The following is a 144,179-nucleotide window of genomic DNA, read 5'->3' as shown; positions in this document are numbered from 1 at the left end:
TACAATGGATTTGAAAAAGATTTAAATGGAGTATTACCTCGAGTAGAAGCTTTTAGACGTTGTTGTCGCTCAATTTTGATCGCCATATGCACCATGTCATCCAATTTGACATAATGCTGCAATTCAACAACATTAGCAATCTCAGAATTCAACCCTGGAAGAAAATGTACCATAGTAGACTCTCGATCCTCAACAATGTTGCCTCGCATCATGGACATTTCCATTTCCTTGTAGTAGTCTTCAACACTCCTACTACCCTGTTTCAACGTCTGGAACTTTTGGAATAAGTCACGGTGATAATGAGAAGGAACAAATCTCCTTCGCATGATTTGCTTCATTTCATTCCACGTTCTCACTGGACCTTCAGCGGTGCGTCTTTGACTGATTAACAATTGATCCCACCAGATCAAAGCGTAATTAGTGAATTCCATCACAGCCAAACGAACCTTCTTCTGTTTCGAGTAATTGTAACACTTTAAAACCTGCTCGACTTTGCTTTCCCAAGCGAGATAAGCATCAAGATCTGTTCATCCCTGAAAAGATGGAATGGAAACTTTAATGTTAGACAAATTATCATCAAGTTGCGCACGACCCCTCAGATTTTGTCTCGGAGGCTGATCAACTTCATTTTTGTCACGGTCCTCTTCATGGACAGATTGGGAACCACCCCCATCTAATCTATCTATTCGAGACTGTAAAGGCTCCAATTCTCAACTTAAAAGACGCTGAAGTTCACGTGTAATGGCTTGCATTTGCAAGTTTGGTGGCTGGTCATTCTGATTGCTTTCCTTCAAACCTGCCATTATAAATACTAGAAACAAACGGAAAGTAATAATATATGTTAGTAAAATAACAAAAAGGACCTTACAACAACACACTTAACAAAATTCCTCACAGATCACTCCAAGGAAAGATCGCTTATTAATTACACTCAACACTCGTGTTTCACTTGGGAGAATGCTTGAATGACTCTTTTTGTCTCCCTTTCTATTCTCACATGCTCAGTTTGCCTTTTCCACTCAATCTCTCGCAATTCAGTTCTTTAAGGAACTAACTCGATCGTTCAGACATGTTAACTATGTCAAACTTACAAGATAAACAACAAGGATAAAGAAAATAAAGAGTTAAAACGAAAATAGGGCTGAAAGAGGAAAAAAATGCAACAGAAAATTCACAACTTACTACAAAGAAATGCTTACAACGATCCTATCACAGAACAAACAAGAACAAGTTGTTTTGGTTGATTTCCAAGCATTTCATGGCATAATTGAGCATCCTTCTACATTTCCATGCACCAGCACAAGTTTCTTTTCTTTTTATCTTTTTTTTTTGAATTTTTGAAACTGATTGTTTGGGTTTTGTTTTTTTTTAACTTGTTTTTTTTTTTTTTTACTTTTGTTTGTTTTCTTGGTATTATAGTGCAGAACGTGCTAAAATCCAACCTTTGCTCTAGTTACCATATGATAAGGGTGTTGCTCGGTGAAAACAACGTTTCTTGTAAGCTGCGGATCTAGGATTGAAGCAAACACTTCTATGCAAACAAAAACAAGACACAATGGATGTCTAGGCTTAGAGCGATCTTAAGAATAAGAAAAGAAACAAAGAAAAAAATGAAAAGAGAAAGGGCTGAAATTTCTTGTAGATTTGAATCAAGGTTGAAGATGAATTCTTGAAGCTTCATACATGGCAGCCTTGAACATTCAAAGATGGAAGAATTGATGTAGAATATTGTTGGAAATTTAGAAAAATGAGGAACTCGAAAGAACTCGTACAATATGCAGAACGAACTCGAATTGAATTTGTTCTTCGTCAACAAATTTGGACCCACTAGATAGCAATCTAGGAACCCCAATTAAAATTGACATAACAAACACAATCGGTGTAACGCCCCAATTTTCGGGTTTTCTATGTTTCTGTGATTTTTAAAATTTGTGTGTGTTCTGGTTGGTTAAAATATATATTTTAGTAGGTTAGTGGGCCTTTGGAAGGCCCAAACTTAAGTTAAATCCGTGGTAGTCTTTGGAATTTTAATTTTATGAACAGGTGATGCAATTGGCGTTTGGGCTTTTAAGAGTAAAGGGGTAAAAGATGACACAAAAGGAGTGTGGTGTAGTGGCAAGGTGGCGCCACTTAGGGGACAAGGAAGTGACGCCATAGAGGAAGCAATGGGTCCAAGGTTCAAGTCTTGGCTCTTGCTATATATTTTGGTTTTTCTTTTCAATAAATCTATATATTTATGACACAAATGAGTTGATGGCCTAGTGGTGGTGGCGTGAGTTGGCATGTGAGAGGACTTTGGTTCGAATCCCTTGGCACGCAAAGGTTGATTATTTTGCTATGTTAGGACGGCAAGAGTTGGTGTTGGTTTTAAACTCTGGTGATGGAGGGATCCCACATCGGGAAGCTAACATAAGAGTAGATGGAGAGCTGGCTTTAAGTAGAGCAAAGCATGAGGAGAGTAGGGATACCCTTCTTGGCTGATCCCTTTCGCTTTGTGACGTGTTCGTATGGGTTGGGCGTCAGCTAAGAGTGTTTGGAGCGCGGATTAACTGCAGTCTCCTAACAGGTGTGTATTTCTCATTACTCTAGCAGTAGGATGGCTATTTCGGGCCGCGATGGGCTGAAATAGGCCATGTGGTCCCAGTGGGTCCGTAGGCCCAAGTGGATAAGTTGTAGAATTACCGAAATACCCTTGTAGGGTAGAATTACCAAAATACCCCTGTAGGGTAGAATTATTGAAATACCCCTGTAGGGTAGAATTACTGAAATGCCCCTATAGGATAGAATTACCGAAATACCCTTGTAGGGTAGAAATACTGAAATACCCCTGTAGGGTAGAATTACTGAGATACCCTTGTGGGGTAAAATTACAATTTTGCCCCTAGGGTGTTAAATGACTATTTTGCCCCTCGTGCGTAAATGACTAACTTGTGTGATGATTGGGTTAGTTGACGTGGATTTATGTTAGCTATTGTTAATTCGTAAGTCTAATGTGTTAGTAATCGATTGTAGGATTATCGCGTGGGAGATATCGTTATCAATTGTCATCAACCAGGTGTGTAAAAGACACTCTCCCTTAGACTGAATTGGTAAAAGCCGAAATACCGAAACGTTGGTATTTTGTGAACTCGCGAGCGTGCGAGTGCTCGTGAGACAGTTGTTAATGAATATGGTGCATTTGGATGATTAGAGTGCAGAGTGTGCATTTTCGTGCACAACGGTATTTTTGGGCTTAATGGGCCGAAAACGGGCCAATGGGCCAACGGGCCCACTTTGGTAAAAAGATGAGGTAAGTACTTTTGATTACTTGTTAAACGTTAGAATGAGCATGAAACCTTAGCAATAGGTAATAATTACTGAAATACCCTTATTGCATGCAAAATTACGATTTTACCCCTAGGGTTATTTTTTTCGAAAAGCATGATGTTACATTCAGATATCGTATGCCATGACATATTATTTCATTGCATGGGACATGGGTTTATATTGATGGAGGAAGCATTCATCACCTCATTTGCAATCTGGTGGCCTCACCACATATATCTGCTACGTGAGTTCGTCATAATATCTGGCACCTTAGTTGCAATCGGTGGTTTCACATATATATATATATATATATATATATATATATATATACATTCGTGGCCTAGCCACAAGATCAGATCTGGTGACTTCGTCACAATATCCGGCCGCCTCATTGCAATTTACGTGGTGTGTAGCGATTGGGTGGGTCGAGTAGTCTCCCCACATGGTGTAAGGCTGGTACGGGGGTGTTATGGATGGCTCTGGGTTGGGATTCTGCATTCATGATATATTTGTTCTGTATCTACTATGGGCCTATGGGTTTCATTCTGATTTCTGTACTGAGCCAAGGCCCAGATAAGTCTGACTCTGAGGTTTAATCTGTTTTGGGCTATGGTTGGGTTATGTTACACGCTGAGTTTACCGAACTCACCCTTTATTTTCATCTCTGAAAGAAATCCCCAACCATAGTGGGCTAGGAGCTGTAAGGGATTCGGAGTGGCCACATCATCTGCAAAGTTGGTTTTTCTAAGTTAGTTTATTTTTGTTATTTTTATATTCTGATTTAATTTTGGGTTTTAAGTTGTAATAAGGCCACTATTTAAATTCCTTTTTTCCGCTATGGTTTTATTTTCTGATTATATTTATACTATGACGAAACTTCTAGTGTTAGGCTGCGCGGGTTTTCAAAATTAATGAATGTTTTCAAGACTCAACAAGCACAACAAATGGATAGCCTAAAGATTGATAAACTGGTTTTTCATTCAACCGCTGTTTTTACAAAGACTACCCCAATCACTTAAACCAATGAATGCATACTAAGTCGTAAGTCCATGTGACACGTCAGATCTAGCCATAACGTCTGGGCCGGGTTTGGGGTGTTACAGTCTGGTATGCCAAGAAAGTTCAGTGAAAAACTGAAGTTTGAGAGAAAATCTCACAAAGATTATATTTTATTCAAAGTGTCTACTTTCTTACTTTGTTTTTACACATATATATGGATAACAAGAGGTGTATGGCCGAATTTCTTTGTGTGGCTGAAAATAGAGGATTTAAAATTCAAATTTTAAACTCCTAATAACTCTTAATAACTCCTAAAATGGGCGGCATTGTATGGCAGCCTTGTATTTGAAGTTTGAAATTCAAACACAAACTACTTGATCTTATCCTTGAATTTGACGCCAAGTAAGAAAAAAGAAGGGCTGCTCCAATTCAGCCAAAAAGGGATTTGTGAATGACCGGATGCCACTTGGGCTACCACAAGTGCACTGGTACACTCCCTGACTTGTAAATCATCATTCAGCTACGTCTAGACTTGCCAGTTGAAGTTGAGCTAGTGGAGCTAAAATTGAGCTAACGGAAACTGAACTGAGCTAGAACGAGATAGCTACAAGTGGACTGAGCTGACATGAGCTGGCGTAGAGTACTCTGAGCTATCTTGAGCTGAAGATGAGCTGGTGTAGAGTACTCTGAGCTAACTTGAGCTGAAGATGAGCTACTATACACTCTTGAGCTAGTGTCCCTTCGAGTACCTTATCCAAAAGGCATAAACACTTATCAAAGTTTATGTAGACTTAATGTAACATAGTCTAATAAGTTGTAAATAAGTGTACACTTATTTATTAACACCCAAACAACTTAGAAACAATACAAACACTATCAAACCAATCCCAAAGCATACGTAGCATAATATATACATACTTAAACACACAAAATGAATAGTATAACCTAAATATGTCACATATCAGCATGCAACACATTATAAAGCCCATGTTCTAAGGCATAAACATGATCAAATGAATCTGGAATTTATAGCACAAGTAAGGAAAAGAACTTCCCTGAATTTCTTTGCCTTAGAACGGGTAATAGATCCGAATGGTAAGACCTCCGGATCAGTTTCCTTGATTGGCATGGATGTGGTCACATCACATTCATACAACCATGTTTGGTCTTGAAGGCAGTCTTCCATTCATCGCCTTCTCGCATACGAATTTGATGGTAGCCACTCCTAAGATCGATCTTCATGAATATCTTGGCACCACTTAACTCGTCGAGCATATCATCGAGACGAGGAATCAGATGTCTATATTTGACGGTGATCTTGTTGATAGCATGGCAGTCAATGCACATTCGCCACAAACCATCCTTTTTAGGCACAAGTAGAACCGACACCGTACAAGGACTGAGACTCTCTCAGATGTAACCCTTATCCATAAGTTCCACAACTTGTTTTTGCAATTCTTTGGTTTCTTCTGGGTTACTTCGATAAGTAGGTCGATTAGGAAGTATGGCTCCAGGTACTAGATAGATTTGATGTTCGATGCCTTGAATGGGAGGCAATCCATTTGGCACTTCTTTTGAGAAAACATCCTCGAATTCCTGTAAAAAAGACAACATAGAATAAGGTAGATCATAGGGTAACTCGTTAGTGTTTAACAAAATTTCTTTGTACATAAGTACAAATATAGGTTGCCTCAAAGTTAAAGCTCTCCGAACATCACTCGCTCTCGTAAACACACTTATTTTCCTACTTTCTTTTTCTTCTCCATTTTTTTTATTTCTTGCTTCTTCTTCTTTCTCTTTTGAAATTTTACCTCTAGCTCTCTTATTTTTCTTTTCTTTTTCTCACATTTGTCCCACAGATGTTTTGAGTTTGAGTTGGTCCTCGTATACTTGCTTTAGGGTTAATGGTGTCACATTCTTACCATAATGCTTGAAGGTATATCTATTATTATAGCCATTATGAACCACTCTTTGATCGAACTACCATGGTCATCCTAACAAGAAATGGCCCACATGCATTGGCACCACATTGCATAGAACTTCATCAGAGTATTTTCCAATGCTGAAGGAAACTAGGATTTGTTTCATGACTTTGAGCTTACCACCATCGTTGAGCCATTAAAGCTTGTACAGGTTCAGATGTTTGGTGGTCGGCAGTCCTAATTTTTCCACCATAAGAGTACTTGCCACATTCGTGCAACTTCCACCATTTATGATAATGCTACAAATTTTCCCTTGGATTTGGCATCTCGAATGGAAAATATTCTCTTGTTGTTGCTTGTTCTCCACTCCTTGTAGACTTAAAATTCATTTGACTACAAGTAACTCACCTTCGATAGGGTGTTCCAAATCCTCTTCTTCGTCAGCATTCAATTCGGGCTCATCTTCCTCTTCATCCTCTGTTTCAATTTCACCATCAGCACGTAACAGCATGGTGCTCTGGTTTGGGCACTAACTTGCAATATGTCCTTTTCTGAGACATTTGAAGCATTTAATATCTCTAGAATGGTTGGATGAACTCTTGATAGCTTTGCCTTTACTTGATTCGGCCAAAGTCTTATTTGTCTTAAGCAACACCGTGGACTCCTTCACTTGGTTTGATGGAAAGCTTTTGCTAATGCCTTGTCCCCATCTTGAAGGATTTGCAGTGGAGTAGCCTCGACTAGCACCCTTACGCTTCATTTGTTTTTCCACATTTATGGCCATGTGAACTATGTCCACCACCTCAATGTAATGTTGAAGTTCGATGACATTAGCAATATCACGATTAAGACCAGCTAGAAAACAAGCCATAGTCGCTTCGCAAACTTTTTGCACATCCGCACGAATCATCGTCACCTCCATCTCCTTGTAATAGTTTTCTACGCTCTTAATTCATTGAGTAAGATTTTGAAGTTTTTGATGAAGCTCCCAGTGATAATACGAAGGAATAAATCACCGTCGCATTGCAGCTTTCATCTCAACCCAAGTATTAATAGGCCTTTCTCCGTTGCGCCTTCGACTAGTGGTGAATTGATCCCACCAGATCATCGTGTAATCCGAAAACTCGATTGAAGTTTAACCTTCTTACTCTCGGAATAGTTGTGGCATTCAAATACTAATTCAATCCTTTTTTTCCCACTCTAGGTACGCCTCCGGATCAAATTTGCCTTGAAAAGGAGGTATTGATAGCTTTATATTCTTGAGATCATCATCTTCTTGTCTCTGATCTCTTTGGCCACGATTCTATTGTTCCCTTTGTTAAACACTCACATTGGACCCTTGGTCACTCTCGGCCTCACTAGGATCTAACTGATCATCTTCTTTAAATTGTTGTCAGCCACGGTTTCTAAGAGGACTTTGAGGTGTCCTTCTCAGTCGTACTCTTTCTTCAACTAAATCCAACCTTTCTTGTATAGGATCAAGCTTCTGATCAAAGAGTCGCTCCACCTCTCGAAGCATAGCTTGAAGATTAAGGTCTGGAACATTTCTAATAGATTGTCAATCTTGTCACTCATTCATATTTTGTTCAGGATTTTGTGACAACAAAGAAAATAAAACAAATCAAAACTAAAGAAAGATAATAATTGAAACCTCACAACAAACCTTACGTTCACTCAAAAAGAAAGAAATTGATAGCACTCACGCTCGTGTTTGCACTCGTATGTTGGCTTTTACCTGATACGACCACACCTCCCAAGTTGCCAGCTACCAATGTAGATCCTCTCGAGTTGCCCGTAGGCCTAATTACCCAAGCCCAAGCCAAGAGGTTCAAAGATGCAATCTCAGCTCTAGTTGATCGAGCTTGGGCCGAATCTATCACTAGCTTACTCAAGCATTCATGGACTAGCTCATCGAGTCATCCTCGTAACTTATTCCTAGCTCACCTAGCTCACAACTAGCTCAGCAAGCTCAGTTCCAGCTCAACAAGTTCACATCCAGCTCAATTCCAGTTCATGAGCTTGTTCTCAGCTCAACTTCAGCTCCGGAGCTTGGACTTAGCTCGAATTTAGCTCACGAGTTTAATCGTAGCTCATAAAGTTATTTATAACTTATTATACTAGTATTGACTCTTTACTTGAATAAGTTCATTTATTATCTATTATAAATTATCTATGTTTTTAATTAAGTTCACATTAGTAATTGATACGAACCGTCTCGGGAAGAGTCGAGTCGTATGTAAATTGCCCGATCGTCTACGAGAAGTTACGTTAGGTTTAGTTGAGTTGAAGGTATGGTCAAAGTAGAAGAGGGGTACGAATGGAATGGTAGGAATGAAAGGGTAGGAACAAAAGGATATGAACAAATTGGTCGGTTTAGGTTCGGTTAGGTAAAGAAGAGAACGGGTTTGAACTACTAAAGGTACTTTCAAGAACCAATACCGAAATGGTATCAACCCGTTGATTAAGCCTTTTGAGTTCGGTTATAGGTTTGGTAAGGGAAAACCTCGACCCACTATCTAACAAGATAGGAACCTTGGTATGTTGAACGCCACACTATGAATAGTGATAAGTTCGGGTACGGCAAAGAACACGGTTGACACAACTAGAACACTAGGAACGCCAAACAAATCTTTGAACAAAATATAAGAAAAGTATGCCTCACAATTTCGGCAGCATAACATTAACAAAAGTTTCAAAAGTCCTTTACATGGAAATTGAACAAGTATTTATAAGCCTAAGTCTAGGTAGCTGAATGGCCTTTCATACTTACACATTAATTAAAAGAAAATTCTAGAAAAATAACTCTTAATATGCATGACCAGATTTGGTTTTGGGAATGGTGGATGAATGCATCTTCATGCTTAAGAAAACTCAAAGTGAATGCATGATATCCAATGGTCACTTGTAGATTCGGCCAACCTTGTTAAATGAAGCAATGTTTGGCCAAAAAGTATGAATTAATTGTGGACACTCCAAGGGCCATCATGTGTGTGAAACCGAATTTTGAAGAGTCTTCTAGTGTGAACAAGGTAAACCGAATGGTCTTGCCATGTGAACATAGGTGTGAACGAATTAAGGAGAGTCATGGGGAAGCTAATTGGCCAAGCTATCTTCATGCATGTGTGAGTGCCCTTTGGCCGAATGGTCACCTTGGAGAATGAAGAGATAGCACACCATACATGAATGGAAACATTCATGAACCTTAAAGACATTGAATATGGTCATACATGCACTTGGCCGAACATGCACCTAAGAGATTCAAGCCCCCCAACCGTCCATGCACCTTCAAAATTCATGCTTGTTTTTAATCTCCATATGTCCATTGCGTTCCTACAAGAAATGTGAACATAATTAATTCAAACTAATGTGAACACAAATATCAACATTAAATTCGGTTAGGACAAATTTAATTATCATCAATAAACACTTTTAAGACATACTTAATATAACTAATGTGAACTAAATTTAATATGTAGGATATTAATTAACTAATTATTAAACTTATTAATTAAAAAGTCAATAGTAGTAAAATGAATTCAAAGTGAACTCCATGAGCTGATGGTTAATTCATGAGTTAAACCCATTTGGGCCTAAACTCGTGAGCTGATAATGAGCTAGTCCCAAGCTAATGAGCTGGTGTGGAGCTACATGGGAGCTAACTTGAACTGAAGGTGAGCTTGGTGAGCTGAAATGAACTTGTAGAAAAGTTCGCATGGATTCCAAAATGGCCACTAAGCGGTTCGATAGGTCTAGCATTGACATCATCCCACACATGCTGAACTAAAGCTATAATGACTTCTTTAAATTGTTTTGCACGAGCCCTTGTGATCGGCCCTTGAGGTAGCACCATCGGATCTCGGCTTGGACTTGGCTTATGGGAAGCCGTGATCGTATCGTCCTTCCCCTCTTGAAAATGACTTGTCCTCAAGTCAGTATCTACATCGAAAGGAGTCAAGTCAGAGACATTAAAACTAGCACTAACATTGTACTCACCTAGTAAGTCAAGCTTATACGAATTTTCATTGATTCGCTCGATGACTTGGAAGAGGCCATCTCCTCACGGCAACAACTTAGATCTTCGTTGAGCCGGAAACCTTTCTTTTCTCATGTGCACCTAGACCTAGTCTCCGGGTTCAAATACAACTCGTTTTCGTCCTTTGTTGGCTCGTTGGACGTATTGCTCAGTTCGAGATTCAATATTCTCTCGGACTTTCCTATGTAATTCCTTGACAAATTCAGCCTTTTTCCTTGCATCTGTATGGACAAATTGATCAACAGGAAAAGGTAATAAGTCAAGAGGAGTAAGAGGATTAAATCCATAGACAGTCTCAAAAGGAGAGAATTTGGTTGCCGAGTGAACAGAGCGATTATAAGAGAACTCGATGTGGGGTAAGCATTCTTCCCACGTCTTGAGGTTCTTTCGTACCAACGCTCGCAACAAAGTTGATAAAACTCGGTTTACCACCTCGGTTTGGCCATCCGTTTGGGGATGACAAGTGGTTGAAAACAATAACTTTGTCCCAAGTTTTCCCCATAATGTCCGCCAAAAGTGACTCAAGAACTTTGTATCTCGATCGGAAACAATCGTTCTTGGTAATCCATGCAGTCGTACAATTTCCCTAAAAAACAAATTAGCAATATGCACAACGTCATCAGTTTTAGCACAAGAAATAAAATGTGACATTTTAGAGAATCTATCGACTACAACAAAGATTGAATCCTTCCCTGTCTTAGTTTTCGGTAATCCAAGAATAAAATCCATAGAGACATCGGTCCACGGGGTGTCGGGAATGGGAAGTGGTGTGTAAAGTCCATGAGCTTGGACCTTCGACTTAGCCCGTTTACAAATTAGGCAGCGTTCACAGATCTGCTCCACGTCTCTCCGCATTCGCGGCCAGTAAAAATGTTCATGGAGGGTCGACAATGTCTTGCTTATTCCAAAGTGTCCCATTTGGCCACCACTATGCGCCTCCAACACAAGTAACTCTCGAATGGAGCCTTGTGGTATACACAACCTATTTTCTTTAAAAAGAAACCCTTCGTACCTGAAAAATTTCTCAAAAGACCCATTTTCACAAGCAGCATATATATTTCCAAAATCCTCATCATTAGCATACAACTCTTTCATATGATAAAAACCAAGTAACTTAGAATCAAGAGTGGTCAATAAGGTATATCTCCATGACAAGGCATCAGCCACTACATTTTATTTACCTTTCTTGTATTTGATGACGTAGGGAAATGACTCTAAATACTCGACCCATTTTGCATGTCGTTTGTTAAGTTTATGCTAACCTTTAATAAACTTAAGTGCTTCATGATCGGAATGAGTCACGAACTCCTTCGGTCTTAGATAGTGCTGCCAAGTTTCAAGTGATCGAATCAAGGCATACATCTCTTTGTCGTACACCGGATAATTGAGAGAAGTGCCACTTAATTTCTCACTGAAGTATGCCACCGGTCTTCCGTCTTGGGTCAACACAGCTCCGATCCCTACACCTGAAGCGTCACACTCAATTTCAAATGTTTTAGTAAAATCTGGAAGGGACAATAGAGGAGCTTTCACAAGACATTCTTTAATCAAATTAAATGAACGTTCTTGATCTTCGCACCGATGAAATGTGGAGTTTTTCTTAATCACGCTTGTTAAGGGTGCTGCAATGGTACTAAAGTTGGGCACAAATCGACGGTAGAAGCTAGCCAATCCATGGAAGCTTGAACTTGGCTAATGTTAAATCGGACGCGCCATTCTTGAATCGCTTGAAATTTTCTTGATCCACCTCCAAACCATTGGCACTCACGACATAACCTAAAAACACAACTTTATCGAGTGCAAAATGAACACTTTTTGAGATTAGCATACAATACCTCTTTTTGTAAAGTTTCCAACACCGCTAGTAAATGTGGTACGTGCTCCTCTAAAGTTTTGCTGTAGACCAAGATATCATCAAAGTATACAACACAAAATTTACCAATAAGCGCACGTAATACATGGTTCATCAATCTCATAAAAGTCTTTGGGAGCATTTGTAAGGCGAATGGCATTACCAACCATTAAATACAACCCCAATTTCGTTTTGAAGGCCGTCTTCCATTCATCGCCTTCTCACATTCATATTTGATGATAGCCACTTTTAAGATCGATTTTCGTGAAAATCTGGGCTCCACTTAATTCTCAAGCATGTCGTCAAGACGGGGTATCGGGTGTCGATACTTGATAGTAATTTTGTTGATGGCATGACAATCCACGCACATCCTCCACGACCCATCTTTCTTGGGTACAAGCAACACCGGCACCGCACAGGGACTTAAGCTCTCTCGGATGTATCCTTTGTCTAGGAGTTCAGTAATTTGCTTTTGCAATTCCTTCGTTTCTTCGGGATTACTCCGATAAGCAGGACGGTTGGGTAGTGCAGCTCCGGGTACTAAGTCTATTTGATGTTCGATGCCTTGGATAGGGGGTAGCCCACTTGGTATTTTATTCGAAAATATGTCTTCAAATTCCTGAATCAAAGACAATACAGAAGCAGGCAAGTTTTTAGGTAACTCGTTAGTATTCAACAATGCCTCCTTGTACATAAATACATACATAGGCTGTCTCAAAAACATCGCTCGCCAGATATCACTAACCCTCGCAAACACACTCATTTTTCCACTTTCTTTTTCCTCTCCCCTTTTTACTTGTTTTTGTTTCTTTTCATTTTCTCTCGTATTTTTAGTCTTTTCTCTCTCTTTTTCCTTAATTTTCTCTTTTACACTCTTTTCTTTTTCTCTCGCTTGTTCCACTAAAAGTTTAAGTTTTTGTTGATCCTCGTACACTTGCTTCGGAGTGAGGGGTGCAAGTGTCACGTTCTTGCCAAGATGTTTGAAGGAGTATCTATTAGTGTAACCATCATGCATCACCCGTCGGTCGAACCGCCATGGTCGTCCTAGAAGTAAATGGCCCGCGTGCATCGGCACTACATCACATAATACTTCATCGAATACTTCCGATGCTAAAGGACACTAGGACTTGTTTTGTCACTTTGAGTTCACCGCCATCGTTAAGCCCTTGAAGCTTGTATGGATTCGGTGCTTGGTGGTTGACAGCCTAACTTTTCTACCATGAGGGTGCTTGCCACGTTTGTGCAACTCCTCCATCGATTATGATGCTACACACTTTCCCTTGCACTTGACATCTCGAATGAAAAATGTTCTCACGTTGTTCGTTTTCCACACTTTGAAGACTTAGGCTTCGCTTGACGACGAGTAACTCACCTTCAACGGGTTGTTCTAAGTCCTCCTCAACTTCGGAATTCGATTCAGGATCATTCTCTTCCTCGTCCTCCGTTTCAATTTCACCGTCGGCCCTTATCACCATGGTACGTCTATTCGGGCACTGACTCGCTATATGCCCACGACCAAGACACTTGAAGCACTTTATGTCCCTTGAACGGGCGATGGAACTTTTAGGAGCCTTACCTTTACTTGACTCGGCAATAGGCTTATTCGCCTTAGATATTGTTGAAGAATCCTTCGTTCGATTTGTTGGAAAACCCTTGCTTGTGCTTTGGCCCCATTTAGAAGGATTGGTGTTAGGATAGGCTCGGGTGGTACCTTTTCGCTTCAACTGCTTCTCCACTTTGATAGCCATGTGGACCATGTCCACAACCTCAATGTAATGTTGCAGTTCTACGACATTTGCAATCTCTCGATTAAGTCCCGCTAGAAAGCGAGCCATTGTGGCTTCTCGATCTTCTTGTATATCGGCACGGATCATAGCCACTTCCATTTCTTTATAATAATCTTCCACACTCTTCGTCCCTTGGATGAGATTTTGGAGTTTTTGATGCAACTCCCGATGATAGTAGGATGGAATGAATCGTCGTCGTATAACCGCCTTCATTTCGGTCCAAGTGGAAATGGGATGCTCCCAGTTACGCCTCCGACTAGTGGTCAACTGATCCCACCATATCATTGCGTAATCTGAGGTAGCCGAATGGCCTTTCATACTTACACATTAATTAAAAGAAAATTCTAGAAAAATAACTCTTAATATGCATGACCAGATTCGGTTTTGGGAATGGTGGATGAATGCATCTTTATGCTTAAGAAAACTTAAAGTGAATGCATGATATCCAATGGTCACTTGTAGATTCGGCCAACCTTGTTAAATGAAGCAATGTTTGGCCAAAAAGTATGAATTAATTGCGGACACTCCAAGGGCCATCATGTGTGTGAAACCGAATGTTGAAGAGTCTTCTAGTGTGAACAAGGTGAACCGAATGGTCTTGCCATGTGAACATAGGTGTGAACGAATTAAGGAGATTCATGGGGAAGCTAATTGGCCAAGCTATCTTCATGCATGTGTGAGTGCCCTTTGGCCGAATGGTCATCTTGGAGAATGAAGAGATAGCACACAATACATGAATGGAAACATTCATGAACCTTAAAGACATTGAATATGGTCATACATGCACTTGGCCGAACATGCACCTAAGAGATTCAAGCCCTCCAACCGTCCATGCACCTTTAAAATTCATGCTTGTTTTTAATCTCCATATGTCCATTGCGTTCCTACAAGAAATATGAACATAATTAATTCAAACTAATGTGAACACAAATATCAACATTAAATTCAGTTAGGACAAATTTAATTATCATCAATAAACACTTTTAAGACATATTTAATATAACTAATGTGAACTAAATTTAATATGTAGGATATTAATTAACTAATTATTAAACTTATTAATTAAAAAGTCAATAGTAGTAAAATGAATTCAAAGTGAACTCCATGAGCTGATGGTTAATTCATGAGTTAAACCCGAGCTGGGCCTAAACTCGTGAGCTGATAATGAGCTGGTCCCGAGCTAATGAGCTGGTGTGGAGCTACATGGGAGCTAACTTGAACTGAAGGTGAGCTTGGTGAGCTGAAATGAACTTGTAGAAAAGTTCGGCATGGATTTCCAAAATGGCCACTAACTGGTTTGATAGGTCTAGCATTGACATCATCCCACACATGCTGAACTAAAGCTATAACAACTTCTTTAAATTGTTTTGCACGAGCCCTTGTGATCGGCCCTTGAGGTAGCACCATCAGATCTCGGCTTGGACTTGGCTTATGGGAAGCCGTGATCGTATCAGTAATTAAGTTATGTTTTATATTACATGTTTTAATTATGTAATAACCAAATTAATGTTTTGTTCACATTTGTGCCAAATTTAAGGTGTTCACATGGGATTTAATGAATTGATTTTAATTCATGTAGGTGCATTTCTTGGGACGCATGGTGCATGGATGAAATAATGTTGGTGTGCTACCCATTTGTGTTCCCCAAGTGACTATTCGGCCATGGCCCTCTAAATAACCAAGGTTCGGCCGAATGTAGAGATTCATTAAAGGTTAGATGCATGTACTGGCTTATTCAATGAATGGGGAGATTCATGCATGGTTTGGTTCAATGTTTGGAGGAATGAATGTTCATGTAACGTCAGATTCAAGCTCCCGTCCAAGTTCCATGCATGACCGAATGAATGTGAGTGAACCAATGGTATTCCTAGGTGTCCATTCGGCCAAGAGTTGCTTCTTTAATGTTTCTTCCATCCTAAGGCCGAGCCTAGACAAGCTATTAAGCTTCCAAGTCTCCACATTCATCCAAGATGTTTTTCTTACACATGAAGCCGTCCATTGGAGTTCCTATCAGCCGGATCTGGCCTTAGCAAATTAAACAATTTGTTCTAGATTATTCTAGGTGCTTCTTAACCGAATTTGCTTAGCCTTTAAGTTAGTCAATTAGTCCATTCGGCTACTACATGTTAGTCTATAAATAGTTTACTCATTTCTTTGTAAAAGGACTTTTGCCAAATTTATAACTGAACTTTTTTTCTTGTGAGAATTTTCTTCTCTAAGTCTCGTTTAAGATTTTTGTTAGCTTATCTACCTAGTAGTGGCATCAACCTAATTCTTTCACGAAACAGAACTTATCACTAGTTTTAGTGTGGCGTTCAAAACACTTTATACCAAGGTTCCTATCTGCCTAGATAGTGGGTCGAGGTCCATTTTGTTTTCAACCATTCCATCTTAAGAACTAATAAGTCTCGGGTCGATATTTGCTAATATCGATTCAACTTGTTCTTAGGACCAACCTTACTATATTTCGTCCATTTCCCAAATATTCCAATTAACCATATTTCGTTCCTTTTCCGAACCAAAACAACCTATCAAATATCCTAACTTCTTTCTTTCTTGAACCTAAACTTAATCACCATTCTCAACCTAAACTTTGACATCCAAGCCTCTTTCAAAACTAAAATTACTTCTCCATTCCATTCTCATCGACACTTTCTCGTAGACGATCGGGCAAACTACATACAACTCAACTCAAGTTGAGGCAAGCTCATATCATTACCTCCTCTCGATTGTGCTCATGCTCTCATGCCTTTTTTTGCTCTTTCTTTTCTCATGACTTCGTAAGTAGACTTTCCAAAACTTAATCGTAGGCTTAGGGGTCAGTCACAAATTGGGAAATAAGGGAATTAATGAAGAAGGGTAGGGTGGGTTGAACGAAAAGATGAAAAGGGGTTTAAGTGTGGCATGGAATGGGTAGGAATGGTTGAGAATGGGAATTTTCTTAATCGTGGAATACAAGAATAAATAAAAAATTTCAACTTACTTCGGTTCTTCACATACTAATCCAAATTTGTCTTCGAAGGTCCGTACTTCTCATTTTAATGGCTCTGAAACCAAATGATACGATCCACTTTGAATGATGAGTCGAGTCGTATTTACGTTGCCCAATCGTCTATGAGAAAGTATGGTTCAATTAGATGAATATCAAACAAAATCAATGAATAGGCTGAACTGGGATTAAAAGATCAAAAATAAAAAAAATAAAATGGCTAATTGGAAAGGGAAAATATTTGGTTATCAAATAAGTGGTAAAAGTTGATTATGTTTTGGATATCGTAAAAGGATGGAAAGAAACGATTTAAGAAGCAAGCAAGAACCAACACTAATTAGTGTCGACCCAATATTTATATGCTTTTGAAAAAGTTTGTAAATTTGATCAAAACATTGACCCACTATCAAGAAAGATAGGAACCTCGGTATAGGGTTCGAATGCCACACTTGCGAAAGTGATAAGTTCAAGAAAGGTAAAAAACGGGTTGACGCCACTAGCTTTGTAGATAAGCCAACAAGTCTTTGAACAAAATCGGAGAAAAGTATTTCTCACCAAATGAGTAGAGTTTCATTAAAATGTCCAAACGTCCTTCAAAAATGGTTGGTTACACATATTTATAGGTATAGAAAAACTAGCTGAATAGTCACATCTTAATGTGATAATTAAAACTGAAATTAAACTCAAGTCTCTTGGCATTCTTGTAACAATTAACTCCATCCTTGAATTCACTTTAATTCAGCTGAATAAAATATCCTTGATTGCTTGAAAAAATGTCTCTTAAGATGTTCCTTAGCTAGCCAAAAAGACACCAGCTATGATGCGAGCTTGGCTATGGAGCTAATTGCTAAACCCTTGGAGCTTCCATTAGGACCAATCACTCGAGCCCGAGCAAAGAGGTTCCAAGAGTCTATTTCAAGCTACATAAATCAGACTTTGAAAGAATGAGTGTTCGAACAGCAAGTGAGCAACTCAAAAAGCTCATGTTGCAACGCCCTACTAGCTGATTTACCTCGTTTCAGCTCAAAGGAGTTTAGTTCGATAAAAAGCTAGCTCATTGAGCTGATTTCAATTTATTTATTTTATGCATCTTTTGTACTGAAATAAATCTATTAATTTGTGCTAGTTAATTAGTTAATTTTTAGTTCAAATAATTAATTATTTGAATGGTATCTTAAATCTAGACATTTTTAATTTAATGTATTAAATATGTCTCACATTAATATATGTGTTTTAATATGTCTGGTTTAGGACATAATTTAAATGTGTCTAGAGTAGAACAAATTAATTAGCTGCTGCTAATTTAATTTGTCCAGCCGCATGACATAAATTGGTCTTGATTTAATTGCTGCCGATTTTAATGTGTCTTAACTCTTTTAATTGTTGTTTTACTTTGCAGTAAATGCAAGCATGGGACGGCATTAAAAAGGAGCTGAAACATTAAAGGAAAGCATGCCTGACGGATTTAATGAGCTGCTGGTTGAAGAATTTAATAGCTGCTGGTTTCTTTTTTTACGTGACCTTTTCGTGAAGATCAATAGACCTTGAAAGAATTAACTTTTCCAGCTGTAGCCATTTAATCTCCCAAAGTGACACCTTGAGGACTTCATCAGCCACATCTTCTTCACCAAGTAATCAGCTGCATGGAGGTGGCCTTTGAAGTCTTCCAAGCTAACTTAAAAGCTCCCTTGACCTTCTAGCTAACCAAAGCATCATCCAGCTGTATGCTTGCATTTGGTCGAACATACCGAGGGTCATTTTGAGCTCATTCATTTCTCCAGTTGTTGAGGAAGCTTCAAGGAAACTTCCAAGTCATTTCCTAGCAATTTCCATTAGAATTTAAGTGTCCAATGAGCTGCCTAAGAGACCATTCGGCTAGCTCTTAATTTGCCTATAAATAGTTGTTCAAATCATTGTAAAAGGGACTAATGCTGAATTTATGCTAAATTGCTATTTTGTCAGAGTGTTCACTCTTGTTATTCTCTAAAGACTGACCTGACTTATCAAGTGATCCTTGTGTTGTCCAACCGTCTTTGTTTACAAAATTATCACTTTGTTACCAAAGTGTGGCATTCACTTATACCAAAGGTTCCTATCAATCTTGATAGAGGCTCTCAAGCTTCAATCTATCTTTCAAACATTCCATTGCCATTCTTTCATTCACTAAGCATCCATATAAGTTTCAGGTTAACACATCTATTTTGTGTTAGTTCATACTTGAACCTTAGTCGAGCCATATCCCTCTTCCATAACCGACTTTGTTATTTCTTTCCTGACCCATTTCTCTTTTGAATTTTCTTAGCTTATTTGCAAACTGTCTGAAGCTTACCCAATTTATCGATCGAGCAAAACTTTACAACTCAATTCTTAACCGAGGCTAGCGTATATCATTTGGTATCAGAGCTGGTTAAATTACAATGAGAATTATTATTTTTAGTATTCCCGGGATTGTAATTCGGTAAAAAAGTCGTACAAAAAAATTCATACAAAAAAATAATATATATTTAGTGAAAAAAAGGTTGAAATATTCAAAATATATATATATAAAATACGAAATTTAAAAAAAAAAAGAGGAAGTGAAAAATTTGTGATTCAAAGAGTTTTCTGCCCGAAATTTCATCACTCCTTTTTAAAACTGAAAAAATGCGACATTTCTACCCGTCCATTTCTTTTTCAAGCCTACCTATTCGTCCCACATCATTTCTCCACCAAACCAGCATTATTTTTGCAAGCCAACTCACAAACAGATGTTGATTTGTCTAAGTAATCTGCGGAGAACCTCAAGAGCCAAACTTGAGTGGAAAAAGGCAAGAGAGCGGTGAGATTATCTGAGAGTATAAAAGTCAAAATTGTGTGTTTTTCCTTGTGAGTGAAATTACGAGGTTTGTTGTGTGCTTCAAACTTATATGTCGAGAAGTCTCGAAAGAAATCCAATGGCGGGAGAAGGATTGCAACCTGTTCGTAATGTCGTGGGTGGAGGAGTCCTCGATTTAACTTTACAATCCCTCATGCTAGAAATGGAGTGGCTATTTGACCGCAAACTTGAGCCTATTGAAGATAGGCTATATCGGGTCAAAGCATGGGGACAACGTGAAGGAACCCCCGAAGATGCAAGGCAAGGGCGTGGACCTCCCATCCAACGCCAAGAAGATCCTGATGAGTCAAGCGAGGAAGAAAAAGACTACTCTCCTGTTCGAGGTAATCAGCAAAGGGGTCAACGAAACTGGGGCTATAAGGAAAGAGATCGTCCCGACGATAATTTCAAGAATATTAAAATGACAATTCCTCCATTCCAAGGCAAGATCGATCCCGAAGCGTATTTGGAGTGGGAGAAGAAAATAGAGCTCATCTTCGAGTGTCACAATTACTCAGAGAGCAAAAAGGTGAAGCTCGCAGCAATAGAGTTTTCTGATTATGCAATCATGTAGTGGGATCAACTCATGACAAGTCGCAGGAGAAACTGAGAAAGGCCTATTTCAACTTGGGCTGAAATGAAGGCTATCATGCGAAAACATTTCGTCCCTTCATACTACCACTGAGACTTGTACCAGCAGCTATAGAATCTAACCCAAGGCAATCGGAGCGTGATGCGAATCCAGTCACATCATGTTTTGACACAACTCGCCAACCTCAGAATTGGCCTAAACTTGAAGGGCCCAAGTGCAAGATGAAATATCTCATAGGCCTGATTGATTATTTAATATAGTTTTATTTAAATTGATAAGTTTACATATTTTTAATTTTAGACTTGCACTTTGTGTGTTCTGTATTTAATAAAGTTATGCATTATGTAACTTCCATGCTAGTTAAGAATGCATCATAAATAATGACATGCATTATGTAACTACCATGTTAGTTTAAGTCTGCATCATTAAATTAAGTCTTGCATTAAGTACTCATTTGTTCATTTAGTTTGCATTTCAAACCATGCATTTAAGCATCTTAGTTTAATAAATGAGTTGCTGGACATTTATTCAACTCATTTTAGTTTATTTAATAAGTGTTTCTCTTAATTAATTTAGTTCCTAGGATTATTTATTGATGCATGAGTTAGGTTTATTTAATGATGTTTCTTTAATTAACTAGTTGCTGGAATAATTGATGCATAGTTCATTTACCTAAGTTTAGTATTAATGTGTGTTATGTTTAATAAGTGTTTACATGTGTTTAATAAGCTTATTTTAACGTGTTTATTGCAGGAGTTTTTTCAAGTCATAACCGTTACAATTAAAGTTTTTACAAATTAAATAAAGTGGCTTTTCAAGTTATTTTCGGTTACAAAGCAAGGGGGCTGTTATAAGAAGGGTTATACATCATTTAAAGGAGGTTTAAGGAGCATTATATCATTCAAATTAATTTTAGAAGCAACCTTTTCCACTACCAGCCATTTTTGCCACTTCAAAGGTCATTTCAAGTATTTAAACACCAATTAAGAAGCTGGTTAAGAGTTGGTCTCCATTCGGCTGACCAAGGGCTAACTCAAGAGTCATTTTTCAAGCAATTAAAGTCATTCATTCAGCTGAATTGAAATGAATTCAAGGACGGAGTTATTTGGCTCAAGAATGTGAAAAGACTTGAGTTTAATTTCAGCTTTTAATTGGCACATTAAGTTGAATGTTTGTGACTATTCGGCTAGCCTATTTAGTACTATAAATAGGTGAAATCAGCCTTTGTAAAGAGACTTTTGCTGAATATATATGAAATATTTGAATTGTGAGTTATCCAATTCTCCTTGTTCTTACGGAATTGATTTGACTTATCAAGCTTAGCTTGTGGCATCTATCCTTTCCTTGTTATTGAACTTATCACTTTCAAAGTGTGGCATTCATTTATACCAAGGTTCCTATCATCCTTGATAGTGGGTCGAGGTTCATCTTATACCAAGGTTCCTATCATTCTTGATAGTGGGTCTCGTCTTTTCTTTATTGTTTTCCTTAAAACCGAAATCATCTAAGAGCCATTTGAGATTCGGGTCAACAATCAAGTATTGTTGGTTCATTTTCGGCCTTAGTAAATTTTCCCATCATTTTTTTTTGTTAACCTCTTTGCTGTTTGTTTTAAGACCTTTTCCTTTCTTTCTTCAAGCCTTTTATTTGTTTAAACCTTGTTTGTTTTGAAACGTTCAACTCTTACTCAAATTCACGATTGGGCAACATTACGACTTACCCCTTCTCGTCTTCTAGCAAGTGGAGTCAATGGCTGAGCAAAGCTTCTATTCGTTCCAAGGAACCTGTCATAGCCACTAAATCCAATCAACCAAGCGCTGAGACAAGTAAGAATAAAAACAAACCTATTTCCAATCGTTCTTGTGATATTAAGTGTTTTAAGTGTCAAGGGAGAGGACACACTTCTAGTCAATGTCCTAATCATCGGACAATGGTGATTTGACCAAATGGTGAAATTGAATCTGAAGATGAAAAGGAGGAAGAATCTGAAAACCCCACCGACGAAGAAGAAGAAGTTGAGATGCCCGTTGATGGAGAGATCCTCATTGTAAAACAAAGCCTAAACATCCAAGGATTCGAAGACGACCAATAATGAGAAAACATTTTTCACACTCACTGCCATATTCAAGGCAAAGTGTGTAGTTTGATAGTCAACAGAGGAAGTTGCACCAACATCGCGAGCACCATGCTCGTTGAAAAACTTGGTATAGTCACGACGAAGCATTCAAATCCTTACAAGTTGTAGTGGCTAAACGATGGTGGTGAGCTTAAGGTAACCAAGCAAGCAAAGGTGGCATTTTCGATAGGCAAGTACCAAGATGAAGTAATTTGTGACATTGTGCCAATGCACGCGGGACACCTTCTGTTGGGTCATCCTTGGCAATTTGACCATCAAGTTATCCATGACGGCTACACGAATCGATATTAAATTAGCAACTAGACTACTTAAATAACAAACTAACTAATTTAGACACAATTAATTAAAGACTAGCTAACATATTAAATTCGACAAGCTCAAAAGAGTGAAAATAATTTAATGAGCTGACTTGAGCTAGGATATTTGAACATGAGCTATAATAAACTAAATGAAAATAAAACAAAAAATGAAAATAAAACAAACATTAAATTTATTTTAATGATTAAAATATGAGCTGAAGAAACTGAATTGAGCTCAAACGAGCTCAAACAAGCTCAAGTAAGCTGATTGGAGCTGAGTTGAGCTTTGGTAGTTAGAGATGAGTGAGTTTGGCTTGCACTAAGGTGCAAAGAATCTTTAAGGAGTTGGCCTGAGCTTCTTCATCGACAAGGAGCTTTGATTCATCCCAAAATCGAGCCAATAAAGTTGAAACAGCTTCTTGAAGTCACCTAGCTCGTGCTCAGGTCATTGGGCCTTGCTCGATAGGATCTTGGTTCAAGTTGTTGAACCCCGGGTATGCTTACATCAAATTGTGTCCAAATTAGTTAGTTTGTTATTGAAGTTGTCTAGTTGTTGATTTAAATATGTTCAGTTGAATATACATTTGAATTAATGTGTTCATGAATGTTGTAGGTACTGACCAAATGTGGAAGTGTAATGACTGATTTAGACCCTAATTGAAACGGTGGTTTCGGGACCACAATTTGAGTCAATAAAATATTTTAAAATTGTTTTCTGTGTTTATTTAGTGTGAATTTATATCTGTGAAATTTTTGAGATTTAATTTTGTCGTTTAGGTATCCGATTTAGAAACAAGGACTTAAACATGTAAATTGAAAAATTGGCTAGTTCTAATAGTAGGGACTAAATTGGGGTTGGCTTCTTAAGTGGAAGCATTTTATATGCAACAAGTCCATTTCCTTTTATTGTATGTATATATGCTAGTGTACAACATTAAATATATATATACATATATTGATAAAGCATGCGTAAGTAAGGTGGACAATTATGTCCTTATTATATAAGTATGGGTTCTAAATTCATTAATGGCAAAATAGGAAACCAATAATTTGAGTTATTATAATGATACAAAACATATCATAAAACTTTCATTCATATTTTTTTTCTCTTCATTGCCGAACATAAAACAAAGAAAAGAAGAAAACATAAAGCTAGGGTTTGTACACTTCCAAGCTTAATTCAAGGTAAGTCCTAGCTCGGTTTTTGATAATTTTTACTTTTTTGAGTACTACAAAACTCATGCTTGAATTTTTTATTTTGGTGAATATTTTGAGTTATGGCATTAAGGAGAGCTTGTGATTTTTGTTGGTTGTTGATGAATTATGAAAGATAAAGGTTGGGTTTACATATGTTGTATTGGAATTTTTGATAATTTTGAGTAATTAGGACTTAATAGCAAAAATAAAAATCTAAGGGACTAAAATATGAAATTGGTGAAACATATGGACTTACATGTGTGCTAGGAGTATTCAGCCAAAGTAAGATATTGTTAAATTTTGCTTATTTTGTGTTTTGTGCAATAGGGATTAAATTGAAAAAAATGTAAATGTCAGGGATAAAATGGAAATTTACCCATTTGTGTGTTTTTGGACTAAATTGAATGAGAACATGCGTGAATGAGAATGTGTTTAGATCAAGAACCAAGAAAATCAGAGTTGGACCAGGGAAAAACGAAGGTGGTCGACTAGCCATTCCGTTTTGTTTTATATCGTCCGAGGTAAGTTATAAGTATAATTGTACTGTTATATAAGTAATTAAACGTAAAATTTTTATGATGGTTTGAGAAATATAAAATTTATATGTAAAACTGATTTGATGAAATTTAACATCAAGTGTATGAGAAATAAAGTGATGGCACTAAGTGTGCGATACGTCACGAGACTTTAGCACTAAGTGTGTAATGATATTAATGTAACGGCACTAAGTGTGCGATACATTACTGATATATGGCACTAGGTGTGTGAGGTTGACGTTTTTTTTTAGTATATTGATTCATAAATATTTAATTAGGCTAGAAGAAGTCGGTTATGTGTATATGAGAGGAACGTTACATTCGATCTAATGGAAATTATTTGATAGAATGAAGTGAAATTATGATTGAATAACGATTGAGCTACTAGGGTTTAAAATATGATATGTACAGCAAAATGAGATTTATGAATGTGTTCAGGTAAGGGAGTATATACGGCCATGTGTATGATAATAATATTGTAAGTGGGAAATATATATGAAGTTATAAGTTGGGCATTCGGTCAAAGGGAATTAGATACATGGGCAGTATATGATTATAAATTCTTTTCAATAGCCAAATTATTTACTTGAGTGTAATATTATATTTTTTATCTCTACTAATGATGATTAATTGTCATAGTATTGAATATTTACTTGTGACTTACTAAACCGAGTTAGCTTACCCTATGTGTTTATTTATTTTGTTTTATAGATTTTTTTGGGAGTTAAGCTGCAAGCTCGGGGAACGGTCAGAAGATCATCATACTATCAGCTATTTTGGTATCTTATAAACTGATCTAGAAATATGGCATGTATAAGTTAGTTTTTTTAGGGGGTTGGATTATTTAGAAGGGTAAATGTATAATGGCCATGCAAGACTGGCCTAATGTTTATGCCTAGATTTGATTTGTGGAATTATAATAAGAATTTCCTTTTTGGACTATAAAGTAATGAGTTATGGTCGGTCATGAATTATATTATGCATTATAATATGTGGTTGATTGATGATCTTGGTTGAAATACAAATGACTCATTTAGCTATATATTTATATATATAGGTATATACGTTTGGACATTCGGCTAAGGATTCATAATGCATGATAAATAAGCTAAGATATGTTATGTATATCCTAAGTCAGATTAGGACTTATGTGCACTCATAAATTGATGCCCACGTGTAATTTCATGCTATAATATTTATGTATGCCATTCGGTCATATCATATTAGTTAAATTTATACATACTATTCAAATGCAATATGGGTTTTTATGCTTCGTATATCATGTATATATGTTGATACGATCCGTCTCGGGAGACTCGAGTCGTATTCGTTGTAATATCCTGATTTTGGGCCTAGTCGGAATAGTGGTTTCGTGACCACAAAATCTGAGATAGAAATAATTATTTTATGATTATTTTAAGGTCTATGATATGATTGCATGATTGTGTGAAAATTTCGTGAAGAAATTTTATGCATAAAGTGCTTAAATTGAAATTAAGGACTAAATCGAATAATTTGCAAAACTTGCATTCTAGAAGTTTCTAGTATGAAATTGTTTTGAAATATTAATTAGGAGGTCTTAAATAGAAATTTTACCAATTTATAAGTCTATGGACAAAAATTGGACATGGATGGAATTTTGGAAAGTTTAGTAGTAAGGGCATTTTGGTCATTTAGGGTAAAATGAATTAAAATACAAAATTAAAGCCAATTTTGCTCATCTTCAACCCCATGGCCGAATATAGCAAGGAGAAACCATGGCTTGGGTTTTTCAAGCTTCCAAGCTCAATTATAAGTCCGTTCTAACCTCGTTTTTAATGATTTTTACGTTTTTGGAGTCCCGGTAGCTCGATTTAGCTTATGCTAGCAATAATTTAACCTAGGGTTTATATTTGGAGAAATACCCATAGGTGAAATTTGTGTATTTTGGTGTTTTATGATAGAATATGAGGTTTTAAATTATGTTAGACAACTTGTGCTACTCGGTTTTAAGTGAAAACGAGCAAAAGGGCTTAATCGGTAAAAATACCTAATAGTCATAAGTACATGTTAGAGTGAGAATTTTATGTTTCCATAGAAGGGAAAAATGATCAGCATGTCATAAAACATAAGAAAATAGGCTGAAGTTTAATTTACGAGCTTTGGGGCAAAAGTGTAAATATGTGAAAGTTTAGGGGCAAAGCTGTAATTTTTCCAAAATATGATTTTGGGTCAATTTGAATAATGTGAGTCCTAATTAGACTATATTTTAAATGATAGAGCAAGGAAAACTAAAATTCGGGCTAAAATGGGGAAAATACCAAGTTGTGGACGAAATGGTAAAAGTAGCCATTTTCGCATACGAGGTAAGTTCATGTGTAAATATAGTAACATAATTGTCATTTTAAGCAATTTAATGTTGTTTATATGATATGATGCTTATTATCATGAAATATTATGCTTTGTGTTTATTGTTGAATAATGTGTAATTATGTGAATTACTTGATGAGTATGAACTATCACCGAAGTATCAATTTCGATATTCCGTGGAAGATGGCAAAGATGTGTGATCGAGGAAAACGCCCGTTTGAACCTTAGGAATAGATTAGGATACAAGTGACATGTCACTATGATGTTTGGGCATCCGAACTCGTTGAGTTGAGTCCGAGTTCGAGAGATGTAACTAGGCATCCGAGCTCGTTGAGTTGAGTTCGAGTTCACTTATGGATGCGAATGCCCGAGCTCGTTGAGTTGAGTCCGAGTTCACTTATGGGAGGGTTACATGGTAGCTTGGCTCCATATGTGGCACTTATGTGCAAACTTTCCATGTATCCGAATTATATTCTGATGTGTTCAACGGGTAAAATTCTACTGAAATGGAGGAATACTCGAGATGAAAGGGACATATTGGTAAGTGTTGTGAAATGAATACTTTGAACAGGTATGTACTTAACCCTCGGGTTGAAAACTGGATATAACAACAATATGGTAAGATGATAAATGAAAATGTGATATGAATGTCTCGGTGATGATTATGCAAATGATGTTTTATGTTTGCTTATATAGTTGTGTTACTTGCTATTTGCATGTGAGCTTACTAAGCATTTATGCTTACTCCCTCCTTTTCATTCCTTGTAGTGTTGACAAGCCAGCTCAGAAATCAGGAACGGTCAGAGGCACGCTCGCACTATCCGTATACCATCTTGGTATAATGGCTTGTATATTTTGAGTATGGCATGTATAGCATTATAATCATTTTGTGTATATGGTCTTATGATATGGTTATTGAGTGGTATGGAAATGCTTGGTAATGATTAGCCATTCCATGATCATATTTGGTGTTATGTATGCTAAATTGCTAGCTAATCCATGGAAACCATGAAATAGGTAAAATTTACCATAAAATAGATTCAGACAGCAGCAGTGACGTGAGTTTGAAAAATCACTAAAAATAGTAGAGATACAATTAGATGATGAATAATATATGGAATTGAAGAATTATGAGTCTATTTTCATATGGATGAAACAAAATAGGTATATGAGTTATATTTTATGAGATGTTTAAATTTTTGTGAAACAGGGCCAAAGCGATTTCGGGATCCCCTGTTCTGAATTTGGAAATTCACCATAAAATTTTCAAAGATAATTAGAAGTCATGATTTATATGTACAGATTCCTTATTGAGTCTAGTTTTATTAGAAACAAACGTCATAGTCATTGAAACTCTGTACAGGGAGATATTTGATTTGTAATACATAGAGGTCAGAGTAGTCAAACCCCAAAATAGGGAGACTTTAACTAATAAACTGTACTAATTGGATCAACCAAAATTCTATAAAAAATTAGTAAATAGATATATGAGTCTATTTTCAGGGAAAATTTATGGAATTAGATTTCGAGTTTCGTAACTCGAGATATGAATTTTTAAACGACTATGACACAGATTGTTAGCTTGACTAAAAATTTTAAAATAAATTGTTTGATTTGTTTAAGTAATGAATTAAGTCTATTAACACCTTGTGTTCGACTCCGGCGATGGTCTCGGGTATGGGACATTACATTTGGTGGTATCAGAGCAGGTTTAGTTGGTTCTCGGACTAACCTAGCATGTGTAAAAGTTTAGCTATACATGCCACTGATCTGTGATAGTGTGATGTCTTCCGACGCGTATGAGTACCGTCTTATTTAGACAGGGTACTCTCCAACCGAGCTGCGCCGACCATGTTCAATGTTATGTGAAGGTATTTGAGTAAAATTATGATTATGATAAGTCTTGGTTTAGAAAAGTATGAATAAAAGTTTATGATACATATGTGATAAATATCCATACTTTCTTAATGCTCATATGATGTAGTGTATATGGCTTACTTGATAAGATGAACGGAATAAATAGAAAGTAGTAGAGGTATGAATAAAAGTCATAATATTATGATATGAATGAAAATGTCATTGTCTTGATTTGGACGTCAAATGTTGATGAATGCTAATGATATATAATTTTATGATATAAAGGATTATAATGAAATGAACTTATCTATGTTAAATTGTTGGACTGAATTATATGATTCTAATAATATGTACATGATGATACACAAAATGAAAGTTGTGATTGTGATGCAAATATCTATGTTTGTTTGGCCTTATATGATGTCATGAGCATGAATTAATTTAATTAAATGAATGGATAAGTAAAGCTATCTAGAAAACATAGAATGCATGCATAAGTATATTGTCTAAATGGTACAATAGGAAAATTGATGTAAGCCAACATGAATGTTGCATTGCCTGAATGAATGACATGATTTTGATGATGTTGCTATGATGATGGAAGTTGTGTCATATGTGTATGTATAAGAAAGTCGAGTCAGAGGTCCTACAACCCCTTCCCCTTACCGAAGTGGTACTTATAATGGAATTTCATGAGATTTGTATTGAATAAGTTTTCATTTGAGAACCCAAAGAGTTCATGATAGAATAATTATAAGTATGATCAGAGATTGAAAATGAGTTGATAAGTAAAGTCGAGCCGAGAAAGTATCGGATTGATATAAAGATTATTGGAATTATGCATTGTCCCAGTTAGAGAAGGAATTCTCTTTGGTAAATCGAATTACTCGGTGCAAGGTCGAGAAAAGTGTAAATCAAAATTTATTTAGTGAATGGTTTAATATGAAATTTGTGATGGCGAGAACTAGTTGGGGAAATGATATTTGAAATGTGAACTATCCGAGTGTGACAGTTGTATTTGGATAGATTTAGCGATCTCTTTTGAGATGTTCTATGTGTTTACCCGTTCTCAGAAATATTTCTATGGCTATTGATCTTCTGAAGAAATTCTTGTTATATGGGAATGTCTTCTAATTCTGGTGTTGGATGAAAGCATTGGTAGTCTGACTGGTTTATAATTTATATTGCTCTATTTCATCGGGTATTCTATTTCATTTTGTCTGATAAGAATTGATGAGAGAATACATATGATATTATGATTTTGTTTCTTCTACTTGATGCTTCATCTGATATATATGTATGGGAAGATATATTGATCTTGTTATATTTGATTTCAGTGGGATTAAATGATGTTTTCTTTTGGACTTTCTTTCTTTGAAGAATTATCGGGGTATTCTGTATTTTCTCTATGAATTTGGTTTTCGATTCTCCGGCATAGTATCGTATCTTGGGTTTCTTTATCCTGGATCTCTTTATTCTGGGTTTCTCTATCTTGGATTTCTTTATTCGATTTTCTTGTTATCTTTGTTCCATAATTTGTCAATTATGACTCATGTTCAAATCGTTCTTCATTTCGTGATAATCATGTCAAATATGACTATACTTCTAATTTGATCTTGGTAATGTGGTGATTTTAGTATTGGGATTTTTCTAATTTCTATATAAGGATTTGACATCGAGTAAAGGCATAGGTGATAAAAGCGAGTTTCAGTCAAGTATGGTGAATTATTTATTTGAAAGATTTCATGTGACAATTATGTCAGGATTATTTTTTTCAAGTCTGATAATATAATTTCATTTTGTACAGATAAAAGAGTAAATAGTCTGAACGAGAAGTGTATATTTATTAGAAAGAGTTGGATATTAGTTAAAGTCACTACGAATGATAAGGTTTTCGTCTTGTGAAAGCTGAAAAGTTTATTACATGTTGACAAAGTTTGGATAGATGAGAATATTGGTAACCGAAGCGTCTGAACTAGGCTAGTCTACATTGAGTAAAGACTTCCTAACTTTTAGTAATGTACTGTTGTATGAATTGTGATGTGTTTCAAGACAGTGAGGTAATGTGATAGTTTAGAGCATTCGATGTTACATAAAATCGGAGTTGTTAAAGGGGTTAAAGCCGAACATTGGGATCTATCAAAATTATCCTTGTCAGTGTTGATATTGGGATGGAAATGATAAGGATTATTCTTGAGGCCATATCAGAAATATTTCCATGGCGGAAAGAGGAAAATGTGATGTATCCTATTGTTAAATGTTTGGCGAGATCTATAAATCATATATGTATTGAATGAATTCCTACTCATCAGATTCATGGAATTTCAGTCTCTTCTTGGAATTCTGGTCTCCATTAAATCAAGTTGAGATTTGGGTTTTATGTCATGATATCATGGGAAACTGAGAAGGGTTGAAAATTTAAGAACAGTTGAGAGTTGAGACTGTAAGCTTTCAGATCATATGAGAAATTAAAGAGATGTATTGGAGGTACAGCCTAAGTGAAAGTTCTTCGGCACCGAATATGAGATTAAAAGTGAAGACCACTTTTCTGGTAAGATTTTCGGGGACGAAAATCCCTAAAGGGGGGAGAGTTGTAATATCCTGATTTTGGGCCTAGTCGGAATAGTGGTTTCGTGACCACAAAATCTGAGATAGAAATAATTATTTTATGATTATTTTAAGGTCTATGATATGATTGCATGATTGTGTGAAAATTTCGTGAAGAAATTTTATGCATAAAGTGCTTAAATTGAAATTAGGGACTAAATCGAATAATTTGCAAAACTTGCATTCTAGAAGTTTCTAGTATGAAATTGTTTTGAAATATTAATTAGGAGGTCTTAAATAGCAATTTTACCAATTTATAAGTCTATGGACAAAAATTGGACATGGATGGAATTTTTGGAAAGTTTAGTAGTAAGGGCATTTTGGTCATTTAGGGGTAAATGAATTAAAATACAAAATTAAAAGCCAATTTTGCTCATCTTTAACCCCATGGCCGAATATAGCAAGGAGAAACCATGGCTTGGGTTTTTCAAGCTTCCAAGCTCAATTGTAAGTCCGTTCTAGCCTCGTTTTTAATGATTTTTACGTTTTTGGAGTCCCGGTAGCTCGATTTAGCTTATGCTAGCAATAATTTAACCTAAGGTTTATATTTGGAGAAATACCCATAGGTGAAATTTGTGTATTTTGGTGTTTTATGATAGAATATGAGGTTTTAAATTATGTTAGACAACTTGTGCTACTCGGTTTTAAGTGAAAATGAGCAAAAGGGCTTAATCGGTAAAAATACCTAATAGTCATAAGTACATGTTAGAGTGAGAATTTGATGTTTCCATAGAAGGTAAAAATGATCAGCATGTCATAAAACATAAGAAAATAGGCTGAAGTTTAATTTACGAGCTTTGGGGCAAAAGTGTAAATATGTGAAAGTTTAGGGGCAAAACTGTAATTTTTCCAAAATATGATTTTGGGTCAATTTGAATAATGTGAGTCCTAATTAGACTATATTTTAAATGATAGAGCAAGGAAAACTAAAATTCGGGCTAAAATGGGGAAAATACCAAGTTGTGGACGAAATGGTAAAAGTAGCCATTTTCGCATACGAGGTAAATTCATGTGTAAATATAGTAACATAATTGTCATTTTAAGCAATTTAATGTTGTTTATATGATATGATGCTGATTATTATCATGAAATATTATGCTTTGTGGTTATTGTTGAATAATATGTAATTATGTGAATTACTTGATGAGTATGAACTATCACCGAAGTATCAATTTCGATATTCCATGGAAGATGGTGATACGATCCGCCTCGGAAGAGTCGAGTCGTATTAGTGTGCCCGATCGTCAACAAGAAGTTACGTTAGGTTTAATTGAAAAGGTCAGATGAAGGAAAGAAGGTATTGGTTTTGGGCTCGGATTAGAATAGGTAAGAAGAGTTTGAAAATTCGGGTTTGGAGTCCGAATAGGTATGGATGAAGGAATTGGTTCAATTAGGTAAATGGAGAAATGGGGTTGAACAAAAACTGCAAACAAGAACCAATACCGATTTGGTATCGACCCATTGTTTATAAGCTCTTTTAGTTCGGTTTGGAATTGGTAAAGGAAAAAACCTCGACCCACTATCTAACAAGATAGGAACCTCGGTATGTTTGAACGCCACACTACGAGTAGTGATAAGTTTAGTTTCGACAAAGAGCAACGGCTGACACACTAGAACGCTAGGAAGCCAATCGAATCTTTGAACGAAATTTGAGAAAAGTTTTTGCCTAACAAATTTGGCAGCATAACATTAACAAAAGTCCAAAAAGTTCTTTTTAAAGTAACACAAGCCACAATTTATAGTGAATGCAAGGGATAGCCGAATAGGCTCTTGAGGTAGCTAAATGGTTTCTGAAAATTCCAGAATTTTTGATGAAGCTTCCTTGAAGTTTCTTGTGCATGGAGAACAGTAAGGGGCAGCTTCTAGATGCCTTGATTCAATAGAAAAATTGAATGAATTGTTTGGAAGCTGAAATGCCATCAATAGGTTCGACCAAATGCTTGAATTTGGAATTAATCTTCTTTGCTTGATTCAGCCGAATGTTCATGTGATTAAGGAGTTGTCTAGAGCACTTCAATAGTCTTAGAATGTGAACAAACCGATTTGAATAGCCACACATGTGTGAACAAACAAAATCGAACAACCCTTGGTGTGAAAGGAATAATCGGGTGGGTGTGAACAGCCTTAATTTGTCTTGGGCAGCCAATCAGTCTTCTTGAAGAGTTGTAAGGTTTGGCTGAATGGTCACTTAGGGAACTCCAAAGATCAGCACACCAATTTTAAGTCATCCATGCACCTATGCCGTCCAAGGGGTAATGTACCTACAACATTTAATTCAGCAAATTAAATCCCTTTTAGACACATTAAATTGACAACATAGACAAATAAATCTTGCACCATAAATTAGGCTAGACATAATTAATCTTTGTAATAGTTAAGGCATATTTAATTGGTCCTAATTAATTAAGTACTTAATTTAGAACATAATTAAAACATGTCCAGATTATGACAAATTAATTATTAAAACAAATAACTAATAAAACTAACAGCAACTTAAATGATTTATTCCAGCATAATAAACGCAATAATGAAATAAGTGAAACGAGCTCGTTGAGCTAAGTTAAGTTGAAGTTGAGCTGATTTGAGCTTGAAGGAGTATGCATGGTTTGCTTGGCTTGCTGGTCCAAGAGCTTTCAAGAAGTCCAGAACGGTTTCACCCCAAACTCTATCAACTAAGGTTGTTGTTGCGTCTTGGAATCTCTTTGCTCGAGCTCGGGTGATCGGTCCTACGGGCAATTCGAGAGGATCTTCATTGGCAGCCGACAACTCGGGAGGTGTGGTTGTATCAGATGGCAAAGATGTGTGATCGAGGAAAATGCCCGTTTGAACCTTAGGAATAGATTAGGATACAAGTGACATGTCACTATGATGTTTGGGCATTCGAACTCGTTGAGTTGAGTCCGAGTTCACTTATGGATGCGAATGTCCAAACTCGTTGAGTTGAGTCCGAGTTCGAGAGATGTAACTAGGCATCCGAGCTCGTTGAGTTGAGTCCGAGTTCACTTATGGATGCGAATGCCCGAGCTCGTTGAGTTGAGTCCGAGTTCACTTATGGGCGGGTTACATGGTAGCTTGGCTCCATATGTGGCACTTATGTGCAAACTTTCCATGTATCCGAATTATATTCCGATGTGTTCAACGGGTAAAATTCTACTCAAATGGAGGAATACTCGAGATGAAAGGGACATATTGGTAAGTGTTGTGAAATGAATACTTTGAACAGGTATGTACTTAACCCTCGGGTTGAAAACTTGATATAACAACAATATGGTAAGATGATAAATGAAAATGTGATATGAATGTCTCGGTGATGATTATGCAAATGATGTTTTATGTTTGCTTATATAGTTGTGTTACTTGCTATTTGCATGTGAGCTTACTAAGCATTTATGCTTACTCCCTCCTTTTCATTCCTTGTAGTGTTGACAAGCCAGCTCAGAAATCGGGAACGGTCGGAGGCACGCTCACACTATCCGTATACCATCTTGGCATAATGGCTTGTATATTTTGAGTATGGCATGTATAGCATTATAATCATTTTGTGTATATGGTCTTATGATATGGTTATTGAGTGGTATGGAAATGCTTGGTAATGATTAGCCATTCCATGATCATATTTGGTGTTATGTATGCTAAATTGCTAGCTAATCCATGGAAACCATGAAATAGGTAAAATTTACCATAAAATAGATTCAGACAAAGCAGATGACGTGAGTTTGAAAAATCACTAAAAATAGTAGAGATACAATTAGATGATGAATAATATATGGAATTGAAGAATTATGAGTCCATTTTCATATGGATGAAACAAAATAGGTATATGAGTTATATTTTATGAGATGTTTAAATTTTTGTGAAACAGGGCCAGAGCAATTTCTGGATCCCCTGTTCTGACTTTGGAAATTCACCATAAAATTTTCAAAGATAATTAAAGTCATGATTTATATGTACAGATTCCTTATTGAGTCTAGTTTTATTAGAAACAAACGGCATAGTCATTGAAACTCTGTACAGGGAGATATTTGATTCGTAATACATAGATGTCAGAGCAGTCAAACCCCAAAATAGGGGAGACTTTAACTAATAAACTGTACTAATTGGCTAGACCAAAAATTCTATAAAAAATTTAGTAAATAGATATATGAGTATATTTTTAGGGAAAATTTACAGAATTGGATTTCGAGTTTCGTAACTCGAGATATGAATTTTTAAGTGACTATGACGCAGATTATTAGCTTGACTAAAAATTTTAAAAATAAATTGTTTGAGCTGTTTAAGTAATGAATTAAGTCTATTAACACCTCGTGTTCGACTCAGGCGACGGTCTCGGGTACGGGGCGTTACATTCGTAGTTGCCCGATCGTCGACAAGAAGTTACGTAAAGTTTAGTTGAAGGAGTTGGATAGTTGAAGAAAGGCTAAGAAAGAAATGTTAAGAAAGGTTCAAATAGGTAAGATGGATTGAGTAAAAAAAAGGTCGGTATGGTAAGAAATGGACGATTTTGTCGATTTGGTACGAACTGGTTTCGAAAGAAATATGGATTGAACAAAAAGTGCAAACAAGAACCAATACCAATATGGTATCGACTAGTTGTTTATAGGCCCTTTGAGTTCGGTTTAGGTTTGGTGAAGTTGACCTTGACCCGCTATCTATCAAGATAGGAACCTCGGTATGGTGAATGCCACACTACGAGTAGTGATAAGTTCAGTTTCGGTAAAGAAATTGGTTGACGCAACTAGATCGCTAGGAAAGCCAATCGAATCTTTGAACGAAATGGAGACAAAGTTGCCTCACAATTTTGGCAGCATAACATTAACAAGAGTCAAAAGTCCTTTTACAATGAAAGGGAACAACTATTTATACTAGTAGCCTATGCTAGCCGAATAGTCAAGTTCATTGGCTTAACAACTAAGCAATGTAACTAATAATGGCTATGAAAATTCTAGAAATGTTCTTTCAATGTGCATGTCCATGTTCAGTCGAATGGGAGGTGGATGGAAGACTTCATGGCTAAGCATTGATGCACTTGGATAAATGGTCTTCATGCATGATTGGGTAGGTTCGGCTGACACTTTAATTGAAGCATTAAGTTCATGTGGTTTCATCCAAAGGTGATGTCTTAAATAGGCTTCATGAAGAGACAAAAATAGGTGTGAACATAGGAGCATGAATAGCCTTTGAGGTGTGAACACAAGTAGTCGAATGGTTGCATGTGTGAACTCCTAGTGTGAATGCTTTGATGTTACCATTGGGAAGAGATTCAGCCACTTTAGAGAATTGAAGGATAATGTAACGCCCCTTACCCGTGTTCCACATCGAAACAGGGTACGAGGTATTACCAGCTCATAATATATATCATTAAACGAAACTGAAATAGAAATATGTCATTCAAATAGATAATGTATCATTATAACATATGTCTTGAACAATATTAGCCAACTTCAATGGCTTATACAAAATAATTTGGTTAAATAATGTAACCAATATTTTAAACCTAGGAAATTATGACACGTAACAAAATAACGAAGCCTACTATACATGCCATAATTCAAAAGAAATGTTTAGTTCAAATACCCAAAAGTATTGATAGTGTGGCAGATCTTCAACGATCCTTAACTCCCGAGCAATGCCGGACGACACTATAAGACAAAAGAGAGAAAAGAAAGTAAGCTTATATAGCTTAGTAAGTAAGTATATAAATAATAATTAAAGAATCTAATATGTTTACACATTAACTCAAGTGTATCTACTTTTAATTTCAATATTTACTCCATTTTGATTGAGCTATCTCTCCTGCGTCATGTTCACTAAATAAATCATAACTCAAGTTACAAAACTTGAAATTCAAATCCGTAAAATTTTGCTGAAACTAGACTCATATAACTTCTTACTAATTTTTTTTCTAGAATTGGTCCAGCCAATTAGTAAAGTTTATTAGTTAAAGTTTCCCCTGTTATATAGCTTGACTGATCTGACCTCTGTTCACTACGAGTTGAATTTCTCCTAGTACACAATTCAAATAGCCATGAAACAAGTTTCATTTAAAACTATACTCAATAAGGAATCTAGACATATAAACTATATTTCTTAATTATTTTTGTAAAATTTTAATGATTTATCAAAGTCGAACAGGAATCACATAGTCAATCTAAACAAGTCACACACAAATATAAATATCTCAAAATATAGAGTTCCTTTGCTTGTTTTGTTTCTTTTATATGAAAATAGACTCATTGCTATTTAATTTCATATCTCATTCAGCCTCTAATTAAATTTATACTATTTTTGGTGATTTTTCAAAGTCACATCACTACTACTGTCTAAAACAGTATTATTGCAAATTCACTCTTTCACACTTTCTTTGTATTAACTTCACTTAGCATACATATCACAATTCATTTTCACCACATTTCATACATCACAAGTATAAGTCCATGATTACAATGCCACCGTAAAATTATTCCGTTGAATAATTCGGATCAATCCTCGATACTTGATGGTTTCAGCACACTGCCCCACTATCATATTTCATATAATTCGGCTCTCTTGTACACATGGTGAACACTTAGTACCACCCATATGACCTAGCCAATTTATCTCGTAGCTCTCTTGTCTACATGGTGTCCTTCACTTGGAATCACACATGCAACCTAGCTACATTTATCTCTCCCGTAGCTCTCTTGTCTACATGGGATACATCCCGTATCACACATGTGACCTAGCTACTACATAGTATCTCGTAGCTTTCTTCTACACATGATGTGCACTCAGCACCATACATGTGACCTAGCTACGCTCCATCTATATTATTCAATCTTTCCGAATGTTCAACAGGGATTTCTCTCTCTATTACTTATTTCCATTCCTCCAATAGTTGATTTATGTTTCAAAATTAGCTAAAATACATATAATAGGCTGAAATATAAAAATTTAAATGAATTTAATGTATTATTTACATAAAAACTTACCTCGGGGCAAAATATAGAAATTTTGCAATTTAGTCCAAAACCTTTTCCTTCCCTGCTCGAGATCGATTCCACGCCTTTCTTGATCTATAACAACACATTTAGCTCATTTAACACTCATACTATTTATTTCAATCCAAAAATCACATTATGGAAAAATTACATTTTTGCCCCCTAACTTTTACAAAATTACGATTTTGCCCCTAGGCTCGGGAATTTAATTTCAGCCCTTATTATTATGTTTTATGACATGCTGATCATTTTTTCCTTCTATGACAACATCAAATTCTCACTGTAACACATAGTTATGAACAATAGGTATTTTTACCAATTATGCCGTTTTGCTCGTTTTCGCTAAAAATCGCTTAGAAAAGATCGTTCTCCTAACTTCAAACATTCATATTCTACCATCAAACATCAAAATACATGCATATCATTCATGGGTAAAATTTTAAACATAAACCCTAGCTCGAAATAATGGTAGAAATAGGTAGACCGAGCTACGAGGATTTTAAAAATGTAAAGAACATTAAAAACGGGGCTTGAATGCACTTACTATTGAGCTTGAAAGCTTGGGAAAAACCCTAGCTATGGAGAACATGTAAGTTTCAGCCAAGCTTGAATGAAGATGAACACATTTTTGTGTTATTTTTCCCATTTTATTTCATTTAATATACAAATGACCAAAATGCCCTTACTACTAAACTTTCTTAAAATTCCATCCATGTCCTAATTTTTGTCCATATAAAGTATAATGGTCTAATTGTCATTTAAGGACCTCTACTTAAAACCCCCATTTCAATCAAGTACTTTATGAACTAGAACACACATTTTTTTTTTACCTATTTCAATTTAGTCCTAAATATCAAATTAAACACCCAATCAATAAAATTTCGCAACGAAATTTTCACACAATTATGAAATCATAATATAAACACTAAAAATTAATCAAAATAATTTCTTTCAACCTCGAATTCGTGGTTTCAAAACTACTATTCTGTTTTGACCCTAAATCGGGCTGTTACAAATAAAGTGACTCTTAGCCGAATGGTTGCTTTGGAAAATCCAAAAATCATCATACCAACTTAATTCATCCATGCATCTTGCCGTCCAAGGAGTGATGTATCTGCAACATTAAAATCAAGCATTAATCACCAATGTGAACACATTAAGGTGGCAGCAAATATTAACATATTAAACACACTCATAAATTTGGCTAACACGATAAATAATTGTAGTAATTTGGACACATTAAATCCTAGTTCAACCAAGACATATTAATAACATGTAATAACCTAATTAAATTCGGCACACCTATTTAAAATGTCCAGAATTAAACAAATTAATTATTTAAATAAATATATTCAAATTTATTTAATGCATCAATCTTATTTAATAGCTAGGGACGAATAGACTTATTGAGCTCGATATAGGTGCCTGAGCTAGTGATGAGCTGGGGGTAAGCTAGTGAGCTAAATCCGAGCTAGGTTCGGACTCGTAAGCTGGACCCGAGCTGGGGAGCTGGACATGAGCTGAATCTGAACTAGTAGCAAGTTGCGAGGTGAACTGGAAGAGTTAATATAAGCTTTCTCGCTGTGGCTGGGCTGAGTTTCATCCCAAATTCGAGCTACAAGAGCTAAAATAGAATCTTTGAAAGCCTTAGCTCAAGCTCAGGTGATAGGGCCTTGTGGTAGTGATACAACCACACCTCTCGAGTTGTCGGCTGCCAATGAAGATCCTCTCAAATTGCCCGTAGGACCGATCACCTGAGCTCGAGCAAAGAGATTCAAAGACACAACAACAGCCTTAGTTGATAGAGTTTGGGGTGAAACCGTTGCTGGACTTCTTGAAAGCTCTTGGACCAGCAAGCCAAGCAAACCATGCATACTCCTTCAAGCTCAAATCAGCTCAAATCAGCACAAATTCAACTTAACTTAGCTCAACGAGCTCGTTTCAGCTCATTTCATTATTGCGTTTATTATGCTAGAATAAATCATTTAAGTTGCTGTTAGTTTTATTAGTTATTTGCTTTAATAATTAATTTGTCATAATCTGGACATGTTTTAATTATGTTCTAAATTAATTACTTAATTAATTAGGACCAATTAAATATGTCTTAACTATTACAAAGATTAATTATGTCCAGCCTAATTTATGGTGCAAGATTTATTTGTCTATGTTGCGAATTTAATGTGTCTAAAAGGATTTAATTTGCTGAATTAAATGTTGTAGGTACATTACCCTTGGACGGCATAGGTGCATGGATGATTTAAAATTGGTGTGCTGATCTTTGGCGCCCCTAAGTGACCATTCAGCCAAACCTTACAACTCTTCAAGAAGACCGATTGGCTGCCCAAGACAAATTAAGGCTGTTCACACCCACCCGATTATTCCTTTCACACCAAGGGCTGTTCGGTTTTGTTTGTTCACACATGTGTGGCTGTTCAAATCGGTTTGTTCACATTCTAAGACTCTGAAGTGCTCTAGATAGCTCCTTAATCACATGAACATTCGGCTGAATCAAGCAAGTAGCATTAATTCCAAATTCAAGCATTTGGCCGAACCTATTGATGGCATTTCAGCTCCCAAACAATTCATTCAATTTTTTCTATTGAATCAAGGCATCTAGAAGCTGCCCCTTACCGTAGTCCATGCACAAGAAACTTCAAGGAAGCTTCATCAAAAATTCTGGAATTTTCAGCAACCATTTAGCTACCTCAAGAGCCTATTCGGCTATCCCTTGCATTCACTATAAATTGTGGCTTGTGTTGCTTTGAAAAGAACTTTTTTGGACTTTTGTTAATGTTATGCTGCCGAATTTGTTAGGCAAAACTTTTCTCAAATTTCGTTCAAAGATTCGATTGGCTTCCTAGCGTTCTAGTGTGTCAACCGTTGTTCTTTGTCGAAACCGAACTTATCACTACTCGTAGTGTGGCATTCAAACATACCGAGGTTCCTATCTTGTTAGATAGTGGGTCGAGGTTTTCCTTTACCAATTCCAAACCGAACTAAAAGAGCTTATAAACAACGGGTCGATACCAAATCGGTATTGGTTCTTGTTTGCACTTTTTGTTCAACCCCATTTCTCCATTTACCAATTGTACCTAAAACGACCATTCCATTCGTACCATTTCATAATACCATTTCGTTATTACCCTTCATACCATTACGTCCATTTCTTCAATTCCCCCTTACCTAATTGAACCAATTCATTCATCCACACCTATTCGGACTTTAAACCCGAACTTTCAAATTCTTCTTACCTATTCTAATTCGAACCCAGAACCAATATCCTTCTTTCCTTCATCCGACCTTTTTTTTTAATTAAACCTAACGTAACTTCTTGTTGATGATCGGGCACACTAATACGACTCGACTCTTCCGAGGCAGATCGTATCAGGTAGCATCAAATGATCTTTACTCGAACTAGCTGAACCGTTGGGCGCGCTCGCATCATATGTACCTGCGAAAACATGTTAGGCCTAGATATTCTGGTCATGATTTATGCATGTATATCAAGATTTATGTATTTATTATTTGCTATAAAAATGCGATTATAGTTAATAAGGCTGATGAATTATTGAATAAATGACAGAACCTTGGTAGATTGAGTTGATGTTTTTCAGATTAAGTCAAAGTAGCTATTACATATATATTTTTTTATTAGTTTAGCTTGCAGTGTCCATGATTTATAATGCAGCTCATGGTTGAATAGTGACATTTGTTCTTTGCATAATTAGATAAGCATAACTTGATTAAGATGAATGACCAGTCAACGAAAAATCCTTATGATTTTAACTTGTTTAATCTGAATTAAATTGTGGACTAAACGAACGAAATTAATAATCTCCTTATTAACAATTCATGATTGATTAATACCGGTGACATCTGTCCTTAATATTAATGTTTTGTCGAAAAAGTTTCCAAGGATTTTTAATGTTCACGTTACAATAGAACTAGCATACATATACAAAGCATCTTTATTTTTTTGTGATCATATGTTTTGTCCGTTAATACTTGGATAGGTTTAAGTCATTCTGACCGGATGGGTTTTATTCTTGGTAAGAGCATTGTAAACACTCCAAAAATTTTATTGTATTGATTATTCGATTCTAGTTATATAATCTTGTTATTAAGTATTGAACACATGAGGTGGCAATTACGTGAAAGTTGAGTATTGACTATTAATGCCTCGTAACCTGCCCCGGTGATGAATCTGGATTAGGGGTGTTACAGGAAGAGCATCTAAAGCTAGATGCATGCACGGCTTGGTTCAATGCTTGGGAGGATTCATGTACTACCAGGTTCAAGGCTTAGAAGGATTCATGCATGACTTGTTACATGCATTTTGTGACAACCCTAATTTGGCCCTAGTCAGAAAGTGGTTTCATGATCACAAAACCGAGTCACAAAAATAATTAGATGTTATATTCTATGTTTATTTCATGTGAAAGTGCATGTGTGAAAATTTCATGCTTTGATTTTGCCATTTGTGAGTGAAATTATGAAATAGGACTCATGTGAAAATTTTTGAAAATGCTATAGGCTAATTTGTAGTGGCCAAATAACTTATAGTATGAAATAGGTGGATTTGCATGTCAAATTTCCCACCTTAAAACATAGTGGCAGGTCATGATGGGCATGATAAGCATTTGTGCAAATTTTTTATTGAAATTATGGCATAAGTATGGCACAAATAATATATGTTATTTTGTGTCATAAAATGTTAGTAATAAAATAACAAAAGGAAGTAAAAGACAAGGTTTTTTGTTTATCCTTGTTCTTTATAGCTGAAAATAGGAGAGCAAGAGGGGAAAAAGCTCTTGAAAAATTCGGTCACTAGGGGAAGAAAAATCCAAGGTAAGTTCATGGTAGTTTACTTCTATCTTGATTTTCATGAGTTCTTGATACGATCACGGCTTCCCATAAGTCAAGTCCAAGCCGAGATCTGATGGTGTTACCTCAAGGGCCGATCACAAGGGCTCGTGCAAAACAATTTAAAGAAGCTGTTATAGCTTTAGTTCAGCATGTGGGATGATGTCAATGCTAGACCTATCGAACCGCTTAGTGGCCATTTTGGAAATCCATGCCGAACTTTTCTACAAGTTCGATTCAGCTCACCGAGCTCACCTTCATTCAAGTTAGCTCCCATGTAGCTCCACACCAGCTCATTAGCTCGGGACCAGCTCATTATCAGCTCACGAGTTTAAGCCCAGCTCGGGTTTAGCTCATGAATTAAACATCAGCTCGTGGAGTGCACTTTGAATTCATTTGACTACTGTTTACTTTTTAATTAATAAGTTCAATAATTAGGTAATTAATATCCCACATATTAAATTTAGTTCACATTAGTTATATTAAGTATGTCTTAAAAGTGTTTATTGATGATAATTAAATTTGTCATAACCGAATTTAATGTTGATATTTGTGTTCACATTAGTTTGAATTAATTCTGTTCACATTTCTTATAGAAACGCAATGGACATATGTAGATTAAAAAGCAAGCATGAATTTTGAAGGTGCATGGACGGTTGGGGGACTTGAATCTCTTAGGTGCATGTTCGGCCAAGTGCATGTATGACCATATTCAATGTCTTTAAGGTTCATGAATGTTTCCATTCATGTATGGTGTGCTATCTCTTCATTCTCCAAGGTGACCATTCGGACAAAGGACACTCACACATCCATGAAGATAGCTTGGCCAATTAGCTTCCCATGACTCTCCTTAATTGTTCACACCTATGTTCACATGGCAAGACTATTCGGTTCACCTTGTTCACACTAGAAGACTCTCAACATTCGGTTTCACACACATGATGGCCCTTGAGTGTCCACAATTAATTCATACTTTTGGCCAAACATTGCTTCATTTAACAAGGTTGGCCGAACCTCACAAGTGACCATTGGACATCATGCATTCACTTAGTGTTTTCTTAAGCATGAAGATTCATTCATTTCCTATTACCATAGCCGAATCTAGACATGCACATTAAGGGTCATTTTTCTAGAATTTTCTTTAATTAATGTGTAAGCATGAAAGGCCAATCGGCTACCTAGACTTAGGCCTATAAATACTTGTTCAATTTCCATGTAAAGGCACTTTTTGAAACTTTTGTTAATGTTATCTGCTGAAATTGTGAGGCAAACTTTTTCTTATATTTCGTTCAAAGATTCGTTTGGCGTTCCTAGCGTTCTAGTTGTGTCAACCGTGTTCTTTGTCGTACCCAAACTTATCACTATTCGTAGTGTGGCGTTCAACATACCGAGGTTCCTATCTTGTTAGATAGTGGGTCGAGGTTTCCCTTACCAAACCTATAATCGAACTCAAAAGGCTTAATCAACGGGTCGATACCATTCCAAGATTGGTTCTTGAAAGTACCTTTAGTAGTTCAAACCCGTTCTTTTCTTTACCTAATCGAACCTAAACCGACCAATTTGTTCATATCCTTTTGTTCCTACCCTTTCGTTCCTACCATTCCGTTCGTATCCCTCTTTCTACTTTGACCATACCTTCAACTCAACTAAACCTAACGTAACTTCTCGTAGACGATCGGGCAATCTACATATGACTCGACTCTTCCCAAGACGGTTCGTATCATCTGGTATCAGAGCTACCTAAAACGAAAAGCTTAGACATTCGAAGTGGAGCATTCCCGAGGTAGGTTCAGAAAAAAAGAAAAAAAGTAAAAAAAAGAGTATAGAAAAAAATTTCATATACCGAAGTTTTCTCATTTCGATTAGTTTGTTATTGTTACTATAAAAACAAAAATCTACGCAGCCGAAGAAAAAAAATCGTGTACAAAAGTTTTTTTATTATATTTAGTTTTGTCGATATAGTACAACAAAAAAAAATTATACAAGTTAAAAAAATTCGAAAAAAAGTTTGAAAAAAATCAAAAAAAAGTGATTTATGCAATTCAATTGTTATTTGATCGTCAAGCTTTGATCTGATATAGTTCCCGACCCTTCTTCTATTCTACTCTCCCTAATTCGCCACATTTTTTACCCAATTCCCTATTCTTTCAGCCTACCCTAAACCGAATACATCAATCACTTGTTATCCCTTTTGAACCGACCACCTAGACCAAGGACCGAGCCTTAACGAATCTGCTTATGAAATTACGAGAAAAGTTAAGAGAGGTAAAAGGCAAGAGAGCGTGAGCGCATTCGAGGGGAGGTAAAAGCCGAACTAAGAGTGTAAACACGAGTGTGAGTGTCATCAAACTTCTTTCTTTCTGAGCGGATTGAGAGGATTTGTTTGTGAGGCTATCTTAAACGAATAGATGTCCCAAAATAGTGGACAAAACATGGAAGAACAACAAGGGCGACAACCCGTCAGAAACGTTTCGGATTTGCAAATGCAAGCCCTTTTTGCGTGAGATGGAACGATTACTTGATCAAAGGCTTAATCCTCTTGAAGATCGACTCTACCAAGTCGAGGCCCAAAGACAACACGATGAATATCCTGAAGTTGCTAGGCAAAGATGTGAAGGACCCAATCAACGACGAAGACAACCAAGGGTTCAAGATGATGATGTTAACGAAAATAGTGAAGATGAAAACGATCACGGGTCTAACATAAGCCTAGAAAGGAGACGTCCCCGAAACCATGGACAAGTAGATCGAAGGAGGGAAGATGATGACTTGAAGAATATCAAACTCTCCATTCCTCCTTTCCAAGGTAAATCTGATCCCGAGGCGTACCTTGAGTGGGAGAAGAAAATCGAACTAGTGTTCGAATGTCATAACTACTTTGAAAATAAGAAAGTCAAACTCGCCGCAATTGAGTTTTCAGATTACGCAATGATATGGTGGGATCAGTTGACCACTAGTCGGAGGCGTAACGGGGAGTATCCCATTTCCACTTGGACCGAAATGAAGGTAGTTATGCGACGACGATTCATTCCATCCTACTATCATCGAGAGTTGCATCAAAAACTCCAAAATCTCATCCAAGGGACGAAGAGTGTGGAAGATTATTATAAAGAAATGGAAGTGGCTATGATCCGTGCCAATATACAAGAAGATCGAGAAGCCATAATGGCTTGCTTTCTAGCGGGACTTAATCGAGAGATTGCAAATGTCGTAGAACTGCAACATTACATTGAGGTTGTGGACATGGTCCACATGGCTATCAAAGTGGAGAAGCAGTTGAAGCGAAAAGGTACCACCGAGCCTATCCTAACACCAATCCTTCTAAATGGGGCCAAAGCACAAGCAAGGGTTTTCCAACAAATCGAACGAATGATTCTTCAACAATATCTAAGGCGAATAAGCCTATTGCCGAGTCAAGTAAAGGTAAGGCTCCTGAAAGTTCCACCGCCCGTTCAAGGGACATAAAGTGCTTCAAGTGTCTTGGTCGTGGACATATAGCGAGTCAGTGCCCAAATAGACGTACCATGGTGATAAGGGCAGACGGCGAGATTGAAACGGAGGACGAGGAAGAGAACGAGCCTGAATTGAATTTCAAAGTCGAGGAGGACTTAGAACAACCCGTTGAAGGTGAGTTACTCGTTGTCAAGCGAAGCCTAAGTCTTCAAAGTGTGGAAGACGAACAACAACGTGAGAACATTTTTCATTCGAGATGTCAAGTGCAAGGGAAAGTGTGTAGCATCATAATCGATGGAGGGAGTTGCACAAACGTGGCAAGCACCCTCATGGTAGAAAAGTTGGGGCTGTCAACCACCAAGCACCCGAATCCGTACAAGCTTCAGTGGCTTAATGATGGCGGTGAACTCAAAGTGACAAAACAAGTCCTAGTGTCGTTTAGCATCGGAAGTATTCGATAAAGTATTATGCGATGTAGTATTGATGCTTGGCCATTTACTTCTAGGACGACCATGGCGATTCAATCGACGGGTGATGCATGATGGTTACACTAATAGATACTCATTCAAACATCTTGGCAAGAACGTGACACTTGCACCCCTCACTCCGAAGCAAGTGTACAAGGATCAACAAAAACTTAAACTTTCAGTGGAACAAGCGAGAGAAAAAGAAAAGAGTGCAAAAGAGAAAATTAAGGAAAAAGAGAGAGAAAAGACTAAAAATGCGAGAGAAAATGAAAAGAAATAAAAACAAGTAAAAAGTGAAGAGGAAAAAGAAAGTGGAAAAATGAGTGTGTTTGTGAGGGTTAGTGATATCCGGCGAGCGATGTTTTTGAGACAGCCTATATATGTATTTATGTACAAGGAGGCATTGTTGAATACTAATGAGTTACCTGAAAACTTGCTTGCTTCTGTATTGTCTTTGATTCAGGAATTTGAAGACATATTCCCGGACAAAATACCAAGTGGGCTGCCCCCTATCCGAGGCATCGAACATCAAATAGACTTAGTACCCGGAGCTGCACTACCCAACCGTCCTGCTTATCGGAGTAATCCCGAAGAAATGAAGGAATTGCAAAAGCAAATTACTGAACTCCTAGACAAAGGATACAAAAATGAAGGAATTGCAAAAGCAAATTACTGAACTCCTAGACAAAGGATACATTTGAGAGAGCTTAAGTCCCTGTGCGGTGCCGGTGCTGCTTGTACCCAAGAAAGATGGGTCGTGGCGGATGTGCGTAGATTGTCGTGCCATCAACAAAATCACTATCAAGTATTGACACCCGATACCCCGTCTTGACGACATGCTTGACGAATTAAGTGGAGCCCAGATTTTCACGAAAATCGATCTTAAAAGTGGCTATCATCAAATACGAATGCGAGAAGGCGATGAATGGAAAACGGCCTTCAAAACAAAATTGGGTTTGTATGAATGGTTGGTAATGCCATTTGGCCTTACAAATGCTCCCAGCACTTTTATGAGATTGATGAACCATGTATTACGTGCGTTTATTGGTAAATTTTGTGTTGTATGCTTTGACGATATCTTGGTCTACAGCAAAACTTTAGAGGAGCACGTACCACATTTACGAGCGGTGTTGGAAACTTTACGAAAAGAGATATTGTATGCTAATCTCAAAAAGTGTTCATTTTGCACTGATAAAGTTGTGTTTTTAGGTTATGTCGTGAGTGCCAATGGTTTGGAGGTGGATCAAGAAAAAGTTCAAGCGATTCAGGAATGGCCGCATCCGACGAACATTAGCCAAGTTCGAAGCTTCCATGGATTGGCTAGCTTCTACCATCGATTTATGCCCAACTTTAGTACCATTGCAGCACCCTTAACAAGCGTGATTAAGAAAAACTCCGCATTTCACTGGCCTGAAGATCAAGAACGTTCATTAATTTGATTAAAGAATGTCTTGTGAAAGCTCCTCTATTGTCCCTTCCAGATTTTACTAAAACTTTTGAAATTGAGTGTGACGCCTCAGGTGTAGGGATCGGGGCTGTGTTGACCCAAGATGGAAGACCAGTGGCGTACTTCAGTGAGAAATTAAGTGGCACTTCCCTCAATTATCCGGTGTACGACAAAGAGATGTATGCCTTGATTCGATCACTTGAAACTTGGCAGCACTATCTAAGACCGAAGGAGTTCGTGATTCATTCCGATCACGAAGCACTTAAGTTTATTAAAGGTTAGCATAAACTCAACAAACGACATGCGAAATGGGTCGAGTATTTAGAATCATTACCCTACGTCATCAAATACAAGAAAGGTAAAGAAAATGTAGTGGCTTATGCCTTGTCACGGAGATATACCTTATTGACCACTCTTGATTCTAAGTTACTTGGTTTTTATCATATGAAAGAGTTGTATGCTAATGATGAGGATTTTGGAAATATATATGCTGCTTCAAAATGGGTCTTTTGAGAAATTTTTCAGTGTACGAAGGTTTCTTTTAAAGAAAATAGGTTGTGTATACCACAAGGCTCCATTCGAGAGTTACTTGTGTTGGAGGCGCATAGTGGTGGCCTGATGGGACACTTTGGAATAAGCAAGACATTGTCGACCCTCCATGAACATTTTTATTGGCCGCGAATGAGGAGAGACGTGGAGCGGATCTGTGCACGCTGCCTAATTTGCAAACGGGCTAAGTCGAAGATCCAACCTCATGGACTTTACACACCACTTCCCATTCCCGACACCCTGTGGACCGATGTCTCTATGGATTTTATTCTTTGATTACCGAAAACTAAGACAGGGAAGGACTCAATTTTTGTTTTAGTCGATAGATTCTCTAAAATGTCACATTTTATTTATTGTGCTAAAACTGATGACGCTGTGCATATTGCTAATTTGTTTTTTAGGGAAATTGTACGACTGCATGGATTACCAAGAACGATTGTTTCCGATCGAGATACAAAGTTCTTGAGTCACTTTTGGCGGACATTATGGGGAAAACTTGGGACGAAGTTATTGTTTTCAACCACTTGTCATCCCCAAACGGATGGCCAAACCGAGGTGGTAAACCGAGTTTTGTCAACTTTGTTGCGAGCGTTGGTACGAAAGAACCTCAAGACGTGGGAAGAATGCTTACCCCACATCGAGTTCGCTTATAATCGCTCTGTTCACTCGGCAACCAAATTCTCTCCTTTTGAGACTGTCTATGGATTTAATCCTCTTACTCCTCTTGATTTATTACCTTTTCCTGTTGATCAATTTGTCCATACAGATGCAAGGAAAAAGGCTGAATTTGTCAAGGAATTACATAGGAAAGTTCGAGAGAATATTGAATCTCGAACCGAGCAATACGTCCACAAAAGCATTAACCTAAATTCTATGATATTCGGCATCTATGATGTTCACACTAACTTAAATTCTGTTCACATTTGTATTTAACATGTTCACACAAAAGCATTAAAGTTTGGTTCATGCTTGAAGATGGTGCATGAATTGGCTGAACCATCATGTTGCTTCACTTGATGCATTCATGCATATGTAGCCTAGAAGAAAAGCCATAATTCATGAATGTGCAGCCCTTTAATACTCCTACATCTCCCTTGGTCAAATGAGGCTTGAATGTACCTTGAATACTTGAATGGACATCTTGGATATGCATGATACATGCATGAAACATCCCAACGCATGTTCTTCCTTAATTACGGTCCATGAATCTTCAAATACATGTACATAAAATAGCCCCCACTTGCATGAACGTCCCTAATACATGAATTCCTTCAAATGCCATCCATTGAACACTAGTTGTGCATGTATCCTATTGATATTCGGCATCTATGATGTTCACACTAACTTAAATTCTATTCACATTTGTATTTAACATGTTCACACAAAAGTATTAAAGTTTGTTCATGCTTGAAGATGGTGCATGAATTGGCCAAACCATCATGTTGCTTCACTTGATGCATTCATGCATATGTAGCCTAGAAGAAAAGCCATAATTCATGAATGTGCAGCCCTTTAATACTCCTACATCTCCCTTGGTCAAATGAGGCTTGAATGTACCTTGAATACTTGAATGGACATCTTGGATATGCATGATACATACATGAAACGTCCCAACGCATGTTCTTCCTTAATTACGGTCCATGAATCTTCAAATACATGTACATAAAATAGCCCCCACTTGCATGAACGTCCCCAATACATGAATTCCTTCAAATGCCATCCATTGAACACTAGTTGTGCATGTATCCTTCTATACGATGTATTTAGCCATGCATGTACTTGCATTAATGGCTCATTCATGTATTTGGTCACTTTGTGGAACTTAACTCTTGGCCAAAGGTTGCTTAGGGATCACCAATAGCCAACCCACCATGCATAAATTCGTTCATGCATGAACTCTGATATTCCATGTACCTAGCCGTGCATGAATCCCATTCAATGTACTCAATACATTCGGCTGAACCTACAAGAAACATGAACACATTAAATCCCAATGTATATTCAGCTAAACATGTTAAGAGCATGAACTAAGCATCATAAACATCATGCTAAGCTAAACTAAACACATTAATTAAAGACTAGCTAGTAGCATTAAGTTCGGCTAGCTCAAACTAGGTGAAAACATTTAATGAACTTATTTGAGCTAAGATTTTCGTTAATGAGTTGTAGCAAACTAATTAGTATAAAACTAAAACTTAGATTAATTTATTGAAATAAAGAATGAGCTAAAAGTAAGCTCGATTGAGCTCAAACAAGCTGATACGAGCTCAAATGAGCTGAGTTGAGCTGGACGGAGCTCGAGGAGCTGGAAATGAGTTAGGATCAGCTTGCTAACAATGCACGGGTTCTTTGGATAGTTGCTTCAAGCTGATTTTGTGAGCATTGGCCCTTGTTTCAAACCAAGGTTTTGCATTAAAAGCTAAACCAGCTTCTAGGAAATGCTTAGCACAAGCTCGAGTTATGGGTGCTTTTGGAAGTTCAATTGAGTCTTGATTTGCATTCGAGGATGCCTCGGGCGTGCTTACATCATGAAGTCTTTTCTTTTTCTGTTCATATCCTCTATTCCTGATCTCCAAGTGTTGTTCCACCATCGTTTGCCCCCCAACGCCACACTACACTAAAAAATTTTCTTTTAGCCTACCCTTACATCAATACATCTCATCCCTTGTAACCACTTTGAAGCTAACCCCAAGCACCAAGACGAGTCCTAAGAAATGAAGTACGAGGTTACAAAGCAAGTTTGAGTGGTAAAAGGCAAAGAGTGTGTGAGTGCATTCGAGAGGAGAAAAGCCTTAAAACAAGTGCAAACATGAGCGCGAGTGCATAATCATTAATTTTTTTCTTTTTGAGTGAAATAGTAAGGTTTGTGGTGAGGACTTCATCTTTCTATTTTAATCATTTTTTTTCTAAAACATGTTGCAAGAAGAATTTTCAAAATTTGAATTTCAGTATTTGTTGAAAGAGATGGAGTGCATGCTTGACCGAAAAATCAATCTTATCCAGGAAAAGCGAGATCATCGAGCAAGAGCCCAACGGGTGCAAAGTCAAGGGACAGATTCAAGACTATCAAGAAAATAATCGTCTGATGACTATTTGGGAAGAGACCTATATCATGGTTCTTTTTCATCAAGGAATTCAAGACAAAATCAAACAAGTTTCAAGTTTGAAGCCTATTATAGTGGCAAACAAGAAAGCACAAGTCGATCTTCATGTACACCAAGTTATTCATCCATGAAGAATAAATCTCGAAGAGATGATCATTGTCTATATGAAGGCCCCTCCTTTCATTCTCAATGAAAAATCTCTCATTTTGATTCCTTCTTGTATTCTTCCTCTTGTAATAAAATTGAAAAAGCATGTGAGAATGAATTTAAAAGAAAAAAAGAAATGAAAGAAAAAGAGTGTGAAAGAGAGCAAAAAGAAAGTGAGAAAAAGAAAACCGAAATTGAAAAAGAAAAAGAATTTGATTAAGAAAAGAAAATTGAAAAAGAGAGTGAGTATGAAGAAAGAAAGAAAAATGAGCAAGAAGTGAGTGTTGTTGAAAGAGAACGTGAGCTAGAAAAAGAAATGAGTGGAAGAGATGAGAGAGAATGAGAAAAAGTGAGTGTTGTTTCAACTAACCCACATGTGAGTTGTCCTTGTGCTGTTTCTCATTTTCAGGTTTCTGAAGAATCATGTTACAAGTTCCAACTGCAATACTTCCCTGATGTGAGACACTTCCATTTGATTAAAAAAAAGTAAGGTTGATGGGGGAATCCAACCATAAGTGCTTCAAGGTAAGGAATCTTTAGCAATCGAGCCACGACAAACAGGTTAGAAAATTGTCGATAAATTTTTTTATGACTTAGTTTTTAAAAGATCTCCTATTTTTGACATGGTTAATTGCTATCCTTTGTTTGCGGCTGATAAACTTATTATAAGTGGAAGTATGAGGAGTTTTTCTCCAGATTTGTTTTGTGATGAGAAATCTATTGAAGTTGTTCGATTAGATCGACAAAAACCAAATATGGTCTTGCATGATAACGGGGTTTAACGAAAAGCGTTTAAGTTGTTTGATTGTGGTGATTATGTGAATCGTCTCATGCCTTGTGTGACATCCTTGAATTTGTGCAGATATGTCCTGATGAACATAAAGATTTTTGATTATTTGATTCTGTATATGCACAATTCCTTTTGGATCGGCATGTTTGATTTAATGAAAAAAATGAAACCTTTGCTACATTTTGGATTAAGTAAACAAACTCGTGTGTTCAAACCTAGAATTTACTATTTTGGTTTCTTTTGTGGGAAACTCAAGCACCCTAAACTTCGTGTGAACAATTTGTATGATGCCTGGTCTTTAACTAAGGAAACAAAATTTGGCAACTTTGATTACAACTTAAAATCGTTCCTTGGTCATTTTATGTGGCTGTACGTGAAATTCAAGTTTCCTCTCGAAAAGGTTTCTCAAGGATCGTGTGATGAGCTTCGACTTCACTACCTTTCTGAGGAAAAAAGGTTTACGTTGGTTGAAAAAGGTAAAATCGATTTTCATCTTCCTAGTCCCAATGGTAAGCAAGGTGAGAATTCTTTATTCCTTAACCCACTCCCTTCGAATCAAATTGATGACTTAGCTCATGATCTGAATTTTGAAAAGGCACCATATTTTGTTGTCGATAATTGCCATTCTTTGATTGATGATTGTGTTGTTGATAAGTTTGTATGGCCTACTGATTTTAACTTGATTGTAAGTCTTATGTCTTCTTTGTTGCCAAGTATGAAGGGCCATTCGAAAATGACTTACGAGAAATCATTCACCCCATTAGTCCAAGAAGGTCAGAGTAGGAATCCATGTTTCCAAGTGAACGACGACTCGGCTTGAGGACAAGTCACTTTGAAGAAGGGGGAATGATGTAAGCACGCCTGGGGGTTCAACAACTTCGAACCGAGATCCTATCGAGCTTCCAAAAGGCCTAATGACCCGAGCATGAGCTAGGCGACTTCAAGAAGCTGTTTCAGCTTTATTGGCTTGATTTTGGGATGAATCAAAGCTCCTTTTCGATGAAGAAGCTCAGGCCAACTCCTTAAAGACTCTTTACACCTTAGTGCAAGTTGAACTCAGCTTATCTCTAGCTACCCGAGCTCAACTCAGCTCCAATCAGCTTACTTGAGCTTGTTTCAGCTTATTTGAGCTCAATTCAGTTTCTTTCAGTTCATATTTTAATCATTAAAATAAATTTAATGTTTGTTTTATTTTCATTTAGTTTATTACAACTCATGTCTAAATATCCCAGCTCAAGTCAGCTCATTAAATTGTTTTCACTCATTTGAGCTTGCCGAATTTAATATGTTAGCTAGTTTTTAATTAATTGTGTCCAAATTAGTTAGTTTGTTATTTAAGTTGTCTAGTTGCTGATTTAAATATGTCCAGCCGAATATACATTTGAATTAATGTGTTCATGAATGTTGTAGGTGCAGCAGAATGTGGAAGAGCATTTAAAGCTAGATGCATGCACGGCTTGGTTCAATGCTTGGGAGGATTCATGTACGACCAGGTTCAAGGCTTAGAAGGATTCATGCATGACTTGTTACATGTATTTTTTGCTGATTTTTGGTTTCCCTAAACACCTATTCGGCCAAGGAGTAGCTGCATAATTAATTTCCAAGATTAATTCAAGAATGATTTAGATGCATGGACAACAAGTTACAACGTATGGGGAATGCATCCATAACTTGCTACATGAATTGTTTGCTGCCCAATTGACTTCCCTAGGTGTTTATTCAGCCAAAAGACACTTCTTGAATACCCCATTCATTCCATGGCCGAATTTAGACAAGCCATTGAGCTGCCATACATTCTTCATCATCCAAGTCAATTTCCAAATACATGAAGCTGCCCATTGGAATTACATTCAGCCGAATTTAGACCTAGCCTATTAATGAATATTTTCTAGATTATTCTAGCACATTCATGACTGAATTACTTAGTTCTTAAGCTAGACATCTTTTTCCATTCGGCTATCACATATTAGGCTATAAATAGTTTTTTTATTTGTTTGTAAAAGGACTTTTGACAATTTGATTAATGAAACTTTGTTTCTTTGAGGTTACTTCCTCTCATATCTCGTACAAGTTTCGAAGACTTATCTAATTGTGCTAGTCGTGTCTACCGAGCTTGTTTTAGAACTTATCACCGTATTGGTGTGGCGTTCTTCTATCTAGCTATTTAATCCTTCACCTTAAACAATATAGGAACCGGGGTGACACTCCTTAGTGTTGAATCGCTCTTGACGTTTAAGTTCATTTTTTTCCCATCTCCATACTCCTTACTTCTCTTGTTATCCTAAACTGAACCATCTGCATATCATCTTGAACCCCATTTTGCTACCAACAAGCCTACTAAGCCAATTCCAACAATTAAACCATTTTTGCAAACAACTCTTCTCGAAGACGATCGGGCACTACGTGAATTTGACTCCAACTTCCCGAGCTAAATCACATCATAAACTGGTTGGTTTTGAATTTTTGAAAGATCTTTTTTAAACTGACATTGATTTTGGTGAAGCATATAAGTGTCGTATGCAAGCAGCCTATGAAAAGTATTATCAACATGAAGGTTACCTGTTTCATGAAGGTAAGCTTTGTATTCCTAATGGTTCTATAAGAGACGTGCTAGTTAACAAAGCTCACGGTGGTGGACTCATGGGCCACTTTGGAGTTGCTAAAACATTGGCCATATTGCAAGAACATTTTCATTGGCCAAGAATGAATTGAGATGTGATGAAGAAGTGCGATCGATGAATTACTTGCAAGAAAGCAAAGTCGCGAATCAAACCGCATGGTTTGTATACACAGTTGCCCATCCCGGATGCACCGTGGGTAGACATATTGATGGATTTCATTCTAGGCCTTCCTAGAACCAAACATGGAAAAGACTCAATATTTGTGGTTGTAGATCATTTTTCGAAAATGGCTCATTTTATACCTTGTCACAAGACTAATAATGTCACTAACATTGCCAATTTATTTTTCAAGGAAATTGTTAGGTCGCACAGAATACCGCGCACCATCGTCTCTGATTGGGATAAAAAATTTCTTAGCCACTTTTGAAGGATGTTATGGGGGAAGTTAGGCACCAAATTGTTGTTTTCCGCCACGTTTCATCCCCAAATTGATGGCCAAACCGAGGTAGTTAACCGAGTCTTGTTGACTTTACTAGAGCCATTATTCGAAAGAATTTGAAGTCGTGGGAATAATGTTTACCACATGTAGAGTTTGCTTACAACCGAACGATTCATTCAGCCACAAAACATTCTCCTTTTGAGGTAGTATACGGTTTCAACCCTTTAACCCCTCTCGACTTAGTACCTTTGCCTTCTAACCAGCTAGTGCATGTAGATGGCAAAAGAAAAGCCTATTTTGTTAAATAGCTTCACAAGAAAGTCAAGGACAATATCGAGAGGAGGACCGAACAATATGTACGAGGAGCGAACAAGGGGCACAAACGAGTCATGTTCAAACTTGGAGACTAGGTTTGGATCCATATGCTCAAAGAAAGGTTTCTTAATGATACGATCCGCCTCGGGGTGAGTCGAGTCGTATGTGAGTTTGCCCGATCGTCTACGAAGAAGTAGCGTTCGATTTGTTCAAAAGGATGTTTTAACGTAAATAATGGTGGAAGCTATGTAAAAGGATTCAAAGATGGGTTTATGGATATGAAGTTTATGTAGATGGGTTTATGGATATAAAGTTTTTGTAGGTTTGGTTATAATGAAACGAAAAGATGGAATGGAATGGAAATGAAAATGATCTAAAAAACAAACATGAACCAATATTAGAAAATATTGACCCAAATGTTTATAAGTTTTCAAGGTGGTCGGATGGAGAATATGAGAACCTCGACCCGCTACTTAGCAAAGTAGGAACCTTGGTATGTTTGAACGCCACACTACGAGTAGTGATAAGTTCGGTTTTCAACAAAGAAAATGGATGACACAACTAGAACACTAGGTAGCCAACAAATCTTTGAACGAAAACAGAGAAAAGTTTGCCCTACAAATTTGGCAGAATATCATTAACAAAAATATTCCAAAAATAAGTAGTGTTCCCAAAAGGCTTGGTTACAAGAATTTATAAGGCTAAAATGAGCTAGCCGAATGGTCACATAGTAAAGTGCTATTAAAGGGCTAATTATAAATCAAAGACTTTTGAAATTCTAGAGTCAATAACTCCTCTCTTTAACTAGCTGAATTAATGTCCTTAAAGGCTTGAAAAATGACTCTTGATTTTCCCTTTGGCTAGTTGAATAGATTCCAGCCACTTTAATGAAATTTGCAATGCATAAATTGTCCATTAAGTAGCAAAAAAACGTTGGGGTATTTGAACAAGCTGCTACCAGATTTTAAAGGACATGAAATGCTCCTTTAAACTCTCTTTTAATGATGCTTAATGCTTCCTTTATAACAGCCCCCTCTTTTGTAACCAAAATAACTTGAAAAGTCTCCTTTATTGAATGCGTAACAGCCTTTGTGAATTGAAAAGTCACCTGCAATTAAAACATATGTAACCGTCACATTTATTCAATTATTAAGCTTTAAACAAATTAACAACTACGTAAATAAATGAACACACACTTATGCATCATTTATTCCAACAACTAGTTAATTAAAAGAAGTATTTAATGAACTTTAACTCATGCACCAATAAATTAACCTAGTAACTAGATTAATTAAAGAAGCAACTCATTAAATTAAATTCATCAAATAAACTCATTTAATTAAACTAAGATGAGTTGTATTAATGACCAGCAACTCATTTATTAATTTAAGAGGCTTAAATGCAAGTATTAAAATGCAAACTAAATGCAAAGCTAAAAGAAATAAATAAAAGTTCAATTTAGTTGGAACGGGTTCAAGGAGCAGAAATTGAGCTGAAATTAGTTTGCAAAATGTTGCAAGGACACTTTATTAAGCTGGTCCCAACTCGATCTATTTCTCCAACCAAAGCCTCGCCCCACACTTGATTAACTAAGGCCGAAATGGCCTCCTTGAATTGCTTAGCTCGAGCTCGCGTAATTGGTCCTTGAGGCAGCACCATTGAGTCCTTGCTCGAACTTGATGCACTCCAGGTCGCGATCGTATCATTCCCCCCCTCTTTTAGGTGACTTGTCCTCAAGTCGAGCCGTTTGTCCATGGGAGAACTTTGACTCATGCATGGTTTTCCTCGGTCAAATGGGATGGAAGATGTCACACAAACCTGAAAAATTCTTACCACAGCCAATAAAAAGAAACTCAAAGGAGTCAGATTCAAATGTGTTCGATAGTTCATAAAAAATTCATTCAATCGAACATATGCCAAAAATCTCAATTGGTCAAAGCAAGCATACGTAAATTTATCAAAGAGTTTCGTTAGACCAACGTTGCAAACATGAAGACTAAGTTGGATCAAGGTATAATTGGTTGTAAACGATGGCAGGCACTTAAACACATTATTCCTCATCCAAAACATTTCAATATGTTTATTCAAAAATAACAATTCATGGGAATGTACACGCAAAGTGTACCATGGCCAATTGGAAACTAAATCACTCTTTCGCTTATTAACAACATGATTTGTGTAATCACTTTCCAACACAAACGGATCACTACTAGGCCAAAGACAACAATCAATCACAACAAGGTACAAACAATTTCCAAACATCAAACCATCAAAAAGATTTTCAACAACATTCGAATAGAGTAAAGGTATTTGAAAATTTTAAGTAAACTATACCTTGTCGATCTTGAAGAGAAGAAAATTTATGTTCAGTTTTACCTTTTTCAAACAAGATGAATCTTCTCTCTTCAGATAGATAATGTAAAACAAACCTTTTATCTCGATCAACTTGGGTGGGTGACGAAGCACCATGACAGCTCGTGCTTTTTAAAGGGTTACATTCACAAAAATGTAAAAGGTTAGTTTCAATAGGAGGTATGGACTGAAAAGAAAAAAATAAATCATCATTGAAATTTGATTCAAGTCCCAAAGCATAAGTCGATCTTACCTTCTCAAAATGGAACGAAAATTTTAGATGTGGCCAAACAAGGTAATTAGTAAACGAATCAAAATTGAAACCCAAATCATTGAATTTCACCTTCTTATCAAAAGTTCGAACATCAAGCAAACATAATTTGAATGCAAATGATGCAAAGTGCTTAATGTTTCCATAAAATAAATTCATGTAGCAAATACCAGGCTCGAACACACGAACTTGGTCATTTGATTTAGTAGGCAACATGTTAAATAAGGAAAATATAATCAACTCATCGCATGATTCAAATTTCACTCGTTCAATTAGACTTGAAAAATTGGCACAACCAAGCATATTCATTTTATCACCAAAGAAATGATACAACATGTTATCATAAAAGTAAATCAAAGGAAACTTAAACATGCAAATACTCGAACAATCTTGCATCGTAATTTCTACTCGAACAGATAGATCAAAGCATGGAAATCTAGCACAAAATTTCAGAGATTTATCTTGAAGAACAAAGTCAAACAGATCAATTATTTCATGCTAAAAACTTTTAACGCATATATCGAGCAAAGAAGTTGTGATCATGCGACCTTTCAAAAATTCAAATCCATCACAAATCATTTGAATAGGCACGTTTAAACAGAAAGATGAATTCAAAGAATTTTTATAATCAAACAAATCAAAACGTGAAAACTACTATCACACACATTCACAATTTGCAGGATGAACCAATCCAATGAATCAACAGAATTGTCGTTATAAAACATGTCATAAGACGGAATCTTCATGGCATCTTTTGAATCAACATCGTTAACATTAATATATGAACAACAATTAGCCAAATCAAAAGATGGAAATTTTTCAAAAATTATGCCATCAAAACCTTTATGAGTAATTTTTAAATCAGGCGGCCTTGACTCGATAAACAAAGATTCCTTACCTTCCTTACCTTCGATTTCCAATGGGTGGCGGTCATCCACGAACTTACCTTTTTCAAATAACTGAAAATGCCTCACATTTTGAAGGTATCGGCGTTGGATTTGGTCGCACGGACTTTTAGGAACCTGAAAAGAAAGATCACAAAAAGATCGAGCAGAAGTGTTAGTAGAAAGAATCCTCGCTTGCTCACTAACATCGTTTTCACTCGATTCTATTTCTTCTGAATCACTCGTTTCTTTTATCTCAATTTCTTTTTCCACTCTTTTTTCTTGTTCACATTCTTTCTCTCTCTCAAACTCTTTTTCAATCTCATTTTCTTTTTCACTCTCAATCTCTTTTTCTTTTTCTTTCATTTCTTTGTTTCTTTTCTCGATTTCATTCAAGATTCTCTAATTTTCTCTCATAATCTTTTCTTGCCTCTCTTTTCTTTTGATCTCTTTTTGTTCTTTTTCTTTTTCAACGGCTTTTTCAATGACTTTCTCAATCTCTTTCAAGAATCTCTCATTTTCTCTCTTACTCGCCTCTTGCCTCTCTTTCATTTCTTTTCTCTCATTTTTCTTTACAACTTGAAGATAATACAAGTGAATCAGCATGATAAGTATTTTGTTCGAAAGATGTGAAATCATTTAGATAGAGTTCACGATCAATTCTTCGAGAATGAGTCTTCGTGGATGCATACGAAGAGTTACTTGGGCTCCCTCGTTCTTTATCTCGAAAGACCTTAGACTCGAAGCTTTCTTTCTTTCTACTCGAATTTCTTGTCGAATAGGTATCACAATAGAAATCTCTTCTCGAGTAGTCATCAGATGTGTGTCTCCGTGATGTTCTTGACTCCTTTTTCTGACTTGGAACAATTTGCTTTCGTTGAACTCTTGCTCGATGGTCTAGCTTTTCTTGGACAGGCTTGATTTTTCGATCGAGCATGCAGTCTATCTCTTTCAACAAATATTGAAATTCAAAGGCTGAAAACTCTTCTCGAGACATGATTAATAGATGAAAAGAAAAATGAATAAAACAAAACAGAAAATGAATACCTTACCACAAACCTCACTAGTCACTCACAATAAAATTTGAATGGCACTCACACTAGTGTTTGCACTCAAGATCGGCTTTTTCAACACTCTAATGCTCTCAACACTCGTGCCTTTTACCTCTTTTTACCTTTCTCGTGATTTCGTAAGCAGGTTCGCCAAGGCTTAACCTTAGTCTAGGTGGTCGGTTTCAAATGGGTAACAAAGGATGATGTGATTTAAAACTGGGTAGGCTTATAAGAAAGAAATTAATTCGGGTATAGTGTGGCGAAAAGGTCAAGGATGGAAGTGGATGAGAGGGTAAAAGTTTCAGGATTGAAAAATGGAGAAGGAGTAAAACTATGTTCAAATTTTCAGATTTTGTTTTTTTTTTGAATTTTTTTTTGAATTTTTTTTTCGATTTTTTTTTGAAACTTACTTGATGAGTCACAGACTATTCCTGGAGTAAATTTGAATGCTTGTACTCCTCGTTTTTGTAGCTCTGATACCAAATGAGTTTGCCCGATCGTCTACGAAGAAGTAGCGTTCGATTTGTTCAAAAGGATGTTTTAACGTAAATAATGGCGGAAGCTATGTAAAAGGATTCAAAGATGGGTTTATGGTATGAAGTTTATGTAGATGGGTTTATGGATATAAAGTTTTTGTAGGTTTGGTTATAATGAAACGAAAAGATGGAATGGAATGGAAATGAAAATGATCTCAAAAACAAACACGAACCAATATTAGAAAATATTGACCCAAATGTTTATAAGTTTTCAAGGTGGTCGGATGAAGAATATGAGAACCTCGACCCGCTACTTAGCAAAGTAGGAACCTTGGTATGTTTGAACGCCACACTACGAGTAGTGATAAGTTCGGTTTTCAACAAAGAAAATGGATGACACAACTAGAACACTAGGTAGCCAACAAATCTTTGAACGAAAACAGAGAAAAGTTTGCCTTACAAATTTGGCAGAATATCATTAACAAAAATATTCCAAAAAAAAGTAGTGTTCCCAAAAGGCTTGGTTACAAGAATTTATAAGGCTAAAATGAGCTAGCCGAATAGTCACATAGTAAAGTGCTATTAAATGGCTAATTATAAATCAAAGACTTTTGAAATTCTAGAGTCAATAACTCCTCTCTTTAACTAGCTGAATTAATGTCCTTAAAGGCTTGAAAAATGACTCTTGATTTTCCCTTTAGCTAGTTGAATAGATTCCAGCCACTTTAATGAAATTTGCAATGCATAAATTGTCCATTAAGTAGCAAAAAAAACGTTGGGGTATTTGAACAAGCTGCTACCAGATTTTAAAGGACATGAAATGCTCCTTTAAACTCTCTTTTAATGATGCTTAATGCTTCCTTTATAACAGCCCCCTCTTTTGTAACCAAAATAACTTGAAAAGTCTCCTTTATTGAATGCGTAACAGCCTTTGTGAATTGAAAAGTCACCTGCAATTAAAACATATGTAACCGTCACATTTATTCAATTATTAAGCTTTAAACAAATTAACAACTACGTAAATAAATGAACACACACTTATGCATCATTTATTCCAACAACTAGTTAATTAAAAGAAGTATTTAATGAACTTTAACTCATGCACCAATAAATTAACCTAGTAACTAGATTAATTAAAGAAGCAACTCATTAAATTAAATTCATCAAATAAACTCATTTAATTAAACTAAGATGAGTTGTATTAATGACCAGCAACTCATTTATTAATTTAAGAGGCTTAAATGCAAGTATTAAAATGCAAACTAAATGCAAAGCTAAAAGAAATAAATAAAAGTTCAATTTAGTTGGAGCGGGTTCAAGGAGCGAAATTGAGCTGAAATTAGTTTGCAAAATGTTGCAAGGACACTTTATTAAGCTGGTCCCAACTCGATCTATTTCTCCAACCAAAGCCTCACCCCACACTTGATTAACTAAGGCCGAAATGGCCTCCTTGAATTGCTTAGCTCGAGCTCGCGTAATTGGTCCTTGAGGCAGCACCATTGAGTCCTTGCTCGAACTTGATGCACTCCAGGTCGCGATCGTATCACTTAAGCAATAAAAATCAAAACTCCAACCAAGGGGTGACGGTCCATTGCAAGTGTTGTAACAGATCAACGATAATGTCTACAAAATAGATTTACCCAGTGACTATGGAGTTAGCGCTAGTTTTAATGTTGTTGATCTCTCCCCTTTCGATGTAGGTGACGATTTAGGGACAAATCACCTCGAAGAGGGGGGAATGATGCGAGCTTGGCTACAGAGCTAATTGCCAAACACCCTTGGAGCTACCATTGGGACCAATCACTCGAGCCTGAGCAAAGAGGTTCCAAGAGTCTGTTTCAAGCTACATAAATCAAATTTTGAAAGAAGGAGTGTTCGAACAGCAAGTGAACAAATCAACAAGCTCATGTTGCAACGTCCTACAAGTTGATTTAGCTCGTTTCAGCTCAAAGGGGTTCAGTTCGATACAAAGTTAGCTCATTGAGCTGATTTCAATTTATTTATTTTATACATCTTTTGTGCTAAAATAAATCTATTAATTTGTGCTAGTTAATTAGTTAATTTTCAGTTCAAATAATTAATTATTTGAGTGGTATCTTAAATCTGGCCATTTTTAATTTAATGTATTAAATATGTCTCATGCTAATATATGTGTTTTAATATGTTTGGTTTAGGATATAATTTAAATATGTCTAGATTAGAACAAATTAATTAGCTGCTACTAATTTAATTTGTCCAGCCGCATGACATAAATTGGTCTTGATTTAATTGCTGTCGATTTTAATGTGTCTCAACTCTTTTAATTGTTGTTTTACTTTGTAGTAAATGTGATATGAACCGCCTCAGGGAGAGTCGAGTCGTATGCTGAGTTGCCCGATCGTCTACGAGAAAGTATTGTTCAATTCACTTTTGAAATGAAGTTGATGGAAAAATAGGATGGAAGCTATGTATAATGGTTCTATGATGGTTTATGGATAGGAATAATATGTATAGATTCGGCTAAATTGGAAGGGAAAGTGAAAGAAGTAAATAGATGATGGATATGGAAGAAAAGGGTTCTTAAAAGCAAGCACGAACCAATATTAGAAAATATCGATCCAAATGCTTATAGGCTTTCAAGGTGGAGGATGAAAGTGATAAACCTCGACCCGCTACTTAGCAAAGTAGGAACCTCGGTATATGGGTGAACGCCACACTATTTGATAGTGATAAGTTTGGGATAGTGAAGAACAGGGTTGACACCACTAGGCTTCCTAGATAAGCCAATGAAGTCCTCAACGAAATATGAGAGAAAGAAATCTCACAAATTCCATGAAAGTTTAACAAAGTTTCATTAAGTGAAAAGTCTAACATCTTACAAATGAACTAACATATATTTATAGCCTAAATAAAAGTAGCTGAATGGACAAGCTTAGAAGCTAAGAAATTCGGCCATAAACACCTAGATAATTTTAGAAGAATAATCATGAATATCCATGAATGTGCAGCCCTTTAATGTTCCATCATCCCCCTTGGCCGAATGAAGCTTTAATGCACCTTGAATACTTGAATGGTTAGCTTGAAAATGCATGGATCATGCATGAAACGTCCCAATGTATGTTCCTCCATAAATTCGGTCCATGAACCTTCAAAAACATGAACATTAAATAGCCCCTACTTGTATGAATGTCTCCAATACATGTACTCCCTTAAATGCGTCCATTGAACCTCAATTCTATATGCACCTCTTCATACATTGCACCAAGCCCTACATGAACTTGCATTAATTTCCTTCCATGCATGCATGTGTGCCGTCCAAAGGGATTGGATCTTCTAGATACATTCATGCATGAATCTCATCATTCATGTAACCGAATGTGCATTTGAACCCAAACATTCATGTATTTTGTGCATTCATGTATTTGACAAATACATGAACTTGTAAACACCTTGAATCTGGTCATACATGCACCTAATTAAATGTTGTTCATTCATGCATGTGGGATATCCAAAAGAGATGTTTCTTCAAGCATTCATTGCGCCGTCCATGAGCATTGTACCTACAAGAAATAAAACAATTCATAAGACATCATGTGAACACACATAAATTCAGCACAATGTGAACACATTTAAGTTATGTAATATCTATGACATATTAATAACAAATATTAATATAAGACAAGTTTAATGCTTAAATAAATATGTGCAAATTTTATTTAATGCATTAAAGACAAAACCGAGTTAAACTAAAATGAGCTAAGCTTTAGCTCGTGAGCTAAAGTTGAGCTAAGATTAAACTCCTAAGCTGAAGTTGAGCTAAGGTTTAGCTCGTGAGCTGAATATGAGCTAGGAGTGAGCTCAGTTTAGCTCAAGCAAGTTGGATTGAACTCGAATAAGCTGGATTTGAGCTGGAAGGAGCTCGTGGAGCTGGAAACAAGCTGGGATCAGCTTGCCAACATGTCAATGCTCAGCTTGACAGACTTGTTCGATAAGGTTCGCGGGGCGTGCTCGTATCAAAATGCAAGCATGGGACAGCATTAAAAAGGAGCTGAAGCATTGAAGGAAAGCATGCCTGGACAGATTTAATGAGCTGCTAGTTGACGGATTTAATGAGCTGCTGGTTGACAAATTTAATGAGTTGTTGGTTTCTTTTTATTTTATGGGACCTTTTCATGAAAGAATTAGCTTTTCCAGCTGCAGCCATTTAATCTCCCAAAGTGACGCCTTGAGGACTTCATCAGCCACATCTTCTTCACCAAGTAATCAACTGAATGGAGCTAGCCTTTGAAGTCTTCCAAGCTGACTTAAAAGCCCCCTTGACCTTCTAGCTAACCAAAGCATCATCCAGCTGTATGCTTGCATTTGGCCGAACATACCAAAGGTCATTTTGAGCTTATTCATTTCTCCAGCTGTTGAGGAAGCTTCAAGGAAACTTCCAAGTCATTTCCTAGCAATTTCCAGTAGAATTTAAGTGTCCAATGAGCTGCCTAAGAGACCATTCGGCTAGTTTTTAATTTGCCTATAAATAGTTGTTCAAATCATTGTAAAAGGGACTAATGTCGAATTTATGCTAAATTGCTATTTTGTTAGAGTGTTCACTCTTGTTATTCTCCAAAGATTGACCTGACTTATCAAGTGATCCTTGTGTTGTCTAGTCGTCTTTGTTTATGAACTTATCACTTTGTTACCAAAGTGTGGCATTCACTTATACCGAAGGTTCCTATCCATCTTGATAGAGGGTCTCAGTCTTCAATCTATCCTTCAAACATTCCATTTCCGTTCTTTCATTCACTAAGCGTTCATATAAGTTTTAGGTTAACACATCTATTTTGTGTTAGTTCATACTTTAACCTTAGGCGAGCCACATCCCTCTTCCATAACTGACTTTGCTATTTCTTTCCTGACCCATTTCTCCTTTGAATTTTCTTATCCTATTTGCAAATCATCTGAAGCTTACTCAATTTATTGATCGACAAAACTTTACGACTCAATTCTTAATCGAGGCAAGCGTATATCAAGCTACTTAATGGTGTTTTGAATGCTTGTTTTAATATTTGAAAGAACAAAATCAACTGGTAGGTGAAGAGGTTGCTGCCGAATTTAAAAGGGTGTTAAAATGCTCCTTAAAACTCCTTAATTGATGTATGAAACCTCCCTTGTAATAGCTCCTTCCTTCGTAACTGAAAAAAAAACACTTGAAAAGTCATTTCCATTAAGTTGTAACAGCCTTGAAATGTAACGGTTGTGAGATGAAGGGACACCTACAATAAACACATTAAAATGAACTTTATTAAACACAATTAATCACTAATTAAACTCAATCACATTAAATACTTGACTTCAATAAATGAACTAGAAACAAAGGCATCAATTAATGCAGCAACTAGTTTAATTAAAAGAAGCAAAATTAAATAAACTAGATTAATTAAATAAGCATCTTATTAAATGAAGTTCAATAAAAAATCAAATAAATAAACTAAGATGAGTTGAATTAAAACCAGCAACTCATTTATTAAACTTAAGATGAGTTTATTAAAATTTAAATTCTACTTGCAATAAATTGCAGGTAATGCCTGTAGGGTTCATCCATGCATGATTCATTGGGTTCGACTTCTTGTTCTTCCCAAACTCGTTCCACGTAGCTTGCCAATGTGTCTTTAAATTTCTCAGCTTGTGACCTAGTAATAGGCACTTCTGGCAACTCAATGGATTCGGCAGAGACATCCTAAGCTAAGGTCGTATCACTGCTTCCAAGTGTTCTCGAGATATCAAGTGTTTTAAGTGCCAAGTGAGGGGACACATTGCTAGTCAATGTCCCAACTGGCGGGTGATGGTGGTGCAACCAAATGGCGAAATTGAGTAGGAAGATGAAAAGGAGGAGGAGCCTGAAATTCCAACGAACGAAGACGAAGAACTTGAGATGCCCGTCGAAGGAGAGATTCTCGTTATGAAACAAAGTCTAAACATCCAAGGAGTTGAAGATGAACAACAACGAGAAAACATTTTTCACACTCGTTGCCATGCTCAAGGCAAAGTGTACAGCCTTATAATCGACAGAGGGAGTTGCACGAATGTTGTGAGTACCATGCTCGTTGAAAGACTTGGTTTAGCCACTATGAAGCATCCAAATCCTTACAAATTGCAATGGCTAAATGACGGTGGTGAACTCAAAGTAACCAAACAAGAGAAGGTCGCATTTTCAATAGGCAAATACCAAGATGAGGTGATTTGCGATGTTGTACCGATGCATGCGGGACACCTTCTATTGGGGCCTCCTTGGAAATTTGACTGAAGAGTAGTTCATGATGGTTTCACGAATAGGTATTCGTTCAAGCATCTTTGAAGAAACATCATGTTAGCCCCTCTCACACCAAAGTAAGTTTATTAAGATCAGCTCAAAATGAAGCAATCTGTGGAGAGATCAAAAGAAAAAGAGCAATATAAAAAGAATGAAAAGAAAAAGAGTGGAAAAAGTAAGAAAAGTGAGATAAAAACACGATTGACAAAAGAGATAGAAAATGAGAGTGAGAATGAAAAAATGAGTGTTTTTGCAAGAAAGCGAGAAATTCAAAAGTTATTATTGACAAATCAACCCGTTCTTGTACTTATGTACAAAGAATGATTGTGGAAACTAACGAGATTGAAAGATCTTTGCCTTCTCCTATTGTTTCTTTGTTGCAGGAAATCGGAGACGTATTTCCCAATGAAGTGTCAAATAGGTTTCCTCCCATTCGAGGCATTCACCAAATCAATTTTGTGCCTGCTGCAGCTATTCTAAATAGACCGGCTTATCGGAGTAACCCTGAGGAAACGAAGGAGTTGCAAAAGCAAGTAGCCAAGTTAATGGAAAAAGGCTACATCCGCGAAAGCTTAAGTCCATGTGTGGTTCTTGTCTTGTTGGTACCTAAAAAGGATGGTTCGTGGCGAATGTGCATTGACTGTCGCGCCATCAATAAAATTACCGTCAAATATAGACATCCTATTCCCTGTCTCGATGACATGCTCGATGAACTCAACGGAGCCCAACTCTTCTCCAAGATTGACCTAAAGAGTGGCTATCATCAAATCCATATGCGGGAGGGAGATTAATGGAAGACTGCATTCAAGACTAAGTATGGTTTGTACGAATGGTTGGTAATGCCATTCGGTCTTACGAATGCACCTAGTACTTTCATGCATTTGATGAATCATGTCTTATGTGCTTTTATTGGAAAATCATGTGTTGTATATTTTGATGATATTTTGATCTATAGCAAGTCATTGGAAGATCACGTTCAGCATCTGCGTGCAGTGTTAGAAGTTTTACGAAAAGAGGTACTTTACGCTAACTTTAAAAAAATGTTATTTTTGCACTGATGAAGTTGTGTTCTTAGATTTTGTGGTGAGTGCCCGAGGCTTACAAGTTGACCAAGAAAAGGTCAAAGTGATCAATGAGTGGCCTCGTCCAACAAATATCAGCCAAGTAAGGAGTTTTCATGGGTTGGCAAGCTTCTACTGAAGGTTTGTGCCTAATTTTAGTACCTTAGCCGCCCCCTTGACAGGTATTATCAAGAAAAACTCACCCTTTAATTGGACTAATGATCAAGAAAATACATTTAATAAGATCAAGGAATGTCTAACTAATGCTCCATTATTGTCTTTACTTGATTTTAAGACGACATTCAAAGTTGAGTGTGATGCATTAGGAATTGGCATTGGAGCCGTTTTGACGCAAGATGGAAGGCTTGTAGCCTACTTTAGTGAGAAACTCAACAGTGCCATGTTGAACTATCCAACGTACGACAAGGAGATGTATGCCATGATCCGAGCCTTAGAGACTTGGCAACATTATCTATGGCCGAAGGAATATTTGTAATCCATACAGATCATGAAGCCTTAAAGCAACTCAATGGACAAACGAAGTTCAATAAACGTCATGCCAAGTGGGTGGAATATTTCGAGTCATTTCCCTATATGATAAAGTATAAGAAAGGTTAGGAAAATATTGTTGCCGACGCATTATCACGAAGGTATGCACTTGTCAATTTATTGGATTCTAAACTACTTGGTTTTGAATTTATGAAAGATCTTTGTCAAACTGATGCTGATTTTGGTGAAATATATACGTGTTGTTTGCATGGTGCATATGAAAAGTATTTTTAGCATGAAGGCTATGTTTTTCGTGAAGGCAAGCTGTGTATACCCCAAGGGTCTGTTAGGGAAGTGCTTGTCAATGAAGCCCATAGTGGTGGACTTATGGGTCAGTTTGGAGTTGCGAAGACCTTAGCCACATTGCATGAACACTTCTATTGGCCCAAGATAAAATGTGATGTAATAAAAAAGTGCGATCGATGCATTACTTGTAAAAAGGCAAAGTCACAAATCAAACCACATGGTTTATACACACCGTTCCCTATATCGGATGCACTGATGTATGCATGCCTGGGGCTCCCACAAGTGCAAATCAAGATCCAATCAAGCTTCCAAAGGGTCCCATTGTAACATCCCGAAATAGGGCCTAAACGGAACAGTGGTTGCGAAACCACAAATCTGAGGTAGAAAAATTTATTTTATTATTATTTTGAAGTTCATGATATGATTGTATGATTCTGTGAAAATTTCGTGATGAAATTCTATGCATAAAGTGCTTAAGTTGAGGTTAGGGACTAAATCAAATAATTTGCAAAACTTGCATTCTAGAAGTTTTTAGTATGAAATTGCTTTGGAATATTAATTAGGAGGGTTTAAATAACAATTTTACCAATTTCTAAGTTCATGGACAAAATAGGACATGGATGGAATTTTTGAAAGTTTAATAAGGAAGGGCATTTTGGTCATTTGGATATGAAATGAAATAAAAAGGGAAAAATAACACAAAATTCATCATCTTCTTCATTAGCACGAAATTTCAAGGGTTCTCTATAGCTAGGGTTTGTTTCAAGCTTTCAAGCTCCATAGTAAGTGATTCCAAGCCTCGTTTTTAATGTTCTTTACATTTTCGGAGTCCCGATAGTTCGATAAAGCTTATGCTAGAAATAATTTAAGTTAGGGTTCATATTTGGAAAAATACCCATAGGTGAAAGTGTTTATTTTGATGTTTTATGATAGAATATGAGGTCTTAAATTATGTTAGACAACTTGTGCTACTCGGTTTTAGGAAAAAACGAGTAAAATGGCTTAATCGGTAAAAATACCTAATAGTCATAAGTATATGTTAGAGTGAGAATTTGATTTTGCTATAAAAGGGAAAAACAATCAGTATGTCATAAAACATAAGAAAATAGGCTGAAGTTTAATTTACGAGATTTGGGGCAAAAGTGTAAATATGCAAAAGTTTAGGGGCAAAAATGTAATTTTCCCAAAGTTTGAGTAAAGGACTGTTTTGATAAATGTGAATATTAAATAAGTTAAATTTGCTATTATAGATCAAGAAGAACGAAATTCGGGAGTAGATCGGGGAAAAGAAAAAGTAAAGGACTAAATTGTAAAGTTTAGTCACATTTTGTATCGAGGTAAGTTTTGATGAAATAAATGCAATATTCTTTTATTTTACATTATTATTGTCAATTTCAGCATTTATATACTTATTTTTTGAGAATATTTAAAGTCGAATTAAATGCTAAGTGACAGAGAAAAAGCATTAGGAAGCCCGTTTGAACCTTAGGAATGTTAGGATATTGGGATTGACAGACAGACGGAGATGAAATGAGCCATGTAAGTCCATATCAGATATATGACTTTGGAGACAGGAATGAGCCATGTAAGCCCATATTAGATATATATATGTCATTGGAGACAGGAATAATTCATGTAAGTCCATGTCGAAGACATGGCATTGGCAGGATATTGATAGATAGGAACGACCCTAATATCCTTAGTATTCCGAGTGGTTCAACGGGTCATTGTACACGTTAAATTACAGTGAATTATCAGCAAAAGGGAAGGTAGATTATATTTATGAATAGTGAAAGGTCAGGTAAGAAAGAAGGTAAGTGAGTAAAGAAGAAGGTAGAAAATGAGAAGTAAAGAAAGTTTATGAGGCTAGGTGACATTATGTATAACTATAAGAAAAAGAAATTAAAGAGAGTAAGAACTAGGCTTAGTAAGCTTACAAGCAAATAAATTACAACATTCAACATAATGAATAATTTATCAAGCCACTCGGGGATCGAAGGAAACGTCAGAAACCGATCACACTATCGAAGAAATCACATTGGTATAGTTAGACGTTTCGTTTTGTGTATGGCATGTATAGGAACTTAGTTTCTTTTGATATGATATGATCAATGAATGATGTGTAAATACTTGCTAGTGATTAACTAATAGAATGGCTGATGATATACATGTTTAATAGTATGTATGATTAAGTAGTAACTATCACATGAAAACTAAGAAAAATGTGAAAGTAACTTAAAAATGGATTCAAGTATCAGAAATAACGTGATTTTGAAAAATCACAAGAAATTTTAGAGACATGGGTTGATGGTGAATAATTATGAAATTAAATCTCATTATGTCTATTTTCATATGGAATAAGCAAAACAGGTAAAGGTTTTGTATTTTATAAGATATCTGAGTTTTAGTGAAATAGGGCTAGAGCGATTTTTGGATCCCCTATTCCAAATTTGGAAATTCGCCGTAAACTTTAAAAAAATAATTAGGTGGTGTACTTTATATGTTTAGAATCTTTATTGAATCTAGTTTTAATAGAAACAAACGGTATAGTTATATAAATTTTGTATAGGGATAAAAGTGGTTCGTAGTAAGTAGAGGTCAGTGCAGTCAAATTCTAAAATAGGGGTAACTTTAACTAATAAATTGTACTAATTGGCTAAGTCAAAAATTCTGGAAAAAAAATTAGTAGATATATATATGAGTCTAGTTTCAGGAAAAATTTACGGATCTTAATTTTGAGTTTTGAAACTCGAGAAATGAATTTTTAAGCAACCATGATGCAGAAAAATAGTTTATTCTGAAAATTAAAATAAGTGGTTTAGAGTTGTTTAAAAGGTAAGATAAGTTTAGTAACACCTCAAGCTTGACTCCGGTGACGATTTCGGGCATGGGGGCGTTACATTTATTGGTATCAGAGTAGGTTTAGTCGGTTCTTAAAACAGTTGTGTGAGTAAAAGTCTAGCTATACATGCCATACCTGTATTTTGATAGTGTGACGACTCCTGACGATTTTTAAATATTTTGTTTTATAGTAATGGATCCCGAGCGAGCTGGTGATGATGATGTAGAAAGTAATGCGCCTGCTCCCGCAGAAGGGGCAACGCCATCTAAGAATAGGCCAGTAACAGTTAATCAGGGAGGAGTGACTCGAGAAGCTCTCTTCCAAGCTTTGAATGATTTGTTTGCCGAGTTCGTTCATACGAATCCGGTAGTTAGACCTCCACCCCCTCATGATTCTCAGGCTACCCATGTAGCTCAAGCTCCCCCAGTCACAGGTACAGTGATAAGAGAAAAGCCACCAGTTGATAGAATCAGGAAACAAGGGGCAGAAGAGTTCCGAGCAACAAAAGATGATGATGCAGAAAGAGTAGAATTTTTGTTAGAAAATACTATCAGAGTCTTTGACGAATTATCTTGTACACCCGAGGAATGTATGAAATGTGTAGTATCACTTCCTAGAGACTCAGCCTACTACTGGTGGAAGACACTTGCATCAGTTGTACCAAAGGAGAGGGTCACTTGGGATTTCTTTCAGGAGGAATTTCGTAAAAAGTACATCATTCAGAGGTTTATTGATCAGAAGAGAAAAGAATTCCTGGAATTGAAACAAGGTAATATGACAGTGATAGATTATGAGCGCGAATTTGTCAGGGTTAGTAAATATGCTCGAGAATGTGTGTCCATAGAGGCTATTATGTGTAAAAGGTTTGAGGATGGGTTAAATGATAATATCCGACTGTCAGTGGGTGTCCTAGAAATAAAAGAGTTCGTTATTTTAGTTGAGAGAGCCTGTAAGGCAGAGGAGCTGTTAAAAAGAAAAGGCAAAGTTGAGACAGAGACACAAGATACAAGGAAGAGACAGATGAGCAGGTCATTCCAGGCTACATCCAAAAGGCCAAAGGAGTTTTCTACCAGATCTAGTTTCTCAGCTGGGTATTCTAGTCAGAATAGAGGCAGCAGATTTAAGGATCCGAAGGCTCAGACCACCTCGACTGCGAGTGTAGGTAATGTTGGACAGGGTAGATCAGGGTGTCCACGATGTGGTAGACTTCATTATGGTCCTTGTCGGGCAGGCGAAAATGTTTGTTATAAATGCGGTGCTCCAGATCATTTTGTATAAGAATGTCCAGAGGTGGCTAATTGAGAGATAACACAGAGTGCTAGATCTAGAAATGCTCCTACTAGAGGCAGATCACCGAGGCAACCGAGAGTAGGAGCAAGTAACAGAGGTACCTCAAGAGATTCGGCTGTGAGACCAGATTAGAGCCCCTGCAAGGACTTATTCTATTCGTGCACGCGAAGAGGTATCCTTCTCCGATGTGATTATGGGTACATTTTCTCTATATGATATTAATGTCATTGCTTTGATTGATCCGGGTTCAACTCATTCATATGTTTGCAAGAAAAACATTAAATTCGGTTATGAAAATTTAATTAATATCAATAAACACTTTTAAGACATATTTAATAAAACTAATGTGAACTAAATTTAATATGTGGTTTATTAATTAACTAATTAATGAACTTATTAAATAAAAATTTAATACAGTCAAATGAAGTCAAAGTAGTCTTTATGAGCTAGAATTCAACTCATGAGCTAAAACCGAGCTGGACTTGGGCCCATGAGTGGTAATGAGTGGACCAGTGGGAGGCTGGAAGTGAGCTGGTGGCGAGCTCGATGAGTTGAGCTGGACTTGCAGGTAGTTGCATGGTGAGTTCGAGGAACTGGAATTAGCTTTCTCGGAGCGTCCTAATGGCATTTCCATCCAAAGTTGAGTACAAAAGCTGTGATGGACTCCTTAAACTTCTTGGCTCGAGCTCGAGTAACAGGACCTTGTGGTAGCACCATAGAATCCTCGCTCGAACTAGCTGAACCATGGGGCGCAATCAATCATTCCCCCCCTCTTCAAAACGACTTGTCCTCAAGTCGAAATCTGCATTAAAAGGGGTTAAATCTGACACATTAAAAGTAGCGCTGATATTATAATCTCCTGGCAAGTCAATTTTATAAGAATTTTCATTTATTCGCTCTAAAACTTGAAAAGGACCGTCTCCGCGAGGCAGTAGCTTAGATTTCCGTTGGGTCGGAAAACGCTCCTTGCGCATATGAATCCAAACCCATTCTCCAGGTTCAAAAACTACTCGTTTTCGGCCTTTGTTCGCATTACGGACATAGGACTCAGTCCTAGCCTCGATATTGGCCCGCACCTTGCTATGTAAATCCTTGACAAAATCTGCCTTTTTCTTCACATCTACATGGACAAACTGGTCAGTAGGTAAAGGCAATAGATCTAAAGGAGTCAAGGGATTAAAACCGTAAACAATTTCAAATAGGGAGAATTTAGTCGCAGAATGGACAGAACGATTATACGCAAACTCAATATGGGGTAGACAATCCTCCCACGTCTTCAAATTCTTTCGAATGATGGCCCGAAGCAAAGTAGATAGAACACTATTGACAACTTCCATTTGGCCATCGGTTTGGGGGTGGCAGGTGGTCGAAAACAGAAGTTTGGTCCCTAATTTACCCCACAAAGACCTCCAAAAGTGACTTAAAAATTTCCCATCTCGGTCCGACATGATCGTATGAGGAATGCCATGTAGTCTAACGATATCCCTGAAAAATAAGTTTGCAACATGAACGGCATCGTCACTCTTAGTACAGGCAATAAAATGAGACATTTTTGAAAATCTATCAACAACAACAAAATAGAATCCTTCCCGTTTTTGTCTTGCGGAAGTCCGAGAAAAAATCCATGGAGATGTCAATCCACGGTGCTTCAGGAATGGGCAATGGTGTGTACAAGCCATGGGGTTGAACCTTTGATTTAGCCTTTTTGCAGGCTATACACCTTTCGCAAACTCGCTCCACGTCTTTTCGCATCCGCGGCCAATAAAAATGTTCGTGGAGAGTGGCTAACATCTTATTGATCCCGAAGTGTCCCATAAGCCCGCCACTATGCGCCTCATGCACTAATAGGTTCGGACAGATCCACAAGGAATGCATAATTTACCTTCTCGGAAAAGATAGCCCTCGTACCTATAAAAATTTTTAAAAGGACCTTTCTCACAAGAAACAAATATCTCTCCAAAATCGGAATCGTTTACATAGGAATCTTTTAATAATGTAAAACCAAGAATCTTAGAATCCAAATATGATAACAGAGTATACCTTCTTGAAAGCGCATCAGCCACGATATTATCTTTACCTTTCTTATATTTGATGACATATGGAAACGGCTCAAGGTATTCAACCCACTTCACGTGGCGTCGGTTCAACTTATGTTGGCCTTTGATGTGCTTCAAGGCTTCATGATCGGAGTGAATAACGAATTCCTTAGGCCACAAGTAATGTTGCCATGTCTCAAGGGCTCGTATGAGCGCGTACATCTCTTTATCATACATCGGATAGTTGAGTACGGCTCCATTGAGTTTTTCACTAAATTAAGCCACAGGACGTCCGTCTTGTGTCAACACGGCCCTGATTCCAAGGCCCGAAGCATCGCATTTGATCTCAAAAGTCTTCGAGAAATCTGGAAGGGCAAGCAAAGGAGCGTTAGTGAGACAATCTTTGATTTTTATAAATGATTTCTCTTGTTCATCGTTCCAAATAAAAGAAGAATTTTTCTTAATAACACTCGTAAGTGGAGCAGCAATAGTGCTAAAATTCGAAATGAATCATCGGTAAAAACTTGCTAGGCCATGGAAACTTCGAACTTGCGTAACGCTCGTAGGCCTTGGCCAATCTCGTATGGCCTTAATCTTCTCTTGGTCTACCTCGAGACCATCCGCACTAACCACAAATCCTAGAAAAACAGTTTTGTTAGAACAAAAAGAGCATTTCTTTAAATTAGCATATAAGGTCTCTTTTCGCAAAACTTCTAAAACAGATTTGAGATGACTTACATGTTCTTCCATAGATTTGCTGTAAATCAATATATCATCGAAATATACCACACAAAACTTACCGATGAAAGGCCTTAGGACATGGTTCATTAGTCTCATGAATGTACTTGGAGCGTTGGTAAGGCCAAAAGGCATAACCAACCATTCGTATAGTCCGTGCTTGGTCTTGAATGCTGTTTTCCATTCGTCTCCTTCTCGCATCTGAATTTGGTGGTAGCCACTCTTCAAATTGATTTTTGAGAACACTTTGGCCCCACTAAGCTCATCTAACATGTCATCTAAGCGAGGAATGGGATGACGGTATTTGATTGTTATCTTGTTAACGGCTTGGCAATCCATGCACATGCGCCATGTTCCGTCCTTTTTCAGTACCAATAATACGGGAACAGCACAGGGACTTAGGCTCTCGTGAATGTAGCCTTTTTCCATCAGTTTATTGACTTGTCTTTGCAACTCCTTGGTCTCCTCCGGATTGGCTCGGTAAGCAGGTCGATTTGGAATAACCGCTCCCGGCACAAAATCAATTTGATGCTCGATTCCACGAAGGGGTGGAAGACCACTCGGGGTTTCTTCCAGAAAAACGTCTTGGAAATCCTGCAACAAAGACAAAACAGGAGGGGGCGGGGTATCGGGTAAATCGTTAGTAGAAATTAATGCTTCCTTGTACAAATTTTGTACAAGAACAGTTCGATTCATCACCAAAGCCTTCCTCACATCACTAACTCTTACAAAAACAGTCATTTTCTTGATTTTCTTTTCTTTTTCTTCTTTTTATTGGATATTTTTCTTGTCACTCTCTTTTGTTTTTTTTTCTTATTTTTCTCTTCCTTTACTTTTTTACAACTTTCTTTTCTTTTCTCTCATTTGCTCAATGAAGCTTTTAGCTTGATTTGGTCTTCATACACATGTTTGGGAGTCAACGGCGCCAACGTCACATTCTTTCCCATGAATTTGAATGTATACCGGTTGGTATACCCGTCGTGTTGAACTCGTCTATCAAATTGCCACGGTCGGCCAAGTAACAAATGCCCCGTATGCATCGGTACAACGTCACAAAGAACTTCATCCGAATACTTGCCGATGTTAAAAGAGACAAGTACTTGTTTCGTTACCTTAAGCTCTCCTCCGTTATCGAGCTATTGAAGTTTGTAGGGGCTCGGATGCTTGGTAGTAGGCAAACCAAGTCTTTCAACCATCATGGTACTTGCTACATTGGTACAGCTGCCTCCGTCGATAATGACGCTACAGACTTTGCCTCCGACTTGGCACCGAGTGTGGAAGATATTCTCTCGTTAGAGATTATTCTCCGTGCCTTGGAGACTTAGACTTCGTTTTACAATAAGTAGTTCTCCTTCCATGGGTTGTTCCACGTCCTCCTCAACTTCGGAAGCCAATTCAGATTCTTTCTCCTCCTCATCCTCCGTTTCGATCTCGCCATCGGCTCGCAATACCATGGTCCTTTGATTTGGGCATTGGCTTGCTATGTGGCCTCTTCCGAGACACTTAAAACACTTAATATCCCAATTTCAATTGTATGACTATTCGGGTGCCTTGCCTTTGTTTACTTTAGCGATGGGCTTGTTGGTTTTCGGAGGTACTGTGGTCTCCTTCCCTCGAGGATTGGCAGTTCCTTTACTTGATCCTTGGCTCCACTTTGAAGGGTTGGAAGTGGGAAACCCTCGACTTGGGCCTTTTCTCTTGAATTGTCTTTCCACCTTGATGGCCATATGGACCATATCAACCACTTCAATGTAGTGTTGTAATTCCACTACATTTGCTATATCTCGATTTAGACTAGCCAGGAATCGCGTCATCATTGCTTCGGGATCTTCTTGGACATCCGCTCGAATCATCGAGATTTCCATCTCTTTGTAGTAATCCTCGACACTTTTGGACCCTTGCGTGAGATTTTGGAGTTTTTGGTGCAACTCCCGGTGGTAGTACGCAGGGATAAATCGTCGCCTCATCACCGCCTTCATTTCGATCCATGTAGAGATAGGATGTTCACCGTTACGCGTCCGACTAGTGGTTAGTTGTTCCCACCAAATCATGGCGTAGTCCGAAAATTCTACTGCTGCTAGTTTCACCTTTTTATTCTCGGAGTAATTGTGACAATCGAACACCAACTCTATCTTTTTTTCCCACTCAAGATAGGCCTTCGGATCCGATCTACCTTGAAACAGTGGAATAGATAGTTTAATGTTCTTGAGATCATCATCTTCGCGTCTTCGATCTCGTTATCGGTGTTGCCTATGTCGATCACTAGCATTAGACTCTTGTTCACTTTCAAGATCACTAAGGTCATTTGCTTCATCGTCTTGGACCCTTCGTCTTCCCCGATTCTGATTTGGCCTCTCCCGTCTTGGTCTAACCCCCTGGGTGCTCTTTCACGTTGGCCATTCGTCTCAACTTGGAACAAACGGTCTTCAATGGGATTGAGCCTTCGATCTAGGAGTCGCTCCATTTCTCGTAATAAGGCTTGCATGTTTAAGTCGGGGACGTTGCGAATGGGTTGTCTTGCCAGACGATCTTCCATGTTGTGATCTGACTCTTGTGACATTAAAATGTTGTTAAAGTAAACCTCACCACAAAACCTCATAATCTCTCGAAAAGGAAAAGAAGATGTTTCTCTCACACTCGTGTTTACACTCGAAATTAGGCTTTTACCTCCACTCTATTGCACTCACAAATCTCGTGCCTTTTACCTCTCTAAACCTTTTCTCGTGATTTCGTAAGCAGATTCGTTAAGGCTTAGTCCTTGGTCTAGGTGGTCGGTTCAAAAGGGGTAACAAGTGATTGACGTATTCGGTTTCGGGTAGGCTGAAAGAATAGGGAATTGGGTTAAAAGTGTGGCGTATTAGGACGAGTAGGATAGAGGATGGATCGGAAACTATATCAAATCAAAGCTTGACGATCAACTAACAATTGAATTGCATAAATCAATTTTTTTTTCGATTTTTTTCAGATTTTTTTTAAACTTGCATAACTTTTTTTTTGTACTATATCAGCAAACTAAATACAATAGAAGCACTTTTGTACACGATTTTTTTCTCGGCTGCGTAGATTTTTGCTTTTATAATAACAGTAACAAACCAATCAAAATGAGAAAACTTCGGTATACGAAATTTTTTTTTTCTGAACCTACCTCGGGAATGCTCCGCTTCCGCTTTGAACGTCTAAGCTTCTCGTTTTAGGTAGCTCTGATACCAGATGATACGATCCACCTTGGAAGAGTCGAGTCGTATTAGTGTGCCCGATCGTCAACAAGAAGTTTCGTTAGGTTTAATTGAAAAGGTCGGATGAAGGAAGGAAGGATATTGGTTTTGGGTTCGGATTAGAATAGGTAAGAAGAATTTGAAAGTTCGGGTTTAGAGTCCGAATAGGTATGGATGAAGGAATTGGTTCAATTAGGTAAGGGGGAATTGAAGAAATGGAATAGTCGGTTTAGGTACAATTGGTAAATGGAGAATTGGGGTTGAGCAAAAAGTGCAAACAAGAACCAATACCGATTTGGTATCGACCCGTTGTTTATAAGCTCTTTTAGTTCGGTTTGGAATTGGTAAATAAAAACCTTGACCCACTATCTAACAAGATAGGAACCTCGGTATGTTTGAACGCCACACTACGAGTAGTGATAAGTTCGGTTTCGACAAAGAACAACGGTTGACACACTAGACGCTAGGAAGCCAATCGAATCTTTGAACGAAATTTGAGAAAAAAGTTTTGCCTAACAAATTCGGTAGCATAACATTAACAAAAGTCTCCAAAGTTCTTTTCATGAAAAAAATAACAAGTATTTATAGGCCTAAAGTCTAGGTAGCCGAATGGCTTTTCATGCTTACAAATTAAGTAAAAGAAAATTCTAGAAAATTAATCCTTAATGTGCATGACTAGATTCTGCTATGGAACATGAATTGTGAATGCTTCATGTTTAAGAAATGACAAGTGAATGAATGAAGCTCCAAGGGACACTTGCTAGGTTCGGCCTCCCTTGTTTAATGAAGCAATTAAGTGGCAACCTTTAGCCAAAAATCATGAATTAAATGGTGTAACTCCAAGGGCCAAAATAGGTGTGAATGCCGTAACCTGAAGAGTCCATAGGTGTGAACATGGTGAACCAAAAGGACTTGTTGTGTGAACACAATGTGAACGGAATGTAGAGGTTCATGGAGGAAGTCATTCGGCCAACCATCTCATGCATGTATTATGTCCCTTTGACCGAATAGTCACTTGTGTAGATGAAGAGGTAGCACAACATTCATGGCTCTTGGTCATTCATGAACCTTTGGAATTAATGTACCTTGCCATTCATGCATTCCACCGATTCATGCATCTTGAGTGTCCATGCACCTTAGCCGTCCATGCACCCTCCAAAAGACATGTTGCTTCAAGCTCCATACATCCATTGAGTATCTACAAGAAAATGTGAATAGAATAAATTCAAGCTAATGTGAACACAAATGTAAACATTAAATTCGGTTATGACAATTTAATTAATATCAATAAACACTTTTAAGATATATTTAATAAAACTAATGTGAACTAAATTTAATATGTGGTTTATTAATTAACTAATTAATGAACTTATTAAATAAAAATTTAATAGCAGTCAAATGAAGTCAACTCCATCAAACCATTTTGAACCTTAGCTCTTCCTTTCTCAACAAACATTCTCGAAAGAACCTTAACTTACTCGATCTACGATCGGGCAACATTATGACTCAAATCTCAACTGAGGCGAGTGCGTATCATTACCCATAAAGGACCTTAAGACATAATTCATCAATCTTATGAATGTGCTAGGTGTGTTGGTTAGGCCAAATGGCATGACCAACCACTCATACAAACCATGTTTAGTTTTGAAGGCCGTCTTCCACTCATTTCCTTCCCACATCTGGATTTGATGGTAGCCACTCTTCAAGTCAATCTTCGAGAAAAGCTTGGCATCACTTAGTTCATCATGCATATCATCCAAACGAGGTATGGGATGTCGGTACTTGATAGTGATCTTATTCACGGCTCGGCAGTCCACACGCATTCACCAAGTCTCGTCTTTCTTTGGTACCAACAGAATGGGTATGGTGCAAGGACTAAGGCTCTCACGAATATAGCGTTTCTCCATTAACTCGTTAACTTGACCTTGCAATTCTTTAGTCTGTTCGTGATTGGTCCTATAGGCGGATCGGTTCAGAATAATAGCCCCAGGCACGAAATTGATTTGGTGCTAGATTTCACGAAGAGATGGTAACCTGCTCAGAGTCTTGTCCAAGAACACGTCTTGAAAATCTTGCAAAAGAGACAAAACAGAGGAGGGTAGGTCCTCAGGAAATTTGTTAGTGTTAAGCAAAGTTTCCTTGTAGATGAGTACAAGAACAGAACGCTTCATCACTAAGACCTTCCGAATTTCACTCGCTTTTGCAAATACGCTCATTGTCTCACTTTCTTCTTTTTTTTCATCTTTTTCTTTCCTCATTTTTCTTTCACTCTCTTTTGCTAATTTTTCTTTCTTTCTCTCATTTTTTTTGTCTTTTGCTTTTACATTCTTTTCTTTTTCTCTCATTTATTCTACAGAGGTTTTCAACTTCATTTGATCATCGTAAACTTGATTGGGCGTTAATGGGGCTAGGGTGACGTTCTTCCCCAAATGCTTGAATGTATACCTATTGGTATACCCGTCATGAGTAACTCTCCGGTCAAACTGCCACGGTCTTCCTAGCAATAAGTACCCCGCGTGTGATGCAAGCTCGCCCATGAAGACCATGGAATTGCCATCGAGGCCAATCACTCGAGCCCGTGCCAAGAGGTTCCAAGAAGCCGTAGCAAGTTACATTGCTCGAGTTTGGATGGAAGGCATGGCTGAACATCAAGAGTCTAGCTCGAGTAGCTCGTTGTGCAATGTGTTACAAACTAACTTAGCTCGTGCTAGCTCAAGGGAGCTCAATTCAACACTTAGCTAGCTCATTGAGCTGGATGTCTATTTATTTATTTGATGCTTTTATTTGGCTGGAATAAATTTAATTAGTTGTGTTAGTTAATTAGTTAAATTTATGCTTAAATAATTAATTAATTTATGTGTCTTAAAGTTGGACATTTTTAATTTAAATTATTAAATATGCCTTATACTAATACATAGCTTAAATGTGTCTAGTTTAGGACATCAATTTAATGTGTCTAGCTTAGAGCCAAATTTAATTAGTTGCTGCCAATTTGACTTAGTCGAATTTATTCCATGTTGCAATATTAGTTATAGCCGAATTTAATAGTATTAATGCTGCAGCTGAATTTAAGATTATGTTGACTAATGAGTTTAAAAAAATGTGCAGCAAACATGCATTAAAGGAGCAGAATGCGTGGGACAGCATTTAAGGGGTTGCCGTATTCTTTTCCTAAGCAATGGGCGGCACAATGAATGTAACTCGTGATTAGCAAAGCATTTAAGAAGTTGTTGGATTCTTTTCATACATGAATGCCTTAAAGAAGCTGCTAGAGCAATTAAGAAGCTGCCCTTTTCATGGAAAGCAAAAGCCATGAGGATTTAATTCTAGCAGCCACCATTAAGAGTGACGCCTAGTGAAGATAAATGGGCATGCTTCTTCATTAAGTATTCGGCTGAACCAAGGGAGTTGTCCATTGACTTTTTCCAAGCTTCATTTAAATACTACATGACTGTTCAGCTCACGAAGCACTCTTCCCTCTCTCTTCAAGCATTCGGCCGAACCTTATTAAGTTAGATAAGTTCATTCATGTATCAGCCAAAGGGAAGCTTAAAGGAAACTTCCTTGACTGATTCTAGCACCTTCCAACCGAAATCTTCAAGGCTAAGAAAGACCATTCGGCTAGCTAGACTTTTAGCTATAAATAGGGGTTGTTCCTCTCTTGTAAAAGGCTAATGAACATTTTATGAATTTTGTCAACTTTGTGAGCTTGTTTTCAACTCTCAATATTCTCCAAAGACTAGTTTGACTTATCAAGAACCCTTGTGACGTCATTCTATCTTTGTTTCTGAACTTATCACTTTGATTCCTAAAGTGTGGCGTTCTAAGTTATACCGAGGTTTCTATCATTTTTGATAGCGGGTCAAGGTTTCCATAAACTATCCTATATCTGTCTTTCATTTTTCAACTTAAGTGTCACATAAGTAACGGGTTAGCACACCAATGTTGTGTTAGTTCTTACTTTGGCCCTTAACCGAATTCCATCCCAACATCTACCAAACTATCCATTATCCTACCGAACCATTTTGTACCTAGTTCTTTCCTTGTAAACAAACATTTCTCGAACGACCCTTAGCTTACTTGATTTACGATCGGGTAAACATTATGACTCAAATCTCAACCGAGGTGAGTGCGTATCAGCGTGCATAGGTACAACATCACATAACACCTCATCTGCATACTTACCAATGGAAAAAGAAACTAGCACTTGCTTTGTTACATTTAGTTCTCCCCCGTCATTGAGCCATTGAAGCTTATAGGGACTTGGGTGCTTCGTAGTGGGTAGGCCAAGCTTCTCCACCATAAGTGTGCTGGCCATGTTCGTACAACTTCCACCATCTATGATGACACTACAGACTTTCCCTTGGACTTGGCATCGCGTATGAAAGATGTTTTATCGTTGTTGCTCGTTCTCCCTTGGACTTAAACTCCATTTGACAACAAGCAACTCTCCATCAACGTTGTGCTCCAAGTCCTCCTCGTCATTGGATGTCATGTCACGCACATCTTCCACTTCAAACTCTGATTCAATCTCACCATCCGCACGTAACACCATAGTGCTTCGGTTGGGACACTGACTAGCGATATGTCCCCTTCCGAGACATTTGAAGCACTTAATATCCCTTGTGCGATTGGAATTACCCTCGATGGCCTTGCCTTTACTTGATTCAGCCATAGGTTTATTGGCCTTGGCTGGCATCGATGGTTCCTTGGCGCGGCTGGTTTGGATGTTCTTGCCAACGCTTTGGCCCCACTTTGAGATCTTGGCGGTGGAATTGCCTCAGGCAACTCCTTTTCATTTTAATTATTTCTCCACCTAGATGGCCATGTGGACCATGTCCACTATCTCGATGTAGTGTTGCAGCTCTACTACATTAGCTATGTCTTGATTGAGACCAGCTAAGAATCGAGCCATCGTTGCTTTGCGGTCTTCCTGATGTATGCACACCCGGGGCTCCCACAAGTGCGAACCAAGATTCAATCGAGCGACCTAAAGGACCCATAACTGAGCTCATGCTAAACATTTCCTAGAAGCTGTTTTAGCTTCTAATGTGATACGATCACGACTTCCCATAAGCCAAGTCCAAGCCGAGATCCGATGGTGCTACCTCAAGGGCCGATCACAAAGGCTCGTGCAAAACAATTTAAAGAAGCTGTTATAGCTTTAGTTCAGCATGTGTGGGATGATGTCAATGCTAGACCTATCGAACCAGTTAGTGGCCACTTTGGAAATCCATGCCGAACTTTTCTACAAGTTCATTTCAGCTCACCAAGCTCACCTTCAGTTCAAGTTAGCTCCCATGTAGCTCCACACCAGCTCATTAGCTCGGAACCAGCTCATTATCAGCTCACGAGTTTAGGCCCAGCTCGGGTTTAGCTCATGAATTAACCATCAGCTCATGGAGTTCGCTTTGAATTCATTTGACTACTATTAACTTTTTAATTAATAAGTTCAATAATTAGTTAATTAATATCCTACATATTAAATTTAGTTCACATTAGTTATATTAAGTATGTCTTAAAAGTGTTTATTGATGATAATTAAATTTGTCATAACCGAATTTAATGTTGATATTTGTGTTCACATTAGTTTGAGTTAATTATGTTCACATTTCTTGTAGGAACATAATGGACATAAGGAGATTAAAAGCAAGCATGAATCTTGAAGGTGCATGGACGGTTGGGGGCTTGAATCTCTTAGGTGCATGTTCGCCAAGTGCATGTATGACCATATTCAATGTCTTTAAGGTTCATGAATGTTTCCATTCATGTATGGTGTGCTATCTCTTCATTCTCCAAGGTGATCATTCGCCAAAGGGCACTCACACATGCATGAAGATAGCTTGGCCAATTAGCTTCCCCATGACTCTCCTTAATTCGTTCACACCTATGTTCACATGGCAAGACCATTCGGTTCACCTTGTTCACACTAGAAGACTCTTCAACATTCGGTTTCACACACATGATGGCCTTTGGAGTGTCCACAATTAATTCATACTTTTTGGCCAAACATTGCTTCATTTAACAAGGTTGGCCGAATCTTTAAGTGACCATTGGATATCATGCATTCACTTTGAGTTTTCTTAAGCATGAAGATGCATTCATCCACCATTCCCAAAACTGAATTTGGTCATGCATATTAAGAGTTATTTTTCTAGAATTTTCTTTTAATTAATGTGTAAGTATGAAAGGTCATTCGGCTACCTAGACTTAGGCTTATAAATACATGTTCAATTTCCATGTAAAGGACTTTTTGAAACTTTTTGTTAATGTTATGCTGCCAAAATCGAGAGGCAAACTTTTCTTATATTTCATTCAAAGATTCGTTTGGCGTTCCTAGCATTCTAGTTGTGTCAACCGTGTTCTTTGTCGAACCCGAACTTATCACTATACATAGTGTGGCGTACAACATACAGAGGTTCCTATCTTGTTAGATAGTGGGTCGAGGTTTCCCTTACCAAACCTATAACCGAACTCAAAAGGCTAAATCAATGGGTCGATACCATTTCGGTATTTGGTTCTTGAAAGTACCTTTAGTAGTTCAAACCCATTCTTTCTTCTTACCTAATCGAACCTAAACCGACCAATTTGTTCATACCATTTTGTTCCTACCCTTTCGTTCCTACCATTCCATTCGTACCCCTCTTTCTACTCTGACTATACCTTCAACTCAACTAATCCTAACGTAACTTCTCGTAGACGATCGGGCAATCTACATACGACTCGACTCTTCTCGAGACGGTTCGTATCATTTGGTATCAGAGCTACTAAAACGAGGAGTTCGTGCGATGAAATCATTCCCCGAGTTAGTCCAAGTGTACGCAAGTAAGTAGGATCCGGAAAAAAAAATTCGTATACCGAAGTTTTCTCATTTTGATTAGTTTGTTATTGTTACTATAAAAACAAAAATCTACGTAGCCGAGGGAAAAAAATTGTGTACAAAAGTGTTTCTATTGTATTTAGGTTGTCAATATAGTACAAAAAAAAATTATTATACAAGTATAAAAAAAATTCAAAAAAAAATGATTTGTGCAATTCGATGGTTGCTCGAATGTCAAAGCCCTTGATTTGAAATCATTCCCGGTCCACCTTCTATTCTAATCCCATATAATCTCATACACACCACACTTTTTACCCAATTCCCTTATTCTTTCAGCCAACCCTAAACCTATACGCATTTCCCTTGTTACCCTATTGAAATCGACCCCTAAGCCTACGATAAAACCTTGGCAAGTCCGATTACGAAGTTGCGAGAGAAAAGATTGAGAGGTAAAAGGCACGAGCGAGTGAGATCATTCGAGTGGATGTAAAAGCCAAACGAGTGTAAACACGAGCAGGAGTGACACCTTTTCCTTCTTCTTTCTGAGCGAAATTGTGAGGTTTGTGGTGAGGTACTTAATTTTTTTTTATTTTGTTTTGTGATCTAACGTTTTCTTTTTTATCAACAAAAATCGTGTCACGCGAAGAGTTCACCGAATCGGAATACCAATACTTGGTTCAAGAAATGCGAAGAATGGCGACTAAACGAGACCAAAGTGATCAAGTTTCTTCAAGTCGTAAAACAGAACCAAGAACCCCACGGAGATATACCCCCGATTACTACCTGAAAAAAAGTTCCAATCGTGACTCTTTTTCGCCATCTACATCGAGACAAAGAGATTCATACTATGACTCATATTCATCAGCGAATTCGAGAAGTGACTTCGATCGAAAGTCCTTTTCATCAAGAAATTCCAGAAGACGAGAAGCCGATTACGATTTTGATTCGTTCCAAGATGGCGTTCGGAGAGAAAGACATACTCCTAGTATATCTTCAAAGAAATCATTCAAGGAGTATTCTTCACAAAGTTTTGATTGTGAATCATATACAAATAGTTCTTCATCTTTCGAACAAGATTTGTATTCTCATGATTCTTTTGTACATTCTTGTAAAGAAAAAACAAAGAAAAGAAAAGAAAAAGCAAAAGAAGAAAAAGAAAATGAAATAAAAAGAAAAGAGAGGCAAGAGGCAAGTAAGAGAGAAAATGAGCGAATCTTGAGAGAACTTGAAAAAGCCTTTGAAAAAGCCTTTGAAAAACAAAAAGAAAAAGAAAAAGAAAATGAGATTGAAAAAGAGAATGAAAAAGAGTTTGAGAGAGAAAAAGAATGTGAACAAGAAAAAAAAGTAGAGAGGAAAAGGAAAGTGGAAAAATGAGTGTGTTTGCAAGGGTTAGTGATATCCGGCGAGCGATGTTTTTGAGACAGCCTATGTATGTATTTGTGTACAAGGAGGCATTGTTGAATACTAACGAGTTACCTGAAAACTTGCCTGCTTCTATATTGTCTTTGATTCAGGAATTTGAAGACATATTTCCGGATGAAATACCAAGTGGGCTGCACCCTATCCGAGGCATCGAACATCAAATAGACTTAGTACCCGGAGCTGCACTACCCAACCGTCCTGCTTATTGGAGTAATCCCGAAGAAACGAAGGAATTGCAAAAGCAAATTACTGAACTCCTAGACAAAGGATACATCCGAGAGAGCTTAAGTCCCTGTGTGGTGTCGGTGCTGCTTGTACCCAAGAAAGATGGGTCGTGGAGGATGTGCATGGATTGTCGTGCCATCAACAAAATCACTATCAAGTATCGACACCCAATACCCCGTCTTGACGACATGCTTGACAAATTAAGTGGAGCCCAGATTTTCACGAAAATCGATCTTAAAAGTGGCTATCATCAAATACGAATGCGAGAAGGCGATGGATGGAAGACGGCCTTCAAAACGAAATTGGGTTTGTACGAATGGTTGGTAATGCCATTCGGCCTTACAAATGCTCCCAGCACTTTTATGAGATTGATGAACCATGTATTACGTGCGTTTATTGGTAAATTTTGTGTTGTATACTTTGACGATATCTTGGTCTACAACAAAACTTTAGAGGAGTACGTACCACATTTACGAGCGGTGTTGGAAACTTTACGAAAAGAGGTATTGTATGCTAACATCAAAAAGTGTTCATTTTGCACTGATAAAGTTGTGTTTTTAGGTTATGTCGTGAGTGCCAGCGGTTTGGAGGTGGATCAAGAAAAGTTCAAGCGATTCAAGAATGGCGCGTCAAGCGAACATTAGCCAAGTTCAAGCTTCCATGGATTGGCTAGCTTCTACCGTCGATTTGTGCCCAACTTTAGTACCATTGCAGCACCCTTAACAAGCGTGATTAAGAAAAACTCCGCATTTCATCGGTGCGAAGATCAAGAACGTTCATTTAATTTGCTTAAAGAATGTCTTGTGAAAGCTCCTCTATTGTCCCTTCCAAATTTTACTAAAACATTTGAAATTGAGTGTGACGCTTGGTGTAGGGATTGGGGTGTGTTGACCCAAGATGGAAGACCGTGGCGTACTTGATGAGAAATTAAGTGGCGCTTCCTCAATTATCCGATTATGCGACAAAGAGATGTATGCCTTGATTCGATCACTTGAAACTTGGCAGCACTATCTAAGATCAAGGAGTTCGTGATTCATTCCGATCACGAAGCACTTAAGTTTATTAAAGGTCAAGATAAACTCAACAAACGACATGCAAAATGGGTCGAGTATTTAGAGTCATTTCCTATGTCATCAAATACAAGAAAGGTAAAGAAAATGTAGTGGTGATGCCTTGTCACGGAGATATACCTTATTGACCACTCTTGATTCTAAGTTACTTGGTTTTTATCATATGAAAGAGTTGTGTGCTAATGATGAGGATTTTGGAAATATATATGCTGCTTGTGAAAATGGGTCTTTTGAGAAATTTTTCAGTCTGAAGGGTTTCTTTTAAAGAAAATAGGTTGTGTATACCACAAGGCTCCATTCGAGAGTTACTTGTGTTGGAGGCGCATAGTGGTGGCCTAATGGGACACTTTGGAATAAGCAAGACATTGTCGACCCTCCATGAACATTTTTACTGGCCGCGAATGCGGAGAGATGTGGAGCGGATCTGTGAACGCTGCCTAATTTGTAAACGAGCTAAGTCGAAGGTCCAACCTCATGGACTTTTTACACACCACTTCCCATTCCCGACACCCCGTGGACCGATGTCTCTATGGATTTTATTCTTGGATTACCAAAAACTAAGACAGGGAAGGACTCAATCTTTGTTGTAGTCGATAGATTCTCTAAAATGTCACATTTTATTTCTTGTGCTAAAACTGATGACGCTGTGCATATTGCTAATTTGTTTTTTAGGGAAATTGTACGACTGCATGGATTACCAAGAACGATTGTTTCTGATCGAGATACAAAGTTCTTGAGTCACTTTTGGCGGACATTATGGGGAAAACTTGGGACGAAGTTATTGTTTTCAACCACTTGTCATCCCCAAACGGATGGCCAAACTGAGGTGGTAAACCGAGTTTTGTCAACTTTGTTGCGAGCGTTGGTACGAAAGAACCTCAAGACGTGGGAAGAATGCTTACCCCACATCGAGTTTGCTTATAATCGCTCTGTTCACTCAGCAACCAAATTCTCTCCTTTTGAGACTGTCTATGGATTTAATCCTCTTACTCCTCTTGATTTATATTACCTTTTTCTGTTGATCAATTTGTCCATACAGATGCAAGGAAAAAGGCTGAATTTGTCAAGGATTTACATAGGAAAGTTCGAGAGAATATTGAATCTCGAACCGAGCAATACGTCCAACGAGCCAACAAAGGACGAAAACGAGTTGTATTTGAACCCGGAGACTGGGTCTGGGTGCACATGAGAAAAGAAAGGTTTCCAGCTCAACGAAGATCTAAGTTGTTGCCGCGAGGAGACGGCCCCTTCCAAGTCATCGAGCGAATCAATGAAAATTCGTATAAGCTTGACTTACCAGGTGAGTACAATGTTAGTGCTAGTTTTAATGTCTCTGACTTGACTCCTTTTGATGTAGATACTGACTTGAGGATAAGTCATTTTCAAGAGGGTGAGGATGATACGATCACGGCTTCCCATAAGCCAAGTCCAAGCCGAGATCCGATGGTGCTACCTCAAGGGCCGATCACAAGGGCTCGTGCAAAACAATTTAAAGAAGCATGTGTGGGATGATGTCAATGCTAGACCTATCGAACCAGTTAGTGGCCATTTTGGAAATCCATGCCGAACTTTTCTACAAGTTCATTTCAGCTCACCAAGCTCACCTTCAGTTCAAGTTAGCTCCCATGTAGCTCCACACCAGCTCATTAGCTCGGAACCAGCTCATTATCAGCTCACAAGTTTAGGCCCAGCTCGGGTTTAGCTCATGAATTAACCATCAGCTCATGGAGTTCGCTTTGAATTCATTTGACTACTATTGACTTTTTAATTAATAAGTTCAATAATTAGTTAATTAATATCCTACATATTAAATTTAGTTCACATTAGTTATATTAAGTATGTCTTAAAAGTGTTTATTGATGATAATTAAATTTGTCATAACCGAATTTAATGTTGATATTTGTGTTCACATTAGTTTGAGTTAATTATGTTCACATTTCTTGTAGGAACATAATGGACATAAGGAGATTAAAAGCAAGCATGAATCTTGAAGGTGCATGGACGGTTGGGGGCTTGAATCTCTTAGGTGCATGTTCGCCAAGTGCATGTATGACCATATTCAATGTCTTTAAGGTTCATGAATGTTTCCATTCATGTATGGTGTGCTATCTCTTCATTCTCCAAGGTGATCATTCGGCTAAAGGGCACTCACACATGCATGAAGATAGCTTGGCCAATTAGCTTCCCCATGACTCTCCTTAATTCGTTCACACCTATGTTCACATGGCAAGACCATTCGGTTCACCTTGTTCACACTAGAAGACTCTTCAACATTCGGTTTCACACACATGATGGCCTTTGGAGTGTTCACAATTAATTCATACTTTTTGGCCAAACATTGCTTCATTTAACAAGGTTGGCCGAATCTACAAGTGACCATTGGATATCATGCATTCACTTTGAGTTTTCTTAAGCATGAAGATGCATTCATCCACCATTCCCAAAACCGAATCTGGTCATGCATATTAAGAGTTATTTTTCTAGAATTTTCTTTTAATTAATGTGTAAGTATGAAAGGTCATTCGGCTACCTAGACTTAGGCTTATAAATACATGTTCAATTTCCATGTAAAGGACTTTTTGAAACTTTTTGTTAATGTTATGCTGCCAAAATTGTGAGGCAAACTTTTCTTATATTTCGTTCAAAGATTCGTTTGGCGTTCCTAGTGTTCTAGTTGTGTCAACCGTGTTCTTTGTCGAACCCGAACTTATCACTATACATAGTGTGGCGTTCAACATACCGAGGTTCCTATCTTGTTAAATAGTGGGTCGAGGTTTCCCTTACCAAACCTATAACCGAACTCAAAAGGCTAAATCAATGGGTCGATACCATTTCGGTATTTGGTTCTTGAAAGTACCTTTAGTAGTTCAAACCCATTCTTTCTTCTTACCTAATCGAACCTAAACCGACCAATTTGTTCATACCATTTTGTTCCTACCTTTCGTTCCTACCATTCCATTCGTACCCCTCTTTCTACTCTGACTATACCTTCAACTCAACTAATCCTAACGTAACTTCTCGTAGACGATCGGACAATCTACATACGACTCGACTCTTCTCGAGACGGTTCATATCATAATGCAAAACCTTGGTTCGAAACAAGGGCCAATGCTCACAAAATCAGCTCGAAGCAACTATCCAAAGAACCCGTGCATTGTTGGCAAGCTGATCCTAGCTCATTTCTTGCTCCTTGAGCTCCATCCAGTGCAACTCAGCTCATTTGAGCTCGTTTCAGCTCGTTTGAGCTCAACTGAGCTTACTTTCAGCTTGCTCTTTATTTCAATAAATTAAACTAAGTTTAGTTTTATATTAATTAGTTTGCTACAGTTCATTAACGAAAATCCTAGCTCAAATAAGTTCATTAAATGTTTTCACTTAGTTTGAGCTAGCCAAACTTAATGCTACTAGCTAGTCTTTAATTAATGTGTTTAGTTTAGCTTAGCATGATGTTTATGATGCTTAGTTCATGCTTTTAACATGTTCAGCTGAATATACATTGGGATTTAATGTGTTCATGTTTCTTGTAGGTTTAGCCAAATGTATTGAGTACATTTAATGAGATTCATGCATGGCTAGGTACATGGAATATAAGAGTTCATGCATGAACGATTTTATGCATGGTGGGCTAGCTATTGGTGATCCCTAAGCAACCTTTTGGCCAAGAGTTAAGTTCCACAAAGTGACCGAATACATGAAGGAGCCATTAATGCAAGTACATGTATGCCTTAATACATCGTATGGAAGGATGCATGCACAACTAGTGTTCAATGGATGGCATTTGAAGGAATTCATGTATTGGGGACGTTCATGCAAGTGGGGGCTATTTTATGTACATGTATTTGAAGATTCATGGATTGTAATTAAGGAAGAACATACATGGGGACGTTTTATGCATGTTCCATGCATATCCAAGATGTCGATTCAAGTATTCAAGGTACATTAAAGCAGCCTCATTCGGCCAAGGGTTATGTAGGAGTATTAAAGGGCTGCACATTCATGAACCATGGCTTTTCTTCTAGGCTAAGTATGCATGAATGCATCAAGTGAAGCAACATGATGGTTCGGCCAATTCATGCACCATCTTCAAGCATGAAGCAAATTTTAATGCTTTTATGTGAACATGTTAAATACAAATGTGAACAAAATTTAAGTTAGTGTGAACATCATAGATGTCGAATATCAATAGGCATCTTAGGCTTATAAATAGTTTGCTCATTTCATGTAAGAGGGACTTTTGCCAAATTATTGAATGAACATTGTTCTTGTGAGGTTGTTTCCTCTCATATCTTGTACAAGTTTTGAAAGACTTATCTAGTTTGTGCTAGTGGCGTCAATCGACCTTGTTTGAACTTATCACCATTCTTGGTGTGGTGTTCACCTATCCTTCTATCCATCCTTTTCACCTTAACAATATAAGAACTGGGGTGACACTTTTTAGTGTTGAATCATTCCTGACGTTAAGTTCATTAATCCATCCCCACTTTCCCAAATTCTTTCTTTCATCACCAAAACGTAACCACCTTTCCAACAACCATCTTTGTTGCCCTTAGCCGAACCTATCACTAGTCTTACATTTATTTGAAACCTTCCGCTTATTCAAATCTATCCATTCACTTTTACTTCCAAAACTGAGGCACGAATGACTCTTCTCGTCTACGATCGGGCAACTACATGAATTCGACTCAACCACCCAATTAGGATCACATCACTTCCTCCACATCCGAGCGAATCATTGCGATTTCCATTTGCTTGTAATAATCTTCAACACTCTTCATCCCTTGAGTAAAATTTTGGTGTTTCTAATGAAGCTGCCAGTGGTAATAAGAAGGAATGAATCACCGTCGCATGGTCGCTTTCATCTCGACCCAAGTAGTGATGGGTCATTCTCCGTTGCGACTATGGCTAGTGGTTAATTGATCCCACCAGATCATCGTGTAGTCTGAAAACTCAATTGCGGCCAACTTAACTTTCTTGGTCTCAGAGTAATTTTGGCAATCGAATACCAATTCAATTTTCTTCTCCCACTCGAGATAGGCTTCAAGATCAGACTTGCCTTGGAAGGGAGGGATTGATAGTTTGATATTTTTCAAGTCATCGTCTCCTCGACCCCGTTCTCTTTGGCCTCGATTTTATTGCCCCCTCCACTGAATAATCAAGTTAGACCCTTGATCACTCTCGGCTTCGCTAAGGTCGAACAGGTCATCTTCATTAAGTCATTGTTGACCTCTATTTCTTAATGGACTTTGGGGTGATCTCCTCCGTTGGGCTCTCTCCTCGACTTGATCAAGCCTTTCTTGGATAGGCTTGAGCTTTCAGTCAAATAATCGCTCCACTTCACACAATAAGGCTTGAAGATTTAGATCCAGAATATTTCGGACAGGTTGTCTTTCAACTCTTTCTTCCATATTTCGATTAGGAATCCGAGACATATAAAATTTACTTCCTCACAAAAAAGCCTCACGATCACTCGGAAAGAAAGAAATAGATAACACTCCACTCGTGTTTGCACACTTTTCGGCTTTTAGGTCCTCTCTAATGTGCTCACACACTCGTGCCTTTTTCCACTCGTTCTTCTCTCATGATTTCATAAAAAGGCTTGCTAAGGCTTTTCGAAGTCTCAAGGTCAGCTTCAAATAGTTTACAAGGGATTGACGAAGAAGGTTCGATGATGACTTGAAAAGCATTAAGTTATCAATTCCCCCATTCCAAGGCCGTTCGAATCCTGAAGCATATTTAGAGTGGGAGAAAAAGATCAAACTCATTTTCGAATGTCATAACTATTCGAAGGCTAAGAAGTTAAGTTGCCTGCCATAGAATTCACCGACTACGCCATGATTTGGTGGGACCAACTTACTTTGAGCCGGAGACAAAATGGAGAGTGACCCATTGGCACGTGGGCCAAAATGAAGGTTGTCATGCACCGAAGGTTCATTCCAACACACTACCATCGGGAGCTTTACCAAAAACTCCAAAACCTTACCCAATGTACGAGGAGTGATACGAGCACGCCCCGCGAACTTTATCGAGCAAGTCTGTCAAGCTGAGCAATGACATGTTGGCAAGCTGATCCCAGCTCATTTCCAGCTCCACGAGCTCCATCCAGCTCGAATCCAACTTATTCGAGCTCAATCCATCTTGCCTGAGCTAAACCAAGCTCACTCCTTGATACGATCCGCCTCGGAAGAGTCAAGTCGTATTAGTGTGCCCGATCGTCAACAAGAAGTTACTTTGGGTTTAATTGAAAAGGTCGGATGAAGGAAGGAAGGATACTGGTTCTGGGTTCGGATTAGAATAGGTAAGAAGAATTTGAAAGTTCGGGTTTGGAGTCTGAATAGGTATGGATGAAGGAATTGGTTCAATTAGGTAAGGGGGAATTGAAGAAATGGAATAGTCGGTTTAGGTATAATTGGTAAATGGAGAAATGGGGTTCAACAAAAAAGTGCAAACAAGAACCAATACCGATTTGGTATCGACCCATTGTTTATAAGCTCTTTTAGTTCGATTTGATATTGGTAAATGAAAACCTCGACCCACTATCTAACAAGATAGGAACCTCGGTATGTTTGAACGCCACACTACGAGTAGTGATAAGTTCGGTTTCGACAAAGAACAACGGTTGACACACTAAACGCTAGGAAGCCAATCGAATCTTTGAACAAAATTTGAGAAAAAGTTTTGCCTAACAAATTCGGCAGCATAACATTAACAAAAGTCTCAAAAGTTTTTTACATGAAAAAAATAACAAGTATTTATAGGCCTAAAGTCTAGGTAGCCGAATGGCTTTTCATGCTTACAAATTAAGTAAAAGAAAATTCTAGAAAATTAATTCTTAATGTGCATGACTAGATTCTACTATGGAACATGAATTGTGAATGCTTCATGTTTAAGAAATGACAAGTGAATGAATGAAGCTCCAAGGGACACTTGCTAGGTTCGGCCTCCCTTGTTTAATGAAGCAATTAAGTGGCAACCTTTAGCCAAAAATCATGAATTAAATGGTGTAACTCCAAGGGCCAAAATAGGTGTGAACATGGTGAACCAAAAGGACTTGTTGTGTGAACACAATGTGAACGGAATGTAGAGGTTCATGGAGGAAGTCATTCGGCCAACCATCTCATGCATGTATTATGTCCCTTTGACCGAATAGTCACTTGTGTAGATGAAGAGGTAGCACAACATTCATGGCTCTTAGTCATTCATGAACCTTTGGAATTAATGTACCTTGCCATTCATGCATTCCACCGATTCATGCATCTTGAGTGTCCATGCACCTTAGCCGTCCATGCACCCTCCAAAAGACATGTTGCTTCAAGCTCCATACATCCATTGAGTTTCTACAAGAAAATATGAACAGAATTAATTCAAGCTAATGTGAACACAAATGTAAACATTAAATTCGGTTATGACAATTTAATTAATATCAATAAACACTTTTAAGACATATTTAATAAAACTAATGTGAACTAAATTTAATATGTGGTTTATTAATTAGCTAATTAATGAACTTATTAAATAAAAATTTAATAGCAGTCAAATGAAGTCAAAGTAGTCTTCATGAGCTAGAATTCAACTCATGAGCTAAAACCGAGCTGGACTTGGACCCATGAGCTGGTAGTGAGCTGGACCCGAGCTGGGGAACTGGAAGTGAGCTGGTGGCGAGCTCGATGAGTTGAGCTGGACTTGCAGGTAGTTGCATGGTGAGTTCAAGGAACTGGAATCAGCTTTCTCGGAGCATCCTAATGGCGTTTCAATCCAAAGTTGAGCTACAAAAGCTGTGATGGACTCCTTAAACTTCTTGGCTCGAGCTAGAGTAACAGGACCTTGTGGTAGCACCATAGAATCCTCGCTCGAACTAGCTGAACCATGGGGCACGATCACATCACTCCTAGCTCACTTTCAACTCACGAGCTAAACCTTAGCTCAACTTTAGCTTAGGAGTTTAATCTCAGCTCAACTTTAGCTCACGAGCTAAACCTTAGCTCATTTTAGTTTAACTCGATTTTGTCTTTAATGCATTAAATAAAATTTGCACATATTTATTTAAGCATTAAACTTGTCTTATATTAATATTTGTTATTAATATGTCATAGTCATTACATAAATTGATTATGTTCACATAGCTGAATTAATGCATGACATTAATGTGTTCACATCATGCCGAATTTATGAGTGTTCATGAGATATCTTAATGACTTGTTTATTTCATGTAGGTACATCCCTTTGGACGGTACAATGTATGGATAAAGAAACATCTCTTTTGGGCATTCCACACTCATGAATGAAGAAGTATTAAATGCTGGTGCATGTACGGCTAGATGCAAGGTTTCTACAAATTCATGCATGTGTCGAATGCATGTATGGACATTAAAGGCTAGTCCATGAATGGATCAAATGCATGGGATGATAGAATGCATGAATGGCTTAAGTGCATGTATGGTGGCTGTCTCCTAACTTTCCAAGGTACTTATTCGGCCAAGAAGTAGCTGTTCACACTTTGAATTGACCTATAAGCTACTACACATGCATGGATGGGTTCAAGAACGTCCAAAGGAAGGAATTAACTCAATAATTCAACACATTGATTGAATTAAGTGTATGCATAAAGGGGAGAACGAATTTACTAGGTTCATGCTGCCATTTCTGAACCTACATACTATTAAAGAGTTTAATTATGAGGATACATGTTCCATACAAGTGCATGAACGTCCCAAGGAGATGAATGCAACCTTTGGTGCACATACAAGTCACTTGAAGCCTTTCTTTATGATTAAGCATTCATGCACACACTTAGGGGGAAGAAAGTGTCCATTCAACTAGTTCATGAATCTGCCGAATTTATGAACTATTTTAATACATTAGTGTGAACGTTTTTATTATTGTGTGAACACCTAGATGCCGAATTTGAATGGTCATCTATGTGCCTATAAGTATTTGTTTTCTTTCAATTGTAAGGAACTTTTTGCCAAAATTTTTACTGAATTTAATCTTTTGAGAATTTTCTTCTCTAAACTTTGTTTAAGACTTTGTTGACTTATCTACCTAGTAGTGGCATCAACCCTGTTTTGTTCACCCATATACCGAGGTTCCTACTTTGTTAAGTAGTGGGTCGAGGTTCTATCATTTTCATTTTCGCCTTGAAAGCCTATAAGCATTTGGGTCAATATTTTCTAATATTGGTTCGTGCTTGCTTTTGAGTTCCTTCTTTCCATTCTTTCATTTACTTTAAACTGAACCTTAATATTCATATTTTAAACCCTTCATTTGAACCCCTTGAATAGCTTCCGCATAATTTATTTAGAAACATCTTTTTTGAACAGACCGAACGATACTTTCTCGTAGACGATCAGGCAAACTCGTATACGACTCGACTCTCCCCGAGGCGGTTCGTATCATTTGGTATCAGAGCTACTAAAAAGAAAAGATTGTGTGACAAAATTAATCCCGGGCTAGTCCAAGTGAACGTAAGTAAGTAGGATCCGGAAAAAAAAAGAAAAAAAAGAAAGAGTATAGAAAAAAAATTTATACCGAAGTTTTCCCATTTTGATTAGTTAGCCGCTGTTGCTATAAAAACAAAAATCTACGCAGCCGAAGAAAAAAAATCATGTACAAAAAGTGTTTTATTGTATTTAGTTTGTCAATATAATATAAAAAAAAGGTTATACAAGTCAAAAAAAAATTCAAAAAAAAATTTCGAAAAGAAAAAAAAATCTGAAAAAAAAGTGTTTAATGCAATTCGATTGTTGTTCGAATGTCAAAGCCCTTGGTTTGATATCGTTCCCGATTCATCTTCTATTCTAATCTCATCCACACCACACTTTTTTTTACCCAATTTCCTTTTTTTTAGCCAACCCGTAACCCCTCATATGTTATCCTTTGTAAAACCATTTGAAACCGACCCACAATACTAGAGATCAAGTCATACTAAGTCTGTTACAAGGTTATAAGAGGAGAAAGTAGTGGAAAAAGGCATGAGCCAGCGAGATCATTCGAGTGGAGGTAAAAGCCAAATGAGTGTAAACACGAGCTGGAGTGACACCTTTTTTCTTCTTCTTTTCGAGCAAAATTTTTAGGTTTGTGGTGAGGTACTTAATTTTTTTTATTTTGTTTTGTGATCTAACATTTTCTTTTTAGCAACAAAAATCATGTCACGCGAAGAGTTCACCGAATCAGAATACCAATACTTGGTTCAAGAAATGCGAAGAATGGCAACTAAACGAGACCAAAGTGATCAAGTTTCTTCAAGTCGTAAAACAGAACCAAGAACCCCACGGAGATATACCCCCGACTACTACCTGAAAAAAAGTTCCAATCATGATTCCTTTTCGTCATCTACTTCGAGACAAAGAGATTCATACTATGACTCATATTCATCAGCGAATTCGAGAAGTGACTTCGTTCGAAAGTCCTTTTCATCAAGAAATTCGAGAAGACGAGAAGCCGATTACGATTTTGATTCATTACAAGATGGCATTCGGAGAGAAAGACATACTCCTACTAGATCTTCAAAGAAAACTTACTCGGAGTATTCTTCACGAAGTTTTGATTGTGAATCATACGCAAATAGTTCTTCATCTTTTGAACAAGATTTGTATTCTCATTGTTCTTTTGTACATTCTTGTAAAGAGAAAATAAAGAAAAGAAAAGAAAAAGCAAAAGAAGAAAAAGAAAATGAAATAAAAAGAAAAGAGAGGCAAGAGGCAAGTAAGAGAGAAAATGAGCGAATATTGAGAGAACTTGAAAAAGCCTTTGAAAAGCAAAAAGAAAATGAAAAAGAAAATGAGATTGAAAAAGAGAACGAAAAGAAATTTGAGAGTGAAAAAGAAAATGAAAAAGAAATTGAAACAAAAGAAACGAGTGATTCAGAAGAAAAAGAATCGAGTGAGAAAACAAGTCAGCAAGTGAGGATTATTTCTACTAACCAACCTGTTCGATCTTCTTGTGAGTTAACTTTTCAGGTTCCTAGAAGTTTGTGAGACCAATTCCATCTACATTACCTTCCAAACGAGAGGTGTTTTAGGTTGTTTGAAAAAGGTAAGTTCACGAATAATAGCCACCCACTTGCAATTGAAGGTAAGAAAGGTAAGGATTCCTTATTTATTGATTCGAGGCCATTTGAATACAAAGTTACTCATATAGATTTTTATGGCCTTATTTTTGAAAATCTTCTATCTTTTGATTTGGTTAATTACTGTTCACATATTAATGTTAACGATGTTGTTTCAAAAGATGTCATGAAGATTCCGTCTTATGACATGTTTTATAATGACAATTCTGTTGATTCTGTTGGATTGGTTCATCCTGTGCAAATTGTGAATGTGTGTGATAGTAGTTTTTCACGTTTTGATTTGTTTGATTATAAAAATTCTTTGAATTCATCTTTACATTTAAGCGTGCCTATTCAAATGATTTGTGATGGATTTGAATTTACGAAAGGTTGCATGAACACAACTTCTTTGCTCGATATATGCGTTAAAAGATTTTTGCATGAAGTAATTGATCTGTTTGACTTTGTTCTTCAAGATAAATCTCTGAAATTTTGTGCAAGATTTCCATGCTTTGATCTATCTGTTCGAGTAGAAATTACGATGCAAAATTGTTTAAGTATTTGCATGTTTAAGTTTCCTTTGATTTACTTGCATGATAACATGTTGCATCATTTCTTTGGTGATAAAATGAATATGCTTGGTTGTGCCAATTTTTCAAGTCTGATTGAATGAGTGAAATTTGAATCATGCGATGAGTTGATTATATTTTCCTTATTTAACATGTTGCCTGCTAAATCAAATGATCAAGTTCGTGTGTTCAAGCTTGGTATTTGCTACATGAATTCATTTTATGGAAACATTAAGCACTTTGCATCATTTACATTCAAATTATGTTTGCTTGATGTTCGAACTTTTGATAAGAAGGTGAAATTCAATAATTTGGGTTTCAATTTTGATTCATTTACTAATCACCTTGCTTGGCCACATCTAAAATTTTCATTTCATTTCGAGAAGGTAAGACCAACCTATGTTTTTGGAATTGAATCAAATTTCCATGGTAACTTTCCTTTTCCATTTAAGTCCATAGTTTTTGATAATACTAACCATTCTTATTTTTGTGAATTCCACCCCTCGAGGAGCAAGACATGTCATGGTGCGTCACCACCTATTCAAATTTATCAGCTTAATAGGTTTGTCTTACGTTATCTATCCAAAGAGAGAAGATTCATTTTGACCGAGAAAGGTAAACCCAATCCTCAATTGTCTTCTCTTCATATTCGTCAAGGTAAGTCATCTGAAAATTTTCAAATATCTTTGCTCAATTCGATTGAAGTTGAAAATTCCATTGATTGGTTGTTTGGAAATTATTTATACTTTGATGTGATGGATTTTTCCTTTTGGCATTGTAATGATGTGATTATTATGTTGGAATTTGGAGACACTCCTCATGTTGTTCAAAAACGAAAGAAAGAGTTAGCATACCTGTGGCCATGGCATACCTTGTATGAGCAAGACAAGGGATCAAATGAGTTGCTATATTCAATTAAAGAAATTAAAATGTTTTGGATGAGGAATAATATGTTTAAGTGCCTGCCATCATTTTCAACCAATTATCCCTTATCCAACTTAGTTTTCATGTTTGTAACGATGGTCTAACGAAACTCTTTGATAAATTTACGTATGCTTGCTTTGTCCAATTGAGATTCTTGGCATATGTTCGATTGAATGAATATTTTATGAACTATCGAACACATTTGAATTTGACTCCTTTGAGTTTCTTTTTACCGGCTGTGGTAAGAATTTTTCAGGTTTGTGTGACATCTTCCATCCCATTTGATCGAGGAAAACCATGCACGAGTCAAAGTTCTCCCATGGATAAACGGCTTGACTTGAGGACAAGTCGCCTAAAAGAGGGGGGAATGATACGAGCACGCCCATGAACTTTATCGAGCAAGTCTGTCAAGCCGAGCAATGACATGTTGGCAAGCTGATCCCAGCTCGTTTCCAGCTCCACGAGCTCCGTCCAGCTCAAATCCAACTTATTTGAGCTCAATCCATCTTGCCTGAGCTAAACCGAGCTCACTCCTAGCTCACTTTCAACTCACGAGCTAAACCTTAGCTCAACTTCAGCTTAGGAGTTTAATCTCAGCTCAACTTTAGCTCACGAGCTAAAGCTTAGCTCATTTTAGTTTAACTCGGTTTTGTCTTTAATGCATTAAATAAAATTTACACATATTTATTTAAGCATTAAACTTGTCTTATATTAATATTTGTTATTAATATGTCATAGTCATTACATAAATTGATTATGTTCACATAGCTGAATTAATGCATGCCATTAATGTGTTCACATCATGCCGAATTTATGAGTGTTCATGAGATATCTTAATGACTTGTTTATTTCATGTAGGTACATCCCTTTGGACGGTACAATGTATGGATAAAGAAACATCTCTTTTGGGCATTCCACACTCATGAATGAATAAGTATTAAATGCTGGTGCATGTACGGCTAGATGCAAGGTTTCTACAAATTCATGCATGTGTCGAATGCATGTATGGACATTAAAGGCTAGTCCATGAATGGATCAAATGCATGGGATGATAGAATGCATGAATGGCTTAAGTGCATGTATGGTGGCTGTCTCCTAACTTTCCAAGGCACTTATTCGGCCAAGAAGTAGCTGTTCACACTTTGAATTGACCTATAAGCTACAACACATGCATGGATAGGTTCAAGAACGTCCAAAGGAAGGAATTAACTCAATAATTCAACACATTGATTGAATTAAGTGTATGCACAAAGGGGAGAACGAATTTACTAGGTTCATGCTGCCATTTATGAACCTACATACTATTAAAGAGTTTAATTATGAGGATACATGTTCCATACAAGTGCATGAACGTCCCAAGGAGATGAATGCAACCTTTGGTGCACATACAAGTCACTTGAAGCCTTTCTTTATGATTAAGCATTCATGCACACACTTAGGGGGAAGATAGTGTCCATTCAACTAGTTCATGAATCTGCCGAATTTATGAACTATTTTAATACATTAGTGTGAACGTTTTTATTATTGTGTGAACACCTAGATGCCGAATTTGAATGGTCATCTATGTGCCTATAAGTATTTGTTTTCTTTCAATTGTAAGGAACTTTTTGCCAAAATTTTTGTTGGATTTAATCTTGTGAGAATTTTCTTCTCTAAACTTTGTTTGAGACTTTGTTGACTTATCTACCTAGTAGTGGCGTCAACCCTGTTTCGTTCACCCATATACCGAGGTTCCTACTTTGTTAAGTAGTGGGTCAAGGTTCTATCATTTTCATTTTCGCCTTGAAAGCCTATAAGCATTTGGGTCGATATTTTCTAATATTGGTTCGTGCTTGCTTTTGAGTTCCTTCTTTCCATTCTTTCATTTACTTTAAACTGAACCTTAATATTCATATTTTAAACCCTTCATTTGAACCCCTTGAATAGCTTCCGCATAATTTATTTAGAAACATCTTTTTTGAACAAACCGAACGATACTTTCTCATAGACGATCGGGCAAACTCACATACGACTCGACTCTCCCCGAGGCGGTTCGTATCAAGGAGTGTTGAGGATTACTATAAAGAGATGAAAGTTGCCATGATTCGTGCAGACATGGAGGAGGATCGAGAGGCAACCATGGCTAGATTTTTAGCTGGACTTAATCTCGATATAGCCAACATCGTGGAGTTGCAAGATTATGTGGAGACAGTTGACATGGTCCACATGGCCATCAAGGTCGAGAAGCAACTCAAGAAGAAAGGTGTTGTTCGAGGCTATTCAACAACCAGCATGCCCAAGTGGAGCCAAGGCACAAAAAAAGGTGCTTCGTCAAGTTTAACAAAGGAACCCATGGTACATGCAAAGACCACTAGGCCCTTGGTTGAAAATAGCAAAGGTAAGGCTATTGAAAGTTCTCAAAATCGATCAAGAGACATTAAATGTTTTAAGTGTCTCAGTAGAGGTCATATTACGAGCCAATTGCCAAATCGGAGTGCAATGGTGATTCGACCCAATGGCAATATCGAATCGAATGAGGAGGAAGAAGAAAGAAATGAAAACAATGCCGAAAGCCCTTCTAATGGCGAGGAAGAGTTGGAGTACACGATCAAAGGCGAGATGCTCGTTGTTAAGAGAAGCTTGAGTGTGCAAAGTGTCGAAACTGATCCACAATGAGAGAATCTTTTCCATGCCCATTGTCTCGTCCAAGAAAAGGTATGTAGCTTAGTGATTAATGGAGGAAGTTGTGCAAATGTTGCGAGCACCCTCCTAGTTGAAAAGCTTGATTTGCCAACAAGTGTGCATCCGAGCCTTTACAAGCTGCAATGGCTCAATGACGGAGTTGAATTGAAGGTAACCATGCAAGTCCTTGTTCCATTTTCAATTGGAAAATATCAAGACGAAGTTCTTTGTGATGTGGTGCCATGCATGCGGGCCATATATTGCTTGGGAGACCATGGCAGTTTGATCGAAAAGTTAAACATGATGAGTTCGCGAATCAATATTCTTTCAAGTAGCAAGGCCAAAACTTTACCTTGGCATCCCTAACACCAAAACAAGTTTTTGAAGACCAACAACGATTAAAAAAATCCTTGGAGTGTATGAGAGATGAAAAAGAGAGTAAAAATGAAAAAAAAAACAAAGAAGAAAAAGAGGAAAATACGAGAGAAAAGAAAGAGAGTTGTGATAAAAATAAGAGCAAAGCGAGAAAAAAGGAAAATCAAAGAAAAGTGAGTGAAGAAAAGAAAAGTGTTTTGATTAACCGATGTTTTCTTGCTTCTACCTTTTTACAGGTTGACTCAAATCCTGCATTTCAATTACATTATAACTCTGAAGAGAGAAGGTTTGTGATGATTGAAAAAGGTAAAATCGGTCTTTGTTCCCTTGTTCCTAAAGTTAAACAAGGTATGGATTCTGGAATCTCTAACATATCCTTGTTCAATTCGATTGATGAAGAAAGCATTGCTGATGAAGATATAAATGTTTTGGTTGATGATAAAATAACTCTTGGTACATGTGATATTGGTGAGTTTGATGATTATGATGGATGTTCGCAATCTTCGAGTTATTGCATGAAATCTTTTTGTGACCATAACGAATTGCGAATACAAGTTGAGATACCCAAACGTCTTAAGAACATTATGTCTTTACACAATTGTTTGTTAAGATGTTAATTTGCAAAGGAACATGTTCATTTGATTGTGAGAATATGTTACTGGATTTGTCTTTTTTGTAGTTTTCATGCATCTCTTAAATGCAAGATCATTATCATTCATGATGTTTCGATAAAATCGTATCGTATACTGATTTTCACTTGATTGTGAGTCTTGAGACTTATTTGAAACAAGTTATGAGGCGACGTTTCAAGAAGATCTATGAGATCCATTTGACCAAGAATGCACAAATAGGCATCCCTGTTTCAAAATAAACCAGCGACTCGACTTGAGGACAAGTTGCTTTGAAGATGGGGGAATGATGTAAGCACGCCCGGGGCTTCCACAACTATGAACCAAGATCCTTTCGAGCTTCCAAAAGGCCCCATGACTCGAGCACGCACTAGGTGACTCCAAGAAGCTTTAACAGCTTTATTGGCTCGAATTTGGGATGAAACCAAGCCCCTTGTCATTGAAGAAGCTGGGGTCAACTCTTTAAAGACTCATTGCACCCTTGTGCAAACCAACTTCAGCTCCTCTCTAGCTACCCGAGCTCAACTCAGCTCCAATCAGCTCACTTGAGCTCGTTTTAGCTTGTTTGAGCTCGATTTAGCTTCTTTCCAGCTCATTTCTTTTTCCCTTTCAATAAACTAAGTTTTAAATTTATTTTCATTCAATTTGCTATAGCTCATGTCGAATTCCCTAGCTCAAATCAATTCATTGATAGTTTTTATTTATTTGAGCTAGCCGAATTTAATATGCTAGTTAGTTTTAATTTAATTTGTCCAAGTTGGTTAGTTGTCATTTAAGTTGTTTAGTTGTTGTTTAATTATGTCTAAATGAATATATATTTTAATTAAGTAAGTTCATTTCCCTTGTAGGTGCAGCCGAATGTGAAGAAGAGCACTTAATGCACATACATGCACGGCTTGGTTCAAAGCATGCTAAGATGCATGAACGGTAAAATCCATTGAATGGAGGATAGATGCATGGAACCTTTAAGGTGACTATTCGGCCAAGAGACACCAGCATCTTGTCTTCCCCAAGGTGGCCAAACCACTCCCCAAATTCTCCATCAAGGTGTTCACACTTGGTGTTCACACCTAGTGACTAATCGGCTAGACATGTTCACACAGAAGGGACTTTTCAAGGCTGACTTTTCACACCACCAAGGCTATTCAAAGACCCTCTTTAATGCTCATAATCTTTCAGCCAAACGACACAACATCAATGCCCCATTAAGGCCATAGCCAAACCTAGACAAGTCCAATGAGCTCCCAAGTCTTCACATTCATCCAAGTTATTTTTGCTTAATCATGAAGCTGTCCAATGAAGTTCCATTCAGCCAAATCAAGACTTAGCAAATTAATGGCTTTGTTCTAGATTATTCTAGTCTCTTCCTAGCCAAATTACTTAGCCTCTAAGCTAGTTAATTTTTCCATTCGGCTATCATATGCCAGGCTATAAATAGGACTTTTGCCAATTTGTTTAATGAAACTCTATTTCTGTGAGGTTGCTTCCTCTCATATCTCGTACAAGTTTCGAAGACTTATCTAGTTGTGCTAGTGGCGCGTCTACCGAGCTTGTTTGAACTTATCACCATCTCTGGTGTGGCGTTCACCTATCCTACTATTCCATCTTTTCACCTTAACAATATAGGACCCGGGGTGACAAATTTTAGTGTTGAATCGCTCCTGACGTTAAGTTTAATATTCCATCTCCACCTTTTCGTTATTTCTTCCTTGTTGTTCTCAAAACCAAACCAACTACTCAACACCCATATTTTGATACGAGCACGCCCCGCGAACTTTATTGAGCAAGTCTGTCAAGCCGAGCAATGACATGTTGGCAAGCTGATCGCAGCTCGTTTCCAGCTCCACGAGCTCCGTCCAGCTTATTCGAGCTGTTCATATCATTTCAATTCTCGATCTTCAAGGATTTGTGCTACCACCCTATACACCAATGCCACACTACACCGATAATTTTCTTTGCTTTAGCCTACCTTAATCCTTACATTGTTCCTCACCTAACCACATCACATTTGTAAGCCAACCCCAATGGTTTTTGATTCATTTACGTAGTCCAAGGAGAATTTCGAGAGACAAAAATCTAGTGGTAAAAGGCAAGCGAGTGGTGAGACTATCCGAGAGGAATAAAAGCCAATTTGAGTGATTTTTCTTTGTGAGTGACGTGTGAGTTTTGTTGTGAGATCAAATTTTCCATGTCTAGAAGTCTCGAGAGAAATATGCAACCCATTCGTAATGTTGTGGGTGGAGGAGTACCAAATTTGATTTTACAAGCCTTAATGTGAGAGATGGAAAGGCTTTTTGATCGTAAGCTCGAGCCCATTGAGGATATACTCTACCAAGTCGAGGCACGAGGACAATGGCAAAGAACCCCTGAGGATACAAGGCGTGAGTGTGGGCATCCTAATCGAAATCAAGAGGAACTTGATGAGTCAAGTGATTAAGAGAGTAACCACTCATCTGTTCTGAGTGTACGAAATAGAGGCCAACGAAATCGGGGTCATCGAGGAAGAGATCGCTCCGATGACAACCTCAAAAACATCAAAATGTCTATATCACCAGTCCAAGGCAAAAATGACCCGAAAGCATATTTGGAGTGGGAAAAGAAAGTCGAGCTCATCTTCGAGTGTCATAATTACTTGGAGATCAAAAAGGTGAAACTTGTAGCCATAGAGTTTTCAGAGTACGCAATCATATGGTGGGATCAGCTCGTGACTAGCCGAAGGAGGAATGATGAGAGACCTATCTCGACGTGGGACAAAATGAAGGCTATCATGAGGAAGAGATTCGTCCCATCATACTACCATAGGGACTTGTATCAATGGCTGCAAAATCTCACTCAAGGCAACCGAAGTGTCGAAGATTATTACAAGAAAATAGAGGTTGCCATGATACGAGCCGACGTAGATAAAGATCGTGAAGCGACAATGGCGAGATTCCTAGCTGGCTTGAACCGTGATATTGCCAATATCATGGAACTTCAACACTACGTTGAAGTGATGGACATGGTCCATATGGCAATAAAAGTTGAGAAACAATTGAAGCAGAAGGGAGCTAACCGATCCTATCCATCATATTCTTCCAACAAATGGAGTCAAGGGACGAACAAAGTTCCTAATTGTCCCAAGGAGCCTTTCGTTGCTACCAAGTCCAACCAAGCAAGTGGCAAAAATAGTAAGAATAAGGACAAGCCTTCTTCCAACCATTCTCGCGATATCAAGTGTTCTAAGTGCCAAGGGAGGGGGACACATTGCTAGTCAATGTCCCAATCATCGAGTGATGGTGGTTTGGCCAAATGGTGAAATTGAGTCCGAAGATGAAAAGGAGGAAGAATCTGAAATTCCCACTAACGAAGAAGAAGAAACCGAGGTGCCTGTCAAAGGAGAGATCCTCGTTGTGAAACGAAGTCTAAATATTCAAGGAGTTAAAGATGAGCAACAATGAGAAAATATTTTTCACACTCGTTGCCATGTTCAAGGCAAGGTGTGTAGCCATATAATTGATGGAGGTAGTTGCGCCAACATCGTGAGTACCATGCTTGTTGAAAGACTTGGTTTAGCCACTACGAAGCCTCCAAATCCATACAAATTGCAATGGCTGAATAACAGTGGTGAAATCAAAGTAACTAAGCAAGCAAAAGTGGCGTTTTCAATAGGCAAATACCAAGATAAGGTGATCTGTGATGTTGTACCGATGCATGCAGGACACCTTTTATTGGGGCGTCCTTGGAAATTTGACAGAAAAGTAGTCCATAACGGATACACAATAGGTATTTGTTCAAACACCTTGGAAGAAATGTCACTTTAGCCCTTCTCACACCAAAGTAAGTTTATGAAGATCAGCTCAAAATGAAGCAATCTATGGAGAGATCAAAAGAAAAAGAGAAATAAAAAGAATGAAAAGAAAAAGAGTGGAAAAAGTAAGGAAAGCAAGTTTAAAACATGAGTGACAAAAGAAAAGGAAAATGAGAGTGGAAATGAAAAAAAGAGTGTTTTTGCAAGAAAGCGAGAGATTCAAAAGTTATTATTGACAAAGAAACCCATTCTTGTACTTATGTACAAAGAGTGCTTGTTGGAAACTAACGAGCTAGAAAAATCTTTTCCTTTGTCCTATTGTTTCTTTGTTGCAAAAATTTGGCGACGTATTCCCTGATGAAGTGCCGAACGGGTTGGCTCCCATTCAAGGAATTGAACACCAAATCAACTTTGTGCCAGGAGCCTCTATTCCAAATAGACTGACCTATCGGAGCAATCCCGAGGAAACAAAGGAATTGTAAAGGCAAGTAGCTGAGCTAATGGAAAAAGGCTACATTCGCAAAAGCTTAAGTCTGTGTGTGGTTCTGGTGGTGCTAGTGCCTAAAAAGGACGGTTCATGGTGGATGTACATGGACAGCCGTGCAATCAACAAAATAACTGTTAAATATCGACATCCTATTCCTTGTCTCGACGACATGCTCGACAAACTTAGCGGGGCTCAGCTCTTTTCGAAAATTAATTTGAAGAGTGGCTACCATCAGATCTGAATACAGGAGGGAGACGAGTGGAAGAACGCTTTTAAAACTAAGCACGGTTTGTACAAATGGTTGGTAATGCCATTTGGTCTTACAAATGCACCAAGTACTTTCATGCATTTAATGAATTATGTCTTACGTGCTTTTATTGAAAAATTCTATGTTGTGTATTTTGACGATATCTTGATATATAGCAAAACCCTGGAAGATCATATTCAGCATTTGCGTGCTGTGCTTGAGGTGTTGCAAAAGGAGGTACTTTATGCTAACCAAAAGAAATGTACCTTTTGCTCTAACGAAGTTGTGTTCTTAGGTTTTGTTGTGAGTGCACGTGGCTTGAAGGTTGACCAAGAAAAGGTTAAAGCGATCAACGAATGGCCACACTCAACTAGCATCAGCCAAGTAAGGAGTTTTCACGGGTTGGCATGCTTCTATCGAAGGTTTGTGCCTAATTTTAGCGCTTTAGCCTCTGCCTTGACAGGTATAATAAAGAAAAACTCGCCCTTTATTTGGACTGATGATCAAGAAAATTCCTTTGTTAAAATTAAGGAATGTCTTACTAGTGCCCCATTATTATCATTACCTGATTTTAACAAGACATTCGAGATTGAATGTGATGCTTCAGGAATCGTCATTGGCGCTATTTTAATGCAAGATGAATGACCCGTAGCGTACTTTAGTGAAAAGTTAAATGGGGCCACGTTGAACTATACAACGTATGACAAGGAGTTGTATGCGTTGATCCGAGCCTTAGAGACGTGGCAACACTATCTATGGCCGAAGAAATTTGTAATGCATTCAGACCACGAGGCTTTGAAACACCTCAAAGGTCAAACAAAGCTCAATAAATGTCATGCGAAGTGGGTAGAATACTTGGAGTCATTTCCATATGTGATAAAATATAAGAAAGGCAAAGAGAACGTCCTAGCCGACATTATCTTGAAGGTATGCACTTGTCAATTTAATGGACTCTAAGCTGCTTGGTTTCAAATTTATGAAAGATCTTTACATGTTTGATTCTAATTTTGGTGAAATCTATAAGAATTGTGTGCATGGGGCGTATGAAATGTATTTTCAGCATGAAGGCTATCTTTTTCGAGAAGTCAAACTTTGTGTGCCTCAAGGATCCATACGTGAAATGCTTGTTAATGAAGCCCATGGTGGTGGATTGATGGGCCACTTCAGAGTTGCTAAAACTTTAGCAATACTGAACGAGCACTTCTATTGGCCCAAGATGAAGCGTGATGTTGTAAGGAAGTGTGATTGATGCATCGTTTGTAAAAAGGCAAAGTCACGCATAAAACCGCATGGTTTATACACCCCATTGCCTATTCCCAATGCACCGTGGGTTGATATCTTGATGGGCTTCGTTCTAGGCCTCCCTAGAACCAAAAGAGGGAAGGATGCAAAATTTGTTGTTGTGGATCATTTTCCAAAAATGGCACATTTTATTCCTTGTAATAAAACCAATGATGCTACTAACGTTGCTAATTTGTTTTTCAAGGAAGTTGTCAGGTTTCACGGAATCCCTCGCACCATCGTTTCTGATCATGACACAAAGTTCCTAAGTCATTTTTGGAGAACATTGTGGGGTAAGTTAGGAACAAAGTTATTGTTTTTGACGATATGCCACCCTCAAACAGATGGCCAAACTGAAGTGGTTAATCGAGTACTGCCGACCTTGCTTCAAGCCATTCTACGGAAGAATTTGAAGTTGAGGGAGGAGTGTTTACCTCATGTGGAGTTTGCCTACAACTGAACTGTTCATTCTGCCACAAAACATTCTCCTTTTGAGGTAGTATTTGGCTTTAACCCTATTACTCCCTTTGATTTGGTTCCTATGCCTGCTAATGAGCTAGTGCATGTAGATGGCAAAAAGAAAGCCGAATTTATTAAGAAGCTGCACAAGAATGTCAAACACAACATCGAGAGGAGATCCGAGCAATATATTCGAGGAGAAAATATAGGACACAAACGAATTATATTCGAACTCGGTGACTGGGTTTGGATCCACATGCGTAAAGAAAGATTTCTCGAGCAAAGGAAATCAAAACTTCTACAAAGGGGTGACGGGCCATTCCAAGTAGTGGAGCGAATCAACGATAATGCTTATGAACTCTATTTACCCGATGAGTATGGTGTGAGTGCAAGGTTTAACGTTGATGACCTTTCTCCCTTTGATGTAGGTGACGATTAGAGGACGAATCACCTTGAAAAGGGGGAGGATGATGCGAGCTCACCCATGAAATCTATGGAATAGCCGTTGGGGCCAATTACTCGAGCCCGTGCCAAAAGGTTCCAAGAAGCCGTAACAATTACATTGCTCGAGTTTGGATGGAGGGAATGGTCGAACATCAAGAGTCTAGCTCAAGCAGCTGTTGTGCAATGTGTTACAAGCTAACTTAGCTCGTGCTAACTCAAGGGAGCTTAATTCGACACTTAGCTAGCTCATTGAGCTGAATGTTTATTTATTTATTTGATGCATTTATTTGGCTGGAATAAATTTGTTTAGTTATGTTAGTTAATTAGTTAAATTTCAGCTTAAATAATTAATTAATTTAATGTGTTTTAAATTTGAACATTTTAATTTAAATTATTAAATATGTCTTATATTAATATCTAGCTTTAATGTGTCTAGTTTAGGACATCAATTTAATGTGTCTAGCTTAGGGACAAATTTAATTGTTGCTGCTAATTAAATTTGCCTTAGCCGAATTAATGGTGTCCTAACTCATTTAATTTGCTGCCATTAAATTTTTCTAGGAGCATGAATGGGACGGCTTGGGAATGTGTAGCCAACAAATGCACCCCTTCGTGGACATCAAAGGCCAAAGGTGGTGGTGATTTATTTCCTCAAGAATGGCCAGCCAACTCCCCCAAGCAACATCTTTGTGTTCACATTTTGCTAAAGGTTCTTTTGACACCAAGGGCTGATCGGTTCCATGTTTTCACACTCAAAGACTATACATATTCGGCCTTTCACACTTTGACGGATGTTGGAGTACTCAAAAATGCCTATTAAAGCTGAGTCCATTTAGCTCAACCAAGCAGCACATTTAAGGAGCATTAAGGCTAGTTTTAAACACCTTAGCCAAACATGGACAACACCATTCAGCTATCCATTAATTCCATCAATGTTTAGCTGAATAACCAGCATCTAGAATGATACGAGCACGCCCCACGAACTTTATCGAGCAAGTCTGTCAAGCCGAGCAATGACATGTTGGCAAGCTGATCCCAGATCGTTTCCAGCTCCACGAGCTCCGTCTAGCTCAAATCCAGCTTATTCGAGCTCAATCCATCTTGTCTGAGCTAAATCGAGCTCACTCCTAGCTCACTTTCAACTCACGAGCTAAACCTTAGCTCAACTTCAGCTTAGGAGTTTAATCTCAGCTCAACTTTAGCTCACAAGCTAAAGCTTATCTCATTTTAGTTTAAACTCGGTTTTGTCTTTAATGCATTAAATAAAAATTTGCACATATTTATTTAAGTATTAAACTTGTCTTATATTAATATTTGTTATTAATATGTCATAGTCATTACATAAATTGATTATGTTCACATAGCTGAATTAATGCATGACATTAATGTGTTCACATCATGCCGAATTTATGAGTGTTCATGAGATATCTTAATGACTTGTTTATTTCATGTAGGTACATCCCTTTGGACGGTACAATGTATGGATGAAGAAACATCTCTTTTGGGCATTCCACACTCATGAATGAAGAAGTATTAAATCTTTGGTGCATGTACGGCTAGATGCAAGGTTTCTACAAATTCATGCATGTGTCGAATGCATGTATGGACATTAAAGGCTAGTCCATGAATGGATCAAATGCATGGGATGATAGAATGCATGAATGGCTTAAGTGCATGTATGGTGGCTGTCTCCTAACTTTCCAAGGCACTTATTCGGCCAAGAAGTAGCTGTTCACACTTTGAATTGACCTATAAGCTACTACACATGCATGGATGGGTTCAAGAACGTCCAAAGGAAGGAATTAAGTCAATAATTCAACACATTGATTGAATTAAGTGTATGCACAAAGGGGAGAACGAATTTACTAGGTTCATGCTGCCGTTTATGAACCTACATGCTATTAAAGAGTTTAATTATGAGGATACATGTTCCATACAACTGCATGAACATCCCAAGGAGATGAATGCAACCTTTGGTGCACATACAAGTCACTTGAAGCCTTTCTTTATGATTAAGCATTCATGCACACACTTAAGGGGAAGAAAGTGTCCATTCAACTAGTTCATGAATCTGCCAAATTTATGAACTATTTTAATACATTAGTGTGAACATTTTTATTATTGTGTGAACACCTAGATGCCGAATTTGAATGGTCATCTATGTGCCTATAAGTATTTGTTTTCTTTCAATTGTAAGGGACTTTTTGCCAAATTTTTATTGAATTTAATCTTGTGAGAATTTTCTTTTCTAAACTTTGTTTGAGACTTTGTTGACTTACCTACCTAGTAGTGGCGTCAACCTGTTTGTTCACCCATATACCGAGGTTCCTACTTTGTTAAGTAGTGGGTCGAGGTTCTATCATTCATTTTCGTCTTGAAAGCCTATAAGCATTTGGGTCGATATTTTCTAATATTGGTTCGTGCTTGCTTTTGAGTTCCTTCTTTCCATTCTTTCATTTACTTTAAACAGAACCTTAATATTCATATTTTAAACCCTTCATTTGAACCCCTTGAATAGCTTCTGCAAAATTTATTTAGAAACATCTTTTTTGAACAAACTGAATGATACTTTCTCATAGACGATCGGGCAAACTCGCATACAACTCGACTCTCCCCGAGGCGGTTCGTATCATTTGGTATCAGAGCTACTAAAACGAGAAGATTGTGCGACAAAATTAATCCCGGGCTAGTCCAAGTGAACGCAAGTAGGATCAGAAAAAAAAGAATATAGAAAAAAATTCGTATACCGAAGTTTTCTCATTTTGATTAGTTAGCTGCTGTTGTTATAAAAACAAAAATCTACGCAGCCGAAGAAAAAAAATCATGTACAAAAAGTGTTTTATTGTATTTAGTTTGTCAATATAGTACAAAAAAAAGTTATACAAGTAAAAAAAAATCGAAAAAAATTCAAAAAAAATTCGAAAAGAAAAAAATCTGAAAAAAAGTGTTTAATGCAATTCGATTGTTGTTCGAATGTCAAAGCCCTTGGTTTGATATCGTTCCTGATTCATCTTCTATTCTAATCTCATCCACGCCACACTTTTTTTACCCAATTTCCTTTTCTTTTAGCCAACCCGTAACCCTCATATGTTATCCTTTGTAAAACCATTTGAAACCGACCCACAATACTAGAGATCAAGTCATACTAAGTCATTACAAGGTTATAAGAGGAGAAAGGAGCGGAAAAAGGCATGAGCGAGTGAGATCATTCGAGTGGAGGTAAAAGCCAAACGAGTGTAAACACGAGCGGGAGTGACACCTTTTTTTTCTTCTTTCCAAGCGAAATTGTGAGGTTTGTGGTGAGGTACTTAATTTTTTTTATTTTGTTTTGTGATCTAACATTTTCTTTTTAGCAACAAAAATCATGTCACGCGAAGAGTTCACCGAATTGGAATACCAATACTTGGTGCAAGAAATGCGAAGAATGGCGACTAAACAAGACCAAAGTGATCGAGTTTCTTCAAGTCGTAAAACGAAACCAAGAACCCCACGGAGATATACCCCCGACTACTACCTGAAAAAAAGTTCCAATCGTGACTCCTTTTCGCCATCTACGTCGAGACAAAGAGATTCATACTATGACTCATATTCATCAACGAATTCGAGAAGTGACTTCGATCGAAAGTCCTTTTCATCAAGAAATTCGAGAAGACGAGAAGCCGATTAAGATTTTGATTCATTCCAAGATGGAGTTCAAAGAGAAAGACATACTCCTACTAGATCTTCAAAGAAATCTTACTCGGAGTATTCTTCACGAAGTTTTGATTGTGAATCATATGCAAATAGTTCTTCATCTTTCGAACAAGATTTGTATTCTCATCGTTCTTTTGTACATTCTTGTAAAGAGAAAACAATGAAATAAAAAGAAAAGAGAGGCAAGAGGCAAGTAAGAGAGAAAATGAGTGAATCTTGAGAGAACTTGAAAAAGCCTTTGAAAAAGCCTTTGAAAAGCAAAAATAAAATGAGATTGAAAAAGAGAACAAAAAAAATTTGAGAGTGAAAAAGAAGATGAAAAAGAAATTGAAACAAAAGAAACGAGTGATTCGGAAGAAAAAAAATCGAGTGAGAAAACAAGTGAGCAAGTGAGGATTATTTCTACTAACCCACCTGTTCGATCTTCTTATGAATTAACTTTTTAGGTTCCTAGAAGTTTGTGCGACCAATTCCATCTACATTACCTTCTAAACGAGAGGTGTTTTAGGTTGTTCGAAAAAGGTAAGTTCGCGAATAACTACCACCCACTTGTGATCGAAGGTAAGGAAGGTAAGGATTCTTTGTTTATCGAATCAAAGTCACTTGATTTGGATAATTTTTGTTCACTTACTGTTGTTAACGAATTTGTTTTAAAAGGTGCCATATACAGCTTTTCGTATGACGATTACTACATTGGCAAATTTGTTGACAACATTAGATTAGTTTTCTCTAAGCGAATTTTGAACATGTTTGATCAAAGTCTTCCACATAAAAATTCTCATGTGTTTGACCCTGCAAACTTTTTGAACTCATGTGTTAAATCTTTATGTTTAAATATGCCTGCTCAATTGATTTGTGATAAATCTGCCTGTTTGAAAAGTTGCATGTTCGTTAAAAATTCTTTGTTTGGCATCCATGTTAAAAGATCTTCACATGATATGTGCAATTTGTGTTCTTCATGAACAATCTTTGAGTTTTTGTGCAAAATTTCCATGTAGTGATTTGCATTCCCGATTAATACTCGTGAAGTATAAACCTTTGTATTTTGGTATGCTCGGTTTTGTCAAATCAACATGTGTGTTTAAACTAGTGAAATATAATTCATGTGGTGAGTTGATTATATCTTTTTCTAATATGTTGCTTGTTGGAATTCCTAAACAAGTTCGTGTGTTCAAGCTTGGTATTTGCTACATGAATTCATTTTATGGAAACATTAAGCACTTTGCATTATTTGCAATCAAAATATGTTTGCTTGATGTTCAAACTTTTGATAAGAAGGTGAAATTCAATGATTTGGGTTTCAATTTTGATTCATTTAGTAATCACCTTGTTTGGCCACATCTGAAATTTTCGTTTCATTTTGAGAAGGTAAGGCCAACCTATGTTTTTGGAATTGAATCAAATTTCCATGGTAACTTTCCTTTTCCATTTAAGTCCATAATTTTCGATAATACTAACCAGTCTTATTTTTGTGAATTCCACCCCTCGAGGAGCAAGACATGTCATGGTGCGTCACCACCTATTCAAATTTATCAGAGTAATAGGTTTGTCTTACGTTATCTATCCAAAGAGAGAAGATTCATTTTAACCGAGAAAGGTAAATCCAATCCTCAATTGTCTTCTCTTCATATTCGTCAAGGTAAGTCATCTGAAAATTTTCAAATATCTTTGCTCAATTCGATTGAAGTTGAAAATTCCATTGATTGGTTGTTTGGAAATTATTTATACTTTGATGTGATGGATTTTTCCTTTTGGCATTGTGATGATGTGATTATTACGTTGGAATTTGGAGACTCCCCTCATGTTGTTCAAAAACGAAAGGAAGAGTTAGCATACCTTTGGCCATGGCATACCTTGCATGAGCAAGACAAGGGACCAAATGAGTTACTATATTCGATTAAAGAAATTAAAATGTTTTGGATGAGGAATAATGTGTTTAAGTGCCTACCATCATTTTCAACCAATTATCCCTTGATCCAACTTAGTTTTCATGTTTGTAACGATGGTCTAACGAAACTCTTTGATAAATTTACGTATGCTTGCTTTGTCCAATTGAGATTTTTGGCATATGTTCGATTGAATGAATATTTTATGAACTATCGAACACATTTGAATTTGACTCCTTTGAGTTTCTTTTTACCGGCTGTGGTAAGAATTTTTCAGGTTTGTGTGACATCTTCCATCCCATTTGATCGAGGAAAACCATGCACGAGTCAAAGTTCTCCCATGGATAAACAGCTCGACTTGAGGACAAGTCGCCTAAAAGAGGGGGGAATGATACGAGCACGCCCCATGAACTTTATCGAGCAAGTCTGTCAAGCCGAGCAATGACATGTTGGCAAGCTGATCCCAGCTCGTTTCCAGCTCCACGAGCTCTGTCCAGCTCAAATCCAGCTTATTCGAGCTCAATCCATCTTGTCTGAGCTAAACCAAGCTCACTCCTAGCTCACTTTCAACTCACGAGCTAAACCTTAGCTCAACTTCAGCTTAGGAGTTTAATCTCAGCTCAACTTTAGCTCACAAGCTAAAGCTTAGCTCATTTTAGTTTAAACTCGGTTTTGTCTTTAATGCATTAAATAAAAATTTGCACATATTTATTTAAGTATTAAACTTGTCTTATATTAATATTTGTTATTAATATGTCATAGTCATTACATAAATTGATTATGTTCACATAGCTGAATTAATGCATGACATTAATGTGTTCACATCATGCCGAATTTATGAGTGTTCATGAGATATCTTAATGACTTGTTTATTTCATGTAGGTACATCCCTTTGGACGGTACAATGTATGGATGAAGAAACATCTCTTTTGGGCATTCCACACTCATGAATGAAGAAGTATTAAATGCTGGTGCATGTACGGCTAGATGCAAGGTTTCTACAAATTCATGCATGTGTCGAATGCATGTATGGACATTAAAGGCTAGTCCATGAATGGATCAAATGCATGGGATGATAGAATGCATGAATGGCTTAAGTGCATGTATGGTGGCTGTCTCCTAACTTTCCAAGGCACTTATTCGGCCAAGAAGTAGCTGTTCACACTTTGAATTGACCTATAAGCTACTACACATGCATGGATGGGTTCAAGAACGTCCAAAGGAAGGAATTAAGTTAATAATTCAACACATTGATTGAATTAAGTGTATGCACAAAGGGGAGAACGAATTTACTAGGTTCATGCTGCCATTTATGAACCTACATGCTATTAAAGAGTTTAATTATGAGGATACATGTTCCATACAAGTGCATGAATGTCCCAAGGAGATGAAAGCAACCTTTGGTGCACATACAAGTCACTTGAAGCCTTTCTTTATGATTAAGCATTCATGCACACACTTAAGGGGAAGAAAGTGTCCATTCAACTAGTTCATGAATCTGCCAAATTTATGAACTATTTTAATACATTAGTGTGAATGTTTTTATTATTGTGTGAACACCTAGATGCCAAATTTGAATGGTCATCTATGTGCCTATAAGTATTTGTTTTCTTTCAATTGTAAGGAACTTTTTGCCAAAATTTTTATTGAATTTAATCTTGTGAGAATTTTCTTCTCTAAACTTTGTTTGAGACTTTGTTGACTTATCTACCTAGTAGTGGCGTCAACCCTGTTTCATTCACCTATATACCGAGGTTCCTACTTTGTTAAGTAGTGGGTTGAGGTTCTATCATTTTCATTTTCTCCTTGAAAGCCTATAACATTTGGGTCGATATTTTCTAATATTGGTTCGTGCTTGCTTTTGAGTTCTTTCTTTCCATTCTTTCATTTACTTTAAACCAAACCTTAATATTCATATTTTAAACCCTTTATTTGAACCCCTTGAATAGCTTCCGCATAATTTATTTAGAAACATCTTTTTTGAACAAACCGAACGATACTTTCTCGTAGACGATCGGGCAAACTCGCATACGACTCGACTCTCCCCGAGGCAGTTCGTATCATATTTGCTTCCCTGAGCCAAACCTACCACCATACTTACCCCTTTTTGAACCCCATTTGTTGCTATCAAACCTATTAAGCCAATCTCTACACCCAAGGCCCTCTTGTGAACGACTCTTCTCGAAGACGATCGGGCACACCATGAATTCGACTCCATCACTTGAGCCAGATCACATCAAGTTCATATAATTAACAAAGTCTAAAGTTATCTAACCTTTACAAATGAAATTTAACAAATATTTATAGCCTAAAACATGGTCAACTGAATGGTCTCAAAAACTAGCTGAATGGTCACTTGATTCAGCCTTTAAATGAGCTGAAATTTCCAAAAAAATTTAGGAAAATTCTAGGATGCTTCCTCTAGCCTTGAGAACATATTTGGATAGCTTCCAAGGTGTCTTCATGCAGCTGGAATCATTTAAAATAAATGTGAGCTGATCAGCCACATAGAAAACCGAATGGTTAGCTTGTAATTTAGCTAGAAGAGTTGAAAATTTCTTAGAAGATGCCAAGAAAGTTCCTTGAAGTTTCTTCATCAGCTGGAGAAATAAATGAGCTGAAAAATCCCCTTGTTGTATTCGGCCAAATGAGTGAACAAGTCCATGTGCTGCTTTGGTTAGCTGGACGGTCAAAGGGGCATTCAAATAAGCTTAGAAAACTTCAATAGGCAGCAATATTCAGTTGATATCTTAATGCCGAAGCATGGCTGGTGGAATACCCAACGTGTCACTTTAAAGGGAATTAAAAGGCTGCAGCTGGAAATTGAATTCTTCATGGCTGTTGCTATGCACAAAAAAGGTAACTGAAAAATGTTGTTGATTCAGCTCTTCCCTAGGCTGATCCATGCATGTGTTCTGCTGCAAATTTAAACCACACTTAAATGTGTTAGAACATATTAAATTTGACCTCTAGTAGCTCCTTTATTGCTGATCTTTAAATTCGGACAAGCATGCTTGCACATTAAATTCGTTCAAGACATATTTAACACAAACATATTAAAATCGGTAGCATTCAAGACATTTTAATTTCGGCTGGACAAAATCAATTAAATTTGTCCCATTCTGGTCACAACTAAATTCAGCTGACTCCAAGACACATTTAGAAACATGTCTAGGCTAGGACAAAATAAATAAGGGCTGGACAAATTAAATTAGCAGTAGCTAATGAATTTGTTCTAAATTAGACACATTAAATTATGTCCTAAGCTAGACACAAATATTAATATGAGACAAGTTTAATATACTAAATTTAAATCTCCAGATTTGAGACACCATTTAATTATTATTTGAGCTGAAATTTAACTAATTAACTAATTTAACTAAATAAGTTTATTCCAGCAACATAAATGCAAAAAAAATTTAAAATAAACTCAAAAATGAACAAAAGAGCTCATTGAGCTATAATCGAGCTGAATTGAGCTCGTTGAAATTAAGATCAGGCTTCATTTCAAACTTAGGCCCCTCGAACTCAGGCCATGCTCGATGTTGTTGAATTGTGTCGAACCATGATACAACGGGGTTCGTATCGTTCCTTCCCTCTTGAAGACGATTTGTCCTCAAATTGGGCCATTTGCTTGAAAAAAATTTTCCAAGATCACAAACCATCTTGTTCATGATCGGTATGGACTTATTTCCAAAACCCAAGGAACAACAAATGATTTGAAAAGGAGATGGGTTATTTCCACACCCTCCCTCTTTAGGAGGGTACCACCTTACATCGTTATCTACAAAAGAATAAATTAAGTTATTGAAACAATGAAGGTTAAGCACAAAGGAACTTTCCGAGTTTTTATTCATAACTTGAACAAATAAACCAATATTGGGATCGAAAATGGAAATCGACCTTAATGTTTCACAATGGATACAAGGGTCAAGCATAGATTTCAGAATTGAACTATCAAGAGTTCGAGAATTATGACTTTGGACAACAAAAGTACTTGACTCAACCCCTTTGAACAACTTGTTACCAAATGATATAAAACAATAATCTCCGGATCGAAAGAAAAGTTTCCATCATTAATCGAATAGGGCTGTTGTGTACTAACAACTTCAACACCTATACCTTGTGTACCTTTTGGCAAATGCGAACTAGAATAGTGGTGAACGTTACCTTTTTCAACCAACGTGAACCTTCTCTCCTTGGGAAGGTATTGAAGTTGAAGCTTATTACACGATCCTTGATAAACCTGAAATGAAATGTAAACACAAAGATAATTTTCGCTTTTCAAAGTACAATTGTGATGCCCATCTTTACTTGGAAATATCTTAAAAGAACATGCTCTGGTTTTGAACACATGATTTTGTTCACCACTTTCAGAATGTAGCATAAAATTATTTGTCACCAATACTTCATACACGTTAGGCAACCAGAATCTAAGCACACTCATGCTCAAATAATCAGACCTCTTAGATTTCATGTGAACAAACTTGCACAGACGTATGCGTGTCACACAACTTGGAGAATATTCAATAATGTTACAAGCAAACTAATGTGATTCGGCTCGGGTGGTTGAGACGAATTCATGTAGTTGCCCGATCGTAGACGAGAAGAGTCGTCTGTGCCTCAGTTTGGGAAGTTGAAGTGAATGGAAAGGTTTGAATAAGCAGAAGGTTTCAATAAGTGTAAGAATAGTGATAGATTCAGCTAAGGGTAGAAAAGATGGTTGTTAGAAGGGTGGTTCAGTTTTGGTAATGAAAGAAAGAAATTTGGGAAAGTGGGGATGGATTAACGAACATAACGTCAGGAATGATTCAACAGTAAAAAGTGTCACCCCAGTTCCTATATTGTTAAGGTGGAAAAATGGATAGAAGGATAGGTGAACACCACACCAAGATTGGTGATAAGTTCAAACAAGGTCGATTGACGCCACTAGCACAAACTAGATAAGCTTTCGAAACTTGTACGAGATATGAGAGGAAGCAACCTCACAAGAACAATGTTCATTCAATAATTTGGCAAAAGTCCTTTTACAATGAAATGAACAAACTATTTATAGACTATCATGTAGTAGAAGAATGGACAAATGAGCTAGCTTAAAAGGCTAAGCAAATTTGGCCATGAACTAACTAGAATGTTCTAGAATGAATTCATTAATTAGCTAGTCTTGATTCGGCTGATGGGAGTGTATTGGACAGCTTCATGTATGAGAATAAACATCTTGAATGAATGTGAGCCTTTGGAAGCTCAATGGGTTGTCTAAGTTCAGCCATGGGGTGCATGAAGCTTCCAAGAGGTGTCTCTTGGCCAAATAGGTGCATAGAAACTCCAAGGGTCCTCCCACATACATTCAGCTTTACATGGAACTTGGAAGGGAGCTTGAACCTAGCCGTACATGAACTTGCATTAATTGTCCTCCATTAATGCATATGTGCCGTCCAAAGGAGATGTATTCTTCAATATCCATTGCATGCAATTAATCCTCCATGTACATGAATATAAGTCCTCCAAACATTGAACCGAACCATGCATGAACCTTTTCATTCAATGAACAAACCCGTTCATGCACCTAGTCATTAATGAACTCCACATTCGGCTGAACCTATAAATAAATAAAAAACATAATTAAATAAAATATAATTATTCATATAATTATAATTTAAACAGAAACTAGACAAATTAAATAACACGAACTAAATTTGGACATAATAATTAAAAGTCAACTAGCATATTAAATTCGGCTAGCTCAAATAATCAAAAACACTTAGTGAGCTAATTAAGGTAGGGAATTCGGCATGAGCTGTATCAATTTAGATAAAAATCAAATTTAAAACTTGGTTTATTGAAATGAAAAATAAATGAGCTGAAACGAGCTAAAATCAAGCTCAAACAAGCTGAAACGAGCTCAAGTGAGCTGATTGGAGCTTAATGAAGCTAAGGGACCTGGAGAGGAGCTAGGATTGACTTGCAAAAGAGTGCATTGGGTCTTCAAAAGAGTGTCTGTAGCTTCTCAATGTCTAATGCCTTGATATCATCCCAAATGCGCATCACCATAGCTGATAAAGCATCTTGAAATTGCTTGGCTCGAGCTCGAATCATCGGGCCTTTTGGAAGCTCGATTAGTTCTTGATTTGCATGCGAGGATGCCCCGGGCGTGCTTACATCACAAACATATTAGGCCTTTGATGTCTCAACTTTTTCGTACACGAAATCAAATGTTGTTAGTGCGAAATTATTCTTTTTTCAATAACAAATTTTCCAACACCATTCTCATCAACAAAAAAATTTTCCAAACCATGATTCAAAACAAAATCTTCAATAATTGAAAAGCAAAATTTGGACGAATCAAGATGAGGAGCTCTTTTATTAACTAAGTCTTCAATGAACTTACCATTATCCCGCAAGTAAGATGGTCAAGACTCGATTAACATAGAACCCTTACCTAGCTCACGTTTAAGCATTGGAAAACTAGGGTCATCTACGATCTTTACCTTCCTTGAACATTCGGAATCTTCTCAATTCAAAAAGATAATGAAGTTGTAGCTGGCCAATGGAATCATGAGAAACCTGAGAAGAAACATTGCAAAGAGAACTTATAGAACAGTTAGTTAAAATACTCCTCACTTTTTCTTGCTCACTTTTATCATTTTCACTCGTTTCTTTTTTTAACTCACTTTCTTTTTCTTTTTCATTTTCTTTTTCAGCTACACTCGATTCTTGTTCATTTTTCTTTCTTTCTTCACTCTCACTTTCTTTTTCAATTTCGCTTTCCTTTTTCTCATTCTCTTTTTGCTTTCTTTCACACTCTTTTTCTTTCATTTCTTTTTTTCTCTCAAATTTTTTCTAACATGTCTTTTTGACATTATTACAAGAGGGAGATAACTTAAAAGAATCAAAATGGGAAACCTCTTGTTAGGGAAGATATGAAGGATCCACATATGAAATATGGTCTTCTTTTTGAGATTGGATCTTCATGGATGAATATCTTTGTGCATACGAAGAATTAATTGGATCTTCTCGTTCATCTCTGAATAGACTTCATTCTCAGAGTTTGCTTGGCTTCGTCTTGAATTCTTCATTGAGTAGGAATCATGATATCATCTCTTCAAAAATAACTTTCTGTGGAAGAATACTTAGACGAAACAAGTTCACTTCTTCGTGATGTTTTCTCCGCAGATGAATACTTTAAAGCGCTCGAATAAAAATTTCTACCTTCTCGTTGGTAGTTTTGATAGGTTTCAACTTTGGGGATTGCTTCATACTGTCTTGACTTTCTTGATAAGTAAGAATCTTGGTATGAGTCTCTCTTCGAATTATCATCGAATGCGTGTCTCAATGATAATCTTGTCTTTGTCTTATGATTTGCAGATCTTCGATTCGTTTGGGCCCTTTCTTTGATACGTTCCAAATGTTCTCGTATTGGTTTTAATTGTCTTTGAAGCATTTGACCCACCTCGTGAATAATTCTTAATATGTTGGGTCGGACAGATTATTACCATCATCAATAATACTTTCGGTATTTCGAAACATGGTGTTTGACTCACACAAACCTCACACTTCTCTCAAAAAGAAAAAAAAATCTCACAATTTGGCTTTTACACACTCGAATAATGTCACCACACATTCATGCCTTTTTCCACTCTATTCGCTCCTCTCGATTCACAATGTACTACTTAGACTTAACGGTTGTCGTCGGCGTGGAGTTGGCTTACAAAAGTGATGTCAGTTTGGGTTGGAAATGTCGGGACAAGGGTTGGCTAGAAACAAAAAAACAAAGGATGGGTGTGGCCGTTTGGTAGTAGTAAGGAATAATACGAGTTTTCGGGCAAAAAAAACTTTTGTACACAAATTTTTTTATTTTTTTCGTAACTCTCTTTTTTTTAGATTCTTTTTTTTCACTATTTTTTATTTTTTTTACTCTTCAAATAAATATATTCTTTCTTTTTTTTCTTCACAAATTTTTTTTGAATTTTTTTCTAAAGATACGATACTGAAACTTCTGAAAACATTGATACTTACCTCAATTTAACTAGCTCTGATACCAAATGATATGAACTTGCCTCAGAATAACTTGAGTCATAATAATTGCCCGATCGATAAATTGGGTAGGTTTGAATGGTTTGCAAAATTGGGGATGAAAACAATGAAGATAGGTTCGAGTGGGTAGTTTCGTAATGGATATGGAAGCAAGTTGATGGTATGATTCAAGAAAGCTAAAAGAGGGATGCATAAATGGCTATCAAAGGGATCAAACAAGGTTAAAGGAAACTTGGTGATAGGTGGATGAAAATCGGCTAAGGCCAAGATTGAACCAACGTTATAGGAAAAGTTGACCTGAATCTTAAAATAGGCACTTAAGTTGATAAGAGAATCTTGACCTGCTAACTATAGAGAGTTAGGAACCAAAGAGATATTTTGAACTCCACACCGGAGGTGATAAGTTCGGAATAAAACAAAGGAGAGATTGACGCCATGAGACGAAATCCCGATAAGTCAGATCAGTCCTAAAGTGAATAAAGAGAATTGAATTCTCACAAGAACAATTAAGTTCATATAATGAACAAAGTCTAAAGTTGTCAGACCTTTACAAATGAAATTTAACAAATATTTATAACCTAAAACATGGTTAGCCCAATTGTCTCAAAAACTAGCTGAATGGTCACTTAATTCAGCCTTTAAATGAGCTGAAATTTCTAGAAAAATTTAGGAAAATTCTAGGATGCTTCCTCCAGCCTTGAGAATGTATTTGGACAGCTTCCAAGGTGTCTTCATGCAGCTGGAATCATTTAAAATAAATGTGAGCTAACCGAATGGTCAGCTTGCATCTAGAAGAGTTGAAAATTTCTTAGAAGATGCCAAGAAAGTTCCTTGAAGTTTCCTCATCAGCTGGAGAAATAAATGAGCTAAAAAATATCCTTGTTGTATTCGGCCAAATGAGTGAACAAGTCCAGGTGCTACTTTGGTTAGCTGGACGGTCAAAGGGGCATTTATATAAGCTTAGAAAACTTCAATGGGCAGCAATATTCAGCTGATATCTTAATGAAGAAGCATGGCTGGTGGAATTCCCAAGGCGTCACTTTAAAGGGAATTAAAGGCTGCAGCTGGAAATTGAATTCTTCATGGCTGTTGCTATGCACGAATAAGGCAGTTGAAAAATGTTTGTTGATTCAGCTCTTCCCTAAGCCTATCCATGCATGTGTTCTGCTGCAAATTTAAACCACACTTAAATGAGTTAGAACATATTAAATTCCGCCTCCAGCAGCTCCTTTATTGCTGATCTTTAAATTCAGACAAGCATGCCTGCACATTAAATTCGGTCAAGACATATTTAACACACACATTAAAATCGGCAGCATCCAAGACATATTAATTTTGACTGGACAAAATCAATTAAATTTGTCCCATTCTGGTCACAATTAAATTCGGCTGACTCCAAGACACATTTAAAAACATGTCTAGGCTAGGACAAAATAAATAAGGGCTGGACAAATTAAATTAGCAGCAGCTAATTAATTTGTTCTAAATTAGACACATTAAATTAGGTCCTAAGCTAGACACATATTAATATGAGACATATTTAATATACTAAATTTAAATGTCCAGATTTAAGACACCATTTAATTAATTATTTGAGCTGAAATTTAACTAATTAACTAATTTAACTAAATAAGTTTATTCCAGCAACATAAATGCAAAAAAAAATTAAACTAAACTCAAAAATGAACAAAAGAGCTCATTGAGCTATAATCGAGCTGAATTGAGCTCGTTGAAATTAAGATCAGGCTTCACTTTGAACTTGGGCCCCTCGAACTCAGGCCATGCTTGATGTTGTCGAATTGTGTCAAACCATGATACGATGGGGTTCGTATCATGGTGGCTGTCGCATTGACTAAACCATCATGGCTTTTAGGAAAACTAATTTAGCAGCTTTAATTTGCTTAAATGTCGTCCCATGCATTGCACCTGCACACACAAAATTAATTTAGCAAATTAATTAATTTTAGACACATTAATTTTCGGCTGCTCAAAGACACATTTAAACCTTGTAATTTAGCTAGGACAAATTAAACATGCAAGGTTTAGAACATGTCTTAAATTTGGCTGAAGCTAGACAAATTAAATAGCTAAAATTCGGCTAGACAATTTAAATGTGCAGCAAATTTAAAATTGGTCCTAAGCTTGACAAATTAACTAGCTAATAAATTTGAACTGACTAAGACATATTTTAACCCATTTAAAATGTCCAGAACTAGAAAGATTAAAATACCATTAATTATTTAAGCTGACTTTAACTAATTTAACTACTTATTTAATTTATTCCAACAAAACGCAATTAAATAAAAATTATAGATGAGCTCAATCGAGCTAAATGGAGCTAAGTTGAGCTCATGGAACCGAATGGGAGCTAAAGTCGACTTGCAAAAGATTCTAAGGAATCCTCGTCGAGCTGATTTGAGCTCCTTTGATGCGTCCAGCAATGGATTCATTCCAAATGTGAGTAGCTAAGGCTGAAACATGCTCTTTTAAGGATTTAGCTCGTCCTCGAGTAATGGGACCTTGGGGAAGCTCGATCGGATCCTTGCTCGAACTAGAAGATCTCCAGGGCGTGCTTGTATCATTGCTACATGCATTTCTAGCTGATGGTTGGCTTCCCTAAGTACCTATTCAGCCAAGGAGTAGTTATCTAATTAATGGCCTAAGTTTAATTCATGAATGAAGTTAAAGAAGATGCATGAACAACAAGTTACAATGAATGGGAGAATGCATCTAGTTCTTGTTACATGAATTGTTTGCTATTCATTTGGCTTCTCTAGGTGACTATTCAGCCAAAAGCATTTGTTAGATGTCACATACATGCCATAGCCGAATTTGGATCAGCCATTAAACTCCCATGCATTCATCTTCTTTAAGCCATTACCTTTGTTCATGAAGCTGCCCTTTGAAGCTCCAATCAGCTGAACATGGACCTATTTTATTTATGACCAATTTCTAGAATATTCCAGTATATTCATAGCCGATTTTACTTAGTTTTTAAGCTTGGACATTTGACCATTCGGCTATCCTTTTCAAGGTTATAAATAGTTTTTTCAAATCTGTTGTAAAGGACCTTTGGCCAAATTATTAATGAAACTTTGTTTCTTTGAGGTTTACTCCCTTTCAATTTTGTACGAATTTCGAAAGACTTATCTAGCGAGCTAGTGGCGTCAACCGAACTCCTTTTATGAACTTATCACCTAAATTTGGTGTGGCATTCTCCTATCATTCTACTTTCCATCTGGCCACCTTAAACAATATATGATTTGGGTCGATACTCGATATAGTATTGAATCGTTCTTGATAAGTTTGTTCACCATTCCAACCAACTATCTTTACTTCATTTGTTATCCTAAACCGAGCCTATCCAAATCCTTCCTATCCTTATTTCTTTCTAGCCAGATCTACTATCTAAGACTTAGCCAGTTTTGAGACCTCATTTTATTAACATTAAACCTATTAAGCCAATTCAAATAATTCACCAATCTTGTAAACGACACTTCTCAAAGATGATCGGGCAATCATACGTTGACTCGACTCAATCGATCGAGCTGGATCACGTCATTTGGTATTAGAGCTTGTAAAACAAAGAGTGTCGACGTTCGTGGCAATCTCAAAATTGGTTCGTAAAAAAAATCAAAAAAAATTCAAGTTCTCCTATTGTAATCAGCAAGTATTAGTGAAATGAAGAAAAATATACGAAATTAAAAAAAAAGTGATGTATTGAAAAGTTCTTTACTATTCTTTGTAATTCCGATCATCAAGTGTTCGTTCTACTCTCAGTACCCCCCAATGCCACACTTAAACTGAAACTTTCTTTGTTTCAGCCTACCCTACACCGCTTACAATATATCTCTTGGAACCACTTTGAAATCGACCCCAAAACCACAAGTAAGTCCAAAGAAATGAAATATGAAATCACGAGCAAGAGTCAAGTGGTAAAAGGCTAAGAGTGTGTAACTGCATTAAAGTGTCAAAAAAGCCAATTAAACAAGTGCAAACATGAGTGAGAGTGAAAATTATTAAACTTTCTTTCCAAGTGAACTCGTGAGGATTTTGTAGTGAGGACTTTATTTCTATTTTACTTAATAATTTTCCTTTTCAGTGATAACAATCATGTCTCGCAAAGAATTTACCGAATTAGAATATCAATATTTTGTGCAAGAAATGCGAAGAATGGTGAATACTACTAAGTTTGAAAAATTGCATGAGAGATTAGAGCATGTGGAGAAAAGAGACCAACAGGAATGAATGTCATCAAGTCAGATAGCAGATTAGAGAACATCACGGAGATACGCATCCAACGACTACTCAAGAAGCGATTTCAATCGGATTCCTTTTGATACGATCCGCCTCGGGGTGAGTCGAGTCGTATGTGAGTTTGCCCGGTCGTCTACGAAGGAATAGCGTTCGATTTGTTCAAAAGGATGTTTTAACGTAAATAATGGTGGAAGCTATGTAAAAGGATTCAAAGATGGGTTTATGGATATGAAGTTTATGTAGATGGGTTTATGGATATAAAGTTTTTGTAGGTTTGGTTATAATGAAACGAAAAGATGGAATGGAATGGAAATGAAAATGATCTCAAAAACAAACACGAACCAATATTAGAAAATATTGACCCAAATGTTTATAAGTTTTCAAGGTGGTCGGATGGAGAATATGAGAACCTCGACCCACTACTTAGCAAAGTAGGAACCTTGGTATGTTTGAACGCCACACTACGAGTAGTGATAAGTTCAGTTTTCAACAAAAAAAATGGATGACACAACTAGAACACTAGGTAGCCAACAAATCTTTGAACGAAAACAGAGAAAAGTTTGCCTCACAAATTTGGCAGAATATCATTAACAAAAATATTCCAAAAAGTAGTCTCCCAAAAGGCTTGGTTACAAGAATTTATAAGGCTAAAATGAGCTAGCCGAATGGTCACATAGTAAAGTGCTATTAAAGGGCTAATTATAAATTAAAGACTTTTGAAATTCTAGAGTCAATAACTCCTCTCTTCAACTAGCTGAATTAATGTCCTTAAAGGCTTGAAAAATGACTCTTGATTTTCCCTTTGGCTAGTTGAATAGACTCCAGCCACTTTAATGAAATTTACAATGCATAAATTGTCCATTAAGTAGCAAAAAAACGTTGGGGTATTTGAACAAGTTGCTACCAGATTTTAAAGGACATGAAATGCTCCTTTAAACTCTCTTTTAATGATGCTTAATGCTTCCTTTATAACAGCCCCCTCTTTTGTAACCAAAATAACTTGAAAAGTCTCCTTTATTGAATGCGTAACAGCCTTTGTGAATTGAAAAGTTGCCTGCAATTAAAACATATGTAACCGTCACATTTATTCAATTATTAAGCTTTAAACAAATTAACAACTACGTAAATAAATGAACACACACTTATGCATCATTTATTCCAACAACTAGTTAATTAAAAGAAGTATTTAATGAACTTTAACTCATGTACCAATAAATTAACCTAGTAACTAGATTAATTAAAGAAGTAACTCATTAAATTAAATTCATCAAATAAACTCATTTAATTAAACTAAGATGAGTTGTATTAATGACCAGCAACTCATTTATTAAACTAAGAGGCTCAAATGCAAGTATTAAAATGCAAACTAAATTCAAAGCTAAAAGAAATAAATAAAAGTTCAATTTAGTTGGAACGGGTTCAAGGAGCGGAAATTGAGCTGAAATTAGTTTGCAAAATGTTGCAAGGACACTTTATTAAGCTGGTCCCAACTCGATCTATTTCTCCAACCAAAGCCTCGCCCCACACTTGATTAACTAAGGCCGAAATGGCCTCCTTGAATTGCTTAGCTCGAGCTCGCGTAATTGGTCCTTGAGGCAGCACCATTGAGTCCTTGCTCGAACTTGATGCACTCCAGGTCGCGATCATATAACCTTTTCATCAAGGAATTTGAGATGAAGAGAAGTCGATTTTGATTTTGAATCCTTCCGAGAAGATGTGCGAGATGAAAGATACTCCTCTTCAAGAACTCCAAAGAAGACATCCACGGAGAGATCTTCACGAAGGATTATTCATGAATCATATGTAAATGATTTTTCCTCTTTTGAACAAAATGATTATTCTCCTGAATCTTTTGTAACCTCTTGTAAAAAGAAAACGAGAAAATAAAAAGATGAAAAGAAAAAAGAGATCAAAAGACAAGAGAGCAAGAAAAGATTATGAGAGAAAATGAGAGGACCTTGAATGAAATTGAGAAAAGAAACAAAGAAATGAAAGAAAAAGAGGAAGAGAGGAAACAAAATGAGATTGAAAAAGTGAATGAAAAAGAAAAAGAGTTTGATCAAAAGAAAAATAGTGGAAAAAGAAATTGAGGTAAAATAAACTAGTGTTTCCAAAGAAAAAGATTTGAGTAGAAAAGATGTTAGTGAGCAAGCAAGGATTGTTTCCACTAACCCACCTGTTAGTTTTTCTTATGATATCTCTTCCCAGGTTTTTAAAAATCCGTATGACCAATTCCAGCTTCAATACCTTCCCAACGAGCAACAATTTTGGTTGAACAAGAAAGGTAAGAACAAGAATGACAACTGCCCACTTGTGTCCGAAGGCAAGCGAGGTAAGGACTCTATGATTATCGAGTCATGATCATTTGATTTAAAAACTGTTAATAACGGTTTTGATGACTTAATTTCTGAAAGGTATCCATATTTTGATTTGGTTAGTCGTTGTCCATCTATTGATGTTAATGACCTTGTTTCAAAAAGATCCAAGAAAAGATTGTCTTATGACATATCTTATCCTTCTATTGGATTGGTTCAGCCTATATGCAAATCTTGTATGTGTGTGATAAAATTTTTCTACATAAAAATTTTGATGTGTTGGACTGTGATGGATTTGAACATTTGAAAAGTTGCATGTTCACAATTTCTTTGTTCGACATATGTGTTCAAAGGTTTTTGCATACAATGAATAATCTGTTTGATTTTTCCCTTCAAGAGAAATCTTTGAATTTTGTACAAAATTTCCATGTGTTGATCCGCCTGTCCAATTGAGATTCTTAAAGTATGAGTTTCTGCATATTTGTCTGCCTAAACTTTCTTTGTTCTATTTTTGTGATTTATTTGAGAAAGTGAAACTCTTGCTATATATCAGGCTAAGTGACCAAAATTGAATCTTTAAGCTAGGAGTTAGCCACTTTAAGTGTAACGCTCCAAAAATCCCGAAATCTCAAACTTTTTTTGTTTTAGATTTTGATAAAAATTGTGTTTTATGTTCCTAGCCATGTAATAATTATAGTAAGTCTTAATTAAGGTTTGAGTTTGAACCTAAATTATAGTTTAATTATTAAAAAAATTAGGGTTGGCAAGTAGGTGGGCTTTTAAATAAAAATAGGGGAACAATAGCATCAAGAAGCCTTGTGGAAGAGTGGCTAAGTGACGCCACTTAGAGTGCAGGGAGGTGGCGTTAGTAGCTAGCAAGGAGGTCCAAGGTTCAAATCTTAGTTTTGTGTTTTAGAAGTTTAATTTTGGCCTTCTAGAAGGATGGAAGTGGCGCAAAGATGGACTCTAAGGGGAGTGTTCAGAAGAGAAAATTAAGGAAAGGATCAAGGGGTTATCAGGGAGAAAAACGAGGAGATGAGAAGGGAGAAGCGATGGAGTCGAATTGGGAATTGGGCATAGAAAATTTAGCTATAAGGGCTATAAATAGGGGTTGAATACAGGGTTGCCAGGCTACTACCAAAATTCTTCTTCACCTTTTACCAGAAACCCCTTTCTCTATAATCTAAAAACCCTTTTCTTTTCAAGATCCAAAAAGCCGAAACCCCTTTTGTTTTTTTGTTCTTTTCTTCCTACCGATTTCTATTCTTCTCTACATAATTTTCTTTGTTTCACTTAGCCGATTTCTTCTTCTACTCTTCTTTTTTAATCTATACCAAATAAACCTTATTCATCATACTAAGTTTGAAAAGCCAAAAAGCCAAATCTCCCAAAGGCTGAATACTCTTTGACCGAATCTAGTGGAATTAGTATCGGATCTAGGATCTTAGCTCTCTACTGAATTTCTCTTTAGGTGTTTGCATTTTGATCTAGGAGTTGATCGTGGTTAGTGATTTAAGAAAGGGTTGATCACGCAAGGTAAGGTTAATGTGAGGTTTCAGTTTTAGTAAGGATAAGTATTAAGCATACGATTAATGGAAAGGTGATATCATTTGTAGGTTTGGACTAAGGGAATCACAGCACGCTTGCTTACCAGGTCTGTACATGCACTGCACACACATTATGTATCGACAAAAGCCGAAATGCCAAAAAGCCGAAAAGCTAAAATGCCGAAAAGCTGAAAGTTTGGCTACGGTAGTCTTACGAGTGCGTGAACACTCGTAAGGGAGAGACTGATAGGTTGCCTGAGACCCATGGGTGATTTCATGGACTTGGGTTGTATTTGGCCATATGGGCCGAATGGGCTAAATGGGCCCGATGGGCTGTTGGGCCCATATTTGGAAAAAACTGAATATTGATGCCATGTGATAGAAATTTGTATGTGAGCATGAATATGAATATGACTGGGCCTAACGGGCCACATAAATGTGATTTGGGCCTAATGGGCCATATACAGGTGATTTGGGCCTAATGGGCCATATAAATATGATTGGGCTTAATGGGCCAGATACAGGTATGTGAAATTGTTTGGGCCTTGTAAGGGGTTCTGGGCCTAGTATATGATATCCACATAAGACTTAATTAATATATTGTGACCGTGGACAAGTCAAAGGGTTAAGGTGTGGCAACTGGTATATGCATGTCTAGGATTGGATCTAGGGAGAGCTTGGTACTTAAGCAGTCTTAATGACTCACCTCCTCTTCTCTGGAATCCTACCTGGCACATAGTGTTCATTCATCTTAGCTCACGGGACTCATTAACGGGCCAAGGTAAGTAAAAAACGTAATTATGGGAAAATTATCGAAATGCCCCTAAGGGAAAAAATGACCAAACTACCCTTAGGTGTAGAATGTAAGTTTTATGGATGTGACATGCATACATATGATATTCTACTTAGGTTGCATATGGGTGGGAATTATGGAACGGAGGAAGCATATGAGGATCGCATGGTTGCTTGACAATCATGGATTCATCAACGGCTTTTAAAGCCCAATATGTAAATGAAGGTAGTTCCGCAACCAGGCTACCATGGGGTGTAGGCTGGGTGGGTCGATATTTATATCCCCACATGGTGTGACGGGGGACGGAGCTGGTGTGTAGCAGATGAATAATTTGGATGGGATTACTTTGCATGATTGATGAATGATGTTTTTTTTGAATGCTTGTTTTCTGTCGAGGGTTGTACCCCCTGAGTTTGCGAAAACTCACCCCCTCTTCTATTTTATTTTCAGGTGATGCGCAGTAGACGGTTTGATGTTTGGAGGGACTCCGGGTGGCCAGCTAGCAACACAAAAATTGGACTTGTTTTTTTTAGCTTATAAGTTTTATTTTATTAAGTATGCTTCAGATCAGATTGTAATAAGGTTTTCATTATGCTATGGTTACTTGAATTATTATTATTATTTTCATTGTAATTATGAGAAGTTTGAACATGGGATTCCTAAATTATAGTATGTTTTCTATGTTTCCGCAACTTAATTTTTAAATGATAAAGTTTTCTTAAATCAAATGTTTTAAACAAGGCTTTCGTAACTAAAAGGTGTGTTTATTTTTAAGTTAATTAAGGTTGCTTTTGTTTAAGAAGGGTTTTCAATGAAAACACAATTTTCGCTAAAACACTTCAATGTGACATGCTAGATTCGGCCATAATGTCTGGGCCTGGTTTGGGGTGTTACATTTAGTGGTATCAAAGCCTAGGTTGCAAAACTCAGGTTGTGAATTAGGCCTTATTACTTGGTTTTTTTTGTGTCTTAAAAAATATATATTTTGAATCATAATGTTTTGGAAAAAAGAAAGTCTTGCTGAGCGGCACACCGAGTCTTCGACGTCGAACCAAGTAAGTACTTTTACTCTTAAATTTGTGTAAATTGTTATATAGTAGATAGTTAGAGGGCTACTTTAGATGATTTTGTTAGAATGGAACCAAAGCCCGCAGGAACATGAAACTGTAGAGGATTTTCGAAAATAATCTTCTCTTAAATTACTTCCATAAAACATCAAGTTAAATTATTAAACTAACTAAAAATTCATAAAAATTTTAATCCAGATAATACGCAAATCAACAATGAGTGCTAGAAGAGGTGAAAGAAGCCGTGGCCGAGGCCGAGGAAGTTTTAGGGCTAAATCGTCAGCATCGGGCCACATGCCTGATGTTGGAATAGAAGAGGCTCCGGCCTCACTTGTGGTTGGGAATGGACAGTATGACCGGGCTGCAGGAGAAGATGCATTGTCGCAGGTAAAGCTGAGAATTTTGGAAAGGGTCGTTGGGCCCAATAATGGCAACGAAAATCGGGGGTCCATTTCGAAGCGACTTCGATCGAACGGGGCTGGATCTTTAAAGGCGTGGCTGGCGTGGCTCTTAACATGGCTGAATATTGGTTGGAGGCCACTGAAAGAATAATGGAGGATTTGGACTGCTCACTGGAACAAAAGCTGAAAGGAGCTATGTCACTATTAAGGGAAGAAGCCTACCAGTGGTGGTTGATAGTGAAAGAGGGCACCCAACCAGAGCGCCTGGGGCTCCCACAAGTGCGAACCAAGATTTAATCGAGCTGCCTAAAGGACCCATAACTCAAGCGCATGCTAAAAATTTCCTAGAAGCTGTTTTAGCTTCTAATGCAAAACCTTGGTTTGAAACAAGGGACAATGCTCACAAAATCAGCTCAAAACAACTATCCAAAGAACCCGTGCATTGTTGGCAAGCTGATCCTAGCTCATTTCCAGCTCCTCGAGCTTGTCCAGCTCAACTCAGCTCATTTGAGCTCGTTTCAGCTCAACCGAGCTTATTTTTAGCTCGTTCTTTATTTCAATAAATTAAACTAAGTTTTAGTTTTATACTAATTAGTTTGCTACAGCTCAATAACAAAAATCCTAGCTCAAATAAGTTCATTAAATGTTTTCATTTAGTTTGAGCTAGCTGAATTAATAAGCTAGTTAATTTTAATTTAATTTGTCCTAATTAGTTAAGTTGTTATTTAAGTTGTTAGTTGCTATTTAATTATGATTAAATGATATAATTAAATGTGTTCATGTCTTTGTAGGTTCAGCCGATTATGGAGGTACATTAAAAGCTAGGTGCATGTACGAACAAGTTCAATGCATTGGGAAATTCATGTATGCTTCGGTTCAATGCTTGGAGGAATTAAGTTCATATTCATGGACAGGTTGGATACATGTATATGGATTAATGCCATACATTCCCACTTGGATGATACAACGAATCCATGAAGATACATTCACTTTGGACGTCACACATGCATGAATGGAAAGCATTTAATGAATGTTCATGTACGGCCAAATTCAAGTCCCCCTTCTAGTTCCACGCATGGCTGAATGTATGTGGATGAACCATTGGTGTTCCTAAGTGCTTTTTCAGCCAAAGGGTAGCTGCAAATTAATTTCTAAATTCAATTCATGAATGAAGCCTAAGAGAAGATGCATGGATAGCAAGCTACAACGAATGGGAGAATGCATCTAGTTCTTGATACGTGAATCGTTTGCTGCCCAAATGACTTCCCTAGGTGTCTATTCGGCCAAAAGACACTTCTTTAATGCTCCAATCAATCCATGGACGAATTTAGACAAGCTATTGAGCTACCATTCATTCACATTCATCCAAGTCAATTTTGCTTAACCATGAAGCTGCCCATTGAAGTTCCAATCAACTGAATGTGGACTTAACCCTTTAATGATTTATTCTAGAATATTCTAGTGCATTCTTAGCTAAATTACTTAGCCTTTAAGCTAGTTAACTTGACCATTTGGCTATCACTTGTTAGATTATAAATAGTTTGTTTATTTCTTTGTAAAAGGACTTTTTTCCAATTTGTTAATGACATTGTTCTTGTGAGGTTGCTTCCTCTCATATCTCGTACAAGTTTCAAAAGACTTATCTAGTTTGTGCTAGTGGCGTCAATCAACCTTGTTTGAACTTATCACCATTTTGGTATGGCTTTCACCTATCCTTCTATCCATCTTTCCACCTTAACAATATAAGAACTGAGGTGACTTTTTAGTGTTGAATCATTCCTGACGTTAAGTTCGTTAATCCATCCCCACTTTCCAAAACTTCTTTCTTTCATTACCAAAACTGAACCACCCTTCCAACAACCATCCTTTCTACCCTTAGCCAAACCTGCCACTATTCTTACACTTATTGAAACCTTCTGCTTATCCAAACCTATCCATTCACTTCAACTTCCAAAACCGAGGCCCAAACGACTCTTCTCGTTGACGATCGGGCAACTATGTGAATATGACTCAACCACTCGAGTCGAATCACATCAAGGAGTTCTTGAACCTAACCCAAGGAAACAAATCGATGGCGGAGTATGAGGCAGAGTTTCTACGCCTTAGTAGGTATGCAAGAGTAATGGTGGCAATAGAGTATGAGCATTGCGTTAGGTTTGAGGATGGACTTAGAGATAGCCTCAAGGTACTGACAGCTCCACAAAGGGAGCGAGTTTTCTCAGAGTTGGTGGAGAAGGCAAAGATAGCGGAGGAGGTAAAGCATACTGGGCGCTTAAATCGAGAAAAAGAAAGGGGTAAGAGTAAAAGGGAGGTTGAGACTCCTAGTGTTAGACAGATGCCTAGGGCTAGGGCCAGAGTTAATGGGCCAGATAGAGCAGGGCCCCCTGCTATTAATCCAGGGGTGCCACTTTTTGCTGATTCTGGGAAAGGTCATGTAGGCGAGTGTTGGAAGAGGACGGGAGCTTGTCTAGCTTATGGATCTATGGAGCATAGGATCAGGAATTACCATAGAATGTTAGCTCAGGTGCCAGTCGTGGACCGAGGTGGTGTACAGCCACCAAGGGGTGGTCAGCTACCGCCGAGAGGCCGTGATCAGGCCAGGGGTGGAACAGTTTGGGTCGTGGAGCACCAGGCAGAGGTGCTTGTCATGCTGAGGCGAGACAACCAGCTTTGGCCTAAATAGCACGTCGTCAAGAGGATGGAGACACTCCAGAGGTGAATAATGGTACGTACTTACCCATAGTGTGCCATTTACCTAAGTTGGAATTAGTGTGCGCAGTGGAAGTGTGGTATGGTAGTCTATGTTAGTAGTTGGAAATTTCGAGGACGAAATTTCTTTTGGGGGTAGAGTTGTAACACCCTAAAAATCCTGAAATCTCAAACTTTCTTTATTTTCAGTTTTGATAAAAATTGTGTTTTATGTTCCTAGCCATGTGATAATTATAGTAGGTCTTAATTAAGGTTTGAGTTCGAACATAGGTAAAATGAAATTATAGTTTACTTATTAAAAGAATCAGGGTTGGCAAGTAGGTGGGCTTTTAAATAAAAATAAGGGAAAAATAGCATCAAAAGGCCTTGTGGAAGAGTGGCTAAGTGACGCCACTTAGAGTGCAAGGAGGTGGCGTTAGTAGCTAGCTAGCAAGGATTTCCAAGGTTCGAATCCTTGTTTTGTGTTTTAGAAGTTTAATTTTGGCCTTCTAGAAGGATGAAAGTGGCGTGAAGATGGACTCTAAGGGGAGTGTTCAGAAGAGAAAATTAAGGAAAGGATCAAGGGGTTAGGGAGAAAAATGAGGAGATGAGAAGGGAGAAGCGATGAGCTGAATTGGGAATTGGGCATGGAAAATTCAGCTATAAGGGCTATAAATAGGGGTCGAATACAGGGTTGCCAGGCTACTGCCTAAATTCTTCTTCACCTTGTTGCCAGAAACCCCTTTCTCCAAAAGCCGAAAACCTTTTTCTTTTCAATATCCAAAAAGCCGAAAACCCTTCTGTTTTTCTTTCTTTTCTTCCTACCGATTTCTATTCTTCTCTACACAATTTTCTTTGTTTCACTTAGCCGATTTGTTCTTCTACTCTTCTTCTTTAATCTGTACCAAATAAACCTTATTCACCATACTAAGTTTGAAAAGCCAAAAAGCCAAATCTCCCAAGGGCTGAATACTCTTTGACCGAATCTAGTGGAATTAGAATCGGATCTGGGATCTTAGCTCTCTACTAAATTTCTCTTTAGGTGTTTGCATTTTGATCTAGGAGTTGATCGTGGTTAGTGATTTAAGAAAGGACTGATCACGCAAGGTAAGGTTAATGTGAGGTTTCGGTTTTAGTAAGGATATGTATTAAGCATGCGATTAATGGAAGGGTGATATCGTTTGTATGGTGGACTAAGGGAATTGTAGCACGCTTGCTTACCAGGTCTACACATGCACTGTACACACATTATGTATCGGCAAAATCTGAAATGCCGAAAAGCCAAAAGTTTGGCTACGGTAGTCTTACGACTGTGCGAACACTTGTAAGGGAGAGACCGATAGGTTGCCTGAGACCCACGGGCGATTTTTTGGACTTAGGTTGTGATTTGGCCATATGGCTGTTGGGCCCATAATAGGCAAAAACTAAATATTGATGCTATGTGATAGGAATTTGTATGTGAGCATGAATATGAATGTGAATGGGCCTAACGGGCCATATAAATGTGATTTGGGCCTAATGGGCCATATACAGGTGATTTGGGCCTAATGGGCCATATCAATATGATTGGGCTTAATAGGCCAGATACAAGTATGTGAAATTGTTTGGGCCTTGTAGGGGTTTTGGGCCTAGTATATGATATCCACATAAGAATTAATTAATATATTGCGACCGTGGACAAGTCAAAGGGTTAAGGTGTGGCAACTAGTATATGCATGTCTAGGATTGGATCTAGGGAGAGCTTGGTACTTAAGCGGTCTTAATGACTCACATCCTCTTCTCTAGAATCCTACCTAGTGCATAGTGTTCGTTCATCTTAGCTCACGGGACTCGTTAACGGGCCAAGGTAAGTGAAAACCGTGATTATGGGAAAATTACAGAAATGCCCCTAAGGGCAAAAATGACCAAAATACCACTAGGTGTAGAATGTAAGTTTTATGGATGTGACATGCATACATATGATATTCTGCTTAGGTTGCATATGGGTGGGAATTATGGAACGGAGGAAGTATATGAGGATCGCATGGTTGCTTGACAATCGTGGATTCATTGACGGCTTTTAAAGCCCAATATGTAAATGAAGGTAGTTCCGCAATGAGCTACCATGGTGTGTGGGCTGGGTGGGTCGATATTTATATCCCCACATGGTGTGACAGGGGACGGAGCTGGTGTGTAGCGGATGGATAATTTGGATGGGATTGCATTGCATGATTGATGAATGATGTTTTTTTTGAATGCTTGTTTTCCGTCAAGGGTTGTACACACTGAGTTTGCAAAAACTCACCCCCTCTTCTATTTTACTTTCAGGTGATGTGATACGAGCACGCCCCGCAAACCTTATCGAACAAGTCTGTCAAGCCAAGCATTGGCATGTTGGCAAGCTGATCCCAGCTTGTTTCCAGCTCCACGAGCTCCGTCCAGCTCAAATCCAGCTTATTCAAGCTCAATCCAACTTGCCTGAGCTAAACCGAGCTCACTCCTAGCTCATATTTAGCTCACGAGATAAACCTTAGCTCAACTTCAGCTTAGGAGTTTAATCTCAGCTCAACTTTAGCTCACGAGCTAAAGCTTAGCTCATTTTAGTTTAACTCGATTTTGTCTTTAATGCATTAAATAAAATTTGCACATATTTATTTAAGCATTAAACTTGTCTTATATTAATATTTGTTATTAATATGTCATAGATATCACATAACTTAAATGTGTTCACATTGTGCTGAATTTATGTGTGTTCACATGATGTCTTATGAATTGTTTTATTTCTTGTAGGTACAATGTTCATGGACGGCGCAATGAATGCTTGAAGAAACATCTCTTTTGGACATCCCACATGCATGAATGAACAACATTTAATTAGGTGCATGCATGACCAGATTCAAGGTGTTTACAAGTTCATGTATTTGTCAATTACATGAATGCACAAAATACATGAACGTTTGGGTTCAAATGCACATTCGATTACATGAATGATGAAGATTCATGCATGAATGTATCTAGAAGATCCAATCCCTTTGGACGACACACATGCATGCATGGAAGGAAATTAATGCAAGTTCATGTAGGGCTTGGTGCAATGTATGAAGAGGTGCATGTAGAATTGAGGTTCAATGGATGGCATTTAAGGAAGTACATGTATTGGAGACGTTCATGCAAGTAGGGGCTATTTAATGTTCATGTTTTTGAAGGTTCATGGACCGAATTTATGGAGGAACATACATTGGGACGTTTCATGCATGATCCATGCATTTTCAAGCTAACCATTCAAGTATTCAAGGTGCATTAAAGCTTCATTCGACCAAGGGGGATGATGGAACATTAAAGGGCTGCACATTCATGGATATTCATGATTTTTCTTCTAGAATTATCTAGGTGTTTATGGCCGAATTTCTTAGCATCTAAGCTTGTCCATTTAGCTACTTTTATTTAGGCTATAAATATATGTTATTTCATTTGTAAGAGGTTAGACTTTTCACTCAATGAAACTTTGTTAAACTTTCATGGAATTTGTGAGATTTCTTTCTCTCATATTTCGTTGAGGACTTCGTTGGCTTATCTAGGAAGCCTAGTGGCGTCAACCCTGTTCTTCACTATCCTGAACTTATCACTATCAAATAGTGTGAAGTTCACCCATATACCGAGGTTCCTACTTTGTTAAGTAGTGGGTTGAGGTTCTATCATTTTCATCCTCCACCTTGAAAGCCTATAAGCATTTGGGTCGATATTTTCTAATATTGGTTCGTGCTTGCTTTTAAGAACCCTTTCTTCTATATCCATCATCTATTAACTTCTTTCACTTTCCCTTCCAACTTAACCGAACCTATACATATTATTCTTATCCATAAACCATCATAGAACCATTATACATAGCTTCCGTCCTATTTTCCCATCAACTTCATTTCAAAAGCGAATTGAACGATACTTTCTCGTAGACGATCGGGCAACTCAGCATACGACTCGACTCTCCCTGAGGCGGTTCGTATCATTTGGTATCAGAGCTACCTAAAACGAGAAGCTTAGACATTTGAAGCTGAGCATTCCCGAGGTAGGTTAAGAAAAAAAAAGAAGAGTATAAAAAAAATTGTTTCGTGAAATTCAAGTATTATACTATATTTACCTTTTTAGTAGTTTATAAACAAAAAAATATATACAAAAAAAACTACTTCGTGAGATTCAAGTATTGTGTTATAATTATCATTTTAGTAGTTATAAAAAAAAGTATATAAAAAAATCAAAAAAAATTTAAAAAAAAATCGAAAAAAAGAGAGGTGTTTTATGCAATTTTTTTGCTATTTGAATGTCAAGCCTTGATTTGATATAGTTTCCCGATCCATCTTCTATTCTAAACCACCCTAATCATATACACGCCACACTTTCTTACCCAATTCCCTGTTCTTTCAGCCAACCTTAAACCTATACGCATTTCCCTTATTACCCTATTGAAACCGACCCCTAAGCCTACGATAAAGCCTTGGCAAGTCCGACTACGAAGTTGCGAGAGAAAAGATTGAGAGGTAAAAGGCACGAGCGAGTGAGATCATTCGAGTGGAGGTAAAAGCCAAACGAGTGTAAACACGAGCGGGAGTGACACCTTTTCCTTCTTCTTTCTGAGCGAAATTGTGAGGTTTGTGGTGAGGTACTTAGTTTTTTTTATTTTGTTTTGTGATCTAACATTTTCTTTTTAGCAACAAAAATCATGTCACGCGAAGAGTTCACCGAATCGGAATACCAATACTTGGTTCAAGAAATACGAAGAATGGCGACTAAATGAGATCAAAGTGATCGAGTTTCTTCAAGTCGTAAAACGGAACCAAGAACCCCATGGAGATATACCTTCGACTACTACCTGAAAAAAAGTTCCAATCGTGACTCCTTTTCGCCATCTACATCGAGACAAAGAGATTCATACTATGACTCATATTCATCAGCGAATTCGAGAAGTGACTTCGATCGAAAATCCTTTTCATCAAGAAATTCGAGAAGAAGAGAAGCCGATTACGATTTTGATTCGTTCCAAGATGACGTTCGAAGAGAAAGACATACTCCTAGTATATCTTCAAAGAAATCATTCAAGGAGTATTCTTCACGAAGTTTTGATTGTGAATCATATACAAATAGTTCTTCATCTTTCGAACAAGATTTGTATTCTTATGATTCTTTTGTACATTCTTGTAAAGAAAAAATAAAGAAAAGAAATGAAAAAGCAAAAGAAGAAAAAGAAAATGAAATAAAAAGAAAAGAGAGGCAAGAGGCAAGTAAGAGAGAAAATGAGCGAATCTT

This window comes from Gossypium arboreum, chromosome 4 (assembly GCF_025698485.1).
Source record: "Gossypium arboreum isolate Shixiya-1 chromosome 4, ASM2569848v2, whole genome shotgun sequence".
Taxonomy (NCBI): Eukaryota; Viridiplantae; Streptophyta; class Magnoliopsida; order Malvales; family Malvaceae; genus Gossypium; species Gossypium arboreum.
The sequence above is the reverse complement of the archived record's forward strand: the minus strand, read 5'-3'. Positions refer to the sequence as shown.